This window comes from Aquarana catesbeiana, linkage group LG13 (genome assembly GCF_042186555.1).
Source record: "Aquarana catesbeiana isolate 2022-GZ linkage group LG13, ASM4218655v1, whole genome shotgun sequence".
Classification (NCBI taxonomy): domain Eukaryota; kingdom Metazoa; phylum Chordata; class Amphibia; order Anura; family Ranidae; genus Aquarana; species Aquarana catesbeiana.
Window position 1 is genome coordinate 30,545,706 of NC_133336.1, and position 117,176 is coordinate 30,662,881.

The 117,176-nt window shown below is 44.1% G+C and overlaps 2 protein-coding genes across 3 annotated transcripts; one reads left to right on the forward strand and one right to left on the reverse strand.

Annotated features, from left to right (window-relative positions):
* The first annotated feature begins 14,512 nt into the window (after window positions 1–14,512).
* On the forward strand, window positions 14,513–59,723 carry VSX2 (visual system homeobox 2). Of its 2 annotated transcripts, none has more exons than XM_073610580.1 (5): window positions 14,513–14,835; window positions 49,521–49,602; window positions 50,790–50,913; window positions 56,846–57,026; window positions 58,858–59,723. In XM_073610580.1, exons 1-5 carry the CDS (start codon window positions 14,556–14,558, stop codon window positions 59,145–59,147), a joined length of 957 nt encoding a protein of 318 aa, XP_073466681.1. In that variant the 5' UTR covers window positions 14,513–14,555; the 3' UTR covers window positions 59,148–59,723. The 2 variants fall into 2 exon arrangements, with proteins under 2 accessions (XP_073466681.1, XP_073466680.1); XM_073610579.1 differs by having other exon boundaries at window positions 58,795–59,721.
* Window positions 59,724–60,993: 1,270 nt separating this feature from the next.
* Window positions 60,994–99,672, reverse strand: ABCD4 (ATP binding cassette subfamily D member 4). The gene is made up of 19 exons (XM_073610029.1): window positions 99,518–99,672; window positions 96,945–97,063; window positions 93,121–93,248; window positions 92,012–92,151; window positions 91,756–91,872; window positions 83,735–83,860; window positions 83,160–83,210; window positions 82,923–83,017; window positions 82,704–82,825; window positions 81,443–81,534; window positions 80,575–80,652; window positions 68,175–68,380; window positions 67,822–67,913; window positions 67,637–67,673; window positions 63,501–63,550; window positions 63,081–63,133; window positions 62,915–62,991; window positions 62,071–62,186; window positions 60,994–61,162 (listed from the first exon to the last, which is right to left on the reverse strand). The coding sequence occupies exons 1-19, from the start codon at window positions 99,553–99,555 to the stop codon at window positions 61,094–61,096; spliced, it is 1,806 nt and encodes a 601-aa protein (XP_073466130.1). The 5' UTR covers window positions 99,556–99,672; the 3' UTR covers window positions 60,994–61,093.
* Between the last annotated feature and the right edge of the window lie 17,504 nt (window positions 99,673–117,176).

A 117,176-nucleotide genomic window follows, 5' to 3' on the forward strand; every position in this document is an offset into this window, starting at 1 on the left:
CATAGGATGGCTAAAAGCAATGTACGTTCCCCACAGCTCGAGGACCGAGGTTGGCCTACCCCTGACCTAGAGCATCAGGACTTATTTTAAACACAGCCCAGGCCAAGATTTTTGTTCCTCAGGAACAAATTGCTTCTTTGAGGTCCAGCTCTTACTCTCTTTTAACTAGGCATCCCTTGACTCTCTTCTGCAAAAGGGTTCTGGACCTTATGGTGGCCACCTTCAAAGGTGGTTCCATTTGTTCTGTTCCATTACAGACCTTTTCATCTCAACATTCTCACAATGTGGGACAAACAGATCCCTTCCCTAGATCGCCCACTACTTTCATCCACCCAGGTAAAAATCTCTCTGGCATGGTTGATTTCTAATTCAGCCCTAGAATCTGGGAAATCGTTGCTCCCCTCTCCCTAGGAGGTGATTACGATGGACAGCCCCCTGTCAGGCAGAGGCAGGATCTACAACTCCCTAACTGTCCAAGGCACCAGTCCCCATGGGTATTAATGCTCCCTATCAGTAATCTGGTATTGAGAGCTATAAGACTGACTCTTCTACGCTTAACCCATCTTCTTCATGGTCACCCAGTGAGGGTACAGAAAAACAATGCCACAGCTGTGGCCTACGTAAACCACCAAGGGAGAACCAGAAATCAGGCAGCTCTGAAGGAGGCAAGTCTGATTCTTTCTTGGGAGGAAAACCACATTCCAATGCTCTTGGGCATCTGCATACCGGGAGTGGAAAATTGTCAAGCAGACTGGGTACAGGGTAGTGGTCTCGTCACCTATGGGATCTTCCTGATGCTCTTTAAGAAATGGGAAACACCAGATGTGGACTTCATACCTCCAGCACGGCTTTTAGCCATCCTATGGATACAAATCTGTAAATCGGATTGATTCTACTCACCTTTATAGGTATTTGTGATTAATTATTTTAATCAATTACTCCTGGTTTCAATCATATGTATTCTTTGTAATACTGAGTTTCAAATGTAGACATCTGATATATTTGATATTTTCTCTCTACCATAGAGATTTCCAATCACTCTATACACTGTGACCCTTTATTACCCCTCTCTGCATGCCTTGCTAGGAAGTCTGGACTGAAGGGCACAACTTATTGGTGTACCATTTCGATTTAAAAATATACATCTATAGGCCTTAGGACCCTGTGTAAGATGGATAACCCCCCCCCCCCCCCTCCTTTTTTTTTTTTTTTCTTTTCCAATATTACAAATGTATTATCTTTTTGTTTTGCAATGTTGAATTTTTGCTGACACACTCTAACTTTGACATTTATACCTCATTTATGACTCATACCCCCAAAATAATGTTTTTTTCTATATTTTTGTGTATCAGTTCAATTTTATATGATTATGTTATTTATTATATTATTTTGAATATTTATGGTCTATTTTTCATTCTGTAGTTGATCAGATGCCACAGTATATCTCCTGAAGAAGCTTAAGAAAGCAAAACATGTTGAGAAAGTGGTATCAAGCACTGTATCATGTTTTTATCATAAATGTTTCTGTAAACATATATTAACGCTTTGTTTCTTGTCTGTCTGTTTTAAAACAGATTTATGAATAAAATATATTTTTTTACAAATTCCTATTTTGTTTACTAAGCACCGTTAAAGTCCCTGGCCTCTCTATGGCCAAAAGTCCCCTCTTTTTTGTCTAATAAATTAATTTGAACTCTCTTCCTTTGGTCTAGTGCTCCTTCAATTAGTGCATGTTTTTTTGTGTTTACCCGCTAGGGTATCCACTGGAGGGTTAGCTTGTCTGTTGTTAGCAGCCTAACTTGAGCCAATAAGCACTCTGAATGTTTTTGTGCTCCTACCACTTCTATGAATTCACATCAAAGTCCCAGTGCCTCATGGGTGTTTTTTTTTCTTCATTGGAGTCTACATTACCTCCACCCGGTGAGTCTCCAAGTTAGCGGCAAAAGATCATGTAAAGGACCTTTTTTAACAAATATGAAAATGAAGAGATACTATCATCATTTCAAAGTTACAAAGAATGTAACAAAATATTTAAATAGAAATTCAAGATCACAGAAATTCAACACAAAGGAAAAAAAAATCAAAAGAGTAGGACAAACCCTCCAACATTCTTCAAATATATTATTAGTAAAAAGGTCCAGTCTGATCATGTAGGCCTTTTTTACGAGATAATTTGGAATGGATAACTGAGGACAAAGTGAAGGCAAATTTATTAAATACCTTCAGCTTTGTGTATACAGGGGAAAATTTAGGAAGCTCGGGTCCATAATGGGGATAGTAGTGACATAGCCCAAAAACAATCCCAATGGCTCAAAATGAATATGGTCCAGAAACACTTAGACAAAATAAAGGTGAATAAACCACCGTGACCAAATGGCTTACACTTATGTGTCCTCAAAGAGCTGAGCTCTGGTATTTCAAAGCCACTGTTTCTGGACTGGCCAATGTGGTGCCTATATTTAAAAAAACTTTCAAAGCATTTCCCAAAGAACTACAGACCAGTTAGTTTAGCTTCCAAAGTCGGAAAGATACTTGAGAGTTTGATAAAAGACTACATAGAGGGGGTTTTGCTTATAAACAAATTGCAGCAAAATTTAGATTGGGAGGAAATGTTGTCATCAAAGAACACAGAACAGAAATGGGAATGTTTTAAATTGACTGTATGCAAACACACTACAAAATATATTCCCATGGGCAAAAAGTTTAACCACTTGCTGCCCGCCCGCCGTCAAATGACAGAGGAGCGGTGCAGTGCGGCTCTCATTCTGTGACAACATCATATGAGGGCGCCCCCGAACAGCTGCTCTTGCGCGCCCGCGGGGGAGCACAGCACGGCAATCGTGGCTGCGCCGTGTTCCTAGGACACAAGGCGTGACCCCGATCTCAGTAAAGAGCCGATGACCCGGGTCTTTAACCTGTGATCAGCTGTGTCCAATCAAAGCCGGTCACATGAAAATGCGGAAGTGCCGTTTATCGACTCTCCTCGCCTCACACTGGCAAAGTGTGTGGCGAGGAAAGCCGATCAGCGGCATCTCCCCGCAGGGGAGACCAGGACAGGTAATCAGGGCACTGATCATCAGTGCCCTGATTACAGTAAAGCCCCAACAGTGCCCATCAGTGTCACCAATTGGTGCTGCCTTTCAGTGCCTGCTCATCAGTGCTAGCTATTAGTGCCCATCAGTGCTGTATATTACTGCCTTCTCATCAGTGCCCTTCAGTGACACCTTATCAGTCCCCATCAATGCAGCCTATGAGTGCCGCCTCATCAGCGCACATCAGTGAAGGAGAAAAATTACTTATTTACAAAATTTACTGACAGAAACTAAGAAAAACTTTTTTTCTTTTTCATAATTTTGTGTCTGTTTGCTTTTGTTTTTTTAGTAAAAAATAAGACCCAGCAGTGATTAAATACCACCAAAAGAAAGCTCTATTTATGTGAAAAAAAATGATAAAAATGTAATTTGGGTACAGTGTTGCATGACCGCGCAATCCGATCTGATCATGTAGGCTCTTATTACAAGGTAATTTAGAGTTGGTGACTGAGGACAAAGTGAAGAAAAATTTGTTACATACCTTCAGCTCTGTGTATACAAAGGAAAATTAGAGAGTTCAAGTCCATAAAGGGGATAGTATTGACATTGCCCAAAAAGAATCCCAATGGCTCAAAACTAATATGGTCCAAAAACATTTAGACAAAATAAAAGTGAATAAACCACCTTGGCCAAATGGATTACACCCATGTGTTCTCAAAGAGTTGAGCTCTGGTATTTCAAAGCCACTGTTTCTGGACTGGCGCAAGGCCAATTGTGGTGCCTACATTTAAAAAGCTTTCAAACAGCACAGAAACTGAACCTCCTACATTTCTTTTTGTCTTCAGCGAGACAGCTCATTCCATCATATTGGAAGACAACCACCACTCCTCCCTTGTCATGTTGGGTCTCGATTATGAATGACACCATGAGTATGGAGGAGATGTTGGCTCTTGATAATTACACTTATGATAAGTTCAAGGTGCTTTGGTCTATTTGGCTCCGCTTCTCCGCCTCAGATACCCTCACGAATATACTGTTGAACCCGTCAGGGTTATCCTAACACGCATCCTAACCACGGGGTGCACTGGTGCACACACCCACTAGTCCCCCACCCTCTACCCTAACATCTACTTCTATATGCAAATGTCTCCTAAGCAGCCCTTTCGCTCCTCCGTGACTTTCTCCCTTTCCCCCCCTTCTTTATTTCTCTCTCTCTTTCTTAATTCACGCACCCCTCTGGGTAACCTCATCCCCTCTTTTTTTTTTCTTTTTTCTCCCTTTCTTTCTCTCCTTTCTCTGACTTGGTTTTCCCCTTTTATTTTCTAAAACTTACATATGTTGTTTTTCGTTATGAACATCAAGGCTCAATTAGCCAGAATTATTCCTTGTAACAGAGGATGGTCTTTCACCCTAGCGCAATAATGTTTGAGAATAGGAGTCAAGCTGTGAGCGATAGCCATTGGGCTGACTCATTACCCATGTTTACTTGCGACTGTCTCTGGATTGTGATTTCTCATGTTGTTCACTGTGTTATATGTGAAATTGATAATAAATATATTTTCAACCCTAAAAAGCTTTCAAAGTCTTTACCAAGGAACCGGTTATATTAAAGTTTTACTAAACCCAGGACCCTGCATTCGCTATATCTGGTTTCCCACAGTACACAGAACATGGAAATGCAATAGTTTTAGTAAATATAAACGACGCAAAAAACAAAGTGCAGCGCTGTTAGCAAATATGTACATTTTTAATATTGAAATAGCATGACTGACAAGTGCGATAAATATACAAAAAAAGTCCCTTTTCATAAGCAAATTGTGAAAGGCAAAAATAACTCTGAAAAATGTTGCAAAAACACCAATTATAAATGTAAAAAAAGGTCTTTCAGCCCAATGTAAAGAAAGGATTCCAGAGATTGCAGTAGTGACACCAAAAAGATTCCACACAGGAGGCTTACCAGAAAGCCAGTGACCCCCCTTATTCAGGGATATTAATGAGTGCTTATGCCTAAACACCACACTATTGGGAAGTAGAAGCACAACTCCAGTAACTCCAGGAAGCCCATTCACAGATGCAGTCCTCATATGATTTCAGACTGACCATCCACCATTTCATTCATATTAAAGGTCACATAGATATGAAACAAAGGCTCCACATAGTGTGATATTGTGAACTAATTACATTTATTTAAATAAAACAACAAAAAGTAAACAGCAATGATTTGCATGAGTATCATTTCATTGCCACAAAACCGTCTGTTTCCAGTAACAAAGATGGCCGAATCTTCATTCTTAGTGTGTATAAACTGCTAAATACTTTTTCTCATCACCAGTTTGAGCAGCCTTGTGACTTCTATCAGTGTCTGGTTAAAGCTTGTAGGAGGAGTTTTCATCCTCCCCTGATTGTCCTATGAGGCTGCATGACCCCTGACCCTCTGTCTGGACAGTGCTGATTGGCCCTGTTCTGATCACATGCACCCTCCCAATAAAAAATAAAAAAACACTCTAGCAATACACACCAAACTGAGCATGTGTAGACTGCCTCCAAGGCTCTGTTCTATCAGGAGATTAGTTAGGGACAGTGGAAGAAGAAAAGGATGAGAGAAGACAGGATCAAACAGCCTTTTTACACAATGCAGAGGGTTAACCCTTAGGTTCCACAGTGAGTATAACAAGCATGCTTTACTGCATATACAGACTGATTTTACTGTTGTGGGTTTAGTAACAATTCTAAGGTTGGGAAAATACTTGGGAGCTTGATAAAAGGCAACATTGAAGAGTTTTTGCTTATATACAACATTTTAAGCAAATCGCAACATGAATTCTTAAAAGACCACATTTGTCAAACAAATCTGATTTCTTGTTATGAGGAAGTATGCAAAAACTTACAAACAAGTGGCTGTGGATATACTTTTTTTTTCAAAAATGTTTGGCACAGCTCCTCACACGTGGCTAATGTGCAAGTTAATGTCTACAGGCTTAGAAAATTCAGTTTTTGAATGGACAGAAAAATGGCTAAAAGGCCATATTCAGTGTAGTAATAGTGTAGTAGTGGTTTATGATTCATACTCAGAATGATCTCAGGCAGTGGTCTCCAAACTGTGGCCTGAGGTCTGGATGCAGGCCTTTGCTAGCCTTTATCCAGCCCTTAGGGCACTATTCCTCCCACTGACAGCATCAGTGGGGTATAATTCTTTCTGCTGACACTAACGATGGGGCACGATTCTTCCCACTAATTCCAATGATGGGGCACGATTCACTCCACTGATATCAATGATGGGGCGCTTTTCACTCCACTGATACCAATGATAGGGTGCTTTTCATGTCACTGATAGCAATGATGGGGCACTATTCCTCCCATTGATACCAATGATGGGGCATTATTCCTCATCCTAGTGACCACCAACCGTGGGGTCATGTTTATTCTCATGGTTGCTGAGCCCAAGACCTTTTCTACCCGCGCCACTGAACACAATCCGGCCCCCCTTAAGTCTGAAGGACAGCAAGCTTGCTCTTTGTTTGAAAAGTTTGGATACACCTGCTCTAAGGTTATTGCTAGTGTACCCCAAAGGTTAGTTTTGGAACTCTTACTTTTTATCTGGTTCAATAATTTTTATTAATTTAAAACAAAGTAACAAGAAAAAGCACCTAATCTGCCCACGCAGGGGCTAGAGCTGGCAACATGAGTATAGGCAGGCTCCTACATGGTGCTAATGCAAAAGGAGGAACAACATCCACAATCAATCATAATAGACATGAGTACAAAACTAGGAAGTTCCAGGGAAGATCCCCTTTGCTGATGGCGCAAACCTGGGCATATTAAATTCCAGACAACGGTGCATTATGTTAAAGAATTATATAAAAACTTAAAGAGGGAGCAGAGTGCTGTCAAGAAAGGGAAAGCAAAGGAAACAAGAAAGAGGAGAGAAGGCAAGACCAAGACAGAGAAAGAGAGCGGGGGCTCGGGATCATAGAGGGTGCCAGTCAAAGCTGGCCCACACTAGTCAGGGGAAGAGTAACGAAGGCATACACCAACCGTGGTTCCCAAATCTATAGGTACTTGGCATGGGAGTCTTTAAGGATGGACATTTGTTCATTGAGCAGCATAGCCGTTATACAGTCTCTCACTCCCTGGAACGGACTGTGGGTTTCTTCCAGGCTGGGCAATTGTCCTCTTAGTTGAAATAAACAGGTAGCATGCCAATATTTGTTGACGAGCAAATAAGCCCGGCATAGGGTAATGTAATAAAGCAAAATTAGTAGGGTTGCACCGATACTGATATCAGTGCCAATATCAAGCATTTGCACGAGTAGCAGTACTTGTGCAAATGCTCCGATGCTTGATCCGATACCTGTTGTATCAGACCAGGCATCCTCAGTGTAGCAGGGAGGGCGGGCAGCCTCACAGGTGATCGGTGTGGCGGTGGGGGCAGTTACAAGCACCAATTCCCCCCCTATAGCCTTTCAATAAAGCAGCTGACAGACGCTTTTCCCCCTCTCCATCCTGCAACTTTCAGATGCTTTATTGAAAGGCTATACGGGGGATTGGTGCTTGTAACTCCCCCCAGTGCTGCACTGATTACCCCCAACTGATGGCTCCCCGGGTCCTCCTCTGGCTTCAGGGTCCTCTTCCCTCCAGTGCCGTCCTCCTTCCCTCCGGTGTAGTCCTCCCTCTCTTCGTGTCCTCCTCCAGTCCCCCTCCTCCTCCGGGTCCCCCTCTGTGCTCTGCCCCCTCACAGATCTGTCAGGATGGAGAGCGGAGGAAGGAGCCGGTAAATACGTAATTTACCAGCTCCTTCCTTTTCCAAATGCACACTGATCACTGACTGTCCATTCATAACTGAGCATTTTAAACTGTGTTTACAATGCTTCAGTTTATGAATGGAGAGGAGCCTCTGTCTCCTCTCCATTCATTTCAGATTTTGTAAGATTAATCTTCAAGTTTGAGAGTGTCCCGAAATGTTGGAGTTGGAGTTCTCGCTTCAGGACTGGCAACGAGATCGCCGGGTCTAATAGGTGGAATAAGGCATCGTCCGCATAAGCTAAAAGCTTATGCTCTGTTTTGCCCACCTTTAGGCCTTTAATGTCTGTATTTGCTCTCATTTCTCCTAACAGAGGCTCTAGGGCTAATACAAAAAGGGGAGGTGACAATGGGCACCCCTGCCTCGTGCCGTTCCTGATCGAGAACCTAGATGAGAAAATACCATTGATTTTAACTTGTGCACTGGGTTTGAAATAAAGGGCCAGAATCCAAGTGAGCATCGCTAAGGTTCTCAGCACCCCACGGAGATACGCCCAATCAATGCGGTGAAACGCCTTCTCTGTGTCTGTGGATCAAATAAGGACGCAGCTCCTGTCTATGTCTAGCCCAATGTATCAGTTGAATCACCCTAATGGAATTATCTCTGGCCTCACATCCTTTGATAAAGCGCGTTTGGTCAGCATGGATGATGTGAGGCATGAGATATTTCATTTGGTTCGCCAATATTTTTACCAATATCTTAATGTCAGTGTTTAGCAAGGATATAGGGATACAGTGGGATCTTTACCTTCCTTCGGTATCACCGAGATATGGGTCACCAGCGCCTCTGGGGGGATCATGTTGTCATTCGCTAGGGAGTTAAAATACCTACACATGGGACATTTAGTGAACCTGTTTGGGCCTGGGCTTTTCCCATTGGGCAGCGATTTCACAGTTGATTCGATCTCTGCTGCAGTGATTGGAGATTCCATATCAGACCGCTGGTCGTCGGTTAAAGGTGGTAGGTCAGTCATAGCCAAGTAGTCCTGAATTCCAGTCAGCCTAGCAGCCTTGGTGCCGGGGGTCAAGTTAGCGTCCAAATGATACAGTTCTGCATAATAATCGCGGAACCCCGAGGCAATTTTGGATGACTGAAATACCAGTTCTCCAGAAGGGGAGCGGAGTTTATGCACATATTTCTGATTGCGTTTCGTACGTAGAGCTCTAGCTAGCATACGTCTGCATTTAGTGTCATGTTCATAGTACTTGTGTAACAGGTACCATAGCTGTTTCCGCGCTTGGCGGTCTAGCAAGTGCGAGAATAGCTCCGTTAGTTTTAGTAAAGCCTCAGGGTCTCCACCATTCTTATGTTTGAGTTCCGCTTGTTGTAGTGCGGTCAGTACCCAGTGGAAGTCAGCTTGGCATTCCCTTTTTAGTTTAGAGCCAAGGGAAATCAGTTCTCCCCTCACTACTGCCTTATGGCCTTCCCAGATCATCCCGTCACTAAGGTCGTCTGTTGTGTTTTCCTTAAAATAATACGTCAAGGTGTCCGAGATCTTTGAAGCCTCTACAGAGTCGTCCAACAGGTTTTCATTTAATCGCCAAGACCAGGCCCTATGGGCCCCTGTGGGTACAGCGAGGGTGACCGTGATCGGTGCATGGTCTGACATAGTAATGTGCTCAATGGACGAGTGCTGCAGGAGCTCCAGAGTGGGGTGGGCAATACAGAGAAGGTCTATACGTGTATAGATGTTGTGGACCTTAGAATAGTAGCTAAAGTCTCTGCCCGAGGGGTGAAGTACTCTCCAACTATCAACCAACCCATAGGTCTGAAGTGATTTACGGAAGTGCCTAAGGAATGCGTGGGAATGAGTAGCTCTACCATGTGAAGTATCGAGGGATGGGTCTGGACTGACATTGAAGCTGTTTTGAGTTAGGAGCGCATATGGTGGCAAAAGTGTATTTTGTACCTGCAATAGTCCCTTTAACTTAAGAAAGACATAACGGCCCTGGGGGTCTACTTGATTCCCCGTGGGTTGGAAGGGACATGATTTATGAATCACAATGGCCGTACCTCTAGATTTACTAACAGTGGATGTACTGACGAACCACTGATTGTATAGATGCGTGTACAATTTAGGTGTAGACAGGTGAGTAAAATGGGTCTATTGAAGGAAAATGACCTGTGCCCTCAGCTTCTTTAATTCCCACCATAGCTTGCTACGCTTACAGGGGGAGCAAAGACCTCGAACATTGTATGATTTTACCTTAAGAGTCGCCATATCTGTGTGAAAGAACCAGCATGCCCATGGTAGGGGGGGGGGGGGGGGGCGGTGCAGGCAACGAGGTGCTTGGTGGATCTTGGGAGTAGAAGGAAAGGAGATAGAAAGAAGGGAGAAAAAGAAAAAGGTTATACATAAGTAAACATCATTGAAAACATAAACATGACCAACTGTCAGGTAGAGCCAAACAGTCAAAACATAACTGCAGGCTGGGTCTAGGGAGCTCCCATTCCATAGGAGTATCCCCAGGCCCAAGTCCACTGTCCCAATAGGGATCTAAACCCATATAAGGGTGGCCTACGGGGGGAATGTGAGCCAACATCAAAGAACGGGGGAGGGCGTCCACCCTGCACACACCACATCTGACAGTGTGTGATGTACCGGTTGTCCTTAGGAGGGGTATGTAGTAGAATTTAGGAACACAGACGGGTTCCGACAGGACCATAATAACAGATGTGGTGCCCAGTCGCTAGAGACTCAGGGAAGGCCTACCCTCAACCCCAGCAATCACTGGTCTCTGAAGTGTGACTGCCACTGCCGTGCAGTAGCAAGGATCCTCCAAGCCAGCCAGTCTACGACTGAAACAGTGTCAAGAAAAAGGGCGAAGAAAAAAAAAAACAAAGGAGTTATAAACCATTCAGACCTTCAGTCTCTGGTGGTAGAAGGACTGGGTGATGCTCCAGGTGTAGGCCGTTGTTGACTCTATCGGTGACTGTGGCACTTTGCAGGCAGCCAGGGCTGAGAAGGCTGGAGGACCGGGAAGTTCACCATCTCCGAGGGTCCCCTCCAATCTGGGAAATCCACCGGATGACTTGTCTGCCGTCTGACTTGTCTGCCGTCATTAGCTGCCTGTAGGTAAAACGGAAAACCCCAACGGTAAGGGAGACCTGCTTCCTGTAGGGCTGCCAGCAATGGCTTCAAGGCTCTGCGCTGCATAAGGGTGCGTCGAGAAATGTCTTGGTAAAAGAAAAGATGAGCACCGTCAAAATCAAAAAACAGTCTTTTACGCATTTTTTGCATAATACGATCGTTGAGGGTGTATTTGTGCAGCTTGCAGATAATGTCTCTAGGATTGTGAACATCTTGCGAAGGAGGTCTAAGAGCCTTGTGGGCCCTATCAATCTCAATGGGAACAGTATCCGGCAATTCCAGGATTTCTCTTAATACACCTACCAGTGTGGGGATAAAAGACTGGAGCAAAAGTTCAACTGTCACCCCAGACAACCAACCAATCAGATTTTATCCTTCAAATGACAACCCAACAGTTGTGCAAAAAATGATAGTGACTGTAAGAACACCAAATTGACAAAGAAGATTGAAAAATCTACCAAGCAACTGAGAAGAGAATATTAAACCTCAAATGTGAGGTAGTATTGAGTTGTATACCCTCCGTTACAACCTAGTAGATCAATCCATGGTTATGATATGGCTCCAACATATTCAGCTGTGCTGTAAAGACAACACTGAGCCAGTTTCTGCGCCAGAAGAGCTTACACTCTAATCCTACTATGATAGATAGATACACAATTAGATAATAGGTCAATTACTAGTTAGATAGATAAATATGTAATAGTTGATAGACAGTTAGATGGACAGGTAGACAAATGGATAATAGAGCAGATACGTTAGTTGACAGTCAGATAGACAAATATCTAGAAAATAAATTGGTTGGTTGATAGACAGACACATAGGTGTGCACAAGGGATGTGCCAGATGTGCTTGGGCACACCCTAATCCCTACGTGCGGTGCTGATTCCCTACTGCCCAGGCTCCCCACCCCCACCCCGTAGTGCTGCTTGCATCCCTCCTCTCCTCTCCCACTGGCTGCTGCGGGGGATGTTTTAGGATGGAGAGTGGGGGGAAGGGGCTAGTAAATATGTCATTTACCAGCCCCTTTCTTTTCCAAATGAAGATAGTGAATACACTCGCTCACTGTGTTCATTCATGACTGAAGCATAGTAAACTGTACTGTAGTACTATGCTTCAGTTTGTGAATGACCAGGAAGCTGCTCAGCACAGAGCACTTCCCATTGATTTACTTCCAGTACAGCTGAGGCTGCAGAGAAAGGCAGGTGTGTTTGAGTTTTGGGGGTGCACACCCTAATGCAATAGGCTGCGCACACCAATGGACAGACAGATAGATTCATGTATGGGCAGGCTGGTTAAACACAAGTTGTTCTATCGATTGACTTCTGTACAAGTAGCCTGTTGGAAAATGTTCTGTTGATCAGTGCCACCGGCTATAGCTGTCAGGGCTGATCAGTGTAATATGACAGCAGGGAAGTCTCCCTGCTGTCAGAATACAATAACTCAGAGGGAGGGATTCTCACATCCACATCCAATGTGTGGATGAAGTTATCAAGTCATTTTCTTTCATTCAGTCTACTGTTTGAACTAAAAAAAAAAAAAGACTAATGTATGGCCAGCCTCAGGGGTATCATGAGAGCCATCTACCTGTCCTTCTATCAACTAGCTTATCTACCTATTTGCCTATCTATGTATGATGTATGTACTGTATGTATTCTATCTATCTATCTATCTATCTATCTATCTATCTATCTATCTATCTATCTATCTATCTATCTATCTATCTATCTATCTATCTATCTATCTATCTATCTATCTATCTATCTATCAGCTATGTTACTAGATAGACAGATTAGATAGATTAGATAGATAGATAGATAGATAGATAGATAGATAGATAGATAGATAGATAGATAGATAGATAGATAGATAGATAGATAGATAGATAGATAGATAGATAGATAGATAGATAGATAGATAGATAGATAGATAGATAGAGTCTATTATCTATTTATTATCTACTGTCTATCAACTAACCAATTTATTTTCTAGATATTTGTATGTCTATCTATCTTCTATCTATTTGTCTCTCTCTATCCATCTATTAATGTATCGATTCTGTTTGTCAACCTGTCCATCTAACTTTCTATCTATTACATATTTGTTTATCTATCTATCTATCATCCCTAATATTTACCTATCTGGGCATCTATCTATGTTATATATTATGTTATCTATTTATCTGTCTACTATCCTATCTAGTATCTACCTATTTTTCTATCTACTAAGTAATCTATGATCTATCTATCTATCCACTAACTAATTGATATCTACTTAGTTGTCTAAATATCCATCTACTGTACATATTAATGTATATATTCTATTCTCTTTTTGTCCACCTGTCCATCTAACTATTTTTCTATAGATAAGAAAGAATGATAGACAAATAGCTAGATAATCAATACCTTTGTTGATCTATTAATAGATAGATGGGCAAGTAGATGAATAGATAACATGGATGCACAAATAGGAGGATAATAGGTAAGTTAAATGATAGATACTGTAGATAAACAAGAAGATAGATAGATAGATAGATAGATAGATAGATAGATAGATAGATAGATAGATAGATAGATAGATAGATAGATAGATAGATAGATAGATAGATAGATAGATAGATAGATAGATAGATAGATAGATAGATAGATAGACTTTTTGTCTATATATGCATCTATTTTTCGATCGACTAAATTATCTACCTATTTGTCTACCTGTCTATCTCTCTACTAACTTATGTATTCTATTATCTATTTACTTGTCCATCTATCTTTAATAACTTATCAAATTATGTATTACATATTTATCTATCTACTATTTTTTTATATGTTATCTACCTATTTTTCTACTATCTATCTTTCTATCATCTAAGTTAATAGTTGTTTATCTATCTAAGATAGATAGATAGATAATAGGTATGTTAGATGATAGATAGGTAGATATGTAGATAATGAGTACATTAGTTATTAAAATATAGATAAACAGGTAGATACATAGATTATAGAATAGATAAGATAGATGTATAGATAGATAATAGAATAGTTAGAGATAGATAGATAGATAGATAGATAGATAGATAGATAGATAGATAGATAGATAGATAGATAGATAGATAGATAGATAGATAGATATTATAGAGAGACTCTTTGTCTATCTATCAACTAAGTTATTTGTTATCTATTTGTCTGCCTGACCTGTCTATCTATCTCTCTGTCCATCTAAAATATATCAAATGACTTATCTATTCTCTTCATATTTGAATATCTAACTACTATTTCTCTACTATCTACCTGTCTATCGGATGGATTGAAAGATAGATAGATAGATAGATAGATAGATAGATAGATAGATAGATAGATAGATAGATAGATAGATAGATAGATAGATAGATAGATAGATAGATAGATAGATAGGGTCTTTCTTGCAGGTCTCTTACATTTTTGCACATAAGTTCTCTATGTATATTCTCATCTTCTGCCCTAAAATAATGATAATGAGAAATGTGTGTGATAAGATCTCTCCATTCTACACCCGCTGGTCGCCGCCTGCAAGGGGGCGGGGCCTGATCCCTCACCCGGGTGGGGTGTTATATAAGCCGCGGGCAAGGCTGCCAGTCAGTTGTGGCTCCGGACTGGACATGATGACGGGCAGAGAGGGGCCCCCAGGAGCCCCCCGAAGCACAGGATTTGGCATCCAGGAGATTTTGGGACTCAATAAGGACCCACCGACCCCTCCCAGGGGGCACCTTGCCCCCATCCCCCCAGGGGCCCATCTACTGGCAGCCCGCTCTGGTTTGGGGCTCTTGGGGGCCACAGCCATTCCCACATTCTACGGCCAACCGGCCCTATTACTGGGGGAGCCACAGGGGCCACACAGAAGTCCGGGGCCCGAGGAGGAGAGCCGGACCTGCAGCTCAGGTGAGTCAGGAGATCCTCCGAGGCTCATTCCGATATGTCAGTGACAATCCTCTCTGATTATAGCGAACGATATCACACCGAGAGAAAAAGAGCAGCTCTCTAACATACCATTATCAGGAGCTTACCATTTGTATCAATACTTTACACCTTATATTACTATTATGTCTTTCATATCAGTACTTTACAATTGATATCAAAATTATACATTTTAAATCGGTACTGTGCAATTTATATTAGCAATACACAATTCATAATAACATTGTTACATTTATATCAGCTTTATTCTATTTATATCAACATTATACAATGTGTATTTATGTTATACTATTAAATAAACATTATACAGTTTATATCTACAATATGCAATCAATGTCAATATTATGCAATTTATAACAGTTTTTTCTACTTTATAACAATCTTTTACAATTCAAAACAATAGTATACCATTTATATTAGTATTATACAGTTTATATCTAAAATATACACATTATATCAGTGTTATACAGTTTATTTAAAAATTATACAATGTATATCAATATTGTACCATTTATACAAACAGCATATATCTACGATATACAAATAATATCAGTATTATACAGTTTATTTTAAAATTATACAATTTATATCAATATTGTACCATTTATACAAACAGTTTATATCTACGATATACAAATAATATCAGTATTATACAGTTTATTTAAAAATAATACTATTTATATTAATTTTATACAAGTATTTTACAGTTTATATACAAATTATATATCAGTATCATACAATTCATATGAAAATTCTACAATTTGTATTAATGTTATGCAATTTATACAAGCATTATACAGTTCATACCTACATAATACAATGTATTTGATTTTTAACATTATTCAATATATATATTATTCTTATAATTTATAAAAATAGCAGTTAATATCCATATTACGATTTATAACAATATCTCTTAGATATGATAGTAGTAAACTTTGTAGAATGCTGATATAAATTGTAAGATATTTTTGATTAACTGTACAAAATTACTGATACAATTTATACAAAACATGTACAATTATTATCAGAATCATACAATGTATAATAGTTTCTTATAATAAAATAATATACTGTATTAGTTATATTAGTAATTGATGTATATTGTCATAGACTGTATAAAATGATATAAATTGTATAATTTACTGTATCCGTTGTAAGATGCTGTTATAAGTTGTATCCGTTTTACATAGTATTGATATATTTACATCAATATATTACAAATTTAAAACAATATTTTTTTAACTTCTGTGAGTGTAATGTAATTTATATCGGTTTCATTCAATTATTCTCAATATCTTTCCATTTTTATTACCTGTATTATACAAATGTAAAATGTATAACATCATTATTACTATTTCATGCACTTGATATCAGTGCAAATATTTTTTATCATAATCTCTTCCACCCAATATAATCATAGATACCGAAAATATTTCAGAACAGTCCAATATAATTCCTCATCTGTCCCCAATCCTGTAACACAAGTTTTAAATACTACTACTACTACTACCACTACTACTACTACCACTACTACTACTACTAATAATAATAATAATCATAATAATACAGGTGATGATAATCATTATTATTATTACAACAACCGGCAGTAAACATGATCCAGTGGATCATAAGCTTTTCCTGTGTGACTCCTAGCTCTCCCTATAGGATGTTTTTAACAAGAGATATTATAATTTCCTGAAATTTCTAACAATCCATGATGTGTTATGTTATTGGAGAAACATTCCAGTGTGATACAGTGATACGAGGATTATTTCCAGAGTGATCCAATGATTTGGGGGTGGGGGTGGGGGTGTTCCAGTGTGATACAATGATAGGAGTTATAATCCAGTGTTATACAAAGATAGGAGTTATATCCAGTGTGATACAATGATAATAAGTATATTCCAGTGTTATACAATAATAGCAGATGTAGTGTGATACAATAATAGGAGGGATCGTCCAGTGTGATACAATAATGGTAGTTATATTCCATTGTGATAAAATGATAGGAGGGTTATCTCATTGTGATACAAGGATAGGAGGAATATTCCAGTATGGTCGAGTCATTTCTGATAAGGAGCCGTTTAGTACAGGATACATTTTCTGATCTTGTACAGTGTGATCTCTGATAGTGAAACAATAATTATAAATGGTAGCAGGGTCTTCTACGTTTCTGTCTGATGGATTCCTGGTATCGAGAAGGAGATATTTTCTTTGATATTAGGAAAAAAAATATTTCTAGCGACATTTACTTCCAGGTGGTAAAAATTGTAACAAAACATATCTCCAAAATCACTTCCATCCTCCAGAACATTTCCATCTCATAAGATGAATATTCAACATAACCAATTGTACAAAATAATGATAATCATACAGCAATCTCTTTTCTTATGACATGATTAATACAGATGTAGAAGACAATACTATTCGGATAGATCTCTCAACCTTAATTCGATTATATGAAAAATATAATAATAATATTAATAATAACACTAATAATAATAATACAAAATAATACTGCTTCCAAAACTACTACTACTTACTCATTCTCCTCCTACTACTACTACTACCACTACTACTACTACTACTACTACTACTACTACTACTACTAATAATAATAATAATAATGAACACGACTTCCAAAACAGCTACTACTTCTACTCCTTCTACTACTACTACTGACAATAATACAAACGAATACTACTTCCAAAACAGCTACTACTTCTACTCCTTCTACTACTACTAATAATAATGCAAAAGAATACTACTTCCAAAACTACTACTACTACTACTACTACTACTACTAAATAATAAAAAAAAAGAATAATAATCTATGAGAATGAAGAAAGAAAGAATAGGTTGGTTTTATTCGTCTCCTGTCCCCAGAAGTAATTCTGTATTACCCTTATATTGCAGTACAGTATATATATGGTATTTAATCCAGCATATGATGTATAGTCCATATGTTATATAGTATAATATATGGTATATCGTCCAGTTTATGATATATATAATCCAATGGTTGATGTATAGCCCATTATATGATATATAATCCAGTATATGATGCATAGTCCAGTATATATATCGTCCACCATATGGGATGCAGTTAAGTATACCAGTCTATGATGTAGTCCATATCGCAATTTAGCCTAGTAAATGCATACAGACCAGTGTATGTAATATAGTCCATTATATGGTATATAATTCAGTATATGATATGCAGTCTAGTATATGGTATATAGACCAGTATGTGATGTATAGTCCTGTAAAAGATATATCATCCAATATGATGTATAGTCCATATCCAGTATATGATGTATAGTCCTGTATATGATCTATTATCCAGTACATGATGTATGATCCTGTACATAGTGTAGGTCCACATAGTAATTTATTCCAGTATATAAGATAAAATTCAGTATTTAGAATATAGTCCAGTATATGGTTTATAATTATATATATATATATATATATATATATATATATATATATATATATATATATATATATATTATACATTGGTATCATTACATTGAACTCATTCCACAGATGACCAAGATCTGTCTTGATATGATACGATAAGATATGATATGGGTACCAGGCGATCCTTTTGAAAACAGAATATTTTCTGCAGTGTCTTCTGTCCGATCACCAGAACAAAATGGAGAATCTTTCCGATCCCATTGTGTGTGATTCCTATATCGGCTCATGCAATCTTATTGGCACTTTGGCAGATACACCTGTCAATCATTCAGCCCGATCTGGTCTCAGTAAAGCTCGGTGTAATATAAAGCAGGGAGGAGAAGCTCCCTTTATCTTATAAAAAAATATCTGACCGCTATATTAACGAACCGACCGAAGGACGACTTTATACGTCCTGTGAAAGAAAGTGCGCTAGTTTAGTACATGCTGTGTTCTGAATCGGCCGATGAGGATAAACACCGAAAATCGGATTCGAATTCAAAATAATCCTCGCACTATTCCCCATAGACGTCTGATTAGATAGGGATTAGGACGATAAATCAGCAGATTAGGAAGGCAGCGATTATTTCTTGTGCGATATCATATATCATCCTATGAGTCTTCTGTGTCGTGTAGATCTCCTTCCGATATCGGACCTATCATTGCCCGACCACAACCAAAAACAATATATTATATTATATTATATTATATTATATTATATTATATTATATTATATTATATTTATGTTACCCTGTAATCCCAATAATTCGATGTAATTTGATCTCTAATCTAATAAAGCCCTAATATAGGACAGATCAATGGCAATAATTGTGAATGAAATGGCAAATAGGGGGGAGGGGGGTTGTTAATTCATTTGGGATGATGGGGGTGATAGTCTGATTCTGTCCCCAGGGATCACGGGATGATGGGGGTGATAGTGAAATTCAGTCTATTGGGATGATAGCGGTGCTAGTCTGATTTATTCTCCAGAGTTAATAGGAAAAAAAGTCCTATTCAGTCTCCTGGAATGATGGGAATGATACTTTGATTCTGTCCTCAGGGATGAGGGCGTAAAAGTTATAGTCCTGGGATGATGAAGGTGATAGTCCCACTCAGTCATTTGGGATGATGGGGGTGATAGTCTGATTCTGTCTCCAGGGATGAGTTGGGGGGGGGGGGGATTATTCGTCTCTTAGGATGAAGGGGCGTTTTCTTTAGTAGAGTTTGAAAACTTAATCTAATTATATAATAATCAAATGGAAACACATATATTTGATTTCAATTTTACTGTTTATTATTTTACTTGCAAATATTGAAAACATTTATATATATTGTTGTTTTATTTATTTAAATACAATTTAAATACATTTATTTATTTATTTATTTTTATTTATTTAAATACTGAAATAATATTTATTTATTTCAGTATTTACAATATATTTGTACAAACTATTTGATATTTTACTCTTGCTGTACTATCCAATGAATTTCATTGTTTGTACATTCTTTATTTGAAAAAAATCTGAATAAAATCTTTGAAAAGGGATGATGGGGGTGATAGTCTGATTCAATTTTCAGGGATGATGGGGGTAATAGTTTGATTCAGGATCCTGGAAAGATAGGGTTGATAGTCTGATTCAGTCTTCAGGGATGATGGAGGTGATAGGCTCATGGTATGATAGTTTAGACTGATTTTTTTTCTCTGGCATAATGGAGGTGATAGTTTGATTCAGTCTCCAGGAATGATAGTCTCCAGAAATCATAGGGATAAAGGTCTTATTACTTGTCATAGGATGATGGGGTGGTTGTGGGATTCAGTCTCCAGGGATGATGGAGGTGATAGTCAAATCCAGTCTCAAGGGATGATGGGGGTCATAGTCTGATTCACTCTTCTGGAATGATGAGGATGATAGTCTGATTCAGTCTCAAGGGATCATAGGGGTGAAAGTCTGATTCTGACTCATCATGGGATAGGAAAATAGGAAAAAAAAGTCCTATTCAGTCTCCTGGAATGATGGGAGTGATACTTTGATTCTGTCCTCAGGGATGATGGGGGTGAAAGTATGATTCAGTCTCTGGGGATGATGGAAGTGATAGTCTGATTCAGTCTCCAGTGATCATAGGGGTGAAAGTCTGATTCAATGTCATTGGATGATGGGAGTTATAGTCTAATTCAGTCTACAGGGATGATGGCAGTAATGGATGGTTGTCTGAATCAGTCTCCAGACATCCAGAGATTATAGGGGTGAAAGCTGGATTCTATATCATGGGATGATGGGGGTGATAGTGAAATTCAGTCTATTGGGATGATAGCAGTGCTAGTCTAATTTATTCTCCAGAGTTAATAGGAAAAAAGTCCTATTCAGTCTCCTGGAATGATGGGAGTGATACTTTGATTCTGTCCTCAGGGATGATGGGGGTGAAAGTCTGATTCAGTCTCTGGGGATGCTGGAAGTGATAGTCTGATTCAGTCTCCAGTGATCATAGGGGCGAAAGTCTGATTCCATGTCATTGGATGATGGGAGTTATAGTCTAATTCAGTCTCCAGGGATGATGGCAGTAATGGATGGTTGTCTGAATCAGTCTCCAGAGATCCAGAGATTATAGGGGTGAAAGCTGGATTCTATATCATGGGATGATGGGGGTGATAGTGAAATTCAGTCTATTGCGATGATAGCGGTGCTAGTCTGATTTATTCTCCAGAGTTAATAGGAAAAAAGTCATATTCAGTCTCCTGGAATGATGGGAGTGATACTTTGTTTCTGTCCTCAGGGATGATGAGGGGGGTGAAAGTCTGATTCAGTCTCTGGGGATGATGGAAGTGATAGTCTGATTCAGTCTCCAGTGATCATAGGGGCGAAAGTCTGATTCCATGTCATTGGATGATGGGAGTTATAGTCTAATTCAGTCTCCAGGGATGATGGCAGTAATGGATGGTTGTCTGAATCAGTCTCCAGAGATCCAGAGATTATAGGGGTGAAAGCTGGATTCAATATCATGGGGTGATGGGGGTGATAGTGAAATTCAGACTCATGGGATGATAGTGAAAGTAGTCTAATTTAGTCATCTGGCTTAATGGGGTGATACATACAAAAAAAGGAGAACGGCTGGTGCCATGGAAGTTGGCTAACACATCGTTTTATTATAGCATGTGAACAACAGTCAAAAATCCAATGCGTTTTGGCCATAATCATGGCTCCTAATGATGGTCATGATTAAGGCCTGATGGATTGTTGGATGGATTGGATTGTTTGACAGTTGGTCAAATGCTATAGTGAAACAATGTTTAGCTGACTTCCATGGCACTAGCCTTTCTCTCTTTTTTGCATTGATTACATGGAGGTTTGCAGAGAACTCCTAAGCTAAGTGCTGTGTTCTTGAGGCTCACCAGGCAATACACAGGAGGTAGTAGCTTAGATGCACCTGTTCCAGTTCCATAATGGGGTAATAGATTGATTCTGTCCTCAGGGATAATAGGGGTAGGGCATACACCCACAGATCCTAAAAGAATTGAGCTCTGTCATTTCAAAGCCATTGTTTATCATTTTTAGGGACTCTTTAATGACTGGAATAGTACCACTGGATTGGCGTAGGGCCAATGTGGTGCCAATATTTAAAAAGGGATCAAAGTCTTTACCAAGTAACTATAGACCTGTTAGTTTAACTTCTATAGTCGGGAAGATACTGGAGAGTTTAAAGAGGAAGTAAATGTCCATGTATTATTTGAACCTATAGGTAAGCCTATAATAAGGCTTACCTATAGGTACTGTAAATATCTCCTAAATGTGCACCATATAGGAGATATTTACTGTATATGCAGCCAATTACGTCATCAGTGCATGCTCTCTGAAGGAATGGCCACCCATGCCGTTTCTTCAGAAGCCTGTACCGTGACCGGCCACTCCCACGCGCATGCGCAGGAGTGACGTCATGAGGCTCCAGCCAGTCTCACAGCCGGAGTCCGCAGACCCGGAAGGAAGACGGGCGAAGATGGATGTAGCCTCCAGTGGGGACGACGAGGGCTTAGTTTGCAGGTAAGTTTAGCATAATGTGCTAGTATGCGATGCATACTAGCACGTATTGCCTTTACTTTTGCAGGTCAGAAAAAAAAGGCCTTTACTTCCTCTTTAATAAAAGACGACATAGATGAGTTCTTACTGAAAAAATATATTAAAGGGTAACTCCACTTTTGCGGGGAAAAAAAATAGCAAATAAAGAAAAAAATAATATAGCGTATACAATTGCGACACATATCATATTGTGATTGAATGTTATTAAATATTACCTTTCCTTCTCAATCTGCAGCCTCTATAATTTTCTGAAAATGCAATGCAATATGGCTACCTGGAGTTGTTCTGTACACAGAATGTGTACAGAGGGCCCCCCTGAAGCATAATTTCCTGCTTGTGTGATTGGCTCACTGATTTTCCCAGAAGTCTGCACTAAGATACAAGTCAGATTTCAGGCATCCCCTGCAACTAAAATTTCATTTTTGGTGAGTTACTCCCAATAGGAACACGTCAAAAGGGACGTCACCTGCAGGTGCACAGCTGACAGGTAATTATGAAACCACTCCCATTAGACTCATTTTCCCACATGGGCACAGACAAACACACAGGGATTTCTTCAGAATAACAAAAGGTAGCAATCTGCAACAAAGGTTGTTAAAATCCCTGCAATGTATATAGGTCACACAGGGGGGAATGTTTTTTTTTCTCAACAAAAGTGGAGTTCCGCTTTAAGTCACAGACAGCATGGATTCATGAAAGACAGAAGTTGTCAGACAAATCTGATTTCCTTTTATGAGGAGGTAAGTAAAACCTTGGACAGAGAGGTGGCGGTGGACGTGGTAGACTTGGATTTTGCAAAAGCGTTCTACATAGTTCCCCACAGACGGCTCATGTGTAAGGTAAAGTCTACAGGCTTGGAAAGATCAATTTGTAAATGGATAGAAAACTGGCTAAAAGACAGAATTCAGAGAGTAGTGGTAAATGATTCTTACTCTGAATGGTATAAGGTTATCAGTGGTGAACCCCAAGGTTCAGTGTTGGGACCAGTGGCGGTGTGTCCATAAGCGCGCACGGGCGCCGCCCCCTCTCTCCAGGCACCCCTCTATGTAGAATGGATAGATTCATGCATTGCATGAATCTATCCATGGCCGCCGCTGCCACCCCCTATTCAGGTGCCCGGCCCCTTTTCGGGTGCTGGGCACCTGAATTACATTGGCGGGGGTGTTTTTGAAGCACCTGATTAGAGCCAGAGGCTCTAATAGGCGTCAAAAAAGGTAAACAGCATGCTCACCCAGGTGTGTCAGAAAAGCGAATGAATATTTGCTTTCCTAACACTGAACCGCCTCTCCACCAATCAGGTGCTTGGGTCTGTTACTCGTCACCTGATTGGCTGAAACGATCAGGCTTCCAATCATAGGAGAGGGCGGGAGGAGAGGATGGGAGAAGACATCGAGGAGCATGGAGGACACTGCTCGCCGGCCGCCACCGTCACCCACTGCCCCACCTAGACAGGGTAAGTTCAGACGGCGGGCGGGGGGGGGGCACAGTGGCAGCATTCGATGGGAACAGTGGGAGCATTTGATGGCACAGTGGGAGTGTTTGATGGCACAGTGGGAGTGTTTGATGGCACAGTGGGAGCGTTTGAAGGGCACAGTGGGAGTGTTTGATGGTACAGTGGGAGCGTTTGATAGGCACAGTGGCGGTATTTGATGGGCACAGTGGCTGCATTTGATGGCACAGTGGGAGCATTTGATGGGCACAGTGGAAGCATTTGATGGCACAGTGGGAGCATTTGATGGGCACAATGGCTGCGTTTGATGGGCACAGTGAGGCTGCAACTGATGGGGTTTTTTTCAGAATTTTTCAGTTTGTTTGCACCCCCCAAATATTTTGAGCACCAGCCGCCACTGGTTAGGACCCTTACTTTTATATATATATATATATATATATATATATATATATATATATAGGGTCTGGGATTAAAAGTACCATTTCTGTCTTTGCAGATGACACCAAGCTATGCAGGGTAATAAGGTCCCTACAGGATGTCTCCAACTTACAAGCCGAACTCAATGCACTGTTCACCTACTTGCCGCCCTCACTATAGCCGAAAGATGGCTACAGTGCAGGCCTTAATTACCGGGAGGGCTTCCATTGACGTCCTCCCGTGCATGAGCTGCCTGCACGTTCCTGCAGGTCGCACACTCTGTGGTCACTGAGTCTATGAGACTCCGTTGATCATAGATCTGAGTAAGGGGCCGATCCTAGCCCCCTACAACGTGATCAGCTGTCAGACAATGACAGCTGATCACGTGATGTAAACAGATGATCGGTAATCTATATTTTTTCCCCCTCATGCTGTCAGTGTGAGGGGAAAAAAAAGCTGATCACTGGCTTCTGTCAAATGGACATCGATCCCTCTCACAGAGAGTCGCGGCTGCCTCATCAGTGCCCACCAGTGCCACCTATCAGTAGCCACCAGTGCCACCTACCAGTACCCACAGTGCCACCTACCAGTGCCCACAGTGCACTGGTAGGTGCCACCTACCTTTGCCTACCAGTGCCACCCATCAATGTCTACCAGTATTGCCAATCAATGCCCATCAGTGCCTCATCATCAGTGCCACCGATCAGTGCCCTTCAGTGCCGCCCATCAGTGCCACCCATCCGTGCCACCTCACAATGCCACCTGATCAGTGCTTATGAGTGCCAGCTATCAGTGCCCATTAGTGCTGCCTTATCAGTGCCTATCAGTGCAGCCTATCAGTGCTGCCCATCAGTGCAGCCTCATCAGCGCATATCAATGAATTAGAAAAATTACCTGTTTTCAAAACTTTACCACAAACTATGAAACAGTTTTGTGTTTTTTTCAAAATTTCCGGTCTTTTTTTTGTTTTTTTTTTCTTACAAAAAATAAAAAACCCAGCAGTGATTAATTACCACCAAAAAAAAGCTCTATTTTTGTGAAAAAAAAAATGATAAAAATTTAATTTGGGTACAATGTTGCATGACCGCGCAATTGTCATTCAAAGTGTGACAGTGCTGAAAGCTGAAAATTGGTCTAGGCAGGAAGGGGGTTTAAGTGCCCGGTAGTCAAGTGGTTAAATGGGTGACAACAGTGCCTTGAAAAAGTATTCATACCCCTTGAAATTTTCCACATTTTGTCATGTTACAACCAAAAACTGTATTTTATTGGAATTTTATGCGATAGACCAACACAAAGTGGCACATAATTGTGAAGTGGAAGGAAAATGATAAATGGTCTTCAAAATGTTTTACAAATAAATATGTGAAAAGTGTGGCGTGCATTTGTATTCAGCCACCTTTTCTCTGATACCCCTAACTAAAATCTAGTGGAACCAATTGCCTTCAGAAGTCACCTAATTAGTAAATAGAGTCCACCTGTGTGTAATTTAATCTCAGTATACATACAGCTGTTCTGTTAAGCCCTCAGAGGTTTGTTAGAGAACCTTAGTAAACAAACAGCATCATGAAGACCAAGGAACAGACCAGACAAAAAATATCCCAAGCTTTGAACATCTCACGAAGCACTGTTCAATCATTCATCTGAAAATGGAAAGAGTATGGCACAACTGCAAACCTACCAAGACATGGCCATCCACCTAAACTGACAGGCCGGGCAAGGAGAACATTCATCAGAGAAGAGCAAAGAGGTCCATGGTAACTCTGGAGGAGCTGCAGAGATCCACAGCTCAGGTGGGAGAATCTGTCCACAGGACAACTATTAGTCGTGCTCTCCACAAATCTGGCCTTTATGGAAGAGTGGCAAGAAGAAAGACACTGTTAAAAGAAAGCCATAAGAAAGTCCCGTTTGCCGTTTGTGAGAAGCCACGTGGAGGACACAGCAAACATGTGGAAGAAGGTGCTCTGGTCAGATGAGACCAAAATTTAACTTTTTGACCTAAAAGAAAAACGCTATGAGTGGCAGAAAACTAACACTGCACATCACCCTGAACACACCATCCCCACCATGAAACATGGTGGTGGCAGCATAATGTTGTGGGGATTCTTTTCTTTAGCAGGGACAGAAAAGCTGGTCAGAGTTGATAGGAAAATGGATGGAGCCAAATACAGGGCAATCTTAGAAGAAAATCTGTTAGAGTCTGCAAAAGACTTGAGACTGGGGCGGAGGTTCACCTTCCAGCAGGACAACGACCCTAAACATACAGCCAGAGCTACAATGGAATGGTTTGGATCAAAGCATATTCATGTGTTAGAATGGCCCAGTCACAGTCCAGACCTAAATCCAATTGAGAATCCGTGGCAAGAATTGAAAATTGCTGCTTACAGATGCTCTTCATCCAATCTGACAGAGTTTGAGCTATTTTGAAAAGAAGAATGGGCAAAAATGTTTCTCTCTAGATGTGCAAAGCTGGTAGAGACATCCCCAAAAAGACTTGCAGCTGTAATTGTAGCGAAAGGTGGTTCTACAAAGTATTGATTTAGGGGGGCTGCATTCAAATGCACGCCACACTTTTCACATACAGTATTTAAAAATGTTGAAAACCATTTATCATTTTCCTTCTACTTCGCAATTATGTGCCTCTTTGTGTTGGTCTATCACATAAAATCCCAATAAAATACATTTATGATCGGAGTCCCTTGAACTGAGACAAACACAGAACCATATAAAGACGCCACAAGACTCACAACAAAACACAGACCTGAGGTGTGCCCTGTACAGCTGGTCAGTACGCCAAAAAAGGGGCATACTCAAAGATAAGTAATGGATGATTGTAGAATGAAGGATATGCAAGGAAAGTGATCTGAAAAGGGGAATGGGAGGGAGGGTGTCAAACCGGAACCGACAGGGAAGCAGGGGAGTGGGCTGAATATATACCCCCTGGGTTCCTCCCATAAATTCAGGCCACCATACCGGCCTTGTTGAATTCCGGGCAAGTACAGCCTGATGGTATTGCAGGATAATGTCAAATCTGTGTGACAATATGACACGAAAGCCAGGATATGCTTGATTTTACCTGTCCCCGAACTGGGACACGAGACTCAAAACCTACAGTAAGTGTTCCAGGCGGTGTGGTAGGCCTTTAACGTGTTTTGGGACAGAGATTGGTTTACCAGTTGGGTAGCGTTGCATAAGTGACCATTCAGCCTATCGTTAGCTGTGATCAAGGTGGGACAGGGAACGGTGGGATGGGAGATGTGGTTGGGTCGGCTCTGTTGAAAGAATAATGAAAAGTTAAAGAGGGACAGTGCATCCGCTGCGAGGTCGCACTTGCCAGAAATAAAGGTACAGTGTACATTGAACTTGTACTGTAGGGATGCCTGCACTAGCCTGGATAGAAAGAACATAATGGCCAAGGACTTGGACCTGCCTTTATTGATGATTTTGGCTGTGGCCAGGTTGTCCGTGGAGAAGACCACAGTTTGCCCTATCCAGGTGCGGCCCCAAACCTGAGCTGCTGCTACTATTGGATAGAGTTCGAACAAGAAAGACGACTGACTAAACCCAGGGATCAGCAGAATCTTCTGTGGCCACGGTCCTGCGAACCAGTAAGGGCCAAAAATTGCTGCAAAGCCTGTGGAGGCCGCTGCATCCATCACTACATGAGGCGACGAGGCAGATGCTACTGGGATGAACATGGACACACCGTTGCAGTTTTCCAGGAACTCATCCCTTAAAGCCAGATCAGCGATTAATGCTTGGTCCAATCTGAGGATTTGATCAGGGTCCTGTGCCTGTGACAGGAAAACCAAAAGTCGTGAGATGAAGGGATGCCCCTGAGGAATAATCCTCACTGTGAAATTGAGCATGCCTAGCAAGTACTGTAGTTGCTTCTTGGTACAAACTTGTGAACGGGCAAAGGCATGAATGACCGACCTGATCCGGGATAACTTGTTGGGCGGGAGGCTGGCCTGCATGGAGTGGGTGTCTAGACTGATGTTTAAAAAAGTGATAGACTGAGCCGGACCTTCCACTTTATGCTCTGCAATGGGCACATTCAGGTTGCCAAACATTACCCTTAATCCCTTAATTTATCCAAATCTGTGGGGGACTTGTCGTTTGCGAGAGAGGTAAAAGAACGAATTGTGACATATCGTATGGTACGAAAGGTACGAATCCTACCTGCGACAGCAAAGCAAGAACCGCCGACGATGACCCTGAACGGAAGAGTGGCAACACTCGAAGAATCAAACATTCAGTCTCAAGGACAACAAACTGAGCGGGGAAGAGTCGGCCTAGTGACGTCAACGTATCGCGCACCTGAATCGACAGGGAAGCAGGGGAGTGGGCTGAATATATACCCCCGGGCTCCTCCCATAAATTCAGGCCATCATACCGGCCTTCTTATTTATGTTTTTGGTTGTACCATGACAAAATATGGAAAATTTCAAGCAGTATGAATACTTTTTCAAGGCAATGTATGTGGCATATGAGGTTTAATGTTGATAAATGTAAAATTATGCACTTGGGGGCTAAGAATATGCATGCATCATACATACTAGGGGGAGTACAACTGGGGGAATCAATGGTGGAGAAGGAACTGGGTGTTCTGGTAGATCATAAGCTTAATAATAGCATGCAATGCCAAGCTGCAATTTCCAAAGCGAGCAAAACTTTTTCTTGTATTAAGAGAGGTATGGACTCCAGAGAGAGAGACATAATTTTGCCCCTGTACAAATCATTAGAAAGACCTCATCTGGAATATGCAGTTCAGTTTTGGGCACCAGTTCTCAAAAAGGATATCGGGGAACTGGAGAAAGTGCAGAGAAGGGCAACCAAACTAATAAGAGGCATGGAGGAGCTCAGCTATGAGGAAAGATTAGAGGAACTGAATTTATTCTCTCTTGAGAAGAGGAGATTAAGGGGGGATATGATCACCATGTACACATATATAAGGGGTCCATATAGTGAACTTGGTGTTGAGTTATTCACTTTAAGGTCATCACAGAGGACAAGGGGGCACTCTTTATGTCTGGAGGAAAAGAGATTTAATCTCTAAATACGGAAAGGCATCTTCACAGTAAGAGCTGTGAAAATGCGGAAAGGACTCCCTCAAGAGGTTGTTCTAGCCAGCTCAGTAGATCATTTTAAGAAAGACCTGGATTCTTTCCTAGATACACATAATATAACTGGTTACTAATATTCAGGGCATTTTTTTCAGCGGGAACAGGGTCCGGCACCTCCAGCACTGAAGGCATGTAATGGCAAGGGGTGCTGGGGTGTGCTAGGGGGTCCATTGATGCTGGCTGCTGGGGGATCTATTGTTCCTGGAGGAGATCTATTTTTGCATGGTGATCTATTATTGCTGGGGAAGTCTATTATTGTTGCTAAGGGATCAATTGTTTCTGGAAGAGATCTACTGTTGAGGGAGGGGTCTATTGTTGCTGGCTGCTGGGGATCTATTGTTGGAGGGCATCTATTGTTGCTGGGGAGGGTCTATTGCTGCTGGCTGCGGGGGATCTACTTTAGTGCTTTTCTAACAAATAACAAATTAAATTCCACAATAATTACTCATCACCACAAAATGATACTTGGTTCTGTATTTTCTACAAGGGTTGGTACTAGGAGGTGGGTAGCAATGGCGTTCCTGGGGGGGGGGGGGCAGAGGGGGCCCTGACCCCCCCAACATTATGCTGTGCCCCACCATGTGCCCCCCCAATTAAATGTATTTATTTATTTTTGAATACAAAAAGGCAATGTCTTTTTGTTTGCATTCGTAGCGGATGCGCCGCATCTTACTTGGGCCTTCGCTGGAGTAACACAGTCTCTATTGAGAGGGAGAGCATCCCCAGTCAGCTACTGCGGGTGATTCCTCCCCCCTCCCTCTGCTCGCTGACACATAATGCGAGCATAATGCGATCGCTCACACAACCATGGCCGTCCGATCTGCTCCTTCCTCTGCATCCTCATTGGCAGGGAGAAGAGCGAGTTGCAGGAAGGACTCCACCAGGACTCTCAGTTACTGAAAAAACAGACTGATTTCTCCCGTCCTTAGGACAGGAGAACCAGCCTGTAAATTCCAAGAGATGCCAGACCAGAGCAGTCAATAGCAGGGGCAGGACAGCAAGAGGAGGCTGAGAAACCCCACAGTGGCAGAACACCAGGGCCCGGTGGCAAGACAACCTTTGCAATCCTGATAGTTCTCCCACTGCTTTGGACCCTTATATTTTCTTGGTATGCTGGTGACATATATCTCTTGTTTTCTGCCCACCCTGGGGGGCCCCAATACAGTAGGAACGGAGCTCACTGCAGAACATGTGAAAGGGCCCGTTGTGGGATCGTAGTAAAGTATATATAACTGCATTTTATAGTTTTCCCCCTTGTTGCCCCCCTACTTTTGTCACTGTCCCCCCATGTGCCCCACCTAAATATGAAAGCTGGAGATGCCACTGGTGGGTAGGGAGTGGAACCAAGGGATGGTGCTCAGAGGTGGGTAGGGGACGGAAATGAGAAGTGACTCAGGATGGGGGAGTTCCTGCACCTATTATCTGAGAAAAAAAGCCCTGACTAAAATCTATAGGTAAAGTTGATCCAGGGAATATCTGATTGCCTCTCGGGGGAACATGAAGGAATTTTTTCCTCTGCTGAAGCAATTTGGATCATGCTTTATTGGGGTTTTTTTTTGCCTTCATCTTGATCAACTGTTGGGATAGGATTGTATATGTAGGATTGTATTTTTTTTCCCCTTCTGTTGGTTGAACTAGATGGACTTGTGTCTTTTTCCAACCAGACCAACTATGTAACTATAATGGAGACGATAGTCCAATTCAGTCTCCAGGTTTATGGGGTTGGAAGTGTGATAATGTCCCATGGGATGATGAGGGTAATAGTCTGATCCAGTCTCTTGAAATGGTGGGGATGGTAATCTGATTCGGTCCTCAAGGATGATGGGGGTGATAGTGTGATTTAGTCTCATAGTATGTGAGGGGTGAAAGTCTGATTTAGCTTCCTGGGATAATAGGCATGAGAAACACTATTCAGTCTTCTAGAGTCATAGAGGGTAGTCTTATTTGGTCCCCAGGCATGATGGGGGTAATAGATTAATTCATTCCACTGCAGTAATGGGGATGATATTCTGATTCAGTCTCTGAGGATGATGAGGGAGATAACCTGATTCTGTCTCATGGGATGATGGAGGTGTTAGTCTGATTTAGTCTACTGGAATGATAAGGGTGATAGTCCTATTCAGTCTTATGGGATAATGGAGGTTATAGTTTAATTCAGTCTCCAAGGATGATGGGGATGGTAGCCTAATTCTGTCTCATGGAATGATGGCGGTGATAGTTTGATTCAGTCTTCTGTAGTAATAGGGGTGATAGTCTGATTTGGAATTATGGGAGTGATATTATGATTTAGTGTTCTAGAATGATGAGGGTGATAGACTCATTCTATCAGTTTAGATCGGTCTTTGAGGGTGATAGTTTGTTTCAGTCTCGTGGAATGATGGAAGTATTAGTCTAGTTCAGTCTTCAAGCTTGATGGAGGTTAAAGTTTGACTTCTCCCCCGGGATGGTGATGATGGTGATAGTCTGATTTAGTCTCCTTGGGTGATGGGGGTGATAGTCTGATTTAGTCTCCTTGGGTGATGGGGGTGATAGTCTGATTTAGTTTCATGGAATGATGGGGTTGATAGTCTGATTCAGTCTCATGGCATAATGGGGGGTGATAGTTTGATTTGGTCTCCTGTGATGATGGTAGTAATAGTCTCATGAAGTTTCAAGAGATGAATGGGGATTGATAATCTAATTTAGTCTTCTGGGATGATGGAGAGATAGATTAAAGTGGTTCTAAAGCCTAAACATTTATTACCTTAATGCATTCCTGGCAATAACGTAAAAAATGTTTAGATAAAAGTATTGCCCCCTCACCACCCCAATACTTATCCTCGCTCGACACTGCTGTACCCGTCTGCAATGACTCTTCCCTCACTTACAGGCTTTGCTGAGGCAGAGGACGCCATTGGCTTTCGCTGCTGTCAGTCAGATCCTGTGGCAAGGGAGTGGGGGGGCAGGGCCAATCTCGCTATCTGTGTCTGTGAACAGAGGCAGCGCGGCTCAGGATCGAGCCTGCAGGTGTGCCACAATAGCAAATAGCTCTCAATGCTGGCAGATCTAAAAGAGGAGGAGCCAGGAACACTGATGGTGCACTTACAATAACTTTAATACAGTTCACATGGATTATAGGGGTGATAGTCTGAGTCAGTCTCTGAGGATAATTGGGGTAATAGTCTAAGTCAGTCTTCTGGAGTGCTGGAGGTGATAGTCTGATTCGGTCCTCGGGGAAGATTTGGGAAAAATCTGATTTTGTCTCATGGGATGATGGGGGTGATAGTTGGATTCAGTCTCCAAAGATCTTGGGGGTTATGGTCTGATTTATTCTTCAGGAAAGATGGTAGGAGATAGTTTGATTCATTCTCCAGGGATGAAGGGTATGTTGATCAGATTCTGTCTCATGACAGAGGTGATAGTCTGATTCTGTCTTCAGGAATCATGGGGTTATAATCTGATTTTGTCTCATGGGATGATGGGGGTGATAGTCTGATTCAGTAACATGGGATGATGGGGTTATAGTAATATTAAGTATCTTGGCATGAAGGGGATTAAAGTCTGACTCTGTCTCATGAGACAATGAGGGTGGTAGTCTGATTTAGTCCTCTGGGATAATGGGGGTGATTGATTCAGTCCTCAGGGATGATTGGGGTGATAGTCTGATTCACGTTCCTGGAATGATGGGGGTGACAGTCTGATTCAGTGTCCAGGGATGTTAGACGTGATAGTTTGATTAAGTCCCCAGGGATGATGGAGACGATACTCTGATAGAGTCTCTTGGGATGATGGGGGTGGTAGTCTGTGACAGTTTCCTGGGATGATGAAGGTCATAGCCTGATTCATTCTTCTGGGTTAAAAGCCTTATTCGTTCTCCTGGGATGATGGAGGTTATAGTTTGATTCAGTCCCCTGGGATGATGATGGTGGTAGTCTTATTGCATCTCATGTGATGATGAGGGCGATAGCCTGATTCAGTTTCATGGGATGATAGGCGTGATAGTCTGCTTCAGTCTCTTGAAGTAATGGGGGTGATAGTCTGTTGCATTGTCAGTGACTGTGGGGATGACAGTCTGATTTAATCTCATGAGATGATGGGAGTAATAGTCTGATTTAGACTCTTAGGACAATGGGGATGATTTAGACTTCTGGGATAAGAGGGGAGATAGGTTAAATTAGTCCCTAATGATGGGGGTGCTAGCCTGATGTTGTTTCATGAGATGATGAGGGTGATAGTCTGATCCAGTCTACTGTAATGATGGAGTAGTAGTCTGATTCAGTCTCCAAGGATCATGGGAGTAAAAGTTTTACTCATGGGATTGCTTGTCATGGGATGATGGGGGGTGATAGTCTGATTCAATCCTTAGGGATGAGGGGGATGAATCTGTCTGCAAGGGTAATGGGAGTAATAGTTTGAGTGCATCTCATGACATGATGGGGGTGATAGCCTGATTAAGAGTCCTGGGTTGGTGGGGCGATGGTGTAATTCAGTCTCCAGAGATCATGTGAGTAAAAGTTTGATTCCATATCATGAGATGACGGGGTTGATAGTCTGATTGAATCTCCTTGGGTGGTGGGAGGATTCAGTCTCCAGGGAGCATATGAGTAAAAGTTTAATTCTGTCTCCTGGGATGATGGGAGTTATTGTCTGATGCAGTCCAAAGAGATGATGGGGGTGATAGTCTGATTGTGTCTCAAGGGATCATGAGGGGTGATAGTCTGATAGACTCCAAGGATGATGGAGGTGATTGTCTGAGTGTGTCTCATGGGATGATGAGGGTGAGAGTCTAATTCATGTTCCTGTAATGATGGGGGTGGTAGTCTGATTCAGTCTCCAGGGATCATGTGAGTCAAAGTTTAATTGTCTCCTGGGATGATGGGAGTGTTTGATGCAGTCCCCAGAGATGATGGGGGTGATAGTCTGATTGTGTCTCAAGGGATCATGAGGGGTGATAGTCTGATACAGACTCCAAGGATGATAAAGGTGATTATCTGATTGTGTCTCATGGGATGATGAGGGTGATAGTTTGATTCATGCTCCTGTATTGATGGGGGTGGTAGTCTGAATCAGTCTCCAGCGATCATGGAAGTGAAAGTTTTACTCCATCTCATGGGGTGATGGGGGTAATAGTCTGATTCAGTCTCCAGAGATAATTGGTAGTTTAGTCTTCTGGGATGATCGATTGATTCCCCAGGGATGATGGGGTGATAGGCTGACTCACTCTTATTTGGGATGATGGGAAAGGTAATCTGATTCAGTCTTCTGGGATGATGGGGGTGATATTCTGATTTAGTCTTCTGGAATAATAGGGGAGGGGGCTGATAGTCTTAATGTGTCTCAGAGGATAATGGGAGTAATAGTTTGACTGCATCTTAGAGGATGACGGGGATGATATTCTGATTCTGTCCCTAGGGAGGATTTGGATCATAATCTAATTAATGTCCTGGAAAGATAAAGGGTTGATAAATAAGATGATAAATCTAGGATTCTTTGGATGATAATCTCATTGCACCTCATGGCATGGTGGTGATGATAGTCTGATTCACTCTTCTGGAATTATAGCGGTGGTAATCTAATGCAGTCTCCAAGGATCATAGGAGTGAAAGTTTGATCCTGTCTCATGGGAGTGATAGTCTGATTCAGTTTCCTGGAGTGGCGGGGATGATGATCTTATTCGATCCTCAGGGATGATGGGGGCGATAGTCTAATTCAGTCTACAGAGATGATGGGATTGATAGTCTGACTCCAGAGATAATTAAGGTGATTCAGTCCCAAGAGATGATGGGGGTGTTAGTCTGATTCATCTACAAAGGATGATGGGGGTTATAATTTAAGTTTCATGGGATGCTGGGAGTGATAGTTTGAGTCGGTTTCCTGATATGATGGGGTTGATAGTCCGATTAGTCTCATGGGATGATAGTCTGGATAAGTCAGCTGGGATAATGGGAGTGATAAGCTGATTCATTCTTCTAGGATGGTGGGAATTATAATCCGATTTGGTCCCCTGAAATGGTGGGTGTGATAGTCTAATTCCGCCTCCAGAGATAATGGGGGTGATAGCCTAATTTCATTTTTTGGGATGATTGGGGATATAGATTGATTCAGTCCCCAGAAATTATGGGGGGGTGATAGTCTGATTCATCTCCAAGGATGATGGGGGGTTATAGTCTGATTAAGTCTACTGGGATGATGGGAGTGATAGTTTGAATCAGTTTCCTGATATGATAGGAGTGGCAGTCTGATTTAGTCTTCTTGATTGATAAGAAAGATTGATTCATTCTCAGAAGATGATGGGGGTGATAGTCTGATTTACGTTCTTGGAATGATGGTGAAGGTAATCTGATTCAGTACCCAGAAATTATGGGAGTGAAAATTTGATTCTGTCCCATGGGATGATGCAGATGATTGTCTGATTCATGCTCCTGGAATGATGTAGGTTGTAGTCTGATTCAGTCTCCAGGTTTCAAGGAAGTGAAAGTTTGATTCCATTTAATGAGATGATGGGGGTGATTTGAGTCCGATTAAGTCTTCTCTAGTGGTGGGGGTGATAGTCTGATTTGGTCCTCAGGGATGATAGTCTGATTCAGTCTCCATTGATGATGGGGTGATAGTCTGATTTAGTTTCATGGTGTAATGGGGCTCATAGTCAGATTAAGGCTGGTCATAGACGAGTCAAAAAGTGAATGTTCTGTTGATCGAAAAACAAAAATGGCGCATATGATTGTGCCATCATGTGTTTTGTTTTCTAAAAAAAAAAATCCAGCATGTTGGATTAGGCACTTTCGATTGCGGCAAGAAAATTGCGCGTCGCAGCTGGCACAGTAATGATGTGAAAAATGAATGACCTGACGATCAACAAGGATTTTTGTTCAATTTTCGAATCGCCTATGACATGCTTAAATCTCCAGAGATAATAGGAGTGATAGATTTAGTCTTCTGGGATGATGAGGTGATTGATTCAGTCCCCAGGGATGATGGAGATGATAGCCTGATTCAGTCCCCAGGGATGATGGAGATGATAACCTGATTCAGTCTGCAGGGGTGATGGAGATGATAACCTGATTTAGTCTCCAGGTTATCATCTCCATAACCTGGAGACTAAATCAGGTTATCATCTCCATCACCCCTGGAGATGATAGCCTGATTCAGTCTTCAGGGATGATGGAGATGATAGCCTGATTCAGTCCCCAGGGATGATGGAGATGATAGCCTGATTCAGTCTTCAGAGATAGATTTTTAGGATGATAGGGAGATAAATTAGATCACTGAAGCGCTGAGCTGTGGAGGGGGTGGGAGCTGTTGGCTCTAGGCTCGCTGGGAGGCTGAGCCGGGTACCGGTCCAGGCATCTGAGTGGAACCCGATCATATGGTCGTGATCTTGTCCTGGGACTGGACCAGCTCTTTGATGTCAGCCGACAGCGGGCTTCAGCCCACTGTTGGCTGAAAACAGATCATAGGGGTGCAGAACGAACTGCAGTCTATGATGAGGGCGATTGTCTGAGTCTGTTTCCTGGGATGATGGAGGTGATAGTCTGATTTTGTCTCCAAGGATAATAGGGATGATAGTCTGATTCGGTCTCCCAGGATAATAAGGGTTAAATTCTGGTTTGGTCCTTTGGTATGATGAGGGCAATGGTCTGATTCTGTTTCCTGGGATGATGGAGGTGATAGTCTAATTCAGTATTGAGGGGTAATGGTGGTGATTGTCTGGGTCTCATTGACAGATGGTGATAATAGTCTCATTCAGTCTCTTGAAAGGATGAGCTTGATAGTCTGATTTATCCCCCAGGGATAATGGGGGTGATAGTCTGATTCAGTCCCCAGAGATGAGGCGGGTGACAGTCTTTTTCAGTCTTCTGGGATAATGGTGCTGTTTAATTGTGTCTCATTGGTTGATGGGGGTGATAGTCTGATTCAGTCTCCAGGGATGATTGGGTGATAATCCTATTCAGTCTGCAGGAATGATGGGGATGATAGTTTGATTCAGTATCCAGGGATGATAGTAGTGATAGTCTGTTTCAGTCTCATGGAATGATAGTCTGATTAAGTGTACAGGGATGATTTGGGTGATAGTCTGATTAAGTCTCAAAGGATGATGGGGGTGATAGCCGTATTCAGTCTTATGGGATGACAGGGGTGATAGTCCTATTAAGCATCCAGGGTTGATAGGGATGCTAGTATGATTTAATCACTAGGGATGATGACAGTGATAGTCTTATTCAGCCTCCTGGAGATGATGGGAGTGATAGTCTCATGGGATGATAAGGGTCATATCCTAATTTAAATTGTTGGGATGATGGGTGTTATTGTCTAATTTGGTATCATGGGATAATGGCGGTGGTAGTCCAATTCAGTATTGCAGAAAATGGCAATATAGCACTGGACGCTTAAGGTTATCTTATTGGTATTGCAATCTTAAAGTATTGATGTTGATGTGAATAGTCTAGTTTTTGGGTAGGCAGCTTCTACACCAAAGGATCTCCATGGTCTCCTTGGCTTGTAGAGTAATGTAACGAAAATGAAAATTGAAGTGCCACACCACTAAGAGCAGATACAACTTTATTCTTATAAAAGTCTGGGGGAGAAATCCAAAGAGTATCCAGCGCATTTTGGGGGTCCAAAAATGTCCCCTTCATTAGGGCTTGATCCAAAACAAAGCCGAACCAGCTGCAGACAAGACCTGTGTTTGCAATCGCAATAGGAAAAAAAAAAAAACATTAAAGTGCCAGTTCATTTCTAGTCAATTCACATTGCATTGAATCAAGCCCTGGCGGGGGTAGGGGGGTTGGAACCACTGAAAAGCATTGGACTCTCTAAATTCAATGAACCACAATGCATGGTATGCATATCGTTTTGTATCATGCATAATGCTCTACTGTACAGTGATTTAGGGTGCCATTCACAGTGAATGAAACTGCAAGGTATTGCACATAGAGCAGGTGTGTAAGTGTGCCTTGTAACACATGCTAACATGCAGGTTTTTGCACACGTTGTCCCAATGCGCCAATATGAATGTGCCCTAAGTCTTTTGGGATGTTGGACATAAAAGTTTCATTTAGTCTTCTGGAATGATAGTGATTCAGTATTCTGAGCTGGCACATATATCTACAGTGTTTACTTATCTATCTTCAACGCTCTAAGTCCTGTGTCTTTCTGCTGCTCCGTTCCTCTGTTATCAGCCCTGATAACTTCTGATAAGTTCTCAGGCACAGGTGATAAAAGCAGCTGAAAATGTGTGTCAGGGAGGGAACTTAGAGACAGTTAAGTGAGAGAGAGCTTGTCTATTCACAGTACAACTCATTCCTCTGCCTATGTGGAGGGGGGTGCCTTTTTTCCAGTCAGCTCACACACAGTGTATGCCCAGACTCCCCTCCCACTGCTGAAACAGAAAGAAAACTTACTAACATGATGTGCACTTTCTAAAGAATATAGCAAAGGAAAGACAGCAGATATACAGGTAAAACTTATATAGAGAGATTTGTTTCATCTGTGTATCATCTGAGGCTGTTCACTTCACTGGGTATAGGAGAGGGTCGACATTCACTTTAAGTCTCCTTGGACAATGGGGTTTATAGTCTAATTTAGTCTCCTGGGATTATGGGCATTATAGTCTGATTCAGTCTCCAGAGACGATGGGGGTGATGGCTTGATTCAGTTTTCTAGAAAGGTAATGCCGCGCACACACGAGCTGACTTTACGGCAGACTTTGCCCGGCGGATTTTTCGACGGACTTTACGACGGACTTTCTGAATGAACAGACTTGCCTACACACAATCAACCAAAGTCCGTGGAATTCGTACGTGATGACGTACGACCGGACTAAAATAAGGAAGTTCATAGCCAGTAGCCAATAGCTGCCCTGGCGTGGCTTTTTGTCCGTCGAACTAGCATACAGACGAGCGGACTTTTCGACCAGGCTCGAGTCCGTCGGATAGATTTGAAACATGTTTCAAATCTAAGTCCGTCCAAAGTCCGCTGGAGCCCACACACGATCGAATTGTCCGACGAAATCCCGTCCGCCGGGCAAAGTCTGCCGTAAAGCCCGCTCGTGTGTACGCAGCATAAGGCTTATAGTATGTCTTTTTTTCTTCTCTTTTTCTGTTTTTAGGGATGATGGGAGAGATTGTCTCTAATCCAGTCACATGGGATGATGGAGGTGATAGTCTAATTCAGTTTTCAGGAATGTTCAAGATGATAGTACCATTCAATTGCCTAGGATGTTATATATATATATATATATATATATATATATATATATATATATATATATATATATATATATACACATATATATATACAAAACACCCCTCACATTTTTGTAAATATTTTATTATAACTTTTCATGTGACAACACTGAAGAAATGACACTTTGCTACAATGTAAAGTAGTGAGTGTACAGCTTGTATAACAGTGTCTGTCTGGTGGGGGTGAGGATCTCTTTCTCTTAGGATAATGTGGGTGGTGGTCTCTCATTTGGTCTACTGGGACAATTGGGCAGTGGCCCCTCTCTCTGTTTCTTCAGTGATGATAAGGGTGATGCTCTCTCTTATTCTCATCCAGCTTCGAGAGATGATGGGGTGGTGGTCTTTTTGATACAGTTTCATGGGATGACAGGGGTGGGGGTCTCTCTCTCTCTGACTTACCTGGGAGTGATTTTTTTCTCTTCCTCTCTGTCACCAGCAGGGATTTTTTTCAGCGGGAACGCAGTTCCAGCACCTCCAAGACTGACTGTATGTAACGGTAAGGGGGTCTGCAGTGTGCTGCAGGGTCTAATGATGCTGGTTGCTGGGGGATCTATACTAGCTGCAGGGGATCTATTTTTGCAGGGGGTTTATTGTTGCTGAGGAGGTCCATTGTTGCTGGTGGTGACCTACTGTTGTTGGGGGTGGGTCTTATATTGCTGGGGGGTCAGTTATTGCTGGGAGACATCTACTATTGGGGGGGTGGGTCTATTGTTGCTGGCTGACGGAGATTCTATTAATGCTGGCTGTGGGATCTGTTGTTGCTGCCGGGAGTCTTTTGTTGCTGGGGGGGGGATTTTGTTGCTGGTGGTCCATTGTTGTTAGAGGGATCTATTGTTACTGGCGGGGCGCTCTATTGTTACTAGCTGCAGGGGATCTATTTTACTGCTTTTCTTGTTATCATTACAAAATTCCATACAAATAATTTAGCGCCACAAAAAGATATTTGGTTCTATATTGTCTACAAGGGCAGTACTGGGAGGTGGGTAGGTGATAGAACCAAGGAATGGTGCTCGCAGGTGGGTAGGGGGCGGAGAAAAGGGGTGACTTGGAAAGGAGGACTTCCTGCACCCATTCTCTGAATGAAAAAAGCCCTGGTCACCACGGATAATGAGGATGATTGTCTCTCTCTCTTATCTACTCTTTAGGAATGATGAAGATTGTGGTCTTTCTTTCTCACTTGCCAGGGATGATGAGGGTATTGGTTTCTCTCATTATCTCTCTCTTTTTCCAGAAATTATGTAGTGGGTGGTCCATCTATCCCTCTTATTCAGTTTCCAGGAATGATGGGGTGATTGTCAGTCTCTTGGAATGGTAGGAAGTGGTGGTTCCTCTCTGAGACATGAGAATGGTTTTGAGGTGGGAGTATTTTGGTTCCATTCCATAGTCATGTGACATCAAATTGAATTGGGGGGTGTCACTCCATAGTCATGTGACATCAGATTAGGTTGGGGGGTTAATTCAATAGTCATGTGACATCAGATGGAACTGTAGGTCATTCTATTGTTATGTGACATCAAATTGGGTTGGGGGTGAGGTTCTATTTTGTTGGCGTCAGACCCAGACCCAATTACAACAGATGAATCTATCAGTTATAATAGCTTATATTATATTCCCTCTGTATTACAGCAGTTACCCTATTATTATTATTTAAGGCACTTATATAGCGCCGTCAATTTACGCAGCGCTTTTACATATACATTGTACATTCACATCGGTCCTTACCCTCAAGGAGCTTACAATCTAAGGTCCCTAACTCACATTCATATACTGGGGCCAATTTAGTCAGAAGCCAATTAACCTACCAGCATGTGTTTGGAGTGTGGGAGGAACCGCAGTACCCAGAGGAAACCCACGCAGGCACAGGGAGAACATGCAAACTCCAGGCAGGTAGTGTCGTGGTTGGGATTCGAACCAGCGACCCTTTTTACTGCTAGGCGAGAGCGCTAACCACTACACCACCCTACAGCCGGATTACTTTTTTTTCAAGCAGTCTTCTCCTGCATTTTAGCTTTTATCTCTCATATATTTTACTGGTTCAATCTGAACTAGATGGGAATACCCCAGGATGGCAGAGATGCAGAATCTATGGGAGCGATTCACTAATGAAAATGCACAGTTGCAGCCAATCACATATAAAACGTATGAATAAAAGCTGACCATTGTAAACACCCCTGTCAGCATGAAATGGTTTGTCTAAACCCTTTAACTGCCATTTTATTTGGACAGCTTGGCTGGTTAAGGGAAGTTACAAAAAATTGTTAAACTATGTTGGGGGGGGGGGGGGGGGACTGCTGTGTTAATACTAATGAGGATTGACAAAGTGCATCATATGTATGTCATTTTCTGTTTTGTCTAGAGTCCCACTTTAATGTTCAGTTGAGCTCTCCAACAGGAGAGGTTACATTTGCATTTCATGTCGGAATTTTATAGATCTTGAAGTTTGCCATGATATCACCAATGAAGACTGCAAAAATATATTTGTAAAAATGTACAATTTTTTTTCATATTTGAATAACCAAAAACACCATCGCTACAGAAATGCTAATATTTCATTCTTGACTTGTTTTTCTCATTTTATACAATTGTAGGTTCAATTTTTGTTAAATGAGGGGAAAAAAAAAATCACAGAAAAAAATCAGGGACTGCCAAAAATTCATCTATCGAGAGTGTATGCTTAGCCAGATCAGTGAGGATCAAGTTAGAGATGTTTTAACATGATGCTAAGTGAATGCTCCACTAACCACTCTGGGGTACTAGTGGGCTCTGTATGCTGAGGGATGTCAGAAAGTGCAGTATGGAGCGGAGGCAGAACACCAGAGAGCACAACATGTGTAAGTGGGATGTCGGAGAGCACAGTAGGAATCAGAGGCTGGATGCTAGAAAGCATGAAAGAACTTGTAAGGGTACGGTGCGTGTAGGTGGATGACACCTCTTCCATATGTTTCCTATTAACTCGTTGGGCGCCAAGTATGGGTCACATAGGAGGCCTTCCCCCGGGGTGGGTTCTAGAGTACGCCAGGCGATGAGCAGGGTTATTCATTCTAGCACAGAGATTACACTTTGCTTGAAAGCGTGCTCACCAATGCCCGGGACCAGGCGAGGGCCAGTCATGTGAAAGGTAAACATCAAGGCAGTCCCCCCCAACTTAGAGACGAGCCACGTGTGTGTAGTGTTGTATGCACAGTTCTTCTTACTGTCCCTTGTTCTACACACTTGAACAGATGTATGTGTTGCATTGAGGGACATGCAGAGCCTATACCCACTCCACCAGTCAGCGTACCTCTGTTACCTCACTCCCAGTAACACAATGAAGTCCTGCCAAGCACATAGCATGGACTTCATATGTGCTCAACTTATATCCATATATATTGATCAGGCCATAGGTCTCCACTCCCGGTGACCGACGGAGACGGACCGCGAGGGAGGGAGCTGTAACCCCGCATCCCCTTGCTACCGGATGGCCTTTCACCTAACCAGGTACCACACCAACGACTGGTTGCAGTTTAACCTTTTATTGTTGCAATAATACTAGAACCCCTAGTGTGCTGTTGTAGACTCTTTAATAAGCGCCAGCATGTAGACCCTTTAATGAGCGCCAGGACCTCACATGCACCCCTTGAGTAACTTCAGAGCAGGCTTTGTGCAGTTAAAGTATAACTAAAGGGAATTTTTTTTTTCTAGTTTTGGATGGAGTGGAGGAGATTAGAACCCCTCTCAGTTTGTATTGCTGTCTGTACCCCCGTTAAGGAGATTCGCTCCCTCTATTTGTCCTGTTTACCATTATCTTTGAAAGTGAAAGTAAAGAAAATCCCAAATATTTTGTTGTCCCTAGAAAAGTAGTAGAGCGGAAATCTTCCAATGGGGACACTAGTTCTGGTGGCCTGGGGGTCCCCAAGGAATTCCATTCATTTCCAGGGATTTCCTCTAACTTCCTGTTAGGCTATGGGACAGGAAGGGAAATCTCTGAAATGGGAAACATATGGCAAAAAGAATTCTGACAGGTGTTTTAATCTGCCCTTGCTCTATCCAAAATTTTTAAAAAAAGTTTTGCCCATAGTTTTACTTTAACCGCTTGCCGCCCGCCTACCACTAAATGATGGAGGAGTGGTGCAGCTCTCATTCTGGGACGATGTCATATGACGTTGTCCCAGAACAGCCGCTCGGGAGCGCAGCCGCGCCAAGACCCTGATCTCTGTAAAGAGCCGCGGCTCTTTAACCATGTGATTGGCTGTGTCCAATCACAGCCGGTCACATGTAAACACGGAGATGCCGGTAATCAGCTCTCATCGCCTCACACTGACAGAGTGTGTGGCGAGGAGAACCGATCAGCAGCATCTCCTCAGTGCCCATTAGTGATGCCAGTCAGTGCTGGCTCTCAGTGCCGCCCATCAATGCTGCCTATCATTGCCCATCAGTGCCACATATCATTGCCCATAAGTGCGGCATATTAGTGCTTTCTTATCAGTGCCGCCCCATCAGCGCTCATCAGTAAAGGAGAAAAATTACTTATTTAGAAATTTTACTGACTGAAACTAAGAATTTTTTTTTTTTTTTTCAATTTCGGTCTTTTTTTTTTTAGGAAAAAATAAAAAACCCAGCAGTGATTAAATGCCTCCAAAAGAAAGCTCTATTTGTGTGAAGAAAATGATAACAATTTCACATGGTTACAATGTAGCATGACTGCGCCACTGTCATTCAAAGTTGGCCTGGACAGGAAGGGGGTGAAAGTGCCCTGTAGGCAAGTGGTTAAACAACTTTTACTTAATATTAGGCATGGCAAGCATGACATGGCAAAGCATGGCAGTTTCCCTAACTGACTAACAGTGGTTGCCCCAGCGCACCTGCACAGCTAAAGTCCTTGTGGGTGAAGTCCATAACTGGTATGACTTGACTGGAAAAGACCACGGCTTTGGTGTATTCCAAGAGGCCGGTGATCTGTAGATGTACTACAAGTCTCAGCAAGTCCTGTAAGGTTCCTGTTCTTAGCTTACCAACCTGCACTCTCTTGGAGCCTGAATCTCTGCATTTTATATATCACAGGACAAGAGGCTAAATCCCAAAAAAAGCCAGCGAACGTAAGCAGAGAATGCCAAGCAGTATTAACAAATTCCCATACAAGCCTATCTACAATTCACTCAGTAGGCAATCTGCCTAAGAACTTTATCCTGAGGGGGGGGGCAAATACCAAGTGACCTCCTTCACAATAGAGACAAATTTATATCTCCCAGCACCAGTTTCCTTTGACATTCTTGCCATTTGGTCATGTGACATTGTATAGCTGAAAGGGAAATCAATGCTCAAAGACATCAGTCTGCTGGATGATATGATCACAGGTCTGAAGAAGAAGCAGACAGCTATAGAATGAACACCTTTTGCTACTGACTGGTGGTCCCAGTGTGATCAATATCTGAATGTTAAAGTAAATGTAGACCCAATTCATGAAATTTGAGCTGGGCACATATATCTGCAGTGTTTTTTTTATCTCTCTTGAAAGCACTAAGTCCCATAGCTTTGTCCTGCTCCTTTCTTCTGTTATCAGCCTGATAACTTTTGACAAGTTCCCCAAGACAGAAGCCTGAAGTGTGTGTCGGGGGAGGTAGCTATAAATAGATTAACACACAGCTAAACTATTCAAAGGCAACCTCTGCATGTGTGGGGAGGAGGAAGTGTGGCTTTCCTCCAATCAGCTGCCTCACGGTGTCTAGCAATAATCCACTCCTACAGATGAATCAGGAAGAGAAAATTCTAACAGGACGTGCACTTTCTAACCAGTATATAAAGGTGAAGACAGCAGATATACATGTAAAACGTTTGGAGGGAGATTTCTTTAATCTCTGTGTATCATCTGAGGCTGTTCACTTCACTGGGTATAGGAGAGGGTTTACACCCACTTTAAGTGAATACTGAGAAGCTCTTGGTACCTGACTGGTATTATCGAGGGAAGAGAAGAACTGTGTACAAGCGGTCCCTGGGTTACAAACAAGATAGGGTCTGTAGGTTTGTTCTTAAGTTGAATCTGTTTGTAAGTCGGAACAGGTAATTTTTTTTTTAAGTGTAGCTCCAGCCAAAAAAAAAAAAATTTTTAAGCTTTTTGAATAGCATGGGGAAAGGTTAACACCCCTGTAATGTTTGTTTCGCAGTCTGTGCCCCTGTTGACAAGATTTCACCTCACTTTCTGTCCCAATGACTATTGGATTTTGAAAATTTTGGGTTGTTGTGGAAACAAGCCTTGGTGATACAGCATCATTGGAGGTACCTTTTTCCCATAATAACTCTTACAGGAGTGAATTTCCCTTCCTAGATGTAGATTTTCTCTCACTTCCTGTTGTCTCCCTCCGTTTGTAAGTAGGAGTGGTTTTTGTAAGTCGGATGTTTGTAACTAGGGGACCACCTGTATCTGACTGGGAGGGATGGGGATAATGAGCTTACAATTAGGCGAGTACTGAGAAGATCTTGGGACCTGACAGGTGTTACTGAGGGAAGAGAAGAACTCTGTACCTCTGTTGTGACCCCATGCATCGTAATGTGCTGTATTACAGAGGCTAACTTTGGGGTTTAGTGCACTTGTGCAGTGGTTCCCCGTTTCTTAAACATCATTCAATATAACATAAAAAGTTTTTTTGTTGGCCACTGCTGACTGTGTAAAAAAAATCTTACTTTGTATGAGGCCTTTTGAGTGGAGCTAAGGAGATTCCACCCATATTGAAAATATCAGCCACTTGTCTCTATGCTTTCCGCATCTGTGTTCAAGGGAACGTTGTTCCTGTTACAGTCCATTGGGTTTGGCATTTTCCAGATCACTGTGCCCGTAGGTGATCCAAAAAAAATTTCCACCACCCGATTCTACAAAGAGAGCCAGCTGAGGGTTATTTCTTCATCAGAACAAACTACTCATACTGTACCAACATTCCCAGAAAAGCCCTACAGTGCTACAGACACAGGTCTCCTAATGGTCAGTGAAGACCACTCTTCACTCGCCACCGACCATGTAAGTGTTATTAGTAACAGGAGCTCAAAACAAGTTTTCCAAAATGTTCATACATACAATACGCAGTTAACAGCATATGTATGGCATACATGTATTACAATGTATGGTTTGCTTGTTCATTGCCAAAACATCCTGTTGATAGACCACAAGTGAAATGTTCTCAACATGTGGTACTGATGTCACCTACTGTACAGTGCTATTATTATAATGTATTTCTACTTTAGATATAGTACCAAAAAAATGCTAGTCACAAAAGGGGAATATGGGCACAAAAATCACTGGGATCCATACGGAGAACAGGCACAAAATTCACAGATACGGACCAAAAATTTGTAGACACCAAGTGGAATATGGACACAAAAATAAGAAGAATCCTAAATCCTAATCCCTCCCTTAACATTTCATGCCTAACTGTTGATCTCAACACTAACCTTAGCCTAACCTTGAACAGTAATTTTTCCCTGGCAAATCCATACTTACCTTGTTGGAAGCTAAAAGCATCAGGCCATTCTGTCCCAAACACAAGCTTTAGGGCAGTTCTATAGAATTTACATAGCGACAAGTGTGAGGAGATGATGAGAGGTTGAAGTCATAGGAAGGTGGTAAAGAGACAGGAAAAAATATGATGAGGAAATGAGCAAAAGATTATGGGGAGAGGGTGAAAAGGAGAATGTACAGAGATGAGGAGAAAAAGGTGAGTAGATGACTATGAGATGAGCGAAAGCTTATGAGGATAGGGTGAGAAGATTAGCAGAAAAGGGTGAAGAGATGAAAAGGGCAAAGTAAGAGATAATGAGGAGAGGGTAAGGAGATGAGGGGAGGGTAAGGAAAAGAGGAGGAGCGGGTGAGGAGATGAGGAGGAAAGAGTCAGGAGCTGTGGTGAAGAGATGAGGAAAACATGATTAGATGAGCAGATTATGGTGAGAGCATGATGAAATGAGGAGGAAAGGTTAAAAGGCTGAGGAGGAGAGGGTAAAGAGATAGATGAGAAGAGGGAGATGAGATTGAGCAGATGATTATGAGAGGGTGAGGATATTAGAAGAGGGTAAAGAAATGAAGGGGAGAGGGTGAGGAGATGAGGGGGAGATATGAGGAAAGGGTGATGAAATTAGCAGAAGACTGAATACAGGATGAGAAGGAGAGGGTAAAAAGCTGAGAATGAGAGGGAGAGGAGATGAGAACAAAAAGAATGAGATGAGGGAAGAGGCTGAGGAAATGAGAATGAGATAAGGGAGGAGGCTGAGAAGAAAAGAGGGTGAAGAAACAAGGAGAAGACAGTAGACAGAGGGTGAAGAATAGAAGAGGAGATTATGAAGAAATGAGGAAATTGAAAAGAGATAACAAGAAAGTATAAGGAGAATAAAAAGGGGAGAGGAGGAGACAATGTAGATATGAGTAAGAGAGGGTAAATAGAAGAGGAGAGGATGAGTAGAAAGATGAGAAGGAGACCACAAGGGAGAGAATGAAATTCAAATAGGGGAGAGACTGAAAGTACAGCCTCACTATACACCGGGAAATTGTTTCAGATTCCATATATATCTCCCAGCCAATAATATAATAATAAAAAAAATGTATCCATGAGCAGATGAAAATATATAAGGGTCCCCATCATCTTATAAGGGATGCTCTCCATTACTTCCAAATCCTTTTTTCTTTGCCATATGGATTCCCACAGATTTAATCAGCCTTAAGCTTTTTATATCTCTGGCAGCATTCCACTCCACCATTCCAATGCCACTATTATCAAGAGAGCAGTCTCCTCGGCTCCTCTGGTACAGTGAAGCCACCCCTGGAGTTTATAGGTGAAGATAGAAGTCACCGGATGATCTGTAATAAGCAGCCATAATGATCGTTTCTTTATTCTAACAAGGAATTAAAAAGTATGAAGAACAGCTGGAAATTAAGCATCTTCCCATTTCTCATCTCCATGGATGGTTCACATTTACTCAAACCAACCCTCCCTTCCATTCTTACCCTCGAACCATCCATTTACCCGAGCCCTCCTTTCTGTAGCCGTTTGTCTGTCCATCCTTCCACTTATCCATCTTTCAACCTATTCAGTCATTATGTCCATCTATCCAACCTTCCCTTGCTCTACTCCCCCTCGTCTATTCACTCATCTCCCTCCATTCAATCATCCAACTTGTCCACCTATCTATCCATCCTCTTTCTCCATCCAACTCTTTCTTCCTCTGCCCGTCCATCAATCCACCCAACTTATCCTTCTGTCCAACCATCCATCCCTTGACCTATCCTTCTACCAAACCCTCTCTTTCTCTGTCCATCCATTCAACTTTCCCTTTTTCTGCTCGTCCATCTATCCCCCGTTTTTCTCTCCGACAATATCGATCCCTCTGCCGGTCTATCCATGTTCTCACCCATCCATCTTTACCTCTCTAATTTACCCTGTTGATCTATCTTTCCATTCCACCTATCAAACCTTACGCCTTCCCTTCATCCATCCACTCACTCCTGTATGTGTTCCAGGGAGTTGGGCTCGGCCATCTATATTGCATTGTTCGGGTAGTTTTTCAATCTATTTGTGGTAGTGTATGTCATTTGCAGAAATGCTTTATACATCTCATCAAAAAAGTCTGAATAGAGAGTAATAGACACTTCTTCCCACTGGCCGCAAATAAGGTTGTCACTTTCATCTTTCCAGTGTTGGTTGGATGGGACTATATATTTACATAATCTGGATGATCTTCAGGTGTTTTGGTATGCAAACGCTTTCTGTGGTCTGTTTGTGTTGATGTTACTTTCGGCAATATGACAGAAATGGTGACTGGCCTCACTGTGACCTCACAATGAGGGAAAACGCAACTTACTTTAATTTCTTATCATGATCTCCACATTATGTATATGCTGCATCTCACATGGAATGTCTAATGGACATTTTATGTTTCTCTACAGACTCTGAGGGGATCTCTTCCACTGATAGAAAATTGAACAAATCCCTCAACCAAAACAAGAAACGGAAGAAGAGGAGGCACAGGTATCCTGCGTTCCATCCATCTGACTGTCCATCCATTCATCCATCCATCCTTTCGTTCATCTACCGTCAGTCTAGGAAGAGGGTGAATATTTAATTACTCCTCACATTGTGGGCCTCTGTCTAGCAATAATAGTGAATGTTTATTACAGTATCATACAAATTCATCATTAAAGTGTTTGTTAACCCAAAAAAAGAAAAAAAAATGGATCCTGCTCCTTGAAAGCATATTATATGACACACAGTGATGGTCCTGTGTCATTTGGCCCCCTTGTAACCTGTCTGATCCTGCCAGCTTCTCCCCACCCCTCTGTAAACTGTATACACCATCAGCACTGCCTCCTATTGCAGTGTCCCCCTCTGTAAAGGATTTTAAAAAATATAAATGCTGTAAATACCTCATTTAAGAGCTGAGATGGCGATCACATGACCAGCCAGCTCTCTCCTCCTCCCCTCCAGACTGACATCAGCAGAGGAATCTTAGCCCCTCCCACTGTATCTCTCAGAGGAGGAAAGGAGAAAGCTGGCCAGTCATGTGATCACAATCTCAGCAGTGAAAGGAGGTATTTACAGCATTTATTTTTATAAATCACACACACAGGGGATACTACAATAGGAGGCAGTGCTGATGGTCTATACAGGTTAGAATGGCTTAACAACCACTTTAATGGTTCTATACTAGGCACAGACTGGGTTACAGTGCATGTTGGGAGTTGGAAAAGGATCTCTGGGACACCCACCCAACCCCATGTTTCATCCATTTTCACTCTAGTCCAAGCCACAATAAAGCAAAATGGTAGCAACATTTTAGTTCACTTGCACAGATGTCAGCATCTGTTTGCCTGCTGATGCCATTTCTTCTCTCCCCTTGCTGGGATGGGAAGGCTTTGCTCTGTATTTGTCTATAAAGTGTGGGTTCTGCTTCATGAAAGCATAGTAAAAAACTCATAAAGGAACTAGAAAATCTATAGTGTGGAACTAAAAAACTAAAAGGTCTCTATTTTTTCCATGGAGCCTCAAAAGAGTGCTAGAACTAGTTTCCTTTGGTTGGGTTGGCCATACATTTGGGGTCTGGCATGTCTACCAGGCTGCATCCCCTGGAAGACTTGTCAGATATTAGTAGGTAAGGGGGTACGAGAAGTGGATATACTAGTTTAGAGTCATCCTAACAATATGTGACATCTTCTCAGGACAATCTTCACCTCATACCAGCTGGAGGAACTGGAGAAAGCCTTCAACGAGGCCCATTATCCTGATGTGTATGCCAGGGAGATGCTAGCAATGAAGACAGAACTCCCAGAGGATCGGATACAGGTAACAGCCTCAGCAGAGGACCACCAGTTCTCTCCACGAAATCACACATCTCCAAGTCCCCTTGTGACAGCGTTAACCACTTCAGCCCCGGAAGATTTGGCTGCTCAATGACCAGGCCATTTTTTGCAATACGGCACTGCGTCGCTTTAACTGACGACAATTGCGTCCTTTTTTTCCCCACAAATAAAGCTTTCATTTGGTGGTATTTAATCATCTCTGCAGTTTTAATTTTTTAACAAAAAAAAAGAGCGAAAATTTTGAAAAAAAAAAACAAAACACATTTTGTACTTTTTGCTATAATAAATATCCCCAATTTTTTTTTAAAAAGCTACATTTTTTCCGCAGTTTAGGCTGATATGTAGTTTTGGTAATAAAAATCGCAATAAGCGTATATTGACTGCTTTGTGCAATAGCGTCTCCAAAATAGGGGATAGATTTATGGCATTGTTATTATTTTTATTTTACAAGAAATGGCGGCGATCTGGGATTTTTTATCGGGACGACGATATTGTGGCGAACACATTTTTGGGACCATTGACAATTATACAGTGATTAGTGCTATAAAAATGCACTGATTACTGTATAAATTTCACTGTCAGGGAAGGGGTTAACACTAGGGGGCGATCAAGGGGTTAACTGTGTTCCCTAGGTGTGTTCTAACTGTAGGGGAGATAGGACTGTCCAGGGGGGGAGAGAGAGAGAGAGAGAGAGAGAGAGAGAGAGAGAGAGAGAGAGAGAGAGAGAGAGAGAGAGAGAGAGAGAGAGAGAGAGAGAGAGAGAGAGAGAGAGAGAGAGAGAGAGAGAGAGAGAGAGAGAGAGAGAGAGAGAGAGAGAGAGAGAGAGAGAGAGAGAGAGAGAGAGAGAGAGAGAGAGAGAGAGAGAGAGAGAGAGAGAGAGAGAGAGAGAGAGAGAGAGAGGAACATACATCACACATACAACACACATCTGTCTCTACTCCCCTGAAAGAACCGGGATTTGTGTGTTTACACACACACACAAAGCCTGGTTCTTGCTCTGTCACGAGCGTTCGCGGGTGCCCGGCGGTCATCGCGCCCGCTGGGCACACGCTGCAGGCGCACACCTCCAGCGGCGCGCGCTCGCACCTAGTGGCCAAAAGGTGAAGCGATGTAAGGTGACGCCGTTTCGCCCAGCTGTGCCATTCTGCCGCAGTACTTACTGCGGCAGGTGGTCGGCAAGCAGTTAAAAAACACCAGTGCTGTAGTTCTGAAGCTAAAACTGTCTAAAGTTTTGTCATACTAGTTCCAGGACAGGGAGCAGAGCAGCTTGTATCTGAGGCTTTTCACATGGGTGTCTTACTGTACAACACATTCTCATTTTCTTTCATTCTAAATACAGTTTCCACAACACAATCTCTATTGGGCTTTCTTACGATTGAGTTGATCTAAGGTATTCTGTACATTTGTTAACTGTACAATCTGATATACAGATAAAACAGTAGATGTATATACAAATCTCTTTATAAATAGCTCCTCTGAAATATATTCTGTACAGTCCATTTTGTTCCATATCTCCCCTATAACCCTATATCACTTCCATTATATATTTTGTACATAATAGATAATGGAGATGATACAGGGTACACAGGAGGTATAGGAAGGACGCTACAGAATATATGAGATAATATATATTTATTAATTATATATAGGATATGTGGGGGGATATAGAGAGAATTTTACATAAAATATATATATTTATCAGGGTAGATATAGAAAGACAAAAACAACAATTTAAATGTAATTTTTTTTTCTTTATAAATGTCAGTTTTGCTGCAGCAGGTTCTATACACGGTACAGATGCGCCACTTTACAGGCAGATGAAGGGGACCCCCCCCCCCCCCAGGCACTATATTTAAAGGAATTTTTCATTTTTATTATTTCAAGCATCATTAAAATCCTTACTCCTTTAAAAACAATATTTTATAAAAGTTTTTTTTTTTTTTTGCATTGGTACATGTCCGTACCATGGCAGTACATAGCCCCCATACCATTTTTATGGCCAGTAACTTACATATAAGCCTTCAAAATGGGGACTTTTGATTTTTTTTTAAGTTTGGGTCCCATAGACTTCAATGGGGTTTGCGGTTTGGGTCCGAACTTTTGCGATGTTCGAGAGTTTTGGCGCGGGGAGGGGGGGGGGTGGGGGCGGTTTGCGGTCCCATCTCTACATGGGAAGTACAATATAGGATGGAGGGGATGTGGGATACAGGAGAGGTATAGGAGACACTATGCAGAATACATAATACCAGGTAAATACAGTAGAGGAAGGCATAAGATGGACAATGAAGGGATATGGTGTACAGGAAGCACTGTACAAAATATATAATGAAATGGATATGTAATACTAGGGAGGTATAGGAGTCTTTCTATATAAAATTTCAATAATCATTTAGCTGATTGATATAGGTTAAAAGGTAGTGTAGTTAAAGCTAGAATCATTGGAAGGGCTTTAAGTTTTGTACTAGTGATCGGAAAATGGTTTACAGCATGATTAGCTGCACAATGGAAAATCAATATACTTAGGAGCTGGTCAAGTGGAATGACAGCGGGTCATTATAGAAAACGTTTATATTATCAATGGCTCATCACATGGAGAGATTGTAGTTCAGTGTAATAACTGGCATCATTTTCATTTCCTGCAGAGCCAATTGGAGCTCTTATTGTCAGTGAAGGAAATATCGGCACATCTCGTTAATGTGCTAATGACCTGATGACGAGCGGCGTCCTCCGAGGGCCCAGCCCCTCCCCTTCCCCCCAGTAATTAGTTCAATGGGAGGAAGTATTTTGCTGGCTGCAGATATTAATTAGGATGGGTCAATGCGGCTCCGCAGCTCAGAGCATTTAATTTCCCCAGATAATTCCGCAGCATTGATTCAACTTGAGATTAAGTGACTTTTCAATCAGTTATCAGCATCGGCTAAAAATCAAAATAATACCACCAGAAAAAGTGACCCTCCAAGAGTAAGTGGGTGCAGTGACACCTGGGTTTAGGCCATGGATACCTTGCTTTTAATATATATTATACATACACACACACACACACTGTATATATATAATATATACAGTATGTGTGAAATTATTACTATTTTACTACTGCCACGCATACAGTTTAGTTCTCACTGGTTTTAAATACTTATAACCAAAGAACAATAGGCTATGTAGTTCTATTTTCTCACACAGAACAGGTAGATTTGGGCATCCATAAAGCGCAGATGCATTTTTAAAAGGCCAGTTCAGCAACGGGAGCCTCCATGTTTCCTTCCTGACAAGTTTACCAACCACAACCTTTTTTTTTTCTTTTTTTCTGGTCCTCCATCATGTCAGCATACCATAGGTCTGCCTCCACTTTTTGACACAGGAAAGCCTACTAGCAAGATTATGGAAGTCTTGCTCTTTGTGTTCCCTTATCTGTGCTGCTCTGGCCAGCTCACTTTCACTCAACTAGGTTCTAGCTTTTCCCCTGCAAAAGTTCAGCTTCAGGAAATAAATCTGTTCATTGTTTGGGTACCTGCTCAGTGCAAGGTTTGTTATTGAGGTACCATATATCAGTATATCAGCACTGTTTATTATGCAGGGCCTTAAGGAGTAGAAGCCTCATCAGGATATTTAGGGAGGAGGACCTCTGTTGTTCTTACCTCTGAATCTAGCCATCCCTTTTCTAGACATTATACGCAATGCTTCAGACGATCCAGGAAATCCAGCTCCATTTCCAGGATTCTCCTCAAAGGCTGCCTAAGGGTTTATTCCAAACTTATAAAAGATCCTACTTTGTCCATCTAACTTAGTCTAGAATCATGTTCAACATAGTCAGGAGCACTAAGGGTTCTATTACACATTGCATTAAAACTGAATAGCCTGAGGCTATATGAAAAGAAGAAGCTTCTCAAGTTAAGAAAAACAATAAATAATATCCTGATTGCAAGAGGTCCCTACCTATATTAACTCCTATTCCAAAGATTAAAGATTAATTGAAGGAGCAGCAAACCAAATTAACCTGCCATAAATAAAAGATGTTCCAAATGTTTTTGTACCCCGTAATCTAAAGAGGGTAGATGTGGGAATAGCTTGCTCAATATGGTTGCCTTCCTATTGTTCCTGATCAGCTTTGGGTTTTTTGGGATATCCTGAGATTTACAGCATTTCGTGGAGGTGGTGCAGGTCAACATATGACTGGACAACATGACTACAGCCCAATTCTTAATTAAGGAAGACAGAACACACAGACAGTGTCTCTTCCTCAGGGGTTTTCTTTCATCCTGGTCAGAGAGACATCTTCAGAATCTTTTGGCAGTTTATGTTCCTGAACTCTACAATTCTCTTGCAGGACCACCATAGAATAGGCCACAATTATTGATTGGTTCATCATTAGTCTCGCCTTGAGAGAGATCTTTAGAAAGTATGTGACTCGAAACATCAATCATATGACCACTTGCTCGAACACCAAACTGCTATACTTATTTTCTTGCCACTTGTCTCTACGATCCCATTGAGTTTTAAATCCGTCTATGCGTTTCCACCATTCTTCAGTCATTGCCATCTTCCTGTATTGGCCGAGCATGCGTTGGTGCCACCTGTTCTACAGATTGGCCTCAAAATTTCTGCTGATGAAGGACTTTCTCCTGCAAAGAGGCACTTGTCATCGCAACAAGGTGGACTGTCAATAACGGCTTCCATATTGAACACCAGAAGCTCTTCAGTCCGGACTTCTCCCCTGAAGGTGTTGAGATAATTCCTATGGCCCAGAAATCCTCCACCAGTTGTACTGTTTGGTCAAGATAGAAATTAGGCTGTCTAGGGAAGGTAAATAGTCTCTCCTGAACAAAGCAGTCAAATTTAACCCTGTCCAAAAAAGGCTCAAGACTGTACTGAATTTCTTACAAAGCACTGTGGAGAACATTATCAAGGTGCACATTTTAGCAGTATTAGCCCTTGTTGGAACTCAGTGGGACCTCAGCACTGTTGCTGATCATTTCTTAAGACCCCTCTGAAGATACCGCCTCCAAAGAAGACTCGTAATTGGAGATAAGGTTGACCTAAAACTATTAGTTAGGTTTTACCCTAAAGTTATTTCTAAACTTTTGCCTCACCAGAGTTGAACTCTTCTCTGATTGCTTGGATATGGTCTTTCCCTTTACCAGTTAGATCAGAAAAAGCTCTTACAGGCTTGCAAGCATCACAACAGCTTATATCAGTACTACTAGGGGCACTTCTGATTCTTAGGAACTCTAAGAAATCCAAAATAATGTTTTTGCAAATGACATGATACTGCAGGAGAACCTGGATCCATTGGGCATCTGTATAAATAGACAGTACTGGTGATAAATGTACAGACTTTTGGGAGCATTTTAACTAACCTGACATACACTAAGTCAGTCTGATTTTATATTGAGGAGTGTGGAGAATAGGGCACTCTGGATAACAAGGAAACTTTAACAAACAGTACATGACTGGCTCTTGAGAGGTGATTAATGCACCACAGCAGCACTTCAGAAGAGGGAAGCACACTTTGCAGGAAAAGCAAAGAAGGCTTTTCTAAGTGCAGTAATGAAACCCTTTAATAACAAGGAAGTGTTAAAAAAACTTACAAGATGTAAGTGAAAAACCAGGCACATCAATGAATCCATAACGTCCAGCGTGATGCCTCCTGGGAGTAAAGACAGCTGCAGGTAGAAGTTCCAGCAGACCAACGGTGGTAAATACTGTCTCTCTAATCCAGGGTGTAAGGCCGTGCTGTCAGGACCAGCATGGAATCCAGGCAACCGGAAGTGACTGACGTGTTTTTAACCCTTTCTTGTCATTAAAGCGTTTTTTTACTGCACTTAGAAGCACCTTCTTCTCTGCTTTGATCTTATATCTAGAGTTTGCTTTTGTGTGTGTATTATAAAGCATTAAAAATGGCCTTATTTCACCCTTAGGTTTGGTTCCAGAACAGACGCGCTAAATGGCGGAAGCGGGAGAAGTGCTGGGGTCGAAGCAGCGTGATGGCGGAATATGGTCTGTATGGCGCCATGGTGCGACACTCCATCCCACTTCCAGAGTCCATCTTGAAATCCGCCAAAGACGGCATTATGGAGTCTTGTGCCCCCTGGCTGTTGGGTAAGGAATGAACACAATATAATTAGATCCTGAACCAAACCCACTACCCCCCTCGCCCCCATCCCCAGCCAGAAGGGAGTGTCTCCTTTATGTCTTGGGTGCTCAGTACCAGTTATGTAGCACATAAGCCTTAGAAAATTTTAGTTCATGTAATTCATACCAGTGACAGGAATGTATTTTGCCTCCTTTACCACCGGCTGCTACACTGAATCCATCCAACCAGTGTTGCAAAATGCTGCATGAGGTTAGTCTACAATGGTCTGATATACGGGATTCTGCCCCATTTATCTATCAAAGAAGATGCAATACGTTCGCCCCAACATAACTGCTAATGCAAGTAACTCAGCGATGGCCGATGTGACAGGCAAAATTAAAGTGCACGCATGGCCAGGAAATTTTTAATTTGTTCACAAGTAATCAGTGACCTTTGTTAAATAACTTCTGGAACTACACACCCTAAGCCAATGTCTATTCTATAAATGCCAGTCTGGGTCCTCAATCACTTCACATTATCCATTGCTCATGTGTCCTTCACACATGGTTCCCTACGCGTCGCCATTTGTACATCTTGTCCCAAACCTGTATCCAAGGAGTCTCTACCTGTACCCACTACATCTCCTTCAACTGTTTCCACCTGGTATCCTACATATCTTTAACTGTACCCTCTGCGTCTCCTCTTCTTCCTCACAGCTATTTCCTACTTGTCTCTACCTCTGCCACCTTTGCTTGGATCTGTTGTAACTCTTCCATCAATCCTTATCTTCTACTGGTCTTCTCCTGTCCTCACTTTATGCCTCAGACGCCTTCTACTTGCATGTACCCAAAAATCCTTCACTACTTCCTCCTAGCCTCACTCTGAATTCTTAAGTGTCTCCACTTCTGCCCTTGCACTCCTAATATATTCTAGTCTCTCCTCCCCTATCTGTTCCAAGGGTTTCTCTTCATGTCATACCTGGTACCCTTGATCTGGGTCACTGATAAGGCAGTACAACCAGTCCTGTTGTACTGGACCCAGGCCCCATCATCAACTAAACAGGGGGGCCCAGGGCAGCTTTATTGTTCATTTCTGCCTATATGAATAAATGGATTTTACTAGACCACAACTCCCACTCCTACTTGCTTACCAAAGCTTAAACTACATTTCCTTGGGCTCCATCAGGGCAACAGAGGGGCCCATGAGGTTGGAGCAGAAGAGGGACTTTTTTTATTTTTGGAGTTAGAGCGGATAAAGTCAGTCCCGCTGTTCCACTGCACCCCAAGGGGGAGAGGGGAGGGGGGGGGGGCATGATTTCTAACTGTGATCCTGCCCTTGATGTCTCGGTCTGTACCCTCTGTCTACACTTTTTGTGTACTATACATTTCTGCATCTCTTCCACCCTTGGTAAAACCGAAAGAGTCTCCTCAATCCATCCGCATCTTCTACCCTTTCCATCTCTACATGGTTTGTTCTCTGCTCCTGTCCTTACCAAATAGCCCACATCTCCTCCCCTTGCTTGCATCCAGGATCATCTACCCTCTCCTCCTGTCCTCACAAAACATACTAATGCCTGTCCTCTCTCAGTACCTTATAGTTTCTCCATACCTGGCTAATACCTTCCATGTCTTTTCTTCCCTGATACTTACAGTATTGTGTACCATAACTATTCTGGAATTTGCATTGTCTTCTGTGGGACACACGGCCCATTCTGTGCTCCCTGGACTCTGGTCAGCCTGTTAGAGCCTCTGTTTTTCAATTCTCTAAAGTCTTCTTTATCTTTGCTGTTTTCAGTTCAAGATGGCCTGTCAATGCCCAGACGATTTTCTAAACCAGAATACCAACAATTCTTTGCAGGGATGCACAAGAAGTCTCTAGAGGCAGCCGAACAGTCAGACCGAGAGGCACCAGCAATAGCCAACGCAGAGGTGAAAGAAAGAAGAGAGGCCGAGCGCCCAGCTGCCATCTCTGAGGAGGAACTAAGAGAAAACAGTATTGCTGCCCTGCGCGCTCGAGCCCAGGAACACAGCGCCAAGGTCCTGCAAAGTACAAACTGCGAAACACCAGTGAAAGAGGCAAGCAGAGAGGAGGAACACGATGAGCAGGCGGAGGGGGAAACTGGGGTCCAGGAAGACTCTAGTGTCTAAAAGAAAATGACTTTGCTGGGGATCCAATTACCAGGAAATGCTGGTTTCTTCTGCAACAACTTCTGAGCCACGGATAAGGGCGCTTACTCACATCCAAATTTTACCTAGCAACACAAAGCCGCAGGGGAGTCAGAATAGAGCAGTGGTGGATTTTCTGCACACGTTGAGCCTGCCTATGATGGACATACATGTGTGCGCTAAGCATGTGCAGAAAATGTGCTCTACACGTCTCTCTACACACAAGGATACATGACACCTGCCTGCAGCTTTATCTGTCAGGAAGAGTCGAATGATTCCACTTTTACATACAATGGACAGTTCAACTCCTGTCTGCTGGATGTCAGCCGTGTAAATATGTACAGACACCAAAATGGTTGGGTTAACTGTGATTGTTGTGAAAACTCTGTAAAATAAACATGTGTACATATTCCTGGTGCGTCCACATTAGTTATTTCATACATGATCTACCTGGATCATATGTACAACCAATTGCACCTGCTATGGTGGCCCAACTCCACCAAACACTACTACTGATGGAGGTTTCACCATCAAGCAATATTAGACTAACCCGCAAAAGGGTAACAATGAAATCTATGGGGTCGACATATTAAAGGCAAATCCACTTTGCACTACAAGTGCACTGCTAATGCACTTTGAAGTGCAGTCGATGTAGATCTGAGGGGAAAATCTGAAATGAGGGGAAGCTCTGTTGATTTCATCATCCAATCATGTACAAGGAAAAAGTCTGTCTTTTTATTTTCCTTGCATGCCCCCCTCAGATCTACAGCGACTGCACTTACAAGTGCATTAGCAGTACACTTGTAGTGCAAAGTGGATTTGCCTTTAGTAAATAAGCGCCAATGTGATGTAAAAGGAGAAATTGGTCAGCAATAGGCTAAAAGAGAAGTTTAGTTTTTTTTTGAGAAATCATAGTTACCTAGGTGGATGCAGCATTGGTCTGATGCTGCATCTGTCCCCCCGCTGGCTCGAAGGCTGGGAACCGAGCGATCAAACACCACTGACCGCTCGGTTCTCAGTGCTCTGACTGTCAGTCACCGCTATCTGCTCAACCAACAACCCCCCCATGCTCACTTAAGCTGGCTCAGGCTCTCAGCAGCTCGCTGGTATGGTTGCAATTTGTCCCCAGCCTGGACCAGCTCTGTGACATCAGCCGACAGCGGGCTTCACTGAAAATGGGTCACAGGAGTGCAGAATAATCGGCACTCTTGTGATCCATAGCAGAAGTACAGCCAAATGAACTCTGGCTGTACTGCTCCTTTAATTTCATACAATTAAAAAAAACAAAAACACTGAGCACTAGTACCAGCATATATTCCCTGGCTGACAGCAAATAAAAAAGACCTGTTTATGAACACGATCCCAGAGGGCATTGTGCTGGTTATCTTTTTGCTGCTTCAGTTGTAGCTTGACTTCTTGTCCAAGACAACACATAGCTTTGGTAAATATAAGGCCTGGGATAATAGGAGAGAAGTCAGATTGCTGTGACCTGGTATGTCTGGGTGGAGGTTCCCACCTTAGTAGGGCATGGACTGCACAGAGAACAGATCTTCTCTGCCATGGACACTTCCAGTCCAGTCAAGACTGCAAGAGATGGTTGAATCAGCGATGAGAGAAGCCTGCCAAAATATTTCCCAAATCCTTCCTCCAATCCTGTACTGCAGGCAGATGTCTGTCTGTCTGAACTATTCTGTCTACTGTACAGCTCTGTCCATCTCTCAGAGGGAAGTGCAGCAATGAGAAGACAACCAGATGAAGAGACCTTTTTACAGCGGTCAAGAGGGGAGATTAGGAAAAAGCTGCAGACTGCAATAAGTAAAAAAATAAATAAAAAAAGTAAAATTTATTGTACATTGTCCATCACTTCCTGATTAACAAAGTGGAGGGTGGACCATGACCAGCTCCTCTGTTTGGTTAGTAGCAAGCAATCAAGATTTTCTCAATCGCCGCAGCTCCCACTGTCCGCCAGGACCGAGTCTGAGCTCCAGGTGGTGAAACTGTGAAGAGAGAAAGTGGTTTATGTAAAGAACAGACAGGCCTCACTGTGCCACATGAATGCCAGGATCATTTACCAACCCCTGTTCACCAATGCCTAACAGGAACTATAATGGTTCTTAGCCAAACGTAATTGAATAATGCTAACTAAGCTTATGTTTGCAAATCACACATTTTACAAATAAACATTTATACATGACACAGAAATTATGGAGCCGTGTGTTTGAGCGAAACAGCTCAGCAGAAGTTGTCTGCCTTCAGGCTGTCTCTCCAATTGCCACTCTATATGGCTAAACAGGGTGGAAAGGGACGGAGTTTATTCTGAATAATTCTCTGAACTCTCTAAACACCTAGCTATGTCATTTGGGAGTTAAAGAGGTTAAAAACTAGTCCTCCTGCTGACTAGACAGAAAAATACAAAATATTCATGTACATATTTTACCTAACAAAAAACAAAACATTTACTTTTCATTTTACTTTTTAGGCCATTTTCTCAGTGGTAGATTCCGCCAGCAGATCTGCCCGCCCAACGGCTGATCTCTCTGGCTGATGACAGATCCGTGTCCACTGAGCAGAGTGGACACAGACCGCTCTCTTCTATAGGCTGTGGAGACCAGTGGTCCATTTCCATCTGTCATCTGATCCGCCAGATGGATGGGGAATGGATCCCCAGCCCTCTCTTTTTAGCGAACAGGACTGGATCAGATGTCGGCAGGTGTCAGGGGACACATGAGCGGATGGATGGTCCGATCAGGTCCCCCTAAAAAACCTGACAGGCGGACCTGATCGGTCCATCAGTGTGAAAGGGGCCTTAGTCCTGGCCATAATAAAGAAAATAAACCACTGTACTTTCCCTTTAAGACATTGCACACGGATTTCCTGGCTTGTCATGCAGTCTGGGGTCTCTCACCTCCTGCAAGCTGCGTCTGTGCCCAACGCTAATTAGGGTCATCCCCATCTGGGTACAGTGCGTGTATAACTCCGTCTCCGCATCTTCACTGAGCGCACTGCTTGCCTCATCCAGTACTAAGAGAGAAGACAGAAACAGTTCTGAGTGTGTATTGAAGAGATCACACGGGACGGTAAGATAGGAACACATGAACATCTCCAGGTGACGACACCGTAGACACCCACACAAACATCTCTAGGTGACCCCACACTAGAAACCCACACCAACATCTCCACGGGACCCGACAGAGGTATCTGCAATGACAACATTCTGTGGCTCAACTGAGCATCCGATGGGGTGTACTCACAGGGTGAGGTTTTTTTAAATCCTTTATTTCCTTACAGTAGAAAAAAAAATGTGGAGCCCCCTGTTGGCCTGTCTTAATCACACCAGGTGCAGTGTTTGGTCTATTCCAGGTTATACTATGACCAGTGGAAAAGTAGCTAGAGAAAAAGAAAATCTGAAAAATAAGGTGAATTAAAAAAAAAAAAAAAAAAAAAAAAAAAAAAAAAAAGGAGGGGGGGGTCAAAACTGGAGTGTCTCTGCCTCCATTTCCTCAAAGTATTTTCTTGCTGTATTACAGTGAAAAAACATTTCAAACCGTCACACACACAATGCCAGCTGTCCTGATAGCTAAAGAGTGCAAAAGACAGACAGCCGACTTCCCTGGATGAGACTCCGCTTGTCCTTTGACTCCTCTGGGCTGGGTCACCCTGGATGAGACCATCCCTGTCCTCTGATGCCCCGTTTTTGGCAGATTCCACTGCAGTACACATACATCACAGAGTTCCTATGTATATCTCACCTGCATATTTAGGCTGCAGATAAAACAAGCGAGAAAAGCCCAAACGCTGAATTTCCCCAGGGGATAGAACCTCTGGCCTGGAAAAATAAAAAAAATAAAATTTGAATCAGAACAGACATACCACACATACACCCCATGTAATATATAGAGTATGTATAAGGCTCACCAATTCCAGTCCGCTGCCTGGTCCAGGCCCCCCGTCCTGCTCACCAGAGATGTCTGCCACAGAGAAAACAACATGAAAAGAGCCCCATATACAACCGACCCCAGACAACCTGTACTACATGAGTGTACATACAGCTCTTTATACATTACTTTGAGAGCTTATTAGTGGAACCAGAGAACATGACCAGGAAGGGGAAAGGGACTCACCACAGAACAGGACCAGAAAGGGGGAAAGAGACTCACCAGAGAACAGGGTCGGGAAGGGGACAGGGATGCACCAGAGAACAGGACCAGGAAGGAGACAGGGACCAACCATAGAACAGAAGCAAGAAGGAGACCAGGACCAACCATAGAGCAGGACCAGAAAGGGCACACACACACACCTCATTGCAAGTACACGTGTGACTTTCCCTTGTCTTACCAGGCCTGACATTTCCAGTGATCTGAGTATTCTGTCATCATCCATCCGACCTGAGACAGGAACAAGAAATGTGAAGACATACGCGTCACTGTAAGGCCATTCCACAACACCCTTCAGAGACAAGTCACTTTGCACCCCCTGCCCCCCTTCCAGAGATGTGTGACTTCACCCTACCCACTGCCACAAGAGTCATGTAACCATCTCACCCATCAGAGACGTGTCACTGCACTGGCTACCCAACCAGACACATGTAATTGCACCACCACTAGCCCAGGATAGGTCATTGCACCAGCTACCCCCTCCAGACATGTGTCACTGCACCTCCTCCATGTCCAGAAATGTGTCACTGCAACACCTCTCCCTCCAGAGACATGGCACTGCACCTTCATCACCCCCAGAGATGTATCAGTGCACTGTCTGCTCATTCCACAGATTTGTCACAGCACTGCCTCCCTCTTCCAGAGATATGTCCTCAGGGCCGGTGCTAGACTATTTTGCACCCTAGGCAAGACCAGCTACTTGCACCCCCCCCCCCCCAAAAAAAAAAAACACCACACTGAATGGCTTTGTGCAGTGTCATTAAATAATAGCACAACACACTCTTTGATCACAGATCCCAGTGTGTATTGTGTGACAATCTGTCAGTGCATTTTTTAATTATTTCACTGTAAACGCCAGGGCCGATTGCAAGTGCGACCTGTGCGACCTTTGCGACCCTGGCCGTTCGGCCTGGATTAGGAGCATCATAGGCCTGGTGCTGAGGATTTTGGTGGGCTCTGGATTATGAAGCCCCTTGTCCTGTATGATACATTAAAATTTTCTCTACAGCCCCGCCTTAACCACAACTTGTGCCTAGGCACTCCTTCCATCACCACCCATTGCACCTGGGACCCCTTTCCTCATCTACTGTGCCTGCAGCCTCCCTTGCCTTACCACCCACTGCTCCCACAGCCCTCTTCCCTCACCACCTACCATGCCTGTAGCCCCCTTTTATTGCAGAAATACTACAGGAGACGGCCAGAGACTGCAGACATAGTACAGGAGACGGTCAGAGACTGCAGACATAGTACAGGAGATGGTCAGAGACTGCAGACACAGTACAGGAGATGGTCAGAGACTGCAGACATGATACAGGAGATGGTCAGAGACTGCAGACATGATACAGGAGATGGTCAGAGACTGCAGACATGGTACAAGTGTTTCCTAGGCTAGCAGTGACCAGTGTGGAAAAACATTGATCACTGCACTATGTAAACAGGAGTTTACAAGATATAACAATGTGCCAAAAAAAAAAAAACTTTACTAACAGTCATTTCTCAAGCACAGGAGGACAGTAAATGGTTAACAGGTCTGAGAAGCTCCCAGCCTGACCAACCTAATTCCTTCCAAGAAAACAAATAAAAGGTCAAACAAATCATGGATGGACTCTGGCACATATAGCTATAGAAAGAGCTGAAGTTGCAGTGTCTTGCAGTAGTCTAATCAGCATTCTCCTTTCCTGTGTTCAGTGTAAATAAAAACAGAGATAAGAAGCAGTGTGAGAAGACAGAGGGGAAGTCATCCCTCCATCACTGCATTTTCCACACACAGCACGGGAGAAGAAGGAGAACACACTGATACATTTCTACATCATTGAGAAAATCATTGTGACATGTTTTATCTCATACCTTCTTCATAACTCAGGTATGTCGGATCCTCTCCATCCCGCCCTGCTCTGGCCTTTAGCATCTTCTGGTCAAATGTGGCGGGCTGGACAATCTGATTGGCTAAGGAGGTAGTGGGAGGTGGAGCAACTTAAAAGTCACGCCCTCCCACTCAGAAGAGCAGCGCTATTGGCTGCCTGCCTTGTTACACAGACGTCCCTCTCCCTCCAGCATGTGAAAGCCGATGGAAGGGAGAGGTGAGAAGCTGCACTGTCCGGGTCCCCCATCAGCGGCTCTGCCGGGAGTGGGGAGGGGGGGTGGGCGACAAGAAGAGGCAAGGGTCAGCTGCGTCCCAGGCGGCTGCCTAATTCGCCTAGTGGGTGCACTGGCCCTGTATGTCCTTGCACTGCCTCCCTCTTCTAGAGATTGGTCACATCCAACACAGACAGTCCCTCTTTCAGACACTTCAAATACATAAGGCCTTGTGTAAGCACAGCTGATGAAGGTCAGACAGCACATTGTAACTATGTAACCAGGGGTGGCCATAGTTACATAGTAGGTGAGGTTGAAAAAAGACACAAGTCCATCAAGTCCAACCTATGTGTGTGATTATATGTCAGTATTACATTGTATATCCCTGTGTGTTGCGGTCGTTCAGGTGCTTATCTAATAGTTTTTTGAAACTATCGATGTCCTCCGCTGGGACCACCGCCTGTGGAAGGGAATTCCACATCCTTGCCGCTCTTACAGTAAGGAACCCTCTACCTAGTTTAAGGCTAAACCTCTTTTCTTCTAATTTTAATGAGTGGCCACCTGTCTTGTAAAACTCCCTTCCACGAAAAAGTTTTATCCCTATTGTGGGGTCACCAGTACGGCATTTGTAAATTGAAATCATATCCCCTCTCAAGCGTCTCTTCTCCAGAGAGAATAAGTTCAGTGCTCGCAACCTTTCCTCATAACTAATATCCTCCAGACCCTTTATTAGCTTTGTTGCCCTTCTTTGTACTCGCTCCATTTCCAGCACACCCTTCCTGAGGACTGGTGCCCAGAACTGGACATCATACTCCAGGTGCGGCCGGACCAGAGTCTTGTAGAGCGGGAGAATTATCGTTTTATCTCTGGAATTGATCCCCTTTTTAATGCCAATATTCTGTTTGCTTTGTTAGCAGCAGCTTGGCATTGCATGCCATTGCTGAGCCTATCATCTACTAGGACCCCCAGGTCCTTTTCCATCCTAGATTCCCCCAGAGGTTCTCCCCCCAGTGTATAGATTGCATATATATTTTTGCCACCCAAATGCATTATTTTACATTTTTATACATTAACCTCTTCAGCCCCGGACCATTTGGCTGGCCAAGGACCAGAGCACTTTTTGCGATTCGGCACTGCGTCGCTTTAACTGACAATTGCGCAGTCGCGCAACATGGCTCCCAAACAAAATTGACCTCCTTTTTTCCCACAAATAGAGCTTTCTTTTGGTGGTATTTGATCAATTTGGCGGTTTTTATTTTTTGCGCTATAAACAAAAAGAGCAACAATTTTGAAAAAAAAAAAAAAAAAACGCATTTTTTACTTTTTGCTATAAAAAATATATAAAAGAAACCCATTTTTTTCTCAGTTTAGGCCGATATGCATTCTTCTACGTATTTTTGGTAAAAAAAAAAAAAATTAAAAAAAAATCCCAATAAGCGTATATTGATTGGTTTGCGCAAAAGTTATAGCATCTACAAAATAGGGGATTTTTTTTGCCATTTTTATTAATACTTTTTTTTTTTTTTTAACTAGTAATGGTGGCAATCAGCGATTTTTATTGTGACTGCGACATTATGGCGGACGCGTTGGACAATTTTGACTCATTTTTGGGACCATTGGCATTAATACAGCGATCAGTGCGATTAAAAATGCATTGATTACTGTAAGAACGTCACTGGCAGTGAAGGGGTTAACACTAGGGGGCAGTGAAGGGGTTAATGTGTGTCCTAGTGTGTGTTCTAACTGAAGGGGGGAGGGGACTGTGCAGGGAAGCGACCAGATCGCTGTTCATACTCTGTATGAACAGACGATCTGTCAGTTCTCCCCTCAGAGAACCGGAAACTGTGTGTTTATACACACAGTTCCGGGTTCTCCGTGTGCCCCGAGCGATCGCGAGAGTCCGGTGGTGATCGAGACTGCCGTGCACTCGCATCGGCTCGGGGAGCGTGCGCGCCCCCTAGTGGCCACAGGGCGAAGCGACGCTACATAACGTCGTTCCGCCCAGCCGTGCCATTCTGTCGCAGTACAACTGCGGCGGCTGGTCGGCATGTGCTTAAACCTCATTTTCCATGTAGTTGCCCACCCCATTAATTTGTTCAGATCTTTTTGAAAGGTTTACACATCCTGCGGAGAAGTTATTGCCCTGCTTAGCATCGTCCGCAAATACAGAGATTGAATGGTTTACCCCCATCATCCAGGTCGTTTATGAACAAAATAAATAGGCCACCCCTGGTAACTCACCAGAATTTGGGTATATCTCCTTCAGTGGGTAGATCACCTGAAAACACAAAATATGTGTTACGAGTGCTGTGGCAGGGCTACTGGTGCCGCCACACATGTACAAGACTCCTGCAAATGTTCTTGCTTCAGAGGACTCTCTCTCTCTCTCTTCCAAATGACCCCCAAAACACATCATGTGGCCTCACCTGCTCTCTTAGGCTTCCGTCACTCAGGAATGATTTTTGTGGCAGGAAAAGAACACCGTGAGGACCAAACGGAGTGAGGACAGATACCCGACCTAAGGAGGCATACGACCTTGTGAGACAGAGGAACAGGGAGACATCAGAACACGAGAAAGAAGAGTGTCAGAGATAAGATGGCGGCATAGCAGGCAATCAGCACCAACCACACAAAGTTACACAGACAATGTGTCTATATATAGTGTCAGTAAGAAGTCCCTAGAAAACACAGAACCAAATTTGAGTATATTATGTGATGGAGAGAGGGAAGGAGAGAAAGTGTTAGCAGAGTGGCATACAGTGACACTCGTGAGACGTACCATGTTTCGTCTTCCACAGTCCGGCTAGAACGCGTAGAATGGAGGATTTCCCACTGCCAGTCTCTCCACTGATCAGAAGATTATTCCCTTTACTCACACGCAGGCTGAGGTCTCGCACTAATGTGCACTCTGATGCCGGCATGCTAATCGTTACATTATCCAGGATAATTACCCCTTCGCCATTTTGTGGCTTCTCCTGCGGGGACCTGCCAGTATAAGAAATGAGATTCACCAATGTTAATTATGGACACTAAAATATATATATATATATATATATAAATAAATAAATAAATAAATAAAATAGTGAGATATGGACACCCCCATAAATACAGATAAGCAATGTAAGGTATGGCTACACTATATATATACACACACACACACACACACACACATAGAGAAGTGTCAACTTTGGACAACCCCGTTTACAGTTGTGCTCCTAAGTTTACATACCCTGGCAGAATTTATGATTTCTTGGCCATTTTTCAGAGAATATTAATGATAACACAAAAACTTTTCTTTCACTCATGGTTAGTGTTTGGCTGAAGCCATTTAACTGCGTTTAACTTTTTTAACCACTTCAGCCCCAGAAGGATTTACCCCCTTCCTGACCAGAGCACTTTTTACAATTTGGCACTGCGTCGCTTTAACGGCTAATTGCGCGGTCATGCAATGCTGTACCCAAACGAAATTTGCGTCCTTTTCTTACCATCAAAAGAAAGCTCTATTTGTGGGATTTGATCACCTCTGCCGTTTTTATTTTTTGCGCTATACACGTAAAAAGACCGAAAATTTTGAAAAAAAAAAATGATATTTTCTACTTTTTGTTCTAAAAAAAATCCAATAAACTCAATTTTAGTCATACATTTAGGCCAAAATGTATTCGGCCACATGTCTTTGGTAAAAAAAAATGTCAATAAGTATATATTCATTGGTTTGCGCAAAAGTTATAGCGCCTACAAACTAGGGTACATTTTCTGGAATTTACACAGCCTTTAATTTATGACTGCCTACGTCGTTTCTTGAGGTGCTAAAATGGCAGGGCAGTACAAAACCCCCCCAAATGACCCCATTTTGGAAAGTAGACACCCCAAGGAAATTGCTGAGAGGCATGTTGAGCCCATTGAATATTCATTTTTTTTGTCCCAAGTGATTGAATAATGACAAAAAAAAAAAAAAAAAAAATACAAAAAGTTGTCACTAAATGATATATTGCTCACACAGGCCATGGGCATATGTGGAATTGCACCCCAAAATACATTTAGCTGCTTCTCCTGAGTATGGGGATACCACATGTGTGGGACTTTTTGGGAGCCTAGCCGCGTACGGGGCCCCGAAAACCAATCACTGCCTTCAGGATTTCTAAGGGCGTACATTTTTGATTTTACTCCTCACTACCTATCACAGTTTTGAACGCCATAAAATGCCCAGATGGCACAAAACCCCCCCAAATGACCCCATTTTGGAAAGTAGACACCCCAAGCTATTTGCTGAGAGGCATGTTGAGTCCATGGAATATTTAATATTTTGACACAAGTTGCGGGAAAGTGACAATTTTTTTTTTTTTTGCACAAAGTTGTCACTAAATGATATATTGCTCACACAGGCCATGGGCATATGTGGAATTGCACCCCAAAATACATTTAGCTGCTTCTCCTGAGTACGGGGACACCACATGTGTGGGACTTTTTAGGAGCCTAGCCGCGTACGGGGCCCCGAAAACCAAGCACCGCCTTCAGGATTTCTAAGGGTGTACATTTTTGATTTCACTCTTCACTGCCTATCACAGTTTCGGAGGCCATGGAATGCCCAGGTGGCACAACCCCCCCCCCAAATGACCCCATTTTGGAAAGTAGACACCCCAAGCTATTTGCTGAGAGGCATGGTGAGTATTTTGCAGCTCTCATTTGTTTTTGAAAATGAAGAAAGACAAGAAAAAAAATGTTTTTTTTCTTTTTTTAATTTTCAAAACTTTGTGACAAAAAGTGAGGTCTGCAAAATACTCACTATACCGCTCAGCAAATAGCTTGGGGTGTCTACTTTCCAAAATGGGGTCATTTGGGGGGGTTTTGTGCCACCTGGGCATTCCATGGCCCCAGAAACTGTGATAGGCAGTGAAGAGTGAAATTAAAAATTTACGCCCTTAGAAAGCCTGAAGGCGGTGCTTGGTTTTCGGGGCCCCGTGCGCGGCTAGGCTCCCAAAAAGTCCCACACATGTGGTATCCCCATACTCAGGAGAAGCAACAGAATGTATTTTGGGGTGTAATTTCACATATTCCCATGGCATGTTTGAGCAATATATCATTTAGTGACAACTTTGTGCAAAAAAAAAAAAAATTTGTCTCTTTCCCGCAACTTGTGTCACAATATAAAATATTCCATGGACTAGACATGACTCTCAGCAAATAGCTTGGGGTGTCTACTTTCCAAAATGGGGTAATTTGGGGGGGGGGGGTTTGAACTGTCCTGGCATTTTATGCACAACATTTAGAAGCTTATGTCACACATCACCCACTCTTCTAACCACTTGAAGACAAAGCCCTTTCTGACACTTTTTGATTACATGAAAAAATTATTTTTTTTTGCAAGAAAATTACTTTGAACCCCCAAACATTATATATTTTTTAAAGCAAATGCCCTACAGATTAAAATGGTGGGTGTTTCATATTTTTTTCATATTTTTTTTTCACACAGTATTTGCGCAGCGATTTTTCAAACGCATTTTTTGGGGAAAAAACACACTTTTTTACATTTTAATGCACTAAAACACACTATATTGCCCAAATGTTTGATGAAATAAAAAAGATGATCTTAGGCCGAGTACATGGATACCAAACATGACATGCTTTAAAATTGCGCACAAACGTGCAGTGGCAACAAAATAAATACATTTTAAAAGCCTTTAAAAGCCTTTACAGGTTACCACTTTAGATTTACAGAGGAGGTCTACTGCTAAAATTACTGCCCTCGATCTGACCTTCGTGGTGATACCTCACATGCATGGTGCAATTGCTGTTTACATTTGACGCCAGACCGACGCTTGCGTTCGCCTTAGCGCGAGAGCAGGGGGGACAGGGGTGCTTTTTTTTTTTTTTCTTTATTATTTTTTTGCTTTTTTATCTTATTTTTAAACTGTTCCTTTCATTTTTTTTTTTAATCATTTATATTGTTATCTCAGGGAATGTAAATATCCCCTATGATAGCAATAGGTAGTGACAGGTACTCTTTTTTGAAAAAATTGGGGTCTATTAGACCTTAGATTTCTCCTCTGCTCTCAAAGCATCTGACCACACCAAGATCGTGTGATAAAATGCTTCCCCAATTTCCCAATGGCGCTATTTACATCCGGCGAAATCGAAGTCATAAAATGCTCGTAGCTTCCGGTTTCTTAGGCCATAGAGATGTTTGGAGCCACTCTGGTCTCTGATCAGCTCTATGGTCAGCTGGCTGAATCACCGGCTGCATTCTCAGGTTCCCTGTTGAGACAGGAGAGCCAGAGAAAAACACGGAAGACGGTGGGGAGGGGGGGGGGGGCGCATTCCCTCCCACGGCTTGTAAAAGCAGTCTAGAGGCTAATTAGCCGCTAGGATTGCTTTTCCATGAAAGCCGACCGCTGGCTGAAAAGGATGATACCAAGATGATACCTAAACCTGCAAGCATCATTCTGGTATAACCACTCAAAGTCGTGAATGGCGTACCTGAAGACAAAAAAATGGTAACAATAAAACACAGTAAACGGTAAAGTATAAAAAATTGCATACCTGAAAAGCAAACATGATAAAACATAATAACAATAAAACATTGCAGAATAGAATACAGTAAAAAAGAGGAGAGAGAGAGAGAGAGAGAGAGAGAGAGAGAGAGAGAGAGAGAGAGAGAGAGAGAGAGAGAGAGAGGAGAGAGAGAGAGAGAGAGAGAGGAGAGAGAGAGAGAGAGAGAGAGAGAGAGAGAGAGAGGAGAGAGAGAGAGAGAGAGAGAGAGAGAGAGAGAGAGAGAGAGAGAGAGAGAGACACAACTATTATTTTTGTTTGTGTTTTTTTTTTACACTTTTTTTGTAACTGTAATCGCTTCCAGGTTCGGGTCTCTCAAAATGCGATGGCATCTTGGGAGACCCTGTGAAAGTGTGCCTAGTCTGTGGAATGCTGTACCCTACGCTAATACTCAACTAGTGAATGGTAGCGTTCAAAACATTCACCAATGCAAAGACCAGGATTGTCAGGACAGGAGGGACAATAATAGCGGGTGTCACGCCTATATCCGCGCTTGCTGCAGACACAACATCTTTTTTGAGGGGGTTCGTTGGGTAGGGGTACTCGGGAGGACATAAAAATGCCTCTCATGCAGCCGACTGCATTTGGTTGGGGATGTGAATGGGGGATGTACGGGGGCTGCAGAAGTGGTGGGTTCCCAATTAGGATTGGCGAATGAAGCAGGAAGGGCACTATGGGCACGACGGGCCGGTGTTTGTCTTCTTCTTGGTGGCAGCTGGACACTATTTGTGCTTGCCACCTCACCAGCTTGAACTGCACTTATGGGACTCGCCACGTCACCAAGTGTTACTGCAGTGCTGGTTTGACTACGACCGGGGTGTACTAGGCCGCTGGCGCTTGCCAGTTCATCAAAATGCTACCAAAAAAACTGTTAGCGATCGCAGGGATCAGGCCTGACTCTGCGAACGCTGCAGTTATGCATTTAGTGTTTTGTAAGTGACAGTGATCGATCGATACTGCACTTGGGTGGGCTGGGCTGGGCTGGGCCGGGCGGAGGGGCAAAACGCAGGTGCTAGCAGGTATCTGGGCTGATCCCGCTAACACTGCATTTTTGGGAACCCTAAACTGCTGGGGACGCTAGTATAGATCTGATCGGATTAGATATTGATCCGTTCAGATACTATACCACTAAGGGAGGCGTACGGTGCGTGCGTGGGTGTTAGCGGTACTGGCGCTAATCTGACGCTCCCTGGGGCTGGTGCTTGCCAGTTCACCAAAATGCTACCAAAAAAAACTGTTAGCAATCGCAGGGATCAGGCCTGACTCTGCGAACGCTGCAGTTATGTGTTTAGTGTTTTGTAAGTGACAGTGATCGATCGATACTGTAATTGGGTGGGCTGGGCTGGGCTGGGCGGAGGGGCAAAACGCAGGTGCTAGCAGGTATCTGGGCTGATCCCGCTAACACTGCGTTTTTGGGAACCCTAAACTGCTGGGGACACTAGTATAGATCTGATCGGATCAGATATTGATCCGTACAGATAATATACCACTAAGGGAGGCGTATGCTGCGTGCATGGGTGTTATCGGTACTGGCGCTAATCTGACGCTGCCTGGGGCGACGCATATCACCGCCGGGCGATCAGGGGGCTAAACCTTTATTTGGTAATAAACAGCGGGTGCCCTGACACTATAAAAAATAAAGGAACTAACCAGCGTCACCCGCAACGGTTATACGGTGATCAGTGGTGAAAGGGTTAACTAGGGGGCAATCAAGGGGTTAAAACATTTATTAGGTAGTATATGGGGGTCCCTTTCGCTATAAAACGCTGACGGCGAACCTAAATATTTACCTCCCTAACTAGCGTCACCAGCGACACTAATACAGCGATCAGAAAAATGATCGCTTAGTGACACTGGTGACGGGGGGTGATCAAGGGGTTAAAACTTTATTAGGGGGGGTTAGGGGGGTATCCTAGACCTAAAGGGGGCCTAACAGTAACTGACCTAACACAGTAACTGTCACAAACTGACACCATGCAGTAAATCAGAAAAAAAAAAAAAAAAAAAAACTGCTTGGTGTCAGTTTGTGACGGGGGGGGGGGGGGGGGGGGTGATTGGGGGGCGATCGGGGTGTTTTGTGTGCCTGGCATGTTCTACTGTGTGTGTGTGTGTTGTGCACTCACTTTACAGTCTTCTCTCCTCGGCGCCGGAACGGAAAATACGGAGCCGAGGAGAGATGACATCATTTCCTCTGCCTCTGTGTACAATACAGAGGCAGGGAAATGATCCCATTGGCTGGGAGCGATCGCGAGGGGGGGGCCACGAATGGATGGCCTCCCCCTCACCACCGATCGCCGTGGGAGATTTGCCGACCGCCGCAGGCACCAGGGGGGGGGGGGGGGGGGTGTGTGTCAGGGGATCGGACCCCCCACCCGCGGGCAGGCAAGGACGTACAGGTAAGCCCTTTTGCCTGCCCGTGCCGCTCTGTCGACGTACATCGTCGTGCGGTGGTCGGCAACTGGTTAAAATCATAATGACAATAGAAACTACCCAAATTACCCTGATCAACAGTTTACATACCGCAGTTTTTAAAAGTGGTTGTAAACCCTTACAAACACACTTTTTGCCACAGGTAAGCCTATAATAAGGCTTACCCGTAGCTACCCTGGATATCTCCTAAACCTGAACGGTTTAGGAGATATCGTGCATGTGCCGACATCAATCGGCAAATGCACACTGAAGCAATGGCATGTAGGGAGGGAGAGAAGGGACCCCAAGTAAAAAGATTAGTATGATAGGTAACAAAGGGTGAGAGACCGCATAAGTATGTATTTATCAAGGCACAGCTTCATGACCTAGATAATTGTCTGCAATCTCTGAGCCCCAATCGTCTATCCATCCCGACCAGATTTTATTGAATTTGCTAGGGCAATTCCTGTTAAGGTAAGTGATTCTACACAGTGGCAACACAGAGTTTAAAACAGAGCGCCAAGTAAATACTGTGGGCGGTGCAGCATGTTTCCAATGGAGAAATATCTCCCTACGTGCATAAAAGGTGGCATAACTTAAGAGCAGCTTAGTATAACGGCCCTTAACTTTAGTGCCAAACACATTGAGCAACATAAACCTGGGATCCAACTCGAGGGTTAAAAAGGTTATCCGATTAAGATCAGTGAGAATCTCTGACCAAAAGGCAGCAAGGGTGGACAAGACCAGACAATATGGAGGAAAGAAGCCGCCTGCATACCACATCTGGGACAGGGCACCGGGGCCCCCGGGTTCATGATTGTCAATCTTTTTGGGGTGAAGTAGGCCCCAAGAAAGAACTTAACTTGTAGGAAATGGACTCTGGCTGAGATCATATTAGTCACATAAGAGGACAAAACAACCTTCCCAATCCTCCTCAGTCAGGCCAGGGATGACCACTCTCCACTTGTCAAAGGTCTTTTCTAATTTATTAGTATGGGTTATAGATAGGCGGAAGTACAGGGAAGATAAAGGCTTGTCTAGTACCTTGGCAATTAGCAACCCTTCAACAGGGTCTGATTCTAGGGTGAGAGAGGCTGGGAAATGCTTAAGAAATGCGTTGCGAAGTTGGTAGTAGTGGAACAACATCCACCTTGGTAATATATACACATCTTTAAAGGTCAGGGAAGGAGTACAATTTGCTGCCTGAAACATGTTTAAAGATTCACCATCACTCTTATCGCCCAAACCTGCGATCAGGAGCTTTATTCAGATGTGGGGGATTTGGAGGGGAGTATGTCTCTGGAGATCTATAACGGACCCTCGCCCTGTGCCATACTGAGATAGTGGTACTCATCAGATCTGTAATTCCGGGGTGCGATTTTGTTCCTCCGAACACCAAGTTACTAAGGGTGGAGTATGACCCCATGATGGCCGCCTCCAGTAACCACTGGGTTGTCTTTAGGTTGGGAGAACCACCACCTCACTGTTACCAGGACCACCACCCATGAGTAAGCCTGAAAGTTAGGTAGGGACAGACCCCCCCTGAGTGAGAGGGAGCTGTAAAGTAGAGATGGCCAAATGCGGAGGCCTCCCATTCCACACAAAGGATGATATAATTCCCCGTAGTTTGTTAAAGAAGGAGGCTGGAGGGGGAATTAAGGAAGAGATAAAAAGGAACTTAGGCAAATATACCATCTTTACAAGGTTCACTCTACCCACTGGTGTAAGAGGGAGAGACCTCCAGGCCACACATGTCTGGGAGAAGGTCCTAAGCAATGGCAAGAGGTTCAGCTCAAAATGAGGACAAGGGGGCCTTTATCACCACCCCTAAATATTTAAATTCAGTAGTCCAGGTCAATGGAGTACTAATCTGGGTGCAGGAGTCCGGGGCGTGTGATGGGAACAAGAGTGACTTCCCTCAATTGACCTTAATGCCCGAGAACGAGCCAAACACATCAATGATTTGAAGGGCCGGGGGGAGAGAGGAAATGTCTTTCAGGAATATTTTTGTAGAAAAAAAAATATCCCTGCATGCAATCACTCCCACCTGTATGCCCTTAACCGAGAGAGCAGACCTAATTCGCACTGCCAGAGGTTCCATTGCCAGTGCAAACAGGCCCAGGAAGAGCGGGCATCCATGCCTGGTACCCCGAGTCAGGGGGAAAGGCGAGGACAACTAAGTATTAGTGCGTATTCGGGCCATAGGGTTATGGTAAATCAATTGGAGCCATTTAATAAACCGAGAGCCGAATCCAAATTTACACAGGACGGCCCAGAGGTAGCGCCACTCCACTGAATCAAAAGCCTTTTCGGCATCCAGGGAGGCCAACCTAGAGAGATGTGTAATGTGTATATTAATGTCGGTTCCCCTACCCGGCATAAATCCGGATTGATCCGCATGTACCAAAGCAGTGATCAGTGTTCAATCGACCGGCCTAGGACCTTAGCCAACATTTTTGCATCCACATTAAGGAGGGATATTGGCCGCTACGAGGAGCACTGCTCCAGAGCCTTACCAGGTTTAAGAAGGACCACAACAACTGCTTCAGCCACGGAAAGGGGAAGAGATCCCCCCTTTAAGGCCTTTTGGAGTAGAAGCCTGAATGTAGGGAGCAGTTCCTCTGCATATGCCTTAAAGATCTCTAAAAGTAGATTTTAAGCATGGCAGCTCAATTTCCTCCAGGTATTCGTATAGTTCCTCGTCCGTGCCCACCATCCAGGAGCTATATAGCTCTTGATAAAACAATGCAAAACATGCATTAATGGAGGCAGGATCAGTCAGCAGCGACCCATCAGTCACAAATGCCCGAGAAAGACATGGGTGAAGAGCTCTCCCTAGCCAATATACTCACAGTTTTTTTCCCCATGTTCGAATATGCGTTGGGATTGATGTAACAGCTGGGTTTTAGTAGCAGATGTTCGGAGCAAAAGAACATCTCTCAATGCCGCCTAAAAATCAGAGTACACTCGGGAAGCCCGTAACAGGGAGTACTCCACCTCAAGGGCAGCCACTCTCTCTTCTGCCCTCAGAAGATCCTCCCGCAAGCCCCTATGGACGTAAGATTGCAGGCTGCCTCTAGAGAATGCTTTAAAAGTGTCACAAGAGGTGGACAGAGATATAGAATGGTCCTGATCCTTCCAGTAGAGTATCATGTCAGATCTGTACAGCTCAGAAACCATCGAATCAGACAACCAGAACCTGGATAAACGACACAGACTGTCCTGTGGGGCAGTAGACACATTCAGTTTCAAAGCAAGAGGGGCATGGCCCGAAATGCCACAAGGAAGGATGGAGATGTCCCGAATTCTAGAAAGGACAGATCCTCCAGCATAGACTAGGTCTATCCGGGAAAAGGTTTTATGCGCGGCAGAATGACAGGTGTAGGCACGTTGATAAGGATGGCGCCATCTCCACACATCTGCTGGAGGCTTCCGTCCAAGCGGACAGTCCTGAGGGAGTACATGTCCCGGTGGAGAGTCTGTCCATCCCAGGATCTGGGACCATGTTGAAATCTCCAAGAATCACCGCATTATCCGTAGAGTAGGCAACAATTTTGGTAATCAATTGATTAAGCAGTCTCATGAAGGTGGGGGGGGGGGGGGGGGGTAGGTACAGCCCCACCAGTTCCAATTTATCCACCATGGCATGTAGCAGGTGTCCGGGTCCAGTGCCAGTAGCCTAAATGCAAGAGACTTGCAAATTAAAATTCTGACCCCCCCGGGAATAATTGGTATATGAGGAGTGGTAGTGGTGTCCTACCAAGGGTTTCTTAAGACTCAAGAGTTTACTGCCCACTAAATGGGTCTCTTGTAAAATACAAATCTGGAGATGGTAGGCATTCAAAAATTGAAAAGCCAGGGACCTCTTCACAGAGAAGTTCAGACCACTGGCGTTCCAACACAACATGTTACAGTCAGGCATATGCCCTAGGCATCACAGAATTAGGCAAGGAGATCCAAAAAGGGCCTAGGAGCAGAACCCGGACAACCGCATTAAACAGTGCATGCAATACATGGTACCCTGTGATATGAAGGGGCACATTGCTTGTAAAGTTGAAATAAAAGAAAGAAATACAACAATAAAGTCCCAACCAACCCCCCCACACCCCGCCAACCCCAACCCTTACCCTGGGGAGGCTTAAAGCGGGGGTTCACCCACACCGTCAAAAAAAAAAAAAATATTAAAAGCCAGCAGCTACAAATACTGCAGCTGCTGATTTTTAATACATTGCCACTTACCTGTCCCGGGGTCCAGCGATATCGGCAGGGGACGCCGAGAACCTGCTCGGTTCTCGGCAGCTGCCGCCGCCATCCTACGTGAGGGAATCAGGAAGTGAAGCGTTGCGGCTTCACTTCCCGGTTCCCTACTGCGCATGCGCGAGTCGCGCTGCGCATCCCTAGTAGTCCCCGCTCTCTCCTGGGAGCTGTGTGTTCCCAGCAGACAGCGCGGTCGGGACGGGAAGAGGCATAGACTCCCATGGGAGTCTATGCCGGAAGTGGGTGCAAATACCTGTCTTAGACAGGTATCTGCACCCCCCTCCCCCCTGAAAGGTGCCAAATGTGACACCGGAGGGGGGGAGGGTTCTGAAAAGCGGAAGTTCCATTTTTGTGTGGAACTCCGCTTTAATAACCCAACCCGAAACAGAGGCAAAGACGCGAGCAGAACGGCATCCACAGTCCGGCAGTCAATTAGCAAGCATGTAGCACACAGTTCGGGACCGGATCAGAAATGTGGGTGCAGTCTCCCAGCGGTCACTGGGGGTACAAAATTGAGCAGCATAACTGCATAGGGCAGTAGGTGTAATGACACAGGCCATAAGAGAACGGGGGGAGAGTGGATAGTCCTGATATCCAGGCCGGAGTAACAAAGGATGCGTCAGGGGGTGACAAAAGAACATTTCCTTCCCCGTGTAGAACCATGGGACCTGTCGTGAACTGGCGACATGAAGTATAGTAGTGAAGGAGCCAGTCATCAGCCAGTGTAGTAGGATCGTAGGCCTAGGAGGCACTTGAAATCCACAACCTATTTAGAAGATCGGTCAGCAGCAATGATCAGCGTCGAGGCAGGGTGTCAATCCAGGCTGAGGCCTCCTTAGGGGTTGTAAAAAACAAACAGACTCACCGTCTTTCACCTGCAGTCTGGCCGGAAACATACTGTATTTAACACTCTTTGAGTGGAGTCTGGCTCTCACCGCGTCAAAGGGTTTTCGTTTCCTCTGTGTTTCCAGCGAATAATCCAGAAAGATCAGGAGTTTGGTATTTTCAAAGCGTAAATTCACCTTGGGATCTGGACTTTCTCATCACCAGGTCACGATCATGGAAATGGAGCAATGTAAAGATGAAAGTGTGGGGTGGTGCTCCCTGGGGCCCCCTAGTGGGGGGTATGTGGTGAGCTCGCTCCACAAAAAAACCCCAAAAAAACACAACACGGAAAAATACGAGCAGAATGAAGCAATTGTTGCAGCAGACGCTCAGCAAAGGTAGTGGGGTCAGCACCCTCAGGGAGGCCCAAAATGCGCAGATGATTTCTCCTGTTACGATTTTCAACATCTTCAGTCTGAGCCTCTAATGCCTTAATCTTAGTTTTTAGGGTGTGTATATCAGCCCCATGGTCACATAACATGTTTTCAGTCTGAGAGACCCTCTGTTCCACCTCAGTCATCTGGCCACGGAAGGAGTCAAAATCCTTACGGATGAATTCCACATTAGCCTGAATGTGGTCCACCTTATCGGTCAGGGTAGTGATCGCCTGCATGACCGCTTTAAAGTCCGCCACCGTGGCAGGCAGCCGTTTGGGCTCCTCAGGCTGGGTCTCCATGCGGGCAGAGGATTTAGGCGAGGCCGCGGCCTTACCAGCGGTGTTAGGTGTTGTGGCCATGCGATGGGATTTTGCCTGCGATCTTTGCCCACGCATACCCCGGAGGTGACACTGAGGCAGTGGGGACACAGACCTGTTGGTATAGATGGGTCTGCACCCAATAAAAGCCGATTTTGAAGCCGGTCCCCGGGAGCTCAGACACTACATGTCTGCTCCCAGCGCCATCCTGGTCCATTTGCCTTTAGTAAATCAACCCTATAGGATCCACTAAGGACATCCCCATACTTACAGACAGTGGAGAGTCAGGAACAAACACTTTAACATATACAGATAGAGTTTCAGGTATTAGTACCCCCAAAAATGCAGATATAGTGGAATGTTAGATACAGAAAATGACAATACATACCCATCATCTTCCTCCTCTGGACTTAAATCCTTGTCTTCTTGTACAATCTTCTTCATCACCTCCACCAGCTCCCCAATCCTGAGAAGATGCAAATTACCAACAACTTCACTAACTAGAGCACTTCCCAAATATCATACTCAACACCACAATTATCTGCAAGAGACCGTCCTACAAATCACACACCACCGCTATTGGTGGCCAGAGTGCCTCCCACATATAATATCATCTGCATTACTGGCCGGAACCCCTCTCAGATATACTCCCATGGCCAGAGTCACTCCCACAAATGACACTCACCACCGCCATCAATGTCCAGAGTCACTCCCACATATCCTATCACCACCATTACTGGTCAGAGCCCCTCCTAGATATCATACTCCCCTGGGCAGAACCCCTGCCACAAAAACCCCCAACACTGCCATCACTGGCCAGAACCCCTCCCGAATATAACACCCACCACTGCCATCACTGGCCAGAACCCCTCCCACATATCATGTCAACCACCATCACTGTTTAGAGTTCCTTGCACATATAACATTTATGACCACCATCTCTGGCTAGAGCCCCTCCCACATATACCACTGCCATCATTAAAAAGGGAGTCTCTCTCACATAAACTTACCTACCCAGAGCTCCCCACTCTCACATATTCTCACTATCACCAGTGTTCCTCCCACATATCACATTCACCACAACCATCACTGGGCAGTGCCCCTCCCACACCATCAAACGCACCACCCTCAATGACCAGAGCACTTAAAACCACTATTATCAATAAGAGCCCTCTCTATGTCCTCTCCGCAACAGACACCGCTCCACCCCAAGTCATACAATCCACTGACCACAGTCTCTCCTATTCTGCACTCACCGATGTGTGTATCCAGCCACGTCACACAGATTGCTGGATAAATCGATGATCTGACTGAAGCAGTTGACCAGATAGATGGAAACAAACGCATTCTGTGGAGAGACACCCAGCATAAGAACTGCCAGAGGAGGAAGAAGGGAAGAGGTGGGAGGACAAAAAAAAAAGAAAAAAAAGAAGAAGGAGGTAGAGGGGGCAGGAGTAAGAAGAAGGGAAGAGGTAGAGGAGAACAGGTGGAGAAACAAGGGAGGAGGTAAAAGGAGGATGGGAGGAAAAACAAGGCAGAAGGTAAAGAGGACAGGTGGAGAAACAAGGTAGAAGGTAGAGAGGACGAGTGGAAAAACAAGGGAGGAGGTAGAAAGGACAGGTGGAAAAACAAGGGAGGAGGTAGAAAGGACGGGTGGAAAAACATGGGAGGAGGTAGAAAGGACGGGTGGAAAAATAAGGGAGGAGGTAGAAAGGACGGGTGGAAAAATAAGGGAGTAGGTAGCGAGGACGGGTGGAGAAACAAGGGAGGATGTAGAAAGGACGGGTGGAGAAACAAGAAAGAAAATAGAGAGGACGGGTGGAGAAACAAGGGAGGAGGTACAGAGGAGGGGTGGGAAAACAAGGAAGGATGTAGAAAGGACGGGTGGAGAAAGAAACAAGGGAGGAGGTAGAAAGGACAGGTGGAAAAACAAGGGAGGAGGTAGAAAGGACGGGTGGAAAAATAAGGGAGGAGGTAGAAAGGACGGGTGGAAAAATAAGGGAGTAGGTAGCGAGGACGGGTGGAGAAACAAGGGAGGATGTAGAAAGGACGGGTGGAGAAACAAGAAAGAAAATAGAGAGGACGGGTGGAGAAACAAGGGAGGAGGTACAGAGGAGGGGTGGGAAAACAAGGAAGGATGTAGAAAGGACGGGTGGAGAAAGAAACAAGGAAGGAGGTAAAGAGGACGGGTGAAGAAAAAAAAAAAAAAAAAAGGAAGAAGGGGAAGAAGTAGACCGCATGGGAGAAGAAGAAAAAAAAAAAAAAAAGGGAGGAGAGAAAGAGGGGGAAGAAGAGGGAAAAGGAAAAAAGGCAAGTTAAAAGGGGAAAGAAGATGGGGAGAAAGGTTAAGGAGAGGGATTGTAGATGGGATAAAAAAAAAAAAAAGTAATGTTGGGGAGATGGTGGTGGGGAGGTAAAGGGAAGTAGCAAGAGTAAAAGGGGGAGTAGCAGGAGTAAAGGGTGGTGGAGGTATGATAGGATAAATCAGCTGGGGGGGGGGGGGGGGAGGACTGTTACCTTACTGATAAGCTCGCTCAGTTCACCAGCACTCAGGTCATTGTACACTCCAGAGAAGATGGGAATAGCAATAGTCATATAACTCAGGATTCCACCCAGATAATCAAAGGTGTTTGTTCCAACTGTCGGCAAGAGAGGTCAAATAATTATTCACCTGGCTGACCCTAGCCAAGGTTCCACAATGACCCCCAAATCCTGGTGTCACATTTCCCTACTCACTGGACAGACATAGTTCCCGATACATCAGATCCTTCTGGGTGGCAATAAGGCTCTTTAGGCGGCGCTCTGTTCTGGCATATTCCACACAGCCGGCTCTGGAACAGAACACCATCACTTTAAGGTCATGTGACACATATTCCCAGCAAAAAATAAACAAGGAATCAAACTGGCTGATGGAAATGTATTGTGTAATTTGCTCCTCAGCCCCATATCATCAGACTGATCCCAAACTCTGACCTGGCAAAGGCTGCAGCTTCGGCATTAACGCGGATCTGTACATGCTTGAACCTGCAGAAGGAAAAGCCAGGGAGAGGTGACTTGAATATCACAGGGCTGACTGAACATTACTAGAGATCAAACTAACCATTTTACAGAAAATACATAAATGTCCGTTTGGTGGAAAGATGGAATTTGTCACACAATATGAGAGGCCAGCTCACAGAAACATGCACAGCTACTGCTACTCATTGGCTGCCAAGTCATGCCAACCACGATAAAGTTCCCTATAGTCCCGCTACCTCCATGTAGCCTCAAGACTGGGTCCCTCATCCATTCACCCTGATAGGCAGGAAGTTACCCACACTTACTTGACCCTTCAACCATTCACCCCGACCCAACAGGTAGGAACGCCATCAAACACCTACTGGTCCCTTCACCCGACAGGCAGGAGCATCATCTACACTCACCAGACCCCTCTACTTACAGGAAGCATGCCACCCACAAATCACTGGGCCCTTCACCTGGGGGGCAGGAAAGCCACTCTGGCTCACAGGACCCCTCAACTGACAGGCAGGAACGCAACCCACACTCACCGAAAATCACCTTCCAGCTTCTCCTGCTCAACCAGTCTGGAGATAACAGGACCCATCAGAAGTTTATTCACCAGAGATCCAACCACAAAATATCCGAAGATGGACACAGGACCCATCCAGCCTGTACTGTGAACATGAAGGAACATAGAATAAGAAATGAAACACACATGGTATCGGTCTATTGACTGGAAAACACACCAAAAAGGAGAGGCAGCACACAGCTACATGGGGCAAACCAGCCAGAGCAGCAGCTTAAATCTGAACTAAAGGGTCAATACTCACCTGTCCAACGTTCCCTCGCCGGCATCGTCTTCTGAGCGCCAATCTTCAGGCCTCTGCATTGGCTGGCACAGGATGACGTCACTTCTGCGCATAATCTATTTATGCCGGCATTCAGAGACTTGGCCAGACGCCGATTTGGCATTCGCACACTCTCCTTTTGCCGCATGTACATGGTAACATTGATGTCCACTTATAGGTATAGAGGTATATTTGGCATATATTCTAATTGAAGGCTCTCACACAACTCATGGTGGGTATTAGAGCTGCACGATTCTGGCCAAAATGAGAATCACAGGGGTTTATTTACTATGGGTAAATCCACTTTGCACTACAAGTGCACTTGGAAGTACAGTTGCTGTAGATCGCTGCAGATCTGAGGGGAAGCTCTGAAACGAAGGGAAGCTCTGCTGATTTTATCATCCAATCACGTACAAGCAAAAATGCTGTCTTTTCCCCTTGCATGTCCGCCTCAGATCTACAGCGACTGCACTTCCAAGTGCACTTGTAGTGCAAAGTGGAGTTGCCTTTAGTAAATAACCCCCACAATTTTTTTGCTTGGAATAAAGATCACGATTCTCTCTCGATTCTCGCGGTGTAACATCCATCTTTCACATTATACAAAAACATTGGGCTAACTTTACTGTTTAGTTTTGTTTTTTTTTTTTAAATTCATTAAAGTGTATTTTTTCGAACAGAACCATTTATACAGTGCCATGTATAATATTATATGTGTGGCTGGACTGGGATGCTGCCTGTCTGGTATGTTACATAACTGCATATCCAATATACCCCATACTTCATGGCTGAGTTAAAGGTAATCTCATGGAACGTTCGGGGGCTTAATACTGCTGTTAAGCGTTCCCTGGTGTTTCGCTTCCTCCGCTCCCACAACCCGCAGATCTGTATTCTCCAGGAGACACATCTGCTGCAAAACAAAACGGTATGCCTTAGGAAAGCCTGGGTGGGCCTTAATTATCATTCCACCTTTTCTACCTATGCCCGGGGGGTTAGCATCCTGGTCCACAAAACATTACCATTTACGCTGCTTGAGGTAAAAACAGATAAAGAAGGGAGATTTGTTGTTATACATGCTACTATATTTGATAAAAATGTGGTACTAGTTGGGCTTTATGTTCCTCCGCCAGCTTCTGGCAGGGTCCTTCACGAAATCATGCAAATAGCGGTGCAATTTGATACCACATTGGTATACCTTATGGGGGACTTTAACATGGTTCCGCTGGTTGAACTTGACCGGCTACAATCCTCGGCTCGGGACACTCCGGAGCTCAGGCAGTGGGCGGAAACTTTTGCCCTCACTGATGTTTGGAGGCACCTGTACCCGACACTGAAAGTCTTCACCTGCCATTCAGCCTCACACAAAACACTGTCCAGAATTGATCTTGTCTATGCTTCGGGCCCTGCACTACAATATGTACACGACCTATCTGTGCTTCCCAGGGGAATTTCAGATCACGCACCATTGTGTTTGACACTGACGCTGTCTGTTCCACCAGGAACTCGTTTGTGGCGCTTGTCCAGATTCTGGGCTAATGATGAGAGACTGTTGGAACCCCTGACGGCCTCTATCTGTAACTTCTGGACAGACAATGCTGATTCAGTTGCCCCTATTGTTGTATGGGATTCATTTAAAGCTTGGATACGAGGGGAGTATGGTCATAGTATCACCCGGCTCAAGCGTGACTCTACTCGATCCATAGATGAGCTGGAGGTACTGGCAGGCAGGTTGGAGGCTGAATATATTTCTGCTCCTGGAGAGGGTCGGTACAGGGCGTGGAGAAAAGCTCTGCGTGACTTATCCACCACTAGGATGGCCCAGACGGACAAGGCTTTGTTATACTCCGCTCAACGAGTGTTTGAGCATGGTGGTAAAAATGGGAAGCTTCTCGCGTGGCTGGCTAGGGGAAACATACCTTCAACCCCCATAGGCTCCATTAGAGACAATACTGACCAGATCCTTACTGCCCCTGCTAATATTAATGACCGTTTTCGAGAATATTTTCAGGAGGTTTACTCCTCTAGAGATGTTGCATCGGAATCATCCATGTCCTCTTTTTTTGACTCCCTGTCTATTCCTGTTCTGTCTGAGGAGGCAAGGGAGGGGCTGGAGGCTGACATCACACTTGAGGAGATACAGGTTGCCATGGGACATCTCAAGGGAGGAAAGGCCCCGGGTGCAGATGGGTTACCATCTGAATTTTACTCTAATTTTTCTGAACTACTGGCCCCTAAGTTGACTTCACTGCTTTCTAAATTTGCAACTCTGCCAGCCCTACCTGACTCAATGAATGAGGCGATTATTGTACTGGTTCCTAAACCAGGAAAGGACCCTCTTGACTGCGCATCGTACAGGCCCATCTCATTGCTTAATGTCGATGCCAAGATCTTTGCTAAGGTCTTGGCCACCCGACTATCTCACGTCATAGAAGACTTAGTGGGTATAGACCAAACGGGATTTATGCCAGGCAAGGGCACAGACATAAATATTAGGCGCTTATTCCTTAACTTAGCAACATCGCATGATAACATGGGGTCCAGGGTTATTGCCTCTCTAGATGCTGAGAAGGCTTTCGACTCCGTTGAGTGGAAATTTTTATGGGAGACCTTGCGTAGATTTGGATTCGGCCCCAAATTTATTCACGGAGTACGATTGCTGTATCGATCCCCCCGGGCGCGGGTTCGCACCAATAATTGGGTCTCAGACTCCTTCGATCTGTTTCGTGGTACGAGGCAGGGATGTCCGCTCTCCCCCAGCCTGTTCGCCCTGGCGCTGGAGCCTCTGGCAATCGCCATTAGGAGTGCACCGGACGTTCTGGGCCTGCGGGTGGGTATGATGGAGGAGCGCCTCTTCCTCTATGCCGACGACGCATTATTGTACCTAAATGATGCTGGGCCCTCTCTTCAAGCTGCCCTACGTATCTTTGACAATTTTGGTGGACTCTCGGGAGTTAAAATAAATTGGACCAAATCAGTCCTATTTTTTATAGATGATGAGGTTGACTCTGGACCCCTCTCCTCCCCACTACAAAGGGTTGGGGAATTTAAATATCTTGGAGTTGTGATCACTAGGAATCTCTCTGATTTTATTGTAAAAAACCTGGCCCCTGTCCTGAACACCCTACGTTCGAAATGTGCTGCCTGGGAGAGTCTTCCTCTGAATCTTCTGGGTCGCATTAGTCTTCTTAAAATGATGATACTGCCGAAATTTAATTATCTGTTTAGGAATTGCCCGGTCTGGGTCCCCGCCTCATTTTTTCGGGAGATTGACCGTATAGTGGGCTCCTTTATCTGGTCGGGGAGAAACCCTAGGTTGGCACGTACTACGTTATGTTTGCCTGCAGATTTGGGTGGACTTGCCCTCCCAAATTTCCAGATTTATTTTTGGGCGGCTATGTTGGTGACGGTGCACTGGTGGTTCCAGGGTTCTAGATCCAATGTGGCAACCTGTCTCGAGGCGAATATTCTGGGTTCCCTGACGGACCTTCGGAATTTTCCCTATAGAGGACCCAAGGCATATTGTGGGGTCCCTGGACCTACTAGAGCAACTTGGAGAGTATGGGAGGCGGCTAGGCGCAGATACTTGAGACCTGGCCAATTGTCTCCAGCTCATCCCCTATGGGGGAACCCACGACTTAAACACTTCCGTATGGTTCCGGACCCGCAAGTGTGGGCCAGATATGGTGTAACCATGTTGGAACACGTAATGTCTGGGGGACAACTGCTCTCCTTACATGAGCTTACGGCTAAATTCGGACTGCCCCGTTGGATGGGTTTCCGGTACCTACAGCTGAGACATGCAGCCAGGGCTCAATTCCCGCAAACTCCCCTATTACAGACGGACCCCATCGAAGATCTCCTATCCCCTGGAGACTTGACCAAACCCCTATCCTCTCTATATAATGCGTTGCTGGGAAGAGATTCCCCTAAGATTAATGAATTATGGGAAAGATGGCGGGCTGATATCCCGTCGCTGGATAGAGAGGGATGGGAGGACTGTCTAGAGTATGGCCCGAAATTGGTGATAGCATCCAAGGAGAAACTGATTCAAGTTAAATTTATACACAGGGTCTACTATACCCCACAGAGACTCCATCGCATATTTCCTGAGAGAGACCCCATGTGTCCTAAATGCAAAGTCCATATAGGCACATTTATACATATGTTCTGGGAGTGCCCAATTGTTGCACTATTTTGGACTAAGATAGTAGGTGAAATTAACTCCAGATTGCAGACCTCTATCCCGCTCTTACCGGCCATGGCGTTGCTGGGGATACATGACGATGAGCAGAGGCCATATCATCTTAAATTACTGATTTCCTTTCTTCTTTTCTATGCCAAAAAAGAAATACTTATGAAATGGATAGATTCTTCCCCTCCATCCTTTTCAGCCTGGGAGGCACAGATTGAGGCAGTAATTCCCATGTATAAAATGACATATATAAACCGTGGCTGTCCGTGGAAATTTGAAAAAGTTTGGGCTCCGTGGATGGCCTCGTAAAGAAAAATTCAATTCCTTATGATCATTTGACCCAATTGGGGAGGGGGTTTTTTGGAGGGTGGAGGGTGGACGGTACTTGTTGAGAATGGTACTATTAACCTATGTATTGCCTGCAGGTTTTGCATACTATTTTCCCTATCCTCAATTATATAATCCACATATGTAGTGTTTTGTACTCTGTTAAATGGTATTCTGTAACTCTGCTTATTTATTACAACAATAAAGCACCACTGTTTTTGTTAAAAAAAAAAGTGTATTTTTTCCAAAAATATTGCGTTTGAAAGACCACTGTGCAAATACAGTGCAACATAAAATATTGCAACAACAAAATATTGCCATTTTATTCTCTAGGGTCTCTGCTAAACAAAAAATATACATAATGTTTGGGGGTTCCAAGTAATTTTCTAGCAAAAAAAAAAATACTGATTTTCACTTGTAAGCAACAAGTGTCAGAAAAAAGGTTTAGTCTTTAAACCGCCCTCATCTACATACAGAAGTTCATTCCTTTGATCTGAAAGAACAAAATATTACAAAGTTTCTCTTTATCTCTGCCTAAGCAATGTTGTGATAAACTTGGCAGGCTGCCTGTTTTTTTGGGGTTTTTTTTTCTTTGACAGCTGTTGGCTTGAGCAGAGAACTCTCTGCAATGAATTGAGGAAATGCTGTGTTAAGATCGCAAGGGGGGGGGGGGGGGGTAGAATCGCGATCTTGATTCTTTAACAATTAATCCTGCAGCTCTAGTGGGTATACATGATCACATCTCTATACCCATCATTCAACTATATCTTTTGGTTTGGCAGTTTTCTCTTTCCCCTCTCTTCGCACACACACCATCTTTTTTTTTCTTATCACTTTCTTGAGATGGCATTGTTCTATACACTCATTTCTTCATATCCTGCACATTTTGGTTGCACCTTTGATCATCCCTCTTCTGTCTCTATGCTCATGTCACCACCGCATCTTGTCATTTTTTGACCTATACATCTTTTTATTTAGTGTAACGCTATTGCAGTAAACCGCCATATATTATTGAGACATGTATACTCCTTTGTTACAGTGGCTATTTGTGTTGATGGACATGGAAGGACACAAAAGGGATACATTTATCCTATACACATTATATCCAGTTTCCATCTGGGTGGGTCTCTTATGGTCCCACCCCTTCAGCTCCCGGGCAAGACGTACCTTGCCGTCACCTGATGGGAAACCAGCTTTGGTATCCTGGCTCAGCCGATTTGTTAAGTATGGTGTCCCCCCAACAGGGTCCCCTATTATTTGTTAGATAATTATTAATGCAATTGATATTCTTAAATTTGATATTCTATTTTATAGATATATTGTATATGCATCCACTCCTGAAGAAGTAGCTCACAAAACGCGTGGAGTTTTTAGGATGCCTATGCACTACTATGTATCAATACCTGTAATTTTCAAGCATGTATTTCAAAATGTAGTTAATACTAATCAGTTTGGCATTTTTGTCCGAGCATTTCTTGTACGATGACTATTTATCGATCTTTAATAACATTCAGAAATTAAATTTTACTCCATTCAATGGCCACGAGCGTTCACTTCACTTAAAGTTCCAGGGCTAATCATGTTTTGTTGTATATGTTTTTAGGGATGGAGGTGTGGCACCAGACTACTTATTTATTTTGTTGCATTGGCCAGCGTTGTAAGCTGAGCTACACATGTGCAACTTAGTTTATAGTTGATGGAGAACGCAGCAAGCAGGCAGTGGCATTTAATAATAAATTAAGATATTGCATGTCTCCTTTGCCATTAAAGGCTGCCTGCTTGCAGTTTCTTACAAAGGAACTTTAGTTGCGCTTTAAAGCTGAACTCCAGGTATTCATATTTTTGCACAGTTACGTTGGTCCAGCTGGAACAAATGTAATAATGCAGGTTCGATGCCTGTGGACACAGCTACTATAGTGACCACAGCTAGCTTTCAGGACTGTGCTGAAAGGCTGCCCTTCTTAATATATACACAGGTAGCCCATTCGACATGCAAAATGATCTCTGATTGGATAAGGTGGAGCTTGTGATGTCACCGCCCCAGCTCTCCACCTCATCCAATTTAGAGAAAACTTTGCATTCATTGAGAAACTCTCAAAGATTATGATGTCACTGTCCCACCACTCCACCTCACGCAGTCAGAGAACACTTTGCATTCATTGAGAAAACGCAAACTGTTCTCCGATTGGAGCCTGTGCTGAGCAAATGACCTCCTGTGTTTACTAAGCTGCAGGGCATAGGGACCTGGAAGTTAGCAGTGATCACGGCAGTAGCGGTGTCTACTACAGAGATTTCCAGCTTCTACGGGGATCGCCAGGTATGGTACATATATACACTATATTACCAAAACTATTGGGATGCCTGCCTTTACACGCACATGAACCTTAATGACATCCCAGTCTTCCCGCAGGGTTCAATATTGAGTTGGCCCACCCTTTGCAGCTAGAACAGCTTCAAATCTTCTAGGAAGGCCGTCCACAAAGTTTAGGAGTGTGTCTATGGGAATGTTTGACCATTCTTCCAGAAGAGAATTTGTGAGATCAGGCACTAATTTTGGATGAGAAGGCCTGGCTCATAGTCGCCGCTCTAATTCATCCCAAAGGTGTTCTATCGGGTTAAGTCAGGACTCTGTGCAAGCCAGTCAAATTCCTCCACCCCAAACTCGCTCATCCATGTCTTTATGGACCTTGCTTTGTGCAGTGGTCCAAATCATTTGGTGGAGGGGGTGGGGGATTACGGTGTGGGGTTGTTTTTCAGGGGTTGAGCTTGACCAGTGTGAAAGGGGCCTAAGAGGGAAGGTCAAGAGGTACAAAAAAAAGGTAATAACGGTGACGAACACTTCTTAATGTAGAATACACAATTAATTGGAGACTATGGCTGTGGGATGGCGTCACCTTCATTACAGCCCTGTGTGTGTGGGAAAGGGGTGGGGGAAATCTTACCATTGTGGGAGGGGTAGTGACACAAATTACTGTGGGAAGACCCCACTATTGAAAGAGGGACAGAGAGACACAAAACTATTGTGGGGAAACTGTACCATTGCGGAAGGCAGAAGAGACAAATTACTGCAGCTTGTATTACTGGGCTCTTAAACTATGGGGCGATTCAGATATATTTTTGGGTGAAATTAGCAAATATCACACACACACACACACACACACACACACACACGTTACAGCACACCAAGTAGAGTTGATACACTGACCTGAGGGCACACTGATAGGAGTAGTAGACAAGTGTGAAAGGTGTGGTAAGAATTTTACTGGCGAAACCGGTGAGTTCCCGGCAGAGACGTTCCACATCCTGCGTCATCCTCTGATCTCTGACAAAAAAAAAAAAAAAATATGTATCTGAGTTCAATGTCTACAGCACACCACAAACAGCGCCCTTCTTTTACACATTGTACCCTACACACAGTGCCCCCCCCCCCCCCCCCCCTTCACACACACAGTGCCACATACGGGTTATCAACATGGCTGTGCTCCACACTTATTGTGTAGTAGACTTGTTTGGTGAAGTAAATTTGGTGCAGATACTGCGTCATCACCTTCCGACAGTTTACATAGACCAGTTTGCTGATGTACTGCTCGGCGCTGCGCAGCTGAAAGACAAAGTATACAGCACACACAGGTTAGAGCAATACACTGACCTGTTGGCACATGGATAGGAGTAATAGACAATAAGAATGTTCTCGGGCATAAATCGGATCGAACCCGTCATGTCCAATCAACTGAATTTGCCACAGGTGGACTCCAATCAAGTTGTAGAAACATCTTAAGGAAACAGGAGGCACCTGAGCTCAATTTTGAGTGTAATGGCGAAGGCTGTGAATACTTATATACATAGGATTTTTTTCGTTTTTTAAATTTTTAATAAATTTGCAGATTTCAAACAAACTTCTTTCACGTTGTCATTATGGGGTATTGTTTGTAGAATGAGGACAATAATGAATTTAATCCATTATGGAATAAGACTGTAACATAAAAAAAAAAAATGTGGAAAAAGTGAAAAGCTGTGAATACTTTCTGGATGCACTGTGTATAATCTATATGGTGCCATACTGGTATCACCAGTAAAATTCTAACCACACCATTCACACTTGTTTAATAGTGATGGGCTCAGGTGTGTTTGCATCAAACCCACCAGGAAGCTGTCACTGCATATCGCCAATCATAGACAGCAAGGCATTCTACTGACTGGCAGCTGCCCATAGACACACTGCCTATGACTGGCCTTGTGCAGTGCCGGCTTCCTGGCAAGTTCACTCCATGTGGTAGTGCGGGAAAACCTGGCTGATTCTTCACACCATCACAAAGATCCTGAATTTGGCTCCCCCACCAGCAGATAGTTTCACCACCCAACAAACAATAATAGAAAGCAACAGACATCAGTCATCACAAGCCACCCCTGTATTCCCAGCATGCTGAAGTCTGATTGGTGGGTGCACAGGATATGGGAGACCTTGACAGACTGATGAATGATATTCGGGGTAACACTGAAATCTGACTGGTCAGATAAGGTTAGCGGAACAGAAGACATTCCCGGTGGATAAATGGAATAGAAAACTCACCAAGGAAATGACGAGGATCAGCGCAACAGCCACTACGGCCAAACGCCTGAAGCTGGCCAGGTCTCGATCAGACAGGATACCATAGAACTGACTGGGCAGAATGCCAACCTGGTAGATGACCAGCTGCCCTGTGCAGAACCAGAAAAAGAGTATGATTAAGTGATGTGAAGGCTCTGACAGTGACATATTTAATAAATAAGGCAGAGAAAGAACTATTCCCGATGACGTGCGCACGAGCGTGAAATATATTGAAAGTGAGGCTCGACGCGCAATACACGAGTCCTCTGCTTCCGCACACAGCTGAGCCACACGCCGAGCATTACGAACACTTGCATGGTGCCGGACCGGCTTCTGCTCACTTCTACAGCTGCATCTTATATCCTCTGTACCTTACACTGAATGAACTGGATTTGTAAGTGCTGCCTTTTAAGCTATTAAAAACTTTATTACACTATCCATGCCTTTCTGTGGCTTTTCATGGTGGGGCCACTTTTTGCAGATGATTTGGATGTAAGCTGTTTTTACTAAGGAGTGACCCATATGTACAGTGGAACCTCGGATCACGAGCATAATCCGTTCCAGGAGAATGCTCGTACTCCAAAGTACTCGCATATCAAAGCGAGGTTTCCCACTGAAGTCAATGGAAATGAAAATAATGCGTTCCGCATTGACTTCAATGGGATGCAATACCGCAATGCGGCCAGAGGCGGGTGGGCGCCGGAGGGCCTCGGAAATGCCCGAAAAGGCCCGAGCACACGTCGGCAAACCTCGGAAAGACTCCGTTCACGAGCCTTTCCGAGGTCAGCAGAACAGTCCTCGGGCCTTTCCGTGCATTTCCGAACGGCGACGATCGGCTCCGGCACCCCCCACCTCAGGCCAAAAGCGGTACTACACACCGCTTTAGCCTGAACCCTGCTCATTTTGCGAGACAACACTTGCAAACAGAGTTAGGATTTTTAGAAATACAGTACTCGTATTGTGAAACGCTCGTTAACCGCAATCCGAGGTTCCACTGTATATACCATTTTCGCTTGGATTGAGATCTGGTTGATCCACAATTAGCGGGCCCAAGCTATAAAACCCATGAAGGGATACATCGGATGAAAGGAATTTTTTCTGTTTACTACATGCCTGGTGGTCACTTGGTGAAAAACTTTATTTGAAGCATTTTTGCATTTTAGTACTACACGGTGATTGGAGTAAATATAGAAGATCCATTTATTCACGTTTCACAGCAATGTTGGACATTAATATGGACTTTTAATTCACGTTAATTAATTGTGTATTCACATATTGATTATCCAGTTTTTTGAACTGCACTACTGTTGCGCCCTTTATTGTTTCACAAAGAACTATTCCTGCTTCACTACAATATTCTAGAATGAGTGGAGGTATCCTTGTCACTGCCTCTCAGCGTCTGTTATGCCCCGCACACACGATCGGAAATGCCGCCAGCAAAAGACCGATGTGAGCTTTTGTTCAGAAAATGCGACCGTGTGTATGCTCCATCGGACTTTTGCTGGCGGAATTCCAGCCAGCAAAAGATTGAGAGCAGGTTCTCTATTTTTCGGTTGGAAAAAGTTCCTATCCGACAAAATGCGATCGTCTGTATGCAATTCCGACGCGCAAAAAAACACGAATGCTCGGAAACAATTCGACACATGCTCGGAAGCATTGAACTTCATTTTCTCGGCTCCTCGTAGTGTTGCACGTCACCGCGTTCTTGACGGTCGAAAGTTTATAGAACTTTTGTGTGACCGTGTGTATGCAAGGCAAGTTTGAGCAGAATTCCGCTCGTGTGTACGGGGCATTACTCTTATAGAGCCATAAAACACTATAGGGGGGATTTATCAAAACTGGAGCAGACAGAATCTGGAGCAGCTTTGCAAGGTAACCAATCAGCTTCTAACTTTTAGATCAGTTAAAGTGGAAGTAAACCCTCCTATAGTTTCCAGCGAAGGAAGCTGCCATCTTTACCTGCCATGATGCTTCACATGTGATCAGTTATGACATCAGCCATTGGATGGTTTGACATTTTGATTGAGAGCACAGGCAATGTTACAGTTACATTCCCGGCACGTGCCGGGAATGTAAGGCCCCTTTCACACTGGGGCGGGGTCTGCGTTAAAGCGCCGCTATCGTTAGCGGCGCTTTACCATTGGTATTCCCCCGCTAGCGGCCGAGAAAGGGTTAAAAAACACCGCAAAGCGCCTCTGCAGAGGTGCTTTGCCGGCGGTATAGCTGCACTGTCCCATTGATTTCAATGGGCAGGAGCGGTGTATACACCACTCCTTCACCGCTCAGAAGATGCTGCTAGCAGGACTTTTTTTCCCGTCCTGCTAGCGCACCGCTCCAGTGTGAAAGCCCTCGGGGCTTTCACAGTGGAGAGACAGCAACGGCTCGGTCGGTCAGTGTGAAAGGGGCCTTACTGTTTTTTTAGCTGGTAGGTCGATAGGTCTACTTCTGCTTTAAGACCCTTTCACACTGGAGGCATTTTTCAGGCACTTTAGCGCTAAAAATAGCACCTGTAAAGCTCCTGAGAAATGCCTCATCTGCAGGCCCAGTGTGAGAGCCCTAGTGCTTTCACACTGGGGTGCTGCGCTGGCAGGACATAAAAAAGTCCTGCAAGCAGCATCTTTGGGGTGGTGTATACACTGCTCCTTCACATTAAAATGAATGGGCACCGCTGCCAAAGCACCTGCAAATCGCTTCGGCAGCGCCGCTACGTGGGTGCTATTAACCCTTTCTTTGGCCGCTAGCAGGGGTTAAAAGGTCCCCGCTAGCGGCCGAAAAGCGCTGCTAAAATGACGGTAAAACGACGCTTTACTGCTAACGCGGCCACGGCTACAATGTGAAAGGGCTCTTAGGTTTGAAAATGAAAGGTAAACCAATTGGTTGCCATGCCCAACTGTTTTTGTCTGTTCTAGTTTGAATAAATTCCCTATATATTAGTTTTAGTCCCTGCCAGGTCTGTCTGGTTAGCAGGACTCCCCTTTGCAAGATTAGGGACCTGGTGGCAGATAAATCCACCTGTTGGGGGCATTAGAGAGCCAGAGGTGACTAAACAAAAACCCCAAACTAGGTGAACTCACCCAAGACCTGTGTGTGCCCTCACCTTGTGTGGACACTGTGCCCATTGTTTGGCAGGGGCACTCATCCAGCTACTGGGGGGGGGGGGTTGGGGGCGCACGGATCACATAGCACTGGGTGGCCATCTTCCTCTCATTGTCGAAACAATTTATGAGTCAGTCTGCATTAAAGAACAGCAATGTCAGGCCTAAAAGAAGGGAGCTATAGAGGCAGGGGAAAGCGGCAGCATGGTGCAAGGCTTTGCAGGGGAGGAGGCAAGATGACACAAGTTAGGTGGACTATGGACACTCCTCCTATTAGTTGTATGATGTGAAGGGAATGTCGCTGGTTCAACCCTGTAAAATACCATAATAAGCACATGATCGTCCAGTGACTTCCCAATGAAGGAAAAGGTCTGGTGTTGGGAACAGCCAATAAGATTCTGCTTTTCCTGTGGCACAGGCTGGAAAATTAACCTGAAAATCTGCTGACTCGTTACTACGGATAACAAGAATACTCCTCACTTTGTACAATCTCAGAGGCTTTCTGCATACACAGAGATCTCAACAACATTGTGTCTAATATTAGCTAGCTTTTCCTCTTTCAGAACACCCTCTAAAGGTGAGGCCCATCACACATGATGGCCCTCTGTACATGCAGAATTTCATTGCTAGTGCTACATATGGGGTTAGCACCATCCTATCCCACAAATGAGAAGTACACGGGAGGGGGGGGGAGGGAAATCGCCCACTGACCTGTCAAGGCCACTATCAGCAGTGTCATCATCATCAGCGTATTCCGGGCTGTCCATTGTGGGAAGAGAACAGACTGCAGAGCCAAGAACCGCCGCACAAAGATCCAGTCCAGACGAGGCCTGTAAAAGAACTGACACTGAACGAGGCTGAGACAGCAATATGTACTACAACACCGTCTATAAGTCTTATATATGATCTGTCCATACGGTACTTATACCCCATATACAGTACATACTTCTTATACACATAATACATGACCATACAGTATATAGACGCCCCACAACCCCCATACAATATATATATATATATATATATATATATATATATATATATATATATATATATATATATATATATATATATATATATATATATATAACCTAGCGAAACATATCGGCCGAAAATGGCCTTTTCAGCAATTTGCCGAAAGAGAATTCTTGCCGATAATGGGGCCGAAAATGGGGGTGGGGCCTGCCCGCCCCCTGGTGCCACTCTGGGTGGGCCCCCCGCCCCCTAGTGCCGCCCACTGCAGTGGGTGGGCCCCCGCCTTCTGGTGCCGCCCACTGCGGGGCCATCTTCCTGGCTCGCCCCAGTCCTCCCTCGTCCTCTCCTCCCTTCCTCCCCACAGAGCAGCGATCTCCGTGTGTCCTGGAGCTGTGAACTGAATTGCCCGGGCAGCTACAGTAACGATGTCCCGCCTCCTGTGACAGACGGCACACTGATCCAATGGCGGGACATTGATCACAGGAGGCGGGACATTGTTACTGCAGCTGCCTGGGCAATTCAATTCACAGCTCCAGGACACACGGAGATCGCCACTCTGATCCGGGCATGGGTGAGGCTGCATCCAGACACTGGCAGGCTGCATGAGGGGAACAGCGTGTGCCCAGGGCAAGCATTACTGCAGAGTTTTGTCCGCAGCTAATCCACTAGTTTTATGTGCCCACACAGTGCTACTGCGTCCGGAAGAGTCATTTCACCTCTGAACACGGCAAACTATCCACCTCTAGCCGCTTGTGTGACTGTAGCCATGCTATATAAAACCAGGTCACAGGCCAAAGGCTGTACTCCCTTTATTGGCCATAAAAAAATAAAAATAAATAAATAATCTTAATTTTGACCCAGCTAGGTTTTTATCGCCATTTGATAGAATGGGGAAGGGTTAAGTAGTTATTGCTAGTAGAGGTAAAGATAGCTTGCTTGGGGCCAGTTCACACCAGATGCAGTTCTGAGCGCTTTTTTTTTTTTTTTTTGCACAAAATACATGCACAGTGTTTTCCATGTATTCCAATGGCTCTAGTTCACACCATGCAGTCAGATTCCGCACCGGAAACTGACTGCATGGTGTGAACTAGAGCCATTGGAATACATGGAAAACACTGTGCATGCATTTTTTTTTTTTTTATCGGGCAGGCTGCATCTGAGGGGAACTGGTGAGGCTGCATTGATCTCCTGTACCATGTCTGCAGTCTCTGACCATCTCCTGTACCATGTCCCCAGTCTCTCTCCTGTATAAAAATATTTTTTAAAAACAGTCATTTTCGGTATAAGTCATTTTCGATATCGGTTTTTGGCCTAGTTTATCTTTCATTTTCGGTACCAAAAAACCAAGTCGGTGCACCCCTAATATTACCCATATATAACATATACTCTATACAAAATGTAAATCCTTCACACGTTTTGTACACTCCATACATCCCCCATAGAGTATATACACCCCCCCATACAGTATATACAGTCCATACACCCCCCATACATTATATACAGTCCATACATTCCCCATACAGTATATACCCCCCCCATACAGTATATACACTATATACCCCCCATGCAGTATGTACACTCCATACAGTATATACACCCCCCATACAGTATATACACTCCATACACCCCCCATACATTATATACAGTCCATACATTCCCCATACAGTATATACCCCCCCCATACAGTATACACACTCCATACACCCCCCATACAGTATATACACTCCATACACCCCCCATACAGTATACACACTCCATACACCCCCCATACAGTATATACACCCCCCATACAGTATATACACTCCATACACCCCCCATACAGTATATACACTCCATACACCCCCCATACATTATATACAGTCCATACATTCCCCATACAGTATATACCCCCCCCCATACAGTATACACACTCCATACACCCCCCATACAGTATATACACTCCATACACCCCCCATACAGTATACACACTCCATACACCCCCCATACAGTATATACACCCCCCATACAGTATACACACTCCATACACCCCCCATACAGTATATACACCCCCCATACAGTATATACACTCCATACACCCCCATACAGTATATACACTCCATACAGTATATATACATCCACTATATCATATATAGACACTATATACCGTTTAAGTCCCCCCCCCCCCCATGCATTTTATACACTCCATACTATTCCCCCCACACTGTATATACACCCCTATAAAACACAACACAGAACATGAACCCTCTCTTTCTATATACACACCCTGTACAGTATATACACCCCTCCACATCCTGCTTTATTCCTCTCACCTGTCCCCTCTGTCCGCCCTCACACTCCTCTTCCCCATTCTTATCAGCGGAACCTAACGGAATGGTGGGTGCACGGAACCGGAAGTGTCGCCTCTGCAGAGCGCCGCCATTATGTTGGTTATCGACCACACAACTAAATTCTAAACATTTGTGTGGAACCAACAATATGGCGGCGGTTCTATGTAACGGCGACATTTCCGGTTCCGATAAGAATAGGAACAGGCGTGAGGGTGAAATTCTGATGACTCGCCGAATCACCGGCGGATACGTGTAGATCAGGTGACACACCGGTGTCCGGACAAAATGTCGAACCAACTGTTTCGTCAGATTAGGCGACTCCTCAGAATTTGTAACGGAAGTGACGTTCAGTCGCCGACATCTTGGTACACCCCACACTCGTCCACAGTAAGAATACAGTAAGAAGTTGGCAAGCGGGCATCTTGTTACACCCACAGAAGGCTTACATTTCACACTTATTTTTAATAGTAAACTGAGTGTATATAGTGAAATACAGTATTTAAAAATCCGTCTGACTGTTTAGATGTTGAATTTTAAAAGCAGCAGCGAACCTGCTGATCTCACAGGTGTGCTAATCTGACAGAACCCCGCTGCTGACTGCTTTGAAAAATCAATCTCAAAACAGGATTTAAAAATACTGAATTTCACTATAGAGCTCAGTTTCCTGTTAAAAATAATGTGGGATGCAAGACTTCGGTGAGTGTGACAAGATGTCCGCTTGCCGCCTTCTTACTGTATCCTTACTGGAGTGTGGACGAGTGTGGGGTGTAGCAAGATGGCAGCGACAGAATGTCACTTGCGTTACACATTCTGACGGGTCGCCTAATCTGCCAAAACACCAGCAGAATATCAAAGCATGTCACTTCCTGTTACGTGTAATCAACTGTTTTAGAAAACCACATGTGCACAGCGTCATCTGCGCATGCGCAGTGCGTCATCGCTGACGTCAGGACACTGCATGTCAAATTCCTGGACCGACGGCCATCTTGCTACACCCTGAATTCGGCCATACTAAGGCTGCACTCAGAAAGCAGTAGCGGACATCTTTTTACATCCACCCAAGCATTTCAGACTTATTTTTAACAGTAAACTCTGTTTATATAGTGCTAAACAGTATTTACAAGCCCCTGACACTATTCCCATGTTGAATTTTAAAAGCAGCGGTGTTTTGTCAGATTAGCAAACCTGTCACATCTGCAGGATTTCTGCTGCTTTTAAAATTCAAGATCAAAACAGAGTCAGGGACCTGTAAATACTGTTTAGCACTATATAAGCAAAGTTTAGTGTTAAAAATAAGTCTGAAATGCAAGACTTGGGTGGGTGTAAAAAGATCTCCACTAGCGCCTTCTAACTGCAGGCTTAGCACGGCCGAGCGCGGGGTGTAGCAAGATGCCCGTCGGTGGAGGAATTTGACATGCAGTGTCCTGACGTCAGCGAGGACGCACCGCGCATGCGCAAACGATGAAGTGCGCATGCGCAGATGACGCGCCGTGCATGCACAGTGCGTGTTGTTTTCTAAAACAGCTGATTACACGTCACAGGAAGTGCCGTGGTTCGATATTCTGCAGGGTTTGACATTTTGTCACAACACCGGCAATTATTTTCTTTACATTCAGCTGTCAGCGGGTTTCCTGAGTCATCAACCAGCTATTCTTTATACATAATTCGGATCAGTCGATCATTTTTCAATCTCTCTTTCCAAACATCTCTGTGGCAGATTTGCTGAGTTTCACACAGAATTTCATGTTTTCTCTTTCTTCTAATTTGCTGTCCATGACGTAATAGCAGATGTGGTAATGCATGTGCTCCCGATGTACACAGGACAGTGTTCTTTGGCACACTGACATATGAAGGTCAGCGCACCCTGTGACTGTTCTTGCAGCCTTGTGCTGCCATCTATTGGCGTGTTACAAGTCTCAAAACTTTTTTAACCCACCCCTTATTCTGGTCATTCTTTGCATTAGACCACTGGGGGAAGTTTCAGTTCAAGGGGTTGGTACGCTGTGATCATTCTGGGTGTTCACACCTTTGATCTTTTTTCATATAATATAATACGGGGGTCGGCAACCCGTCCATCCCGGTCCACCTGTTGACCGACGGCAAGGGGACATGTGGACCGCAAACAGGTTCCTATGTCACCGACCCCCACCTTCTATGTCCCGGTGTCTCTCTCCCTCTCCCCCCTCCATCCTCCTCCGCCGCTTTGATCAGTGGACAGCGGAGACCGGGAGAAAGCACAGCTCAGGATGGAGGGCGGGAGGAGGAGCTGGCCAAACAAACTTTTTATGTTAAACCGCTGGTGATTAGTTGCTAGCACACGGGGTGGTCCTAAGCAACCAAGTACCAGCTTGCTTATACGAAAAGTCACCCTGCCAGCTCCCGCTCCTCTGTTCAGAACTGTGTTGCCTCCCGGTCTCCGCTCTGGAAGGTAGGACACTCTGCTATGGGAGGAGAGGAGGGAAGGGGGGTTACTGCTATAGGGGAAAGGGGGGGCAGAATACACCACTGTGTGTGTGTTTGTGGGGGGGGGGGGGTGATGTGAAGGGGGCAGAGGACACGGTTATGAAACCTGCATCCTGACCGCAACTCACTCCTGATCCCTGCATTCTGACCGCAACGCACGCCTGAACCCTGCATTCTGACTGCAACGCACTCCTGAACCCTGCATTCTGACCGCAACGCACTACTGATCCCTGCATTCTGAGCGCAACACACTCCTGAACCTTGCATTCTGATCGCAACGCACTCTTGATCCCTGCATTCTGACCGCAACACACTCCTGACCCCTGCATTCTGACTGCAACACACTACTGATCCCTGCATTCTGAGCACAACACACTCTTAAACCTTGCATTCTGACCGTAACACACTCCTGAACACTGCATTTTGACCGCAATGCACTCTGAACCCTGCATTCTGACCGCAACGCACTCCTGAACCCTGAATTCTGAGCCTAACGCACTCCTGATCTCTGCATTCTGACTGCAATGCACTCCTAAACCCTGCATTCTGAGTGTAACACACTCCTGAACCCTGCATTTTGACCACAATGCACTCCTAAACCCTGCATTCTGAGCGTAATGCACTCCTGATCCCTGCATTCTGACCGCAACACACTCCTAAACCCTGCATTCTGAGCGTAACACACTCCTGAACCCAGCATTCTGACCACAATGTACTCCTAAACCCTGCATTCTGAGCGTAACACAGTCCTGAACCCTGCATTCTGACCACAATGTACTCCTAAACCCTGCGTTCTGAGCGTTAACGCACTCCTGATCTCTGCATTCTGACCACAATGCACTCCTAAACCCTGCATTCTCTGCATAACGCACTTTTAGGTTTTGTATTTTCAATAATACCGGTGGCGCGGAGCAGAGACAGAGCACTGAGAATGCAGCCTAACTTTTCCACAAACAGAACACAGTGCAATCTGTCTTGTGCTGAGACATGTAGAGTAAAATAGGTTGACATCTTGAATATGTCCTCCTGTTCCAATCCTCAGGAAGGACGTCTTTGAACTGGAGAGAGTCCAGGGGAAACAAAGCTAAAAATGGGGCTGAAGTACTTTAGTTATGAGGAACGACTACAAACATTAAACGTATTCTCCCTGGAGAAGAGGCACTTAAGAGGGGATATGATAGCAATATACTTGATTGGTGACTCTGGTATTGGATGGAAACTTAGTAATCATAGGTCTCTACACGTGGCTAGACAATGAAGGTGGACAAGAAGCAGTTCAGTCTTAAAGGAGAAGTACAGCCAAAGATTGTTTGGCTGTACTTCTCCTGGGGATCACAGGCGTGCAGACCATTCTGCACGCCTGTGACCCGTTTTCAGCAGGTGGCTGACGTCATAGAGCCAGTCCAGGCTCGGGAGAGATCATGACCATATTATCGGGATCCGCTCAACATGCCTGGACCGTCACTCGGCTCAGAGAGCCCACCCTCCACAGCCCAGCGCTCCAGTGAGCGAGGAGGGGGCAGAGCAGAGAGCCTGACAGTCACCGGCTCTCTGCTCACGGAGCTCTGAGAATTGAGCGATCGGCGGTGTTTGATCGCTCAGATCTCAGTGTTAGAGCTGGGTGGGGGACAGATGCAGCATCGGACTGATGCTGCATCCACCTAGGTAAGTATGATTAAAAAAAAAAAACACATTCCCATACTTCTCTTTTAAACTGCGTAAGGGGTTAGAGGGATAAGAATGTGGAACCCCCTTCCACTGGTGGTGGTGTCAACGGAGGGTGTAGACAAGTTCAAAAAAACTTTTAGGCTGTGTTCATACAGGGGGCTTTGATAAAGCACAATTCATGTGTGTAGCAATAACTCACGGTGGAGCTGCTGGTTTAAGCGGGTCTGTTACCTTCACTCTGCTTCCCTCTGTTTCACCGGCACCGGGTCTAGGGTTCCGTTGAGTTTACTGATGGACGATACACGCACCAACACTGGAGTAAGTGCTTTATTAAACAAACGACTTAGGAAATAGCAGGAAAGAGACGGAAAGGAGACTTGCAGAAGAAACTCAAATATTCTCTGGTAGGGTTCTCTTGACAAATGTCCAGGTAGAATTCAAATACTATATGGAATGCGCTCCCCCCCGTGGGACACACTCCTTGCTCATCTGGATAGGCCTCTCTAACCGGTCTAGCAGCCAGCACGCAGCACGAATCAAAGTCTCTGCCACAGACTTACTTGGGAACAAAATCCGTACGATCCTCTGCCACAGGATGTATAGATTTTCTATAGTGAAAGTCAGTCACAGTGCTTGAACCTTTAAGCCGAGCCGGCAACACTATGCTGTATAGTTACTTTCGGATACGTCCTCCAACCGAGTCACCAGGCCCCTCTATAGACCAGCACGCCGCGTGATCTCTCCAAGACGGGTCCTCCCCTGGGATCTCCTCAGTTGTCCAGCTTCGTCACACAGGACCGACAGCTCAGGACCATTCCTCTGCCGTGGTGGTAGGCCCCAGACAAGCCTCTGGACCCACCCCTGCGCCGCAGCATTGTGGACCTCCCGAACGGAGGACCACGAGGTAGCTCCTTAACGTATACCTGTCGGCCAGGAGGGCCAGCAGGTGACTGTAAAACGAACCCCAAAATATGGCGTCTGTCCCATAAATACCCTCGCCCAGAATGCAACTCGGAGGACCACAGGGCCAGATGGTTCCAGGAGTCTCTATGATTGTTTGGAGGCCTGGGCGCGATGTTATGACCTCACGCCCAGCCTCTGCATTTTGATTTCAGGCTTCCCAGCCTAGAGGTGAGCTGTGGGGACTTATTAACCCCAGATGTCATTGTAAAGCGGACCTGTCATGCACTACTCCTATTACATGGGATGATTACATTCCTTGTAATAGGAATAAAAGTGATCAAAGAAAAAAATGTAAAAAGAAAGCATCAAACTAGAAAAATAAAAGTCAAATAAAGAATAAAAAAAAAACGTGCTCGCTTGCAGAAGCGAACGCATACGTAAGTCGCGCCCACATATGTAAACAAAGTTCAGACCACACATGTGAGGTATCGCCGCAAACGTTAGCGCGAGAGCAATAATTTTAGCACTGGAACTCCTCTGCAACTCAAAACATGTAACCTGTAAAAAAATTTGAAGCGTTGCCTATGGGGATTTTTAGGTACCACAGTTTGGCGCCATTCCACGAGCGTGTGCAATTTTGAAGTGTGACATGTTAGGTATCTATTTACTTGGTGTAACATCAGCTTTCACATTATGCAACCAAATTGGGCTAACTTTACTATTTTGTTTTAATGCATGAAACTTTTTTTTACAAAAAAAAAACATATTTGAAAAATTGCTGCGCAAAATCCGTGCGAGATAAAAAGTAACGTTGCAACGTCTGGCAACTGAAATACATCACAGGTGATATAATTTGCTGCTCAGTGATTGCAGTATTCTAGTCTGCATCTCCCCAAGGTAATACTTAAAATCTGGCCTGTTGGTGGGTCCTGAGGACTGGAGTTGAGAACCAGTGCTCTAGGGTTTCTGTTAAAACAACATATATAATGTCTGGGGGTTCTATGCAATTTTCTTGCAAAAAAAAAAAAAAAACACGTAGGAAAGATATGTCTGAATTGGCCTGGTAGGCAAGTAGTTAAACATGTGCGGTGCGTTAGTGGACCCTGTATACCATCTTGTGATATTGCCAAGATCCTATGCCAGTGATGGCAAACCCGTGGCACGCGTGCCACAGCCGGCACGCCAAGCTCTCTCTGTGGGCACGCCAGGAAAAAATGAGAAAAGCACACACTGACATCCAATCGTCCACACCGCACATCGCAAACTACATATCCCACAGGTCTCTAGGACCAGCAGGGACGTGTCCGAGGTGGGCATGACTAAGAAGAAGCAGCGGTGACGCGCGGGCGGAAATCCACAAATCTCTGGGGTCAGCGGTGTCATGCTGGCTGTGACTGAGAGAACACCAGCTGGGATCAGAGGAGACTTGCGGGCGGGAATGAGCTGCGGGAGACAGGTAACATGTTAAATGTGGAGACCAAGCTATGTGATCGTGTAGTGATGTAACCCGGAGCGGCGGTGGGGAGGAACGTGTAGCAAGGTTTGGACGGACTAGTGTCCTATTGATCAAATACTAGCTGCTTAGTGTTTTCAGCAATGTTCTGTGGCTACTACCAAAACCCACAGACAGCGGGGTTCCACTCAAATTTTTAACTTACTCTTACCCCCTTCAGTTATTTGCATAGATGTTCAAATGCCACACAATTTTTTTTTTTATCGCTGTAATTACCTTTATATTGTACTTTATTGTGGCACTTCCTGTCTCTCCTCCCATGGGAGTAGGCGTGTTTATTGCCTTTCCCCGGCGCCGCACTGTCTCCTGGGAGCTTAGTGTCAGGCTTCCCAAGATTCAGTGCGGAAATAATGATCATGCGCGTGAACAAGCTGTGAATGAACAGCATTCACCGCATCCAGGAAATCAATGCTTGTGGGCTTCACATGCCCACAAGCAAGATGGAAACAGCCAGCATCACATTTTTTAAGTTATTCTTCAGTACGAAAACAGACAGAGGTGGAAATATTACACCCAAACTGTGAGTATTATTTTGGGATTAGCAAATTGTCTCAATGACCTAAAAAAAAAAAAAAAAAAAGATTGGTCGCCGGACTCCCGCTTTAACCGGTTCCCGACCGGCGCACGCCGATGTACGTCGGCAGAATGGCACGGCTGGGCAAATGGGTGTACCTGTACGTCCATTTGATTTCCCCGCCGTGCCATTGCGAGCGCACCGCCCGGGTGCTCCGTGAGTCGGGTCGCGGGTCCCGCGAAATCGATCGCCGCGGGGATACCCGCGATTGCCTCACAGAGAGGGCGAAGGGGGAGATGTAAACAGCATCTCCACGTTCTGCCTAGTGACAAGTGTCACTGATCTCTGCTCCCTGTCATAGGGAGCTGTGATCAGAGTAATGACACTGCTAGCCCATCCCCCTACAGTTAGTAATCACTCCCCTAGGACACACTTAACCCCTCCCCGACCCCTAGTGGTTAACCCCTTCACTGCCAGTGTCATTTACACAGTAATCAGTGCATTTTTAATCGCACTGATCGCTGTATAAATGACAATGGTCCCAAAAATGTGTCAAAAATGTTCGACAAGTCCGCCATAACGTCGCAGTCACAATAAAAATCGCTGATCGCCGCCATTACTAGTAAAAAAAAAATTAGTAATAAAAATGCCATAAAACTATCCCCTATTTAGTAAACGCTATAACTTTTGCGCAAACCAATCAATAAACGCTTATTGCGATTTTTTTTTTTACCACAAATATGTAGAAGAATACGATCGGCCTAAACTGAGGGAAAAAAATGTTTTTTTATATATTTTTGGGGGATATTTATTATAGCAAAATGTAAAAAAATAATGCGTTTTTTTCAAAATTGACGCTCATATTTTGTTTATAGCGCAAAAAATAAAAATCGCAGAGGCGATCAAAGACCACCAAAAGAAAGCTCTATTTGTGGGAAAAAAAGGACGTCAATTTTGTTTGGGAGCCACGTCGCACGACCGCGCAATTGTCAGTTAAAGCGACGCAGTGCCGAATCGCAAAAAACGCTCTGGTCAGGAAGGGGGTAAAATCTTCCGGGGCTGAAGTGGTTAAGGACTACTTTTGGCTAATCTATGCTAGTGTATCCACAGTCTACCACAAACTGGTTCATTCTCCACAAAAAGTCCTTTCCACCACTATTGGCCTCCTGGACTAATTTACTCAGTATCAAAGTCCTTGTTGCATACACACCATATTCCCCAATTAGGGGTAGTTGGTAGACAGTGTGGTGATATGCACATATCCTGAAGGTGTGTGGTACCAGGACCTATGTGCCTATCACAATTCCACTCTCTGTCTAACATGCTTTTATATTCTATACCTGTGCATATTATGTGTGCTCTTAAGGCCCATACACACGATAGGACTTTTTGACAACAAACATGCAAATTAGCTCTTTTAAGGCAACATCCTACCGTGTGTACGCTCCATCATACAAACTTTTTCAGTTTTCATCGGACAAATGTTGGCTGTGCAAACAGACAAACTTTCCAGCAACAAAAGTCTTATGGTGCAAAATCCTATCGTGTGTACACAAGTCCATAGGACTTTAGTCCAAAGTACAAACACGCATGCTCAGAACCAATGCAAAAGATCAGACAACAATACAGAAGTTGACCAAAGGGTGGTGGTAAAGAGCTGAAAAACCACGTGATTTGGTGAAAGTTGGCTGAAAAAGTCCTGCCGTGTGTATGCTTAATTAGTTTACGGCTAACGCCCTTTGTACAAAAATCCACGGGAAAGTTTGTACAAAGTCCGATCGTGTGTATGAGGCTATAGTCTGATCTGATGTTCTTAATAGACAACGTTGTCTTAGTTTTAATATTATTCAGGTGTTGGTGACGGGTACCCAGTTCCTGTATTTTGATATTTTTGTGCAATAAAGTATTTTTCCTATTTAAGCTGCTTGGTCCGCCTGTGACTTCCTTTTCAGGGGGACTCTAACCCCCGATTTCCCCTTTTTTTATGTTATCCCATGGATCGCCTGCTCCACTCGCAGACATTAGGTGCTAGCTCTGCAAACGTCAATCAACGTCAAATCAAGAAAGGTAGCTGGACGGCCGCACACCAAATTAACACCTTTATTGTGCAAAATTGAATAACTAACACATTTATTGTGCAAAATTAAATAATTAACACGTTTATTGTGCAAAATCCGAAACAGTCAATCCATGGACAGAAGAGGTACAAAAAGAACAGCTAGCTAGCTGTTGTCCATGGATTGACTGTTTTGGAACCTACTCAATTTTGCGCAATAAAGCTGTTAATTCGGTGTGTGGCCGTCCAGCTACCTTTCTTGAGTATCTTATCAGTCCAAGGTGTCCCGCTTCTAAAGGCCCGTACACACGATCGGACTTTTTGACAACAAACATGCAAATTAGCTGTTTTGGAGCAACATCCGACCGTGTGTACGCTCCATCGAATAAACTTTTTCTGTTTCCATCGGACTTTTGTTGGCTGTGCGAACGCACAAACTTTCCGGCAACAAAAGTCTGATGGAGCAAAGTCCGGTCGCGTGTGCACAAAACCATCTGACTTTTGTACAAACTACAGTACGCAGCCGCGAGAGTGTTTCCAGCGTGAACCCATCGCGCTGGTTCTCGGCGACAGGGTACTGCACATCTCGTGCTGGCTGCAATAGGAAAAACACATTTTCCTATTACGGCGAGCGCGAGAGGGAATTCATAGGATGACATGACCACGCCCCCTTATGACCTCACAGTCCCAGCATGCCCCGGGACTGTGATGTCATAGGGGGCGGGATCACCGCCTATATAAGTCATTGCGGAGCGCTCCACACAGAATTACAGCGGGCGAGAGATCGTTGTGTCAACATCGGAAGAAGAGAAGAGGGGAGAAGACGACGCAGAAGTCCGGGCCACCGCTTGCAAAAGAGCGGCAGAAGATAGCGGAGGAGCCAGCAGAAGAACCGGACACCGGGAGAAGAGGCCGGAGAGAGCAGCGAAGTCGGAAGAAGACCTCCGAAGTCAGAAGAAGACCCCAGAGCTGCCTAATAAATTACTTTAAAAACCTGTGTAGTATGTTTTTTTTATTGACACTTTTTTTCCCTAGGTGAATGGGTAGGGGTACCCCATACTCATTCACATAGGGTGGGGGGGCCGGGATCTGGGGCCCCCTTATTAAAGGGGGCTTCCGGATTCCGATAAGCCCCCCGCCCGCAGACTCCGACAACTAACGGCCAGGGTTGTCGGGAAGAGGCCCTTGTCCTCATCAACATGGGGACAAGGTGCTTTGGGGTGGGGGGGGCCGCAGGGCGCCCCCTCCCCCAAAGCACCCACCCCCCATGTTGAGGGCATGTGGCCTGGTATGGCTCAGGAGGGGGGGCGCTCGCTCGTCCCCACCCCCTTTCCTGACCGGTCGGGCTGCGCGCTCGGATAAGGGTCTGGTATGGATTCTAGGGGGACCCCCACGTCGTTTTTTCAGCGTAGGGGTTCCCCTTAAAATCCATACCAGACCTAAGGGCCTGGTATGCTCTTGGAGGGGAACCCATGCCGATTTTTTATTTAAAATTTGGCGTGGAGTTGTTCCCCCTCAAGATTCGTACCAAACACAGTAACTGGCATTGGCGGGGATCCAAGTCGGATCCCTGCAAAAGTGTGAACCCGGCTTGCAAGGTGTCAATCTCGCCGATAAAAGCGGCGAGATTGACACAATATCAGACAACAATACAGAAGTTGACCAAAGGGTGGTGGTAAAGAGCTTAAAAAACACGTGATTTGGTGAAAGTTGGCTGGCAAAGTCCTGCCGTGTGTATGCAATACCAACTTATGGCCCTTTGTACAAAAATCCACAGGAAAGTTTGTACAAAGTCCTATTGTGTGTATGGGGCTTTAGAGGCAGAGGCTCAAGCTGCTCACCTGCTGGTGGGTTCGTTCCCCTTTCAACTCCTTCCTGTCCGGTTTCACCTCTTTCATCCTGGCCCTGTCTCTAGGTCAGGATCCAGATTAACCCCCAAAATTTGGATTAAATTTATAGTTTTTCTAAAAAAAAAAATATGTACATTTTAAACAGCAGTTCTGGGAATTGTGCCTCATCATTGGTATCAGTGGGCCTCATTATTGGTATCATTGGGAAACATTGTACCCCACCATTGGTGTCATTGGGCTTCATTATTAGTGTCATTGGGAAACATTGTGCCCCATCATTGGTGCCATTAGGCCTCATTATTAGTGTTATTGGGAAACATTGCACCCACTCATTGGTGTCATTGGTAAACATTGTGCCCCATCATTAGTGTCATTGGGCCTCATTATTAGTGTCATTGGGAAAAATTGTGCCCCATCATTGGGCCTCATTATTAGTGTCATTGGGAAACATTGTACCCCATCATTGGTGTCATTAGGCCTCATTATTAGTGTCATTGGGATACATTGTGCCCCGTCTTTGGGCCTCATTATTAGTGTCATTGGGATACATTGTGCCCCATCATTGGGCCTCATTATTAGTGTCATTGGGAAACATTGTGCCCCATCATTGGTGTCATTGGGCCTCATTATTAGTGTCATTGGGAAACATTGTCCGCCACAGCCTTGGTCCGTGCCTATCCCTGCACTGACAGGTGTTTACCTTTTTCATAGCACCGCTCGGCACTTTATGGTCTATGGAAGCTCTTTGTAACACCAAACCTGGGAGGATATTTGCTCGGCCTTCCTCTGTACTCTAGTGCCCGCCCAGGAAGTTTCCTATGCCTGCTTATTCATACTTATACAAGTGAGACCTGTTTCTCCTTTATGTGTCCCGATGAAGTAGATCAGTGAAACTTACCTATCATGCAACAGCAACAAATCTAAAGCATCAGGCCCACTGTGGCCATATTTTCTATACATGTGAATATGTGTTTTTAAATAGTACTTTTCTATGTATATTTCTTGATTTTATATTGTGTATTTACAAATAAAACATGTATTTTTTATAAATATTGTGGTCCAATTTGCCTCTAACCACCTCCAGCCAACTGTATAGACAAATGACGGCGGACGGGATGCTCTTTTGTTCTGGGCCTTGATGTGGGGCGCGCAGTGCAGCAATCGTGCTTTGTCCCTGGGACCCAACCCTGATCTTGGTAAAGAGCTGTGGCTCTTTACCCATGTGATCAGCGGTGTCCAATCACCTGTCAACAAGGAGATGCCGTTTATGAGCGCACCTCGCCTTACACTGACAGCGTGTAAGGAGAGGAGAGCTGGTCAGCGGCATCTCCTCACAGGGGAAACCTGTATAGGTAATCAGGGCATTGATCATCAGTGCAGCCCCAACAGTGTCCATCAATGATGCCAACCTGTACCCATCAGTGTGTCAGGAAGGACATGCCAGCAACCAAGATGGTAGCCGCAGAAGACATCCTGGGCCTTCAATTCCTGTTAGAATTCCGCAGGTGCGCCTGCGCGCACACCTTGTAACAGTTCATCCACTGCACACAGTGTGCTGTCTCCCAGGGGCATGCTGTCATATTCGAACTGTGAATATACAGCGACATACTGTTAGGCTATATATATCCATCAGCACAGCTGAACTTCTATGAAGGACTCCTTTTTGGAAACCTTTGGGCCCCCTTTTCCTGTGGCCTTCCAGGAATAGCAACTTATTACTCATATGCCCCTGCCTATATATTCAGCCATATTCAATCCATTTTTTTAGCTTCTTAATGCATCATCTACCTTACCGTGACTATATGTGACACTGAACTTCAAAACTAAGATAGAGAAACATATTCTCTTATCTGTTGCGCTTGTGAACCTTGGCTGTGTCCTGAGGAAGCCTAGTGGCGAAACGCGTAGACATACAAGGGCTTACTGCACATTATACATGGATGCATAAATGCTACACATTTTATTTAATATATTCTTTCTATGATATTGTTAAACCTTAATAAATTTGAAATAATTTTATACTGTCTTCTCTCTATTGTTTCTTAGCCTTTAAAGTCCGCCCTCCTGGTAATACTTGTTATTACCATTTATTTTTTCCTCAATTATTTACGGATGTGGCTAATTTTGATGCACTTCCCTTTTTTGTCAGCTATTTACACTGCTTGTTTTTATAAAGGTTTTACACAGTGTTGTATGCCAGCCTGTAATAGAGAGGCTGGTAGTGACAATTTTAGGTTTTGTATTTTCAATAATAGCGGCGGAGCAGAGACAGAGACAGAGAGGTCGCTGACAGGCTGGAAGGAGGGGGTGAGAGGAGAGTAGAGCAGGGCAGGTATGACGGAGGGACGTACTTTGACCACAGTGATCAGGGCGGAGCAGCCCTGATTTTCGTGGTCAGAATAGAGAAGGGATACAGGAAGTGGCAGATTCAGGGTTTTTTTTTTTTTTTACAGTTTAGAGGGGGGCAGATTACACAGAACAAGCACTGTGCTGTTAATCTGCTTTAAAGGACCAGAATCTGTATTTTTTTTTTTTTGGGTTAACAAACACTTTAACCACTTGACCACTGGGCACTTAAACCCCCTTAATAACCAGACCAATTTTCAGCTTTCAGCGCTCTCACACTTTGAATGACAATTACTCAGTCATGCAACACTGTACCCAAATGAAATTTTTGTCCTTTTTTTCACACAAATAGAGCTTTCTTTTGATGGTATCTAATCACCGCTGGGTTCTTTATTTTTTGAGCTATAAAAGAAAAAAGACCGAACATTCTGTAAAAAAATGCAGTTTTCTTCGTTTCTGTTATAAAATTTTGCAAATTAGTAATTTTTTCTTCATATATTTTGGCCAAAATTTATACCGCTACATATCTTTGGTAAAAATAACCCAAATCGGTGTAAATTATTTGGTCTTTGTGAAAGTTATAGAGTCCACAAGCTATGGTGCCAATCTCTGAAAATTGATCACAGCTGAAGTACTGACGGCCTATCTCATTTCTTGAGACCCTAACATGCCAGAAAAGTACAAATACCCCCCAAATGACCCCTTTTTGGAAAGAAGACATTCCAAGGTATTTAGAAAGATGCATGATGAGTTTTTTGAAGTTGTCATTTTTTCCCACAATTCTTTGCAAAAACAAGATTTAAAAAAAAAAAATTTTCACAAAATTGTCATATTAGCAGGTTATTTCTCACACACAGCATATGCATACCACAAATTACACCCCAAAACACATTCTGCTATTACTCCCGAGTATGGCGATACCACATGTGTGAGACTTTTACACAGCATGGCCACATACAGAGGCCCAACATGCAGGGGAGCACCTTCAGGCGTTCTGGAGCACCCAACTCAATTCTGACATTTCTCTCCTACATGTAAAAATCATAATTTATTTGCTAGAAAATTACATAGAACCCCAAAACATTATATATATTTTTTTTAGCAAAGACCCTAGAGAATACAATGGCGGTTGTTGCAACTTTTTATCTCGCACAGTATTTGCGCAGCAATTTTTCGAACGTGTTTTTTTTTTAAGAAAACAGTTTTGTGCTTTAAAAAAAAACAAAACAGTAAAGTTAGCCCAATGTTTTTGCATAATGTGAAAGATGAAGTTATGCCGAGTAAATAGATACCTAACATGTCACCCTTCAAAATTGCACACGCTCGTGGAATGGCACCAAACTTCGCTACTTAAAAATCCCCATAGGAGACGCTTTAAGAATTTTTGCTGGTTACATGTTGTGAGTTACAGAGGAGGTCTATGGCCAAAATTATTGCTCTTGCTCTACCGATCGCAGCGATACCTCACATGTGTGGTTTGAACACCATTCTCATATGTGGGCGCAACTTACGTATGCGTTCGCTTCTGCATGCGAGTACACGGGGACATTTTTTTTTCTGCATTGCAGAGTATTGCGGGGCATTGAAGAGTATTGCGGAGTATTGTGGGGCATTGAAGAGTATTGTGGGGCATTGCAGAGTATTGCGGGGCATTGCAGAGTATTGAAGAGTATTGCGGAGCATTGCAGAGTATTGCGGGTCATTGCAGAGTATTGCGGGGCATTGCAGAGTATTGCGGAGTATTGCGGGTCATTGCAGAGTATTGCGGGTCATTGCAGAGTATTGCGGGGCATTGCAGAGTATTGCAGAGTATTGCGGGGCATTGCAGAGTATTGCGGAGTATTGCGGAGTATTGCGGGTCATTGCAGAGTATTGCGGGGCATTGCGGAGTATTGCGGGTCATTGCAGAGTATTGCGGGGCATTGCAGAGTATTGCAGAGTATTGCGGGGCATTGCAGAGTATTGCGGAGTATTGCGGGGCATTGCAGAGTATTGCGGGGCATTGCAGAGTATTGCGGGGCATTGCAGAGTATTGCACAGGGAATTGCAGAGTATTGCACAAGGAATTGCAGAGCATGGGGGGGATGGCTGAGCATGGAGGGATGAATGGATGTGACTGCACATGTCACTGAGCAGCGCTGTGAGCACTACACATCCAGCCCACATCGCGGCTCCCATCCGATTTCTCCCCCTCTGTACCGATTGGTACACAGAGGGGAGGGAGGTTTGTTTCCATGTGATCGCTCCGTCATTTGACGGAGCGATCACATGGTAAACGGCCGCTATCAGCGGCCGTTTATCGTGATGCGACGGGTCCTCTGGACCCGGCGGTCACGGATGTTCCCGTGTGCGCGCTCCAGGGGGCGCGCGGGAGCAGTTTTCTGGAATCACGTCATATGACAAGATCCCAGAGTTATCCAACCGCCCTGCAGCCGTCATTTGGCTATGGGCCAGTTGGCAACTGGTGAACCACTAAGCTACCGCCCACCGTCATATGACAGCGGGACGAGGCAGCTCTTGTTCTGGGCGGACGTCATATGACGTGATTGCCCTCCCGAGCCACTAGGGGGCTCGCACGCGTGCCCGCTGCGATGCTCGGGACCTGGTGCGCGTGCCCGGCAGCCGCGATGTCCGCCGGGCACCCGCGATTGCCAGGTAACAGAGCAGGACCGTGGATCTATGTATGTAAACACACAGATCCACGTCCTGTCAGAGGAGAGGAGACCGACGGTGTGTCCCTTGTACATAGGGACACCGATCGGTCTCCTTCCGTAGTGAGTCCCCTCCCCCCACAGTTAGAATCACCTCCCTAGGACACACATTAACCCCTTGATCGCCCCCTAGTGTTAACCCCTTCCCTGCCAGTCACATTTACACAGTAATCAATGCATTTTTATAGCACGGATCGCTGTATAAATGTGAATGGTCCCAAAAATGTGTCAAAAGTGTCCGATATGTCCGCTGCAATATCGCAGTCACAATAAAAATTGCAGATCACCGCCATTACTAGTAAAAAATAAATAATTAAATAAAAATGCTATAAATCTATCCCCTATTTTGTAGAAGCTATAACTTTTGGGCAAACCAATCAATATACGCTTATTGCGATTTTTTTTTACCAAAAATATGTAGAAGAATACATATCGGCCTAAACTGAGGAAAAAATGTGTTTAAAAAAAAATTGGATATATATTATAGCAAAAAGTAAAAAATATTCTGTTTTTTCAAAATTGTCCCTCTTCTTTTGTTTACAGCGCAATAAATAAAAACCACAGGGGTGACCAAATACCACCAAAAGAAAGCTCTATTTGTGGGGAAAAATTTATAAAAATTTCATTAGGGTACAGTGTAACATGACCGCGCAATTGTCATTCAAAGTGCGACAGCGCTGAAAACTGAAAAATGGCTTGGGCAGGAAGGGGGTGAAAGTGCCCAGTATTGAGGTGGTTAAAGTCCGACCTAGTGGTCCCTTTCTCCCCCTTTTTTGTTTAAGAAGCATTCCCATGGAAGTCAATGTGCCTGAATTCGCACCTGAGCCGGACCGCACTGCTCAGAAAACCGACAGGACTCTTTTTTCAATTCGGACTGAATCCGCACTCCAGGTGCACCGGGCATATGTGAACAGGCACAATAGAAAGCAATGTTTCCACATGTCATGCGAATTGGATGCGGTTAAAAAAAAAAGCATCTGATTCGCATATGTGTGAACCTAGCCATAGGCCTCGTGTACACTTTGGCCATCTCTCCTAGATGCCTTTCCTTCTGGCTGCGGTATTTTGGCAGCCAAAAAAAAAAAAAACGCTTGTAAAAGCATGTAACGCATTTAGGCGCATCAAGCGCCTGGGCTTTCATTTAAAGCGGAGTTCCACACAAAAATGGAACTTCCGCTTTTCGGAACCCTCCCCCCCCTCCGGTGTCACATTTGGCACCTTTCAGGGGGGAGGGGGGTGCAGATATCTGTCTAAGACAGGTATTTGCACCCACTTCCGGCATAGACTCGCATGGTTGTCTACGCCTCTTCCTGTCCCTCCGCGCTGTCTCCTGGGAAACACACAGCTCCCAGGAGATAGCGGGGACCACTTACGATGCGCAGCACGACTTGCGCATGCGCAGTAGGGAACCGGGAAGTGAAGCCGCAACGCTTCACTTCCTGATTCCCTCACCTAGGATGGCGGCGGCAGCTGCCGAGAACCGAGCGGGTTCTCGGCGTCGCCTGCCGACATCGCTGGACCCTGGGACAGGTAAGTGGCCATGTATTAAAAGTCAGCAGCTGCAGTATTTGTAGCTGCTGGCTTTTAATATTTTTTTTTTTTTGGCGGTGTGGGTGG

Bases quoted from the DNA above. Each gene is read 5' to 3' on its own strand.
- VSX2 (XM_073610579.1), top strand. From the start codon at position 14,556: ATGATGACGGGCAGAGAGGGGCCCCCAGGAGCCCCCCGAAGCACAGGA. The intron at 49,603-50,789 runs GTATCCTGCGTT...ACATCTTCTCAG, and splicing joins CGGAAGAAGAGGAGGCACAG to GACAATCTTCACCTCATACC. The intron at 50,914-56,845 runs GTAACAGCCTCA...TTTCACCCTTAG, and splicing joins TCCCAGAGGATCGGATACAG to GTTTGGTTCCAGAACAGACG.
- ABCD4 (XM_073610029.1), bottom strand. From the start codon at position 99,555: ATGGGGAAGAGGAGTGTGAGGGCGGACAGAGGGGACAG. The intron at 83,211-83,734 runs GTGAGTGTGGGT...TTCCTTCTGCAG, and splicing joins AAGCTGGAAGGTGATTTTCG to GTTCAAGCATGTACAGATCC. The intron at 61,163-62,070 runs GTGAGAGACCCC...CTCTCTTCACAG, and splicing joins ACAGACGCAGCTTGCAGGAG to TTTCACCACCTGGAGCTCAG.